The sequence below is a fragment of the Megalops cyprinoides genome, chromosome 1 (genome assembly GCF_013368585.1).
Source record: "Megalops cyprinoides isolate fMegCyp1 chromosome 1, fMegCyp1.pri, whole genome shotgun sequence".
Taxonomy (NCBI): Eukaryota; Metazoa; Chordata; class Actinopteri; order Elopiformes; family Megalopidae; genus Megalops; species Megalops cyprinoides.
In genome coordinates, this window is record NC_050583.1 from 6,867,363 (window position 1) to 6,982,544 (window position 115,182).

Consider the following 115,182-nt stretch of genomic DNA (forward strand, 5'->3'; position numbering starts at 1 on the left):
ACCATAGAACTGAATACACACTTCCGTGACCCAGGCTTAACAAAACCTGCAAATTGTGAGTTTTATGAAGCTTACATTTATGGTAGGACAACCATTTGGACAACTGTTTGTAGCCAAGGCCAACGTGTAACAAGGTATAATGTGGTGTAATGAGCACAAAACCTGGACCTCCTGAGCAGTGGAAGAATAACATAATAACAATAACAACAACAACAACAATAATGATAATAATACAGTAGTAATAATAGTAATAATCTCTTTTATAATGATTGCCTCTTTTATAATAATTGTCTCTTTTTCCTGCCTGGACGGGTTTATGTTTGGAGACCTATATTTGACTTAATCCTGGTGATCAAACCACTTATATAAACATACACACACAAGAAAGTTGTATATAGATGTATAGATTAAAGATACATATGGACCTTTGAGGTAATTTAGCACATTCACTCAGTTCCTTCATGGGTCCCATTTAAAGGAAGCAATCTCCTCTCCCAACACAGCAGCAGCGATGACTCTGTGGAACATGTGACATAAAATTGCAACATCGCTTAATTAATTCTTACATCTCATTCGTAGCCCAGTTGAAAGCTCACTTGCACCCGGTGTAAACTGAGCCAGCTTTGTTCTGGGGAAACCGATGATATCAGTACTATTGTTAGCTTGCTGATCTCTAAAAGGGGGTGGTAAACAGATCAAATTGTGTTTTCAGCCATGACATTTCAGGCACATCTGCCGTTGTTGAATATGTACCAGACTTTTGCCTGATAGGAATCGTAAGGATGGTGTTCCCTTGGAATTGGGGTGCTGAGAGACTAATTGAGATTAATCACCCCCAACTCCCTCAATTTACACCTACTGGACACCATGATGTCACAGCGTTCATGGTTATGAATGCACTAACCTTTAGAAAGTTATTTTTTGACATTATGGATTTGTACACTTAACGCAGACACATTGTCCCTCGACCTGTGTTGATGCTAAGGTACAACCAAATAGCAATGATTAAGCAATGATTAAGGCAATGCCAGCACTGCAGGGGTGAGTCCATGGGCACTGGTTTAACTCAGAATGGCTCAGCAAAGGGCAATTGACCTGGACTGGATTGCAAAACGCATGAGAGCTTTCACAGGAGTCAGACAGGATACAGTGCACACAGACAGATACAGTGGTTTTCATTCGTGATTTATTCATTTCTAGGGAGCATGATTTTGTACCCAGTCGTGTTAAAATGACATGCAATGAACAGAAAAGTGTTGTTTGAAGTGTTACTAGCACAGTGAGGGTGCCTTAAAAATGTAAGAGATGTCTGAAAAGCATAAGATTACTCTAAAATCCTCTCAGTAACACCAATAAAAATTCGAACCCAGGTGGAAATCCTTGCTCACGCATTGGTTTGTTTTCAGTAAGACACGTCACCCCTCTGAATATATTTAGCAGAAAAACGATACATCAACAATTGTTTTGATGCGTAATACTGGTACATGTGTTCCACAATGCAGTACAAATCAGATAATGTCAATGACACAAAAAAAGGAAAAAAAAAGGAATACTCCACTATCTCATGTTTCTCATCAAATACATGTATGCGAAATTTGGCGCCGTATATATACAGCCAGCAAAATCCGAGTATAACAAACACCACCGAACCTTCAGAAGAAGAGGAGATACTGAGCTGCTGACAGAACATACATGGCTTCAGGTAAGCAAGCTTATTTCAATCTGTTCAAAGTCAGCTCAGATAGAATATCCACCATGTTATAAAGTCACTTCACAAAAGTTGTGTTCAATAAAAGCAACTGGATATATGTGTGACTGACAGTAAACTCCAGTAGAAGGTTTTACTTGTTATTAGTTACAGCCTTCAAAGCCCACTAAAGTGGAACATAACACCACAAAATGCTTTGTGAAAAATGGCAAATCCTTCCTGAGCTAAAGCTATGACTAATTTGACTGTTTTTTTTATTTCCATTGTTTGGCTGCATTAAAGGGATCCAATTAGCCAAACATACATCAATCTTGATGTTTTTTTTTTTTTTTTACTTAAGGAGGAGACCAGGGTTGCTCAGAACAGAAGACTAAGCTGTGGGCTTGTCTGTTTTAAAATTAATGGATCACATTTGTGTAACCTTAATCACATTTTGCAGGAAATAATAACACTGTAGCTCTTTGATTAGATTACTATGAGGTAATCACGATGCGACTGTTAGGTATCCCAGAGATCTCCACGCATCGACGCGCCCAAGGAATCAATGGTCCCTTTTCTTTACATGTGCCCGCCTGTTCCATTTCTTCTCCAGGATTTTTGTTGTGGCCAGTCTTACTGGTTAGCATTTCTGTGAGCGCAGTGGAACCAATCCCTTTGTACAACCTCTTCTCCAATGCCGTCATCCGGGCACAGTACCTGCACCAGATGGCTGCTGACATCTACAGGGAATTTGTAAGCATGCGTTTTTTTTTTTTTTTTTTTCTGTCGTAAAGTTTGGGGTGCACACAACAAGTGGGTGGGACAAGCAAAAACACCAACTGGAGAATGTGCACTGTCGCAGTATAAACAGGAGGCACATTGAAGCTACGCAGGTGGTTGAGGGGACAAAAGGACAAAAGCCGTGTGTAGAGAAAAAAAAAAAAAAACTAAACCTAAACAGATGAAAGAAGGCATTTAAAGTAAAGGGGGAAAGGAGGGGCTCGGTGAGGGTGCAGAAGGAATTTAAAGTGGATGCAATGTGAGTGGCATCTACGTGACAACAGACAACAGCTGAAGGCTTCGGGAAGATAGTAAAAAAAAACAGCATCGTAGGGAGCATACTGTGTTTCTAGGGCTTCTTCATTCCTCTTCACTGCACGGGCCTTTTTATGGTGTAGGCACCTTTTGCTCTCAGTAAATGATCCTGGAGCTGAATCAAAATTTTACACTAATTAGCTGTAGTTAAGCTTAGGGGAAGGGCACTCTGGTTTTCGAGCTGCTGTCTAGGGCGGAAAGTACCCGATACCCTGTCCCTGCTGATGAGGGAATTAGGTGCAGCCATTGACTGTGAACAGGGAGCAGGTATGCTCAGACAGCAGCCAGCAAGGCTGAATCAGGACAGTGCCAAATCAGGACAGTGCCAAATCAGGACAGTGCCAAATCAGGACAGTGCCGAATCAGGACAGTGCCAAATCAGGACAGTGCCGAATCAGGACAGTGCCGAATCAGGACAGTGCCAAAGCCCCTGACCCTCTTGCTGCTTCCTCTGGGCTGGCTGTGACTCTCCAGTTCTCCCCAGCAGCCTTTCCAAAAGGAGACATCAGCACACCTGTTCCTGCCTCACTTGTAAGTCGCTTTCGATAAAAGCATCTGCCAAATGAATAAATTTCTGCCAAATGAATGAATGAGAGGCTGTGCCTGTCCTTCCCTGACACAAAAAAAGGTTTTTTTTTTTTGTTTGTTTGTTTGTTTGTTTTTTTTTAACACCTGCCTCCACACCTCATCACCCACCCAATCGGTGTGACAGCAATATCACTTCAGGATAAAATGTATTCAAAACGTAGAGACCTAGGGAGAGAGGAGTTCCTGTCTGAGTTGCTTAGAATGCAAAAAAGTTTGACACGCCTTGAGTTTCCTGTATGTCTGTCTAGGAGGGCAGCCTTCCACCTGACGTCTACAGACAACTCAGCAAGATCGCCCCATTGGCCGCATGCTACTCCAACTCCATCCCCATCCCCACTGGGAAAGATGAGACTCAGGAAAAATCTGTGAGTGGTTCAGTAAAGATGGCTCAGGTGTTCTCAATCTACATATAACGCTTGTGGAATAACGACCAGAAAAAAAGCCATACTGACAAACAATCCCTCGTGTAGATTTAAAAAAGGACAATAAAGTGTAAGTATATGTAGAGCAGGCGGAGCAGGCGGCTCACAGAAATAAATTTCTATGCTCAGAGAACATTTCACTTGAAGTTGATATAGTGTTTCTTTCCCTCTATAATTATTATAATTAGTATTGTTTGGTAAAATGAAAAATTATTTTTCAGAATAGGAGGCAATTGTTACCAAATGAGGAAATCTTCTGAATGCTTTGACCTCAGATGCTTCATCTGGACTTTCTCATGTTTCTGCCAGGATGGCTACTTGCTACACATCTCCTCTGCCTTGCTCCAGTCTTGGATGGACCCACTCAAGACCCTCAGCAAGGCCTTCCCAAACAGCTTAATGTTTAGGACCTCCATCAGGATCTCCGAGAAGCTGGAGGACCTGAATGAGGGTGTAACTGAGTTAATCAGGGTAAGGATGGAGGGATCCTACGGACCCAAGAGCCAATAAGCACGTACTGTTCTATGTACAGCCAATCAATCCTGTCAAACATGCCTGCTCACTTCTTATTTCACTGCATATTTATCTTTAGCAATCTCAGTGACTGCAAAGCTTGAGATGTTACGTGTCACAAAACGTGACACTTACTTAAAATGTACTTTGTCAAAGCTAAAGTCAAACTGCAAAGCGGGATGACTGACAAGCCCACCGCCCTCACACTCCGCAACACGTTTTGTTTTGCAGGTGGTGGGTGACGGTGGTGCGCACACAGACGGGTCGAGGAGGCTTAGCTATGAAAACTTTGACGTGATCCCGGGGAACGATGAAGAACTTCAATCTCTGATGAAGAACTACGGGCTGCTGACGTGCTTCAAAAAGGACATGCACAAAGTGGAGACCTACCTGAGGGTCACAAAGCGCAGACGCTTCATCGAGAATTAGAACATGAATAAGCAATTATGTATCTGTAACATATGTAATTTCATGACATTATTTATTAAATTAAGCATGTAAACATAATTTCCATTACTAACAGGTTTGTGTACAGTTGCCAGAGAAAGTATTCAGTCCCCTGGACCTTTACCACATTTTGTTGTGTAACAACCTGAAACCTTGATCAAGTTGGATGTTTTTTTTTTCTTCTTATCTACGCAACATACTCTACTCTTTCAAATGGGGGCTAAACAATTAAATTAAAAACAAAACTCCTAAAATCGCCATTGGAAAAGTATTCACTCCCTTTGCAATAACTCCTCTAAAAAGGATCTGGCTCAGCCAGTTCCCTTCAGAATTCACACAGTTTTTGGGGCAGTATCCACCTGTGCGTAACTAAAGTGGTTAACAGTTTATATTGAACACATCTGACTTTGTAAGGATAAATACACCTGTCTCTGTGAGGTCCCGCCATTGGACATTCAATACGAGGAAATACGAAATCAAAGGAGCTTTCCCAATAACTCAGGGAAAGAGCTGTGAACAGAGACAAGTCAGAGGAGGGATATAAAAAAGATTTCCAAAGCTTTGAGTAGCCACAAAGCACTTTGAAATCAATTGTCAAGAAGTGTCACAAATCAATGTCTGATGAAAGAAGGGCACTGCTTATCATTCTGAAAACACCATGCCCGCTGTGAAGTATGGCGATGGCAGCATTATGTTTGGCTACTTTTCATTGGCAGGGCTTGTCAGAATCGAAGAAAGAATGGATCAAGAAAAATACAGGGAGATACTTCAGTAAAACCTAGAATAAAATCTAGCCTGCAAAATACTTAAAACTGGGATGGAGATTCATCAGAAGATTCATGGCGGGAGCTGAAGACTGCTGTACGGCACTGGTCCTCATGTAACGTGCAACAACTAGAGCAGTTTTGCATGAGGAGTGGGCAAAAATTAAACCCGCAAAATGTGAAAATCTTGAGAAAACTTGTGAAAACAAAAGACTTGAGGCTGTAATTGCTGCAAAAGGGGAAGCAGGGCAAGTGTAGCATATTGGGGGAGGGAGGGAGGCAGTGTAGCATAGTGGTCAAGGGGTATGACTTGTAATTGAAATGTTGCAGGTTCAATTCCTCACAGGGGCACCACTGCTGCACCCCTGGGCAAGGTACCCAACCCACAATTGCCTAAGTAAACATCTAGCATTGTAAAAACCCGTAATTGATGTCAGTCGCTCTAGAGAAGAGTGCCTGCTAAATGCCAGTAATGTAATGGAAAGTAACTAAGTACTGAATTCAAAACTAACTCAGAGGGGTGAATACTTATCCAAGCTGGACTTTTCTGTTTTCTATTTTTCATTCAATTTTCTTTTTCAATAAAAATGATTTTCCTGCAACAAAATTTTGAGTATGTTTTGTTTATTGTGGGGAAAAAATTCAAATGCATTAACCTTACCATTAACATTGTAACACAACAAGATGTGGAAAAAATCCAACGGGGTGAATACATTCTCTGGCCACTGTATGTAAATCATTTATTTTCATGTATTATTTAAATGACTTGACTTTCACGATACCTAGAATCTACTTTGCGGTATGAATCTTTGTGTCATGCTTTTAAATAAAGCTATTACATGCTTCAGAATAAATTAAGGCCAGATTTTTTTCACTGGATCCTCTTTCAAATCAGTACAAAGCCTGTTCAGGTTTGACCTGAAAAACAAGTGTTTTTACTTGCGAGGGTGTGGTTAGCTTGGCAAATTAAACAAATATGACTGCATATTAACATCAGTTGTGAAAAATTTTCACTGACTGAGAAGCAAAGTGTACTGTATGTGTATGTGGCCTACTCACACCATGCAGCCTGCATTTTACATTACACAACAATCTCTGCCTCTCATATTTAAAAAAAAAATCAAATTCTATAACAATCATGAATATCACACTCTGCTCTATGGACTCCATTTTGCCTGTACAGGCAGGCTAATCCTCCAACACATACCCCTGTTCAATAGCTAATTACATTAAATCACAATAAAAACAAGGTTCAGGCTTACAACAAAGTCCAGACTGTGACGAATGATTTGTATGATTTTTAAAAGCATGCTCGCTGGGCTCACAGGATCTGGGCCTGGCTGTGTCTGGTCACGTGTGCTTTTTTTTTTTTTTTTTTTTTCCCAAACACCTTATTACCACAAATCAAAGTTCCAGATGTGTTTTTTGTGCTCAAAGAGAGAGAGATTTTTCATTGATCAAAACCTGAGGAAAACCAAAAACATGCCACTTTGATGTTTGTTTGCTTAAAAACAAACCGGAGACACATTTTGGAAAAGGATGCCATTGAGGGCATGTGTTTTGTATTTCATAAACAAGGCTGTAAACAAAGGCAATATGTCCAAAATGGAGCAGCAGGAGACTAACTTTTCTGCTAAGCCTCCATTGGTCAATGTGGCCCAAACGACCACAGAGCTGCAAGTTTGACAGTGAGATGACTGCTGACAGCAAAGAAGCAGCTGTGGATTTATAAGGACGGCACTGCCGTCTGTAGGCTTCATATAACGCAGGGAAACTATTTGTAAAAAATAATTGCAAAACATAGGAAACTTGTATATTGGAATTAAGTCTTACTGGCATTTGACCTCCTGAATTGTTTTTAAATAAGAGTATGACAAAGTTTGTAATAAAAATAATTACTGTTTTGTGCCTCACTTTTAAAAAATAAATAAAATAAATACTAAGTGTATAAATAAAATATCTCCTCTTCAGGTGAATAGATCAGACTACTTGAACCTCTCACCCTTGTTATGAGGACAGTCAGATGGCCAGACTGACATGCAAGATATACTAGTGCATGCATGTATGTATTTAAACTAGGAGAACCAGTGTGACGTGAGTGCCCCGTTTTACCGAAGAACAGTGAGCAAACAGAGTTAATTAACAACTAAATGCACGGTGCTCAAAAAGGCCCTTTGGCAAAAGGTTTCTTGGGACTGTGCTCTGTAGTTCAATGGCTTTTGGGGTTTGTGGGAACTGGTGTCAGGGGGTGAGAGTGTTGTGATGGGTTTAGGCTATTCTTGTTTGTTATGGATGTCCTGGGACTCCAGGCTGGATCTCTCTCTCTCTCTCTGCCCATGGCAGCAGCACACTTAGGGAGGTCTCCTCCATCCTCTTCCTCTGAGCCATCCACAGTCTCCCAAGACATCATATTCTGGAAACCCCCTATCACACGGCACAATCTACAATTGATTTTTTGACTGGAATTCCCGGCGCTTCTCAAGCTTCATCATGAGGGGAAAAGGACAGACAGTGTGTGTTTACACATGTCTGCAGCCTCAGAGCATGGCATTAGTCCAGGAAAGGGCGGGGGGGGCAGCTGAGTATAAAGTGTAGTACCCAGACCTGGGCATGAACCAGACTAGGTGGGCAAGATGAGTGTGGACGTGGTGTGGCTGGCTGCGCTGGCTCTGTCTCTTCCTGCACTCTCTCAGAGTGATCCACTGTGAGTATACCGTATACAGACATACTAAACTGCACATGATCCACTGTGAGTATACTACATGCAGACACACACACACTCTGTACATGTTTCACTGAGAGTCATGGTCACTATCCCTTTGAGACACACATATGACAGGGAAAGGTGACCCTTGCATAGTCCACTGACATGAAAAAGCAGGACAGTTTATGTATTGTAGCTAAAATAGGAAAACCATTGCACCTCATGGTTTATAGAAGAACAGTGAGTAAACAAAGGATTAAAAAACAGCTCTTGAGGCCAGAGAGTACTGTCTTCCCTATTATGGTCTGATTTTGGCAATTTTTGCTAGGGGTATTTTACTCCCTGTGTGTGTGTGTGTGTGTATGTGTGTGTGTGTGTGTGTGTGTGTGTGTGTGTGTGTGTGTGTGTGTGTGTGTGTGTGTGTGTTTGTGTGTTTGTGTGTTTGAGGAGGGTAGTTAGACTCATTCTGTGACTGAGACAACTTTGCCAACTATTTAGACTAAGCTAAGAGCCAATAAACCTCTTCTGAAATCCAGCAGTAGAGTTGGTGCCATGTGTTCACAAGCGGGAGAAAAAACTGCAAGTGCCCGACTGCAGCGTCCAGGTCCTCTCTCCTCTCCTCTAAACTCAGGTCCCTTAATCTTCACCTTTCCCTTCTTTGCTCCTCAGTCGTCATCCTTTGACTCCAGCCTGCATCAGACAGCAAACATACGCATCTCCTCTCTGCAGGTTTGTTTTGACCGCGCCAAACCTGCTGCGGGTGGGCAGCAAGGAGAATGTCTTTGTGGAGGCGCAGGAGTATGCAGGAGGAGACCTCAATGTGGAAATCGTAGTGAAGGACCTCCCAGCTAAAACTCAGGAGATCTTCTCCAAAACTGTGATGCTGACTCTGTACCCTGCCAAGTTAGCGTGAAGGAGTCCTAGAACATCAAATCTGTGTTGTGCTTCTGTGAGTGCATTCCAACAGGTGATGTGGTCTTGTTTTTTGTTGTGTTGCAATCTGGTTTACTTGAATAGTTATTTTCATGGAGCTGCTACGGAAGCTGTACGTGGTTAGTGGGGGGTAGTGCAGTATTAGTTCACTTTGTTTCTGCAGTCTTTCTTGCATTGCAGGGCCTTTTGGTGATAGGGGTGTGGATCACTGTACTCCAGATGTTTTAGAACTTTTAATGCCCCTTTTAAACTTTCACTAATTATGGATATTAGTCTAACTGTAACAGTATATCTCCATTACAGTCACTAAAGTTCATGTAAACTCACTGCTATTTCAAACTTTATTTTCAGATCATGAATCCCCACCACACACTCCCTGCTGCCAAATTTATAACAGCCCGAATACACACCTTACACTCTATACTGCTAATCCACACTGTGCAGCCTCTACTGCCAAATCTGCACTGTGCACTTTCAACTACCCCCAGGGCCCTGATAGCAAGGTGGTCAAGATGCACCACCAAGCCAAACAGAAGTCTGCCACACAGAGAGCTGGGGCTGGAAGATGTTTATTGCTTCTCTCAAGGTGAGACTTATATTTGCGGCTGCTTTATGAACCTCCAATTTCTCCTGCTCTCATGTTCATCTCTCTTTTCACCCTCCTCCTTCTTTAACAAGAGATCGATGGACAAACAGCCTGCTCTTCTTCTTGAGCTATGCTGAGACACACAGTGTCTTTAGTTTCACTTTCTTTCGAGCTTCACAGCATCCCATCAAGTGGCAAATATACCTAAGAAGTGCAGGTGTAAATTAGGTTTTCACTCTCATAGGAAAACTAAAGATATTCTTGTTGATTTGGATACTCAATAAATCCCTTTTCTACATCATGGCTACTTCATCCTATGTATATTGTGTCTCTTGGTCGGCTACATAATGTCATGCTTCCACCTCCCTCCCCTCCTAGTGTTCCCAAGTCATCACTGAGAGGGTGGCATTTCTCAGCTGTTTTTTTTTCCTGATTAAGTAAACAAAAATAAATGGATAAATAATGTGCAGTGTGGCCTGCATAGCTGAAATGGATCTCATAGCTAGTCTGTGTGTGAGCTGTTCTGTTCCATGTCTTGAGTTTTGGTTGGCGCAGTACCTAACTGTGTCCAGGTGAGGGCAGCAGAGGACAGAAGTTTGAAGCAAGGATTCTTCCCAGATTAAAAATGTTCAGCTAACAGTTTACCGGATACCCCCATCACAGGCCAATATTCTCTGTCTCCATTTGTCCCTGCATCACATCATCTCCCTGCCTGGATATCACATACATTCCTTTATCCCACCCCCTGAAGATAATTCTTTTTTATTTAACTGTTAGCATGTGGGACAGATATAGACCACCCTTTACATATTGTCAAAGTCAAAGTCAAAGTCAAAGTCAACTTTATTGTCAATTCTCCAATATGCACAGGACATACGGAGGATTGAAATTGCTCTAATTGTACTCTGTACTCTAATTCAGATAGATACTCACTGCAGCAAATCAGGATGGGTATGTTGCTCAAGGGTACAATAGCAGTGCCCCATGCAGGACTCAAACCTGCAACCTTCTACTAATAGATCAAGGTCCCTAACCACAACTCTGTCCTGCTAGCCTGGTCACCAGCCATGACTCCATCCTGGCAGCCTCGTCCTTAGCTGCCCCCCTGTAGTATTTGGCTGTTTTCCATCTGTCTTAATGGCCTGTTCTGTGGAGTCATCCTCACATCTAACACCAAGCCACTGACACCCAGTCCTCCACAAACCCCTGAGACACACCGCAAGCCACAGTAAGGAAGCATTCCTGTATTTATCCTCACAGTACTGACAAGACAGTGACATTTTTAACTGGAAATGGAGCTGCAGTGTTATACAAACAGATCAGACATCAATTCATCCTCACCCGGTATGGTTCATAGTCAAATTCATGCAGATTCTGCAGGGTGTAATAAACTCACAATTCCCTCATGTTCGCACAACAGCACGGGAACATGACATTAAAATGCCTTTAGTGTCATACACAAAATTAATTAATCTCATAAATTCAAGCAATTATGAGCAGTAATGAAGAACAGAAACCATCAAATGTTTTTTATTAATGAGAATCCTCTAAAAACTCATATGTTCAGCAAAAAGCCTCGACTTGACTTTTAATGGGTCTAAAGCAGCAGTGTAGTGTAGTGATAAAGAGCAGAGCGTGTAACAGCAGACTCACAGGGGCACTGCTGTTGTACCCTTGGGCAAGGTACTTAACTCACAATTGCCTCAGTAACTATGCATCTGTATAAATGAATAAAATTATAAAAGCAACACACTGCAAGCTATGTATGTTGTTTTGGATTAGAGCATCTGCTAAATGGCAATAATATAATGTAATGAAGCAGGGTTACAGGACTGAAACTGAGGTGGGCGGGGCCTATGTATTGAGGAAGTGATGCAGAGGAGCTTGCAGTAGTGAGCTCATTCATAAAAAATGCTGCCATCCATGAACTGTTTTACTCCACAAACACAATAAATGTTTAGACATACAGTATAAACACACCTTTGAAGTATGGACTGTTATCTGTTATTAATGGAACATTATTCATTTTTATTACATTTCATTTTAAAGAGTCAAATGAAATGGATTTTGGAATAGCACTGAAACCACACAAAAAAGTTATAGTTAAGTTTATAGTTTTCTCTCGGAAGCTGAATAAATGAAACAGATGTACAATAGTGGCAGTCACAGGCCATGACGTTACACCATGGTGTTACATCATTTGTATATTATTATGTTACACCAGGACATGGTGTTACACCATTTATATATTATTATGCAGGTGAATACATTGCTATTTCTACCTAACAGTAAAAATTAAGAGCTCTGTAGGATGGCTGAAACAGTGTCCCGTGACTTGATATTTCAACCTTCAACCCATGATGAAACCCAGATGATTTCTGCACAACTCCAATCTGCTCCTTTCAGTAAATAAACCAAAATATAATAAAATACGAGGAATGAGGTCTCGGACCAAGGCTCACTTCCTGTTCCAGTATTACTGCTGGATTCACTCTGAGCTGCTTGAGACTGCTTTAGACGAGATGAAGCTTTCTGTACCTCACCATATTGATGGATTTCTCTAAGTCTTTCTCAAAAGAAAGGGGCGGGGCGGCAGTGTAGCATAGTGGTTAAGGAGCAGGACTCATAACCGAAAGGTTGCCGGTTTGATCCCTGCTGGGACACTGCTGCTGTACCCTTGGGCAAGGTACTTAACCCACAGTTGCCTCAGTAAATATCCAGCTGTATAAATGGATAACATTGTAAAGAACTGTAACCTATGTAAGTCGCTTTGGATAAAAGCGTCTGCTAAATGAATAAATGTAAATGTAAATGCTGCTGTCTGATCTGGCCTTTCAGTGCCCTGGAACATCTCACTGGTGTAATGGTTACCATTCCTCTCGACCGTTATAGTTTCTGTATTTCCTTTGCTGCAGGTACTCCTCTATACCAATTTTACAGATACGGTCAGACAGATACAGTCCATCTCCATGTGTGAGCAGCACCATTATATTTTGCCATTTAGAAGATGCTCTTATCCAGAGCAACTGCATCTTAAAGCTCTTTCAGTGAAAATCATCAGCAGCATCTTTGTCTCCCCTCAGGAGAATCTCTTCACATCGAGGGCCAACAGAAACACACGGGGTTCTGAGACAGAGAAATGTTGTGTAATCTCATCTCATTAGTGACTTCCTGACGAGAGAAGGCTGTGTCAATCACATCAATCGTTCAGTCTGCCACCCCTCTTCCACCACCCTCTCTTGGCTGTTGCTGAACAGATTCAAATACTGAGGTGAATATTTGTTACCTTTATGATATGGGCCTGTCTTTAAAAAGTTTTTTCAAAACATGTGATCAATGCTTTCCCATTTGACAAAAGGAAAGCTGCCAAGTTTCCTGCACGGGCTCAGAATTCACCTGTTCAGATGATGCTGCTATTCCACCCCCTCTCTGGTTTGAATTTTAATTCTAGACGTTTGGGCATGGGTCATAGTACCAGTGTTGGTTTGTGATTTTTTTTTCTTTCTTCAGATTTCAGCAGGTTGACTGACCATGAGAGATGAGACCCAGCAACTCATAGCAGGATGGCCTCATACATCCAGTTCTGATTTACTCTGCATCAGTCCTGTAGCTTATTATCTTTTCACGGTGATGATTTGCACTTCATACCTTTCACATTAAGCGACAGTTTTCTATGCTCCTCTCCTGGAATATCTCACTGGTGTAGTGGCCTCCTCCATTCCTCTCCACCATCCTGTCAATCTTCTCCAGCAGCTCTGTGACCTGAGCGCGGTCAGCCATATTTTCACAGTTGAACACGTGATATCCACCATGGCAGCAACTGATGAGCTCCTGAAGCTCAGGGATGTGCTGCAGATAATTCTCTATACTGATATGTGCAAGATCATCTCCGTGTGTGAACAACACCATTGAATATTTTAGAGCATTCTCACCAAAAGTGATCTGAATCATCTCCACCATCGCTCTCTCTTCCTCAGTAACTGCCCCCAGCTGAAAGACAAGCAAGAACACATGGGGTCCCGGGGCAGACAGGGGGATAATCCTTTTAATCTCACCAATGACTTTCTTCTTAGAGATGTCTGCGCTAAGTAACCCTGGAGTGTCAACCACTGAAACCCTTCTCCCATCCACCTCTCCTTTTGCTCTCTGACAACGCCGGGTTGTTGACGATGGGCCAGGTTTAGATTCAAACTCCTCTCTCCCCAGGATGGTGTTTCCTGCTGCACTCTTCCCCACTCCAGCCTTCCCCACCACCACAACCCTCAGCTCAGAGAGTCTTGGAGCAGGAGTCACTCCACCCACTGCAAAGAAAACAAGAGTTACCTCAGAATGCACTGCACAGCTTTGCTGGTATTACATTGTTCTGTGTTCACCAAAACAAATAGTAACTTCTCTCCTGAGAATTAGTCATCAGTGTTAAATTGTTACAGTTTCCTGGGAAAATATTTTGACATAGAAACAAATCCTTTTGTAATATAACACTGTAGCGTAAAAGTCTTGAAGTTAATGATGGTAAATTAATGCATTCCTTTGCTTACTGCATTGATTAATTGCTAATTACAGTATTAGAATTTAGTCATAAATCATGATATTCTGTTTAGCTGAGGTTTACTTATGCAGCATTCTAACTCAGATCAGAAAGAAAACATCCATTTATAATGATTATACACAGTGGACAACAAAGTAAACGAGTTCAAATGAATTCTTAGGTTAGGAGAGAAACTCATAGAGACTATGTGGAGAGCAATGTGTTCAGTGGTAAGGAATAATTCTTGCCACCCAGAGGTTGTTGGCTCAGCTCCCAAATGTTACTGCACCCTTAAGCAAGGCACTTCACCTGAATTATTTCAGTAAATATCCAGCTGTGTAAATGGATAAACTATGTCCTGCTACACAAGGACATGTACTAAAATGACTTAATGATGTAAATAACATACATACAATTTGAAGTATAATTGAAATAGTGTAAAATGATGAATGTGAAATGTGTAATTGTGTTGAACTGTACATTTGTTACTGGAATTGAGATGCAGTAACTCCTCCTTACCTGCAGACATGCTGTGGATCTGTTCCTGGAGCTGCTGGATAAGTTTCTCTTTCTCAGTATTCTCTTCCTTTAGTTTCTGTGCTTCCTCCTCCATCATCCTCCTCTTTTCCATTTCTGTTTCTTTTTCCTCCTCTCTTCTCTTAATCTCAGCTCCCAGCCTCTGCATCTCTTCTTTATACATCTGTATCTCTCTCTCTTTCTTCTCCATCTCTTTCTCATTTTCTTTCTCTTTCTTTATCAATTCAGTCTTCAATCTCTGCATCTCTTCCTCACAGCCCTGCATCTCTCCTTCTTTCTTCTTCAGATCTTCCTCTTTTAATTTAATCTCAGCTCTCATCTTCTGCACCTCTTCTTTACTGGTCTTTAACTCTCCCTCTTTATTGTTAATATCATATTCCAGTTCCTGCACCTCCTGTTTGTACCTCTCTAGCTCTCTCTCTTTTTCTGTAAACTCTTCCCTCAGGCTCTGCACCTTCTCTCTATACCCCTGTATCTCTGCCTCTTTTTTCTCTATCTCTTTCTGTTTTTCTCTCTCTATCTCAAAAATCTCCTTTGGTTTCTGTTCTTCCTCCTCCATCATCCTCTTTTCCATCTCTCTTTCTTTTTCCTCCTCTCCTCTCTTAATGTCAGCTCCCAGCCTCTGAATCCCTTCCCTATACCCCTGTATCTCTGCCTCTTTCTTCTCTATCTCTCTCTGTTTTTTCCTCTCTTTTTCTTCAAACTCTTCCCCCAGTCTCTGCACCTCTTCTTTATACCTCTGCATCTCTCTCTCTTTCTCAGTAATCTCTTCTGTTGATCTCTGCATCTCTTCCTTAATCTCTCTCTTCATTTCTGCCTCTCTTTTGCTGATGTTCTCCATCTGCCACTGTAACTCTTTCCTCTCTTTCTCCATCTGCATTTCTCTCTTCTTCATCTCCTTCTCATCTCCTCGGTATGTCAGCATCATCTCTGTCTCTTTCTCCTGGCTCTCCGCTATGCCCACATTACTCTTTCGTTCCTTTATCTTTGTCAATAATTCTCTCACCATCACTTCCTTATACGTCTTTATCTCATCCTCCCTCTTTTGAAACTCTTCCCTGTCTCTCTCAAGCTCCACCTCCTTTGCTTTTAGCCCCTCCTCCAGTTTCCTCACCTCCCCCGTTTCATTGTCAATCACAGTCTTTCCATTCCTTATGTCCTCCATTAGTGTCTGTACCGCTTCTTTTCCTGTGTTTACCATTTCATTCTTTCTCTGTATCTCATTCATGATTTCTGCCATCTCTTCTTTTTTGGTTTTGATTTCATCTCTCTGTTTCTTTATGTCCTTCAATTTTTTCTCGATATCTTCCTCTTTTCTCTGAATCTTCTCCTCCCTCTGATGCAGGTCATTCCTCTCTCTCTCAAAAGTCTCCCTCTGTTTCTCCAACTCCTCCTTCTGTACCTCTGTAATCTCTTTTATTTGTTTGATCTCTGCTGTTTTTCTTTCCAACATTTCTGCTCTTTTCTTAAGCTCCTCTCTTTCTCTCTTTACTTCCTCCCTCTCTTTCTGTAGCTGCTCTCTTTCCCTCTGTACTTCCTCCTCTCTCTTCTGTTTCTCCTCCTCCAATCTCACGAGCACCTCCTGTAACTCTTTCTGTTTGTCTCTCATGTTTGTAATTTCATACAATAGTTTCTGTATCTCCTCTTTCCATCTTGTCGCCTTTTCCTCACTTTCTCGTATTCTGTCCTCTTTCTGCTTGACCTCTTCCTTCATTTTCAGTAAATGCTCATTTCTTTTCTGAAGTTCATTCTCTTTTTTCTCCATCACCTCCCTCTGTCTCTCTACTTCCTCCCTCAGTCTCTGTGTCTCCATCTCTCTCTCCTCCAGTCTCAGTTCAGGTCTCAGAGCTGTATCCTGGAAGAGCTCACTGGAGAAGTGCTCTCCCCCATTACTCTCCACCATCTTCTCAATCTTCTCCACAAACTCTGTGACCTGACTGAGGCTCCCCATCTCTGTGTTGCTGAAGGAGTGATACCTGCCCCCACACTGTTTAAGGAGCAGCTTGAGTCCAGTATCACCTGTCTGAATATAATCCTCAACTGCCTCAATTCTCAGACAATCCCTGTGACTAAAAAGGATGAAGGTGTACTTCTCTGATCCAGCACCAAAGATCTCTCTGATCATCTTGAGTGTGTTCTCATCATTTTTAGTGAACTTCCCGAGCTGTAGGACCAGGAGAATGGCATGGGGTCCAGGGGCCAACATGCCCATGCATTTCCCAATCTCCTTTCTGACCTCCTCATTAGAAAGATCTGTGCCAAACAGCCCTGGAGTGTCCAACACAGCAATGTGTTTCCCAGCAACCTCTCCTGATGCCCTCCAGCACACCTTGGTCACCGCTGTGTCCCTGGCCTCCGACACAAACGCCTCTCTGCCCAGGATGCTGTTTCCTGTGGCGCTCTTCCCCACCCCCGTCCTTCCGATCAGCACCATCCTCAAACCATCCCTGCTGCCACCTGCATCTCCACAGCCTGAAACAGACACAGTGGACAGTGATTAGCAAGGAAACTGTGCGCATATAGCCAAAACAGAGTGGTCATCCAGAAGTCTTTCTTGTCGAATTGAAGTAAAGTAAGTAAAACAGACAAGCTGTTGTTTCTTATCTTGAATTGTAATTATGGCTATACTAGGACGCCTTTGAGTCTGCATAAAATATGAAAATTCCTCCTCACCCTCTCGCTGTTCTTTCACATGCTTCACAGTTCTTATTCCTTCCAGTAACTGTTTCAGCTGTATCTGAAGCGTGCCATCCAGCTCTGCTCTCTGTGACATGATCTTCTGGATCTTCTGAAACTTTACTTCCAGCCCCGCCTCCTGGTACATCCCTTTGGTGTAGCAGCGGTCAGGGTTTCCAAACAGCATGGTGTCGATCTTCTCCAGCAGCTCTGAGACCTCAGCCTGACTGCTGATGCTACTGCAGCAGGTTTGGTATCGACCACCGCACTCCTCCACCAGCCGCTGGACGTCCCTGTTCTTCATAAGCTCCAGCTCCTTCTTCTCTTCATCATCATAGATGAGGAGAACCACTGTAAAGCCCAGCGCTCTTTCACCAAACGCTCTCTGGATCCACTCTGCTCCCCTCCTCTCCTGGTCTGTGAGTCCACCCAGAGGTACTGCCAGGAGGAAGGCGTGGATTCCCTGCTCACATCCATACATACACTGCTGTACCCATCGTTCAGCCTCCTCCTGTGGAAGTTCAGAGTCCAGGACACCCACCATGTCCACCACTGAGATGCAGCATCCGGCCACCTCACGCTTTCTCACTGCTGCTGCCTGTGAGAGCTGCCCTGTCTCCTGCAGCATCTTCTCTCCGCCCAGAAGGATGTTTCCTGGTCCATACGTCACAGTCTCTGTGCTTCCAATCACCACCACTGTCAGCTCTGCACTGACTGAGACACAAGGAGAGAAGGTTTTAAATTAACTGCTTTACCAGAGTACCTACAATTTCCATCTAATATTGCAGTGTGTTAAATCTTGGCTGCTTTCTGAGTGCTGATACATTGATTTCACAGCAATAGTTACCCCCCCCCCCAGCTCAGGGAATGAACAATGAAAATAAACACATCAGAAAGAAGTGAAACGCAAAATGTGAAATCCTGAGAGATCACTGGTAGTTAACCAAGGACATGTTTCCATTAGTATACAACAGTGCAATGACGCAGAACATTTTGTACAAAAAACAATGCCCGTGAGATCAGAGGAAATAATTTCAATCATAGATAAAAAGAAACAGGTGAGGGTGACATAATCGCTTACAGTTAGGTAGTACATCTTTTTTGCTGCTCCTCCTCCTGAACGGCCTCTTCTCTGTGTTCTCCTCTCCATCTCCAGCCACTGACAGAGTGAACAAACTACATTTAAAAACTCAGTGACACAATATCTGCTTTATTAAAACGCCTCTAAGTTTATTGAAGGCAGCAAATAATTCAGTTATCATTCAGAATCAGTTATATTTGTAAACCAATTAATAGCAACACTTTGCACAGGTATGGCAGGTATCCCCTCTACACTGGCTGGTTACATGTTCGCAAGGCTCCTGTCCACTAAAGGAATCCACTGCAATTTCAAGAACTCAGCTAGAATACAGTCTGCCTACACCAGAAATGTTGGACATATTAACTCATGTTTTAACTTCAATTTATACTTCGTAAACTTAAATTACCGGCATTGAAATTCATATTTACATTTGTAAACTGAATTTGATCAGTTTCATATTCAGTCAAGTCATCCAATAATTCAAGGTTTGAAATACACTATAAATTCATTTTGGCACTGGTGTCACTCCATGGTATCTGACAATGTTTGGAAACAACACATAGCAATTCATAGCCACCTATGGCCATCACAAAATTGAGCAAAAACCAATAAGACACAGGAATAATGAATATTTCTACAGAATATTTTTGTGTGGTGATATACATTATTGTACAGACCAAATAATTTCAACTGTAAACAATAAGGCATTTTTCAGATAGATCCTTGGTCCTAAGCAATGATCTGGTCAAATACTGGTACATTTTCATTTATAGTATATATTCATCTTTTCTGTTAAACAGAGTAACAGTTGTGGCAATTCCTAGAGAGAACTGGGACCATTATGTATTTAGTTTGGTGTTTGTAATATTTATCTCTAGAAAGCTGTTGAAATGTGAGTATTAATGAGTGGAAACTAACCATCATACTCATATGGCCCACGTTATCATAAAATTAATTTGTGCTTTCTAACTCATGTTATCAGTGTGCTATTGTTCTGTCAAGGCTCAGGCACGGACTCAGATGCAGTCCACGAGTGCTCAGATTCCAAGCATTTATTAACAGAATCGCTGGACAAGAATGCAATGGTAAAACAGGCGGGGTCTAAACTAGGCAGGCAGTCCAAGGGCAGACAGGGATCAAAAACAGGAACAGGCAGGGTCTAACCGGGAAGACGGGCAGATCAGGCAATCAGGGCAGAAGGGCAGGCAAAAAACCAGAAAATCTAAACAGGAAACCACAGGCTGGACCAAGACAGGCAAAAACACTGTAACTAACTGGCAAGCAAGATAGAGACAAGCAGGGCAGATATAGGGCTGAGCTGATGAGGTGATAGGAAGCAGGTGCGCAGGCAGGCCGGTGGAGACAATCAAGGTAATTAGGCGGGCAGAGAGAGGGCGGAGAGCAGGGCAGGGCTGGAACACAAGGAAAAACAATAAACAAAAGCACATGGGCCACAATGACAGACGGGGAGAACACCAAAACAACAGCAAGGGAGCCAGAGTACTGACATGTTCATTCACTGAGACAAAAAGAGGTTTTAAATTAACTGTCTCACATTGCAGTACCTGCAGTTTTCATCTAATATTGCAGTGTGTTAAATCTTGGCTGCTTTCTGAGTACATTGATTTCACAGCAATAGTTACCCCCCAGCTCAAGGAATGAACAACGAAAATGAACAAGGAAGGAAGGAAGTGAAATCCATAATTCCTGTTATCTGACACTTTTCTACAGTTCTGCTTGATATAAAGTCAGAAACAGTTGAGAGATCACTGGTAGTTAACCAAGGACATGTTTCCATTAGTATACAACAGTGCAATGGCACAGAACATTTTTGTACAAAAAATAAAGCCCGTGAGATCAGAGGAAATAATTTCAGTTTTAAATAAAAAGAAACAGTTGAAGGGTTTCATCATTGCTTACAATTTAAGGGTACCTCTTTGCTCCTGGTTCTCCTGAATGGCTTCTTCTCTGTGTCCTTCTCCCCATCTCCAGACACTTACAGAAGGATCAAATTAAAGAGTTAATTTCAACAATTCTTATTAAAAGCATGAAACAACAAATTTATTGAAGGCAATAACTCAGTTATATCTGGTATATATATAAACTAAAATGATTTATATGATACTTCATTCATACGTTTTTTTGTTAACTGTTTATATATATATATATATATATGTATATATATATATATATATATATATATATATATATATAGTTATATCTGAAATCCTATTAAGAACACTTAAGTAACACTTAGAAGTAACATCTACCTTCACTTAAACTTGGAGAATTTGGATACAATCTCATAAGGCCACACAATAAATGCCCTCATCTGGAACACCTGCACTATCGATCTTATTCTCTGCATCTTCTTGTATTTTATCACAGACCTTTGCCTTTGCAGTAGTGTGTGTTCGGTTTGAGTGAAGTGAATGTCACCCAAACCTTTTAGTATTTTGATATCATTTCATTTTAATTGCATTAATTTTTACAATAGATAAGGGGTCAGAGGTCAAATTTTTCAGATATTCATTTTTGGTAAAATGTCAAATATTAATTTGTAAAACTCAATTTTGTATGTAGATTTAAAATCTGAATGATTTCAAAAGCAACTATATTTTCACATTTGTAGATCAGATTTTAAGGTACATTTAGAGCACTAAATATGAGAAAAACACAGATACTTAACATAAATCTGGGAGAAAACGGGAATGTTTTAGTGTAGCTCTTATCATTTGACATCCCCTAGCTCCTTTCTTAATCAGGAATTTGAAAAAATCCACACAAGCGCTTAATTATAGATAGATAGATATTAATAGATAATCCCATCATAACATTCCTTATTCATCCTGAAACCTGAAGTTTGATAGTAAGACTATGAGAGCTTTTATTACAGTTTTTCCCAATTGCTAACACACTATAACCAGTTCCCTCAGCAAGAAAACCTATAGCCTTGCCTCATTTCTCAAAAGATACACACTTTTCTGTCAACTGTAAACACTATTCACATGTTTTCACACAGGTTTGTGTGTGTAAAGCCCTTTTTGTGAAACTCTATGCAAAAGTGGCCAAATGAATCTTTCAATGCACTATATGTTCATTCAGCAAACAAACGCAACCAATACAATACACTCAAGTCATTATCATCCGAACACAAAGAGCACACCTTTCCCCAGGTGTAAACACAAAGCCACTAAATTAGTGACACACCAATCAGAATCACAGGATCTCTATAAATAGGGCCATTTATTTGCATGCGATCTTTGAACTTGATGGGATGCCTCAGCCCCATGAGTATATCTTTGTTGATGAGGCAGGGTTTAACCTCACAACAAGGCACAGAAGGGGATGGAACATCATTGGTCACCATGCCATTGTGAAGGTTCCTGGTCAGAGAGGAGGCAAGTAATCAAGGGGTCCTCCACCGCCATGCCACTTTGGGTCCATATAACTCTGCTTGAATTCCTAGGTCAGCTTTACCAGCGACTTCAACAGGAAGGGGAACCAGGGCAACCAGAGCACTCTCAGTATGTTATCATCTGGGATAACATTAGTTTCTATTGGGCTGCTCTGGTTCACGTCTGATTCAATGACCACCCCACATTCACAAATCTTTTATTTACCTGCGTATTCCCTGTTCCTCAATGCAATAGAGGAATTTTTGCCAGCATGGCAGTGGAAGATTTATGACAGTAACCCCTACACAAGAGAAAACCTCTTGATTTCCATGGAGGAAGCCTGTGGGGATGTGTCCATAGAAGCCATCCAAGGGTGGATTAGACATACCAGGGCATATTTCCTGCATTGCCTGGCCAGGGAAAACTCTACCTACCCTATGTACCACTATTCCTTCCTTATGGTTTTCTGGAAATAAAGGGTTGGAAAATGTCTGCTCTCTTCATACAGTAATTTGTCAGTGTGACATTGCAAAGGTGTTATATAGCATTGCTTTGAATGTCTCTTCATGGTGTCTTCCTGTACAGGTAATCTGTATGTCAGTAAAGTGATGTTACAAAGTTCAAAATAATGCAGATTCTCAAAATACTGATTTCAGAAGAAAAATTAAATTTTGGTAAGAGTGTTTTGGATTAATCCCTCTAGTGTCTAAGAGGCAGTCATGTAGTTTGTGCTTTTGATTGCTTGTGTGTATTGTCTGAGGGCAAAGTTTGATTTCGATTGGAAACTTAGCTGGTTGTACAGATGAGAATGACATTTTGAGAATGTGTGTGTAGTTTTGAGAAAATGGTGAATGGTTTCAGAAAATGTGTCTTAGCAATCGAGAAAAACTGTAATCAGCTTCATTAATGACATTTTTCATTATCACTACATTTTTATTATCACAGAAGAGGTGGTTCTATCAGTCTGAGTGAGGCTATTTAAATTTCAAACTAGTCCCAAATGATCTGTGAATAGCAACCATGCATTTTAATTCTAGTAAAATGTTTCTGCTTTTATTAAACAAAATAAAAATTCTGACAATGCCTGGAGAGACTTTTGATAATTATGTAATTGGTTTGGGGTTACTGAGTACTTCATTTTAAAAAACTAAAAGTTTATCATTAATATGTGGAATGTGCAAATACAAATATTTGTGAAAAGTTAACAAAGAAATGTATCAATGAAGTATCGTATAAATCATTTTATTTTCCCAACTAATGTTATTAAAATGAATCGAACAACCGATTCCACGTTTTATGATAAAATAGCCTATTTAAAATAATCACAAACCACTTACCAATTTCAGGGTCAGTGTGCATTTCAAGGCAGACGGTCTGTACGCAGTTTGTTGAAAGTTCTCAATATACCACGTCAATAGCTTTAAGAGAGAATCACGTTTCAAGATTCTGAATTTAACATTAAGTCCGCATTTCACATTATGATCTACTGCAAAGACTGAAAAAGTCTCGTTTGAATGCTCAGTTCCTGCGTTGATTTCCGCCTATTGTCCCGTGGCATGCTAAGACGTGATACAATTTTCCTGAAAATGAAAGTTGGCGCACATCACCGGGAAGTCGGTGCGGCAATGCAGAGGAGAAAAAGAGGGACAACGACGGACAACATCGAGCAGTAAGAATGAGCACTTTACACGAAGTCTGAAAAAAAATTCGAGCCCGAACTAAGCAGTTAAGGTACCTTCTGTGACCTGTTAAAGTTACCCAACAGCTGCCGCAAAATAGGCTACGTCTCAAATTCTGGCGAGGAAGCAAAGAGGAACGATCGAGGCTAACAAAAATGTGTTTCCTCAGGTGACCTTTTTCACGGGCAGTGTTGTGTTTGTCTTACAGGACGTAGTGGCCATAAATGTATTTAAAGTCATTGAAAGGACTCATGTATTCACCCTCACTGTACTAACAAGTTATTTAAAGTTTTCAACCAAATGGACAGCTGCAGTGTTGCACAAACAGACCAGACATCAATCCATCCTCACTCTGCATGGTTCATTCTCAAATTAATACAGATTCTGCATGGTGAAGTGAAGCCACAATACCATGTCCACACAACAGCACAGGAACATAACATTAAAATGCCTTCCGTTTAATACACAAGACTTACCAAAAATTAATCTAATCAAGTAATTATGACCAGTAGTGAAGAACAGAAACCATAAAATGCTTTTGCTTTATGAGAAAAATAGATTTTACTGGTTTAAATATCATAAACTAGCTGGTTAAACGAGGACTTCAGAGTCTGGCGATGCCGTTTTGTGGGGGGAAAAAAACCCTGGTGAGGCACGTTTAGCAGTGAAAAGAGCATGTTTTCTGTCCCCCCCCCCCCCCCCCCCCAAATTCACGATAGTAAAGACCACCATCATTGGGTGTAACGAAAACTCATAATTCTCATAATACTGAGCGGTTTAGATTTAAACAAGGACAAAAAAATTCAAGTTTAAACATTGACTGTCCCTGTCACCTTCAGGTTGTGGGTTCAGGTCGAGCAGCTTACAGACATACCCATCCTGGAAAGAATGGATGGATGGATGGAAGGATGATCTTCCAGTTCTTCCACCAAAAGCCAACAAAGGCAGAGGTGAAGCAAGTGCTGTTCATGTCTGATGCCAGTGGATCTGCCATACCTGGACCATGTGTTGCGAGGGGGGGGGGGGGGGGGGGGGGGGGGGGGGGGGGTGGGGGGATGGAGGGGGTGTGGCTGCCCCGGTCCCACGGTTCTTCCAGTTACAAAGGGGCCCACCTTTTGAACAATCTGCCTGACTGAACATGCATTTTTATTCTTTAGTTGAATATTTTGAATAAAGTTTGTTTGTCTTGATTGTGGCAAAAAATAAAAAGTCTGTGTCTTCTGCAGAGTAGAGACAAGCCCCCACCGCTGCCAAGGGGTTGTTATCTCATGCAGCAAACAGCACCAGCGGGGGCACTGTGGCCTGTTTGTATTGTCGTTGATTCCACCCCCTTAGTACCCCCTTAATAGGGCCCCCGCTGCTCTGAGTCGAAGCAATTTGAACAATTAAGTGGCAAGTAAGGTTCCCAAAGGTTTCTCTTAAATGTTTCACATTATAGCTTTCTTGTGTTACAAAATTCAACTTACAAAAAAGGGGCTAAATTTAGTTAGATCGATTTAAATTACTGAGAATAAACTTTTAGGTTAGGTTGAGTACAATGAACAATAACGTCTGACTGCCAGACAGAGAAGCATGATTCGTCACTCCACAGAACACGTTTCCACTGCTCCACAGTCCAGTGTCGGTGTGCTTTACACCACTCCATCCGCTTGGCATGGGACTTGGTGATGTGAGGCTTGCATGCAGCTGCTCGGCCATGGAAACCCATTCCATGAAGCTCCTGCCGTACTGTTTTTGTGCTTACATTAATGCCAGTGGAAGTTCGGAACTCTTCAGCCATGGAATCAGCAGAGCGTTGGCGACTTTTACGCACCATGCGCCTTAGCAGTCGTTGACCCCGCTCTGTGATTTTACATGGTCTTCCGCTTCGTGGCTGAGTTGCTGTTGTTCCTAAACGCTTCCACTTTCTAATAATATCACTTACAGTTGACTGTGGAATATCCAGCAGGGATGAAATTTCACGAACCGTCTTATTGCGTCTTTTGTATCACAAATGTTTGCAAATGGAGACTGCACGGCTAGGTGCTTGATTTTATACACCTGTGGCAACGGGTCTGATTGAAACACCTGAATTCAATAATTAACAGGTGTGGCCAAATACTTTTGTCCATATAGTGTATGTGGTTCCCTCCAGTATTTGACTTGTAATAATAAGTCCCTATGTCATATGCAACATACTGTATGTCATTAGATTTTAACATTGAGTTCTATGGCAATCGTTTGTCACTGAAAAATACCACTAAGTGCACAACCCCGAGTGATGTTTCAACAGCACTTTTGATTTAAAAAAAAATAATAATAAAAAAGAGTGGTTAAAAACTCAGACACGCACACAAGCAACTAACCAGAACGCTACACATGGTACAACATACACAGTAAAACTTATTAGCGGTCTGGGTTTTCTTTTTTAAGGAAAGATCAACCTGGTAGCAATGATCATAAAATAGATTTTATTGTGCAGGTAGTTAATTAATTTATGCTAAAGTCTCGACCCGAAAGCTAATGTATGATATCAAAAGTCAGCATCGGGACGAAATGCAATACATTGTCGTCTGGGACAATGTATCTTTCCATCGTTCTGCTCTGGTCCAAAACTGGTTTCATCAACACCCACAATTTACAGTTCAGTACCTTCCACCATACTCCCCCTTCCTAAACCTCATCGAGTTCTTCTCAGCATGGCGGTGGAAGGTTTATGATCTCCGGCCCTATGTCCAGACGCCCCTCATTCAAGCTATGGAGGAAGCATGTGATCAAATTGATGCAGCATCAATACAAGGGTGGATTCGTCACTCTAAAAGATTCTTCCCATGTTGCCTTGCAAATGAAAATATAGCCTGTGATGTTGACGAGGCCCTGTGGCCAGATCCAGCTAGGCAGAGAGATGATGTTTAGTTTTCTTTTTTTTCAGTACTGAGCTGGATACGTAATTTATGTTACAGTACTACTATAAGCTTACAGTACAATGGTACATTCAGTAATACTGTATGAAAACTGGAAAATGTTTTGTTATGAATGTTTTGTTGAAATGTTCAGTATTGACTGACTTGAGTATATGAAAAGAAATAAATATTTTCATTAGTCTGCATAATTGGTGTGATGTAGTGTTGGTGAATTTATTTTTACACTTTCTCTGTGTAAATGCTAAAAGTGTTTTAGTTTGAGCACAGGAGTGTTTAACTGATTCAAACAGAATCAGACCATATGATGGTTGTGTTTGTTATGACGAGAAAATAGGGTTTTTATAAGAAATTGTATAGTTTTGACTAAAGTGTTCCATTTTGCAAATGATCTGAGGTGTTGTGCTACTTGGGTGTAGTGTTGTGCTAATTGTGTGAAGTGTTTTGAAAAACCGGGCCCTGTTTTCAAAATTGTGCTTAAGCAATTGAAAAAAAAACTGTAAACAGGAAGACAATTGAGAAATGTTACATTCTCAGTGACGACTTGGGAAAACAAGGAAGGGAAGAAAGTGGAAGCATGACATTATGTAGCCAATCAAGAGACACAACACCTAGGATGATTTAGCCAATCAAAAGGAGAGGATACATGGGATTATACCACCAGACACGGGGGTTATTGGGCATGCAGACAAACAATAATATCTTCAGTCTTTGTATGAGACTGAAAACCTGATTCACACTTTTAGATTTGTCCTTTGATGTAATACTGTGAAGCTTGAAAGAAAGTGAAACAAAAGACAAAGTGTGTTCAGCATAGCTCAAGTAGGAAAGCAGACTGTCTGTCTGTTGTTCAATCTGTTGTTAAAGAAGGAGGAGGTTGAGAAGAGAAATGAAAACACCAGAGGGCGTAGGAAATTGGAGGTTCATAAAGCAGGTATGAAAACAAGTCTCAGCTTGAGGGTAGCAATAATCTTCCAGCCCCAGCACTTTGTGTCTGGCAGACTCTGGCATGTAGGTCATTGGTGGTGCATCTTGACCACCTTGCTAGGGGGCCTGGGGATACAGTGCACAGTGCAGATTTGGCAGTAGAGGCTGCGCAGTGTGGATTCGCAGTATAGAGTATAAGGTGTGTATTGGGCTGTTAGAAATTTAGCAGCTGGGGGTGTGTCATGGGGATTTCGTGATCTGAAAAATAAAGTTTGAAATACCAATGAGTTTACATGAACTTTAGTTACAGTAATGTAGATGTGCTCATATAATTATACTACTATCCATTATTAGTCAAAATTTAAAAAGGGACATTAAAGTTATTGAAACATCTAGAGGAGAGTGACCCACACTCCCATCACCACAAGGCCTTGCAATGGCAAAAATGTCCCCTCCAGCAGCTGGTCCTGAGGCCCACTGCACTAACCCCCACTAATCACATACAGCCTCTGGAGCAGCTCTATGAAAATAATTATTCAAATAAACCAAATTACAGCACAGCAAAAAAAAAACAAAACCACATCACCTATTGAGATGGACCCACAGAAACACAACACATATTTGATGTTTTAAGACATTTGCAAAGTAACTTAGCGAGATACAGACTCAGCACAGTGAGCACAGTCTGCCTGCTTAGATCAGCCAACACCTGGCAGCCCAGAGGCAATGGACTCACATTTTCACCTTCAGGTTATAGGTTCAAGTCCCATGGGCCGCTGCAGCGATGCCTCTGAGTAAAGTACAAAATCTAAAATGCCTCAGTAAATACTGGATTGCTGAGTAGGTAAAAACATATAATCTGCTATGGATAAGGGTATCTGCAAAGCAAAGAGATTTCTGTTAGGATGAGACTATTATACAGAGCAGATAGAACTGTAGAGTGTACAGTTACTGTAAAGAGTACTGCAGTGGCTGGGTGCCATGTAGGAGTGGAAGACAGAGAGCGTGTGAGCATGCATGGGGTGGTGTGGTGCTGGAATCATAATCACATGTAATGATATGGCAATCAGTTGCTGCGCAGGACAGGTTGCATACTGACACATGAAAAAGCCCTGATTTGTCTTTAATAACACTGGGTGTTTTACCAGTGAAGTTGTTGGCTATAGCGCTCATAATATAGTTCGCAGCCATCTTTCAACAGAAAATCTGTTTAAGCAAGTTAATTCATTCTTGTTTCTGCTGTTGTACATATCAAGACATTTAACCACAATTATTGTATTCAAAACAACGCTGATGGAGTTCACTTCTTGAGGAGGTGTTTTTACAGTAACGCCACATGAGCGTTATATGTTTCCCAGACCCAAGACGACTGTGACCGCCTCCACTGTCACTAAATCGAATGTCGCAGGTCACGCGATTTTGGACGGGTCATTGGGTCATAATAACACGTGCCTTTACAGTTCGGATCTTGTACAAAGATATATGCCTGCTTTCGCAAAGCTTTAGGCACTAGCTCTCATCTGAGTGTTTGTCAGGTTGTCCTAACCCCTCCCCCATCGCACTCGACACCATCCCCACACTTTCATTTTCACTTGAACAGTTCTGCATTGTTCGTCACAGAATAAAACAACTGCGCAGTCGATACATACGTTTAAATTCTTTCATTTTTAAAAATTTCCACCACTCATTATTATGTGAATTACGAGTTTTCTTTACATCCATTGTCGGTGGTGTTTACTATCTGGCTCGTGAATTCGGGGGCAGGAAACGTGCTCTCTTCACCGCTAAACGTGTTAACAAGGAAGTCGCCTCATCGATTTTTATGTATATATAACTGTTTGCTACCCCTCTAATTCGAAATGGACACCGATGCTGAATTTGGTAAGTCATTTTTTTAATGATTAATGAAAGAACGAAGTACTTGACTCGTCTGATTGGCTACTTACCTCACAGTTAGGGAACAGGAGTTGTTATCCTTCATGGACTGACGTAAAAGCATCGTTCCCTCGATATTATGCTCTCCTAATGTGCATTGCCAGACTCTGAAGTCCTCGTTTAACCAGCTTGTTTGTGATATCTGATGGATTAACTCTTTATTGGTAAATGTATATAAATGTAGAAGATAAACGTGGGGCGGCAGTGTAGCATAGTGGTTACGGAGCAGCACTCGTAACCGAAAGCTTGCTGATTCGCTTCCCCACTGGGACACTGATGCTGTACCCTTGGGCAAGGTACTTAAACCACAATTACCCCAGTAAATATCCAGATGTATAAATGGATAACATTGTAAAGAACTGTAATTGATGTCGCTTTGGGTAAGAGCGTTCGCAAAATGACAATAATGTAAACCAGTCTTGTTTAAATGCAAAATCTTAGTAGGGTTTCAATCACATGGCCTAGCTTAATTAAAACCAACTGTCATATAATCGAGGGCCCATGACCATGAGGATCCTGTCTGCAGCTCACGCGATTTTTTGCAGGTTCCTGGGTCACAACACGTACCTTTACAGCTCGGGTCTTCCACAAAAAATGTCTGCCTGCTTTCGCAAAGTTTTAGGCACTGGCTCTTATTTGAGTGTTTGTCAGGTTGTCCTCAAACCCCCCCCCCCTCCACTCCCCAATCGCAGTCGACACCGTTAGCTCACTGTCACTTTCGTTTTCACTTGAGCGCGGTTCCCCTGTGTTTAGCAGACAACGCAACAACTGCGCAGACATATAAATTTGTTCCCCCCCCCCCCCCCCCCCCCCCCCAATATTTTTAAAGTCTCCACCACTCATTATTATGAGATGTATGAGTTTTCTTTACACCCATTGACGGTGGTCTTTACAGAATTAGGGGGCAGCAAACGTGCTCTTTTCACCGTAGAACAAGGAAGCTGCTGTGGTGGAAAATTTTTGATAAAGTGTATGCCCCATATGTAAATTATGAGGATTTACCCCCCCAGCTAGAGAATAAGAGCTGATTGCCTGCTTTGGCCTAGCTGACATCTACTGGCAAATTCTTGCGAACTGTATGTGGATTTACTGCAGTTTGTCATAGTTGCCCATCATAGTAGTGCTGAGCCAACGGCCCCTCTTTGCGGGGTTTAATTCTTCTTTGTCTTGTTCTCGCGGCCCATCTTCTGGGCCGTGTCCAGACGGGGCCTAGTTCTTACATTAAGCCTTTGCTTTAAGGCCTAACCTTGTAGCTTATGGCACATAGATATCTGTGTGCCTTCTTACAGTCTGCAGCACCGCAGTCTGGCTAACTGAGTTACTTAACCTTTTTTATTATTTAAATGTGGGCCTGGAAATAATGGTAATATTCCAGGCATATATGCTGTGTATTATTTAATTATGTTTAAAAAATCATATAGGTGTGGAGTGGAAATACTGGGAAATTTCAGAAGTGTTATGTTTAAAAATAATATACAATTAATGACTATGGAGTTTATGGGATTTTCCAGGCGGGGTAAATGTAACAGCTTAAAAATGAAATAATGGTGTATTAACTGGAAAATGGGATGATCTTGAAGGAGCAGCCTGGGAGGAGTTGTAAATTGTGGTCTGGGATAGGAGGAGTGAGAAAAGGCATAAAGGATGGATGTAGGCTGAGGGGAAGGCAGAGTGATTGGGGAGTGTTTGCTCCGTGGACCAACCCGGTTTACTGTATGTGATTGATCACCATATGCAATAAACCAAACAACCATGATTACATCAGACGCTGTGAGGACTTATTATTTGAAGGCATCAAAATGTGGAGGAAGACCCTCGGTCCATTTGGCCCAGACCAGGGGGATATCCACCACACTGCCTCACCAGGGTTTTTTTTAACCGATTGCCACTGTTCTAGTATGAAATGTATGCAGATGCTGCATTTAATAAGTCATTTGTAGTGGCTTAAAAGGAAATACTCGGTAAAGGACGAAGCACCTGAGTCCTCTGATAGGCTTCTTACTGCACAGTTAGGGACCAGGTGCTGCTATCCTACATGGACTGACGTGAAAGCATCTTTCCATCGATATTATACTCTCCTAGTGTGCTTTGCCAGACTCTGAAGTCCTCGTTTAACCAGCTTGTTTATGATATCTGATAGATTAACATTTTAGCGGTTAATTTCTATAAATACAGAAGATATATGTGTGTTTTGTTTAAAAGCAAAATCTTAATAGGATTTCAATCACACAGCTGAGCCTTATTCAAATCAACTGTCATATGATCAAGGGTGATGATGAGTATCCCGTCACAACTCTTTCCAGTTTGCGCTTCTTAAAATTTGAAATAGATTGAAATTATAATATTTTTCTTTTTCAGTTGAGGTTATTTTCTTTGTTCTATATCACTGCACTCTAATATGCTAAATATTCATTATTCCTGTGTCTGATTGGTTTTTGTTTGCTTTTGCAATGTCCAAAGGTGGCTATGAGTTGTTTTTTTTTTTCAAATACCATGGAGTGATATCAGTGCCAAAACAAATTGAAATCGTATGTCCCAATTTGAATTATTGTATGTCTGAATTGAATCTGAAACTGATCAAATTCAGTTTCCAAATGTTGAATATGAATTTCAATACCTGTAATTTCATTTTATGCAGCTTAAATTGTTAAAAAGTTAAAAGGTAGGTTAATATATCTGACTTTTCTGATGTAGTCAGTCTGTATTCTTGTTGGGTTCTTGAAGTTGCAGGGGATTCCTTTAGTGGTCAAGTGCCCTGTCAACGTGTAACCAGCCAGTGCAGAGGGGATACCTGCCATACCTGTGCAAAGTTTTGTGTTAATTCACTTTTATATTTACATTTACATTTATTCATTTGGCGCTTTTATCCAAAGTGACTTACAAATGAGGTTGAGTACAACAATTCACATACAAATGTAACTGATTCAACGAGAATTATTTACTGCCTTCAATAAACTTAGAGGCTATTTTAATAAATCAGATATTGTCTCACTCGGTTTTTAAATGCAATATTTTTATTCTGTCAGTGGCTGGAGGTGGAGTGGAGGACACAGAGAAAACCCAAGTGAGGAGGAAGAACAGCAAAGACGTTTTACCACCGGCCTGTAGGCAATTATGTCACCCTTCACCCTTCACCCTTCATGTCTTTTTTATTTATAGTTGAAATTATATTGTCTGCACTCAAAGCCATCATTTTGTATGTACAAATATGGTCTGCTTCTTGTATAGTAATGTGAACATATCCTTGGTTAACTACCAGTGATCTCTTAACTGTTTCTGACTTTATGTCATCAACCAGTACTGTAGAAAAGTGTCAGCTAACAGGAATGATTAATTTCATTTTCTCTTAACCTGTTAATTTTCAATGTTCATCCCCTGAGCTGGGGTGTAACTATTGCTGTGAAATTAATTTACCAGTACTCTTAAACCAGCTAAGATTAAACATACTGCAGTTTTTGATGAAAATGTCCAGTATTTTGACTTAAATCCTTCTCACCTTGTGTCTCAATTCATTTACAAATTTCCTTTTCAGTATTTTACATTATTTCAATTATACTTTAAATGATATTCTTCTCCATAATTAGTGTGCTTGCAATGCGAAGCAAGCTATTGTTATCCGAAAGTTTTATTCTTCTTCTTCTTCTTCTTATTCTTCTTATTCTTATTCCACCAAATGGTCATGATTTCTCTGGTCTCTGATCATGATTTTATAATACCAGCAATGTAAGTAGCTATTAATTAATGTAGTAAGCAAAGAAATGCATTAATTTATTATAAATAACATCAAGTCAGATTTTTCCATTACAGAATTATATTACAGAATGATTCATGCCAAGCCAAAATATTATCCTGAGACACTGGAACAATTTACGACTGATGACTAATTCTGCCTAATGCTACTCCTCACAGAGGAGACAAGATGCTATTTGTTTTGATTAGTACGGAAAATGGTAACATCAGTGAAGCTGTGTAGTATATACTAAGGTAACTGGTGTGTTTTCTTTGCAGGTGGAGTGACTCCTGAGCTGAGGATTGTGCTGCTGGGGAAGGCTGGAGTGGGGAAGAGTGCAACAGGAAACACCATCCTGGGGAGAGAAGAGTTTAAATCTAAACTTAGCTCATCATCAGTAACCCATCAGTGTCAGGGAGCAAGAGGGGAGGTGGATGGGAGAAGTGTTTCAATCATTGACACTCCAGGGTTAGATAACATGGACATATCAAATCAGGACACCGTTAGTGAGATTAAAAGGTGTATCTCCCTGTCTGCCCCGGGACCCCATGTGTTCCTGCTCGTCCTCCAGTTGCGGAGATCCGCTCAGGAGGAGAGAGAGATGCTGCAAATGATTGAGAACACATTTGGTGAGAATGCTCTAAAATATTCAATAGTGCTGTTCACACATGGAGATGAGATGAAAAGGAAACAAATGGAGGAGTCTCTACAGCACAGCTGTGAGCTTCCAGAGCTCATCAGCCGCTGCCATGGTGGATATCACATGTTCAACAATGAAGATATGGCTGACCATGCTCAGGTCACAGAGCTTCTGGAGAAGATTGACAGGATGGTGGAGAGGAATGGAGGAGGCCACTATACCAGTGAGATGCTCCAGGAAGCTGAGAGAGCTGTCAGAGAACAGAGAAGGACCAAACAATATTGTAGCCTATTGTGAAAGGAAGATGTCCTCTCAGAACCCAAAGTGTACTTTTTTGTTGTTAGTGAGGTAAACTGTTTCTCTGCTTCCACAAATCCTGGCAAGCTGTTCCATGCATTTATAACTCTCTGTTACTGCCTCCATTGTGCATATTTTATTGTCAATTTATTGTCAATCTTCTATATATGTATATGTTGTGTATGGGTACTCATTTTATCGTCTATTTTTTGTGGTTTCAGAGTGGTTCCAAATTTCATTTCATGCATACTGTTTAAAATTAACAGAAAAAGACTTCACGTGTGTTTTTATGCTTCAAACATATGTTGTGTTTGTGTTGTAAAACAGTTCATGGGTGGCAGCATTTTTATAAATGTCATAAGGGTCAATCTCACATCTTTTAGTGACCTCACTACTGCAAAGGACTCATTTGTTTTTTGTCTCCTCTGGCATAAGATGCATCAATCAACCCTGCCCTGAAGAGGGAAGGGATTCCACTAAACTTCTTACAAAATTGACCAAGTTGAATTGACCAAGGACACTCCATTTGCCTCATTGCTTTAGGTGCCTCCTTTTTATTTCCCTCCCATTGTCTCTTCCATCAGAGACACGAGGAAGAGATGTGAGGACATGTCTCTGACGTGTTGGGATGTAGTCAACACTGACCCCTGTGCTTTGGGTCATTGTGGCGGGGAACCTCTCCCAGTCTAGGCCAATCGGACTGGAGGCTCCCTCCACACTTGTGCTGTAACAAATCAAAGTCATATTGTCAGGGCTCCGCCCCCTTAAGCTGCGGTGTTTTTGTTTTTCCCTGTCCTTGTGCTTTTGTTTTCCTTGTGTTCCAGCCCCGCCCAGCTCCCCGCCTGGTCCCCGCCCACCTGATTTCCTCATTGCCTGCACTTGCCTGCCTGCTCACCTGCATCCCATCTCCTCGTCACCCCAGCCCTATATCTTCCCTGCGTGTCTCTGTCTTGTTGCTAGTTTGTTTCAGTGTGTTTCTCCTGTCTCGTCCCCGCGTTTTGTTCTTCGTGAGTATTGCTACATTGCCGATCCTGCCTGTTTCCCGACCACGATTTCTGCCTGCCGTTTGGATCTGATCGCTGCCACTCACCTGCCTGGTTCCGGACCCTGTTCTCCCTGACTCCTGATTTTGGATTTGCCCCCGGACTGCTTCTCTGTGTTTCGAACCCTGCCTGTCTCTGGATTTACGCATTGCCTGTCCCTTTCAATAAAGCGCCTGGAACCGGAACATCCTGTGGTCCGCGTTTGTGTCCCGATCACCGGCGCTAACATATATAATTTATACATACATTTTTAATAATTACAGAACATGAATTCCAGTGGCCAATAAAGAAAAAATATCATTCTCAAGAGTCTGATGTAATTAGGTTTATTGCATATGGTGATCAATCACATACAGTAAACCAGGCTGGTCCACGCGGAGCAGTAGCGCTATCAGTCATAACCCCAAGCAGTCCCCCAAGCAGTCCCCCAAGCAATCCCCCAAGCAGTCCCCAAAATCCCCCAAAATACACCTTTCTTTTATGCTCTTCCCCCCTCCTTCAGTTTCGTAACACATTTTCTGTACACCATTGTCTTTCATTCTGGCATCATTCTCATTCCATATTTGGCCTTTCCTGTACATGATTGTTGCCAAGCTCACACCTGTTTAATTATAAAAATAATTACCTCGCCCTGGCTGTACACTATTATCTCCAAGGCCGCACATATCTAGTATATAAAAAATAATTAGAGAATATCAATCCTGCTTCGGCTACCCTCCAATAGTACAGAGGCCACACATACCTAATCTAATTTGACCTGTTCTGCCTTGGCTATATCCCATGAAGAATCTCTGGTCAGCAGCATCCCCCCCTCCCCTTTACAGTCCAACTCTTTTATCTTACACTTAAGGTCCATCTTCCGAGCAGCGCTCGGACAACGTCCAGCTAAGCCCCAATAACAAGCCTTACTTGGCATACAGGTATCTCACAGCTGCTTACCCCTCCTGCAGTCTTCTGTACTCTTCTGACCCTTCCTTTTAGTTTTTACTCACATGCATACAAAGCAAGAAGTTTAAGGCCAACATATTAAATTATCTGTGCATAGTAAAAATAAAGTGGTTAAAGCCAAAAACTAACATATACTGGCAATGCTTAGAATTTACAACAAAATTTACAATTTACAAATGGACAGCTACAGTGTTGCACAAACAGACCAGACATCAATCCATCCTCACTCTGCATGGTTCATTCTCAAATTAATACAGATTCTGCACGGTGAAGTGAAGCCACAATACCATGTCCACACAACAGCACAGGAACATAACATTAAAATGCCTTCCGTTTAATACACAGGACTTACAAAAAATTAATCTAATCAAGTAATTATGACCAGTAGTGAAGAACAGAAACCATAAAATGCTTTTGCTTTATGAGAAAAATAGATTTTACTGGTTTAAATATCATAAACTAGCTGGTTAAACGAGGACTTCAGAGTCTGGCGATGCCGTTTCGTCGGGGGAAAAAACCCTGGTGAGGCACGTTTAGCAGTGAAAAGAGCATGTTTTCTCCCCCCCCCCCAAATTCACGATAGTAAAGACTACCATCATTGGGTGTAATGAAAACTCATAATTCTCATAATAATGAGCGGTTTAGATTTAAACAAGGACAAAAAAATTCAAGTTTAAACATTGACTGTCCCTGTCACCTTCAGGTTGTGGGTTCAGGTCGAGCAGCTTACAGACATACCCATCCTGGAAAGAATGGATGGATGGATGGAAGGATGATCTTCCAGTTCTTCCACCAAAAGCCAACAAAGGCAGAGGTGAAGCAAGTGCTGTTCATGTCTGATGCCAGTGGATCTGCCATACCTGGACCATGTGTTGCCCTCTGCTCAACGGCACACTTCAAGGAAAACCCTGCTGCACTACTGCTACAAGGTGATGTAAGTGTTACAATTTCTCTTTTTCTTTATATCTGCCTATCTCTATATCTATCTATCTATCTATGTGTCTGTCTGTCTGTCTGTGTTTATGTGCTTGTTGTATCTGTCTCTCTAATCAATTGTATAATATTCTGTTATGCTATTCTTCTATTTCAGGAAACAGCTATTCCTGCAGATGTGGAGAGATTGGCTTTACCAGACTCCCCAAGATTAATTATTCAAGGTAAGAGCACCAATTTAGTCCCACATTGTAGATAGGTCCAAACTATTGAAAAAGGATGAGACAACACCATGACAGCAGTTTACAGGAACTTTATTGTGTTCAAGTGTTGCCTATGCACTGTAGCGGAGTGAGGGGAGGGAGGGGCAGAGGGTGCGGCTGCCCCGGTCCCACGGTTCTTCCAGTTACAAAGAGGCCCACCTTTTGAACAATCTGCCTGACTGAACATGCATTTTTGTTCTTTAGTTGAATATTTTGAATAAAGTTTGTTTGTCTTGATTGTGGCAAAAAATAAAAAGTCTGTGTCTTCTGCAGAGTAGAGACAAGCCCCCACCGCTGCCAAGGGGTTGTTATCTCATGCAGCAAACAGCACCAGCGGGGGCACTGTGGCCTGTTTGTATTGTCGTTGATTCCACCCCCTTAGTACCCCCTTAATAGGGCCCCCGCTGCTCTGAGTCGATTTGGCTGCTGGTGTCATGTCAGCCTGTCTGATGTATTTCTGTTTCCCTTGCTGTTTTTCGTAAAAATAAAAGTGTAAAAAAAAAAAAAGTTCAAAGCAATTTGAACAATTAAGTGGCAAGTAATCCCAAAGGGTTCTCTTAAATGTTTCACATTATAGCTTTCTTGTGTTACAAAATTCAAATTACAAAAAGGGGCTAAATTTAGTTAGATCGATTTAAATTACTGAGAGTAAACTTTTAGGTTAGGTTGAGTACAATGAACAATAACGTCTGACTGCCAGACAGAGAAGCATGATTCGTCACTCCACAGAACACGTTTCCACTGCTCCACAGTCCAGTGACGGTGTGCTTTACACCACTCCATCCGCTTGGCATGGGACTTGGTGATGTGAGGCTTGCATGCAGCTGCTCGGCCATGGAAACCCATTCCATGAAGCTCCTGCTGTACTGTTTTTGTGCTTACATTAATGCCAGTGGAAGTTCGGAACTCTTCAGCTATGGAATCAGCAGAGCGTTGGCGACTTTTACGCACCATGTGCCTTAGCAGTCGTTGACCCCGCTCTGTGATTTTACATGGTCTACTGCTTCGTGGCTGAGTTGCTGTTGTTCCTAAACGCTTCCACTTTCTAATAATATTACTTATAGTTGACTGTGGAATATCCAGCAGGGATGAAATTTCACGAACCGTCTTATTGCGTCTTTTGTATCACAAATGTTTGCAAATGGAGACTGCACGGCTAGGTGCTTGATTTTCTACACCTGTGGCAACGGGTCTGATTGAAACACCTGAATTCAATAATTAACAGGTGTGGCCAAATACTTTTGTCCATATAGTGTATGTGGTTCCCTCCAGTATTTGACTTGTAATAATAAGTTGCAGTCCCTATGTCATATGCAACATACTGTATGTCATTAGATTTTAACATTGAGTTCTATGGCAATTGTTTGTCACTGAAAAATACCACTAAGTGCACAACCCCGAGTGATGTTTCAACAGCACTTTTGATTTAAAAAAAATAATAATAAAAAAGAGTGGTTAAAAACTCAGACACGCACACAAGCAACTAACCAGAACGCTACACATGGTACAACATACACAGTAAAACTTATTAGAGGTCTGGGTTTTCTTTTTTAAGGAAAGATCAACCTGGTAGCAATGATCATAAAATAGACTTTATTGTGCAGGTAGGTAATTAATTTATGCTAAAGTCTCGACCCGAAAGCTAATGTATGATATCAAAAGTCAGCATTGGGACGAAATGCAATACATTGTCGTCTGGGACAATGTATCTTTCCATCGTTCTGCTCTGGTCCAAAACTGGTTTCATCAACACCCACAATTTACAGTTCAGTACCTTCCACCATACTCCCCCTTCCTAAACCTCATCGAGTTCTTCTCAGCATGGCGGTGGAAGGTTTATGATCTCCGGCCCTATGTCCAGACGCCCCTCATTCAAGCTATGGAGGAAGCATGTGATCAAATTGATGCAGCATCAATACAAGGGTGGATTCGTCACTCTAAAAGATTCTTCCCATGTTGCCTTGCAAATGAAAATATAGCCTGTGATGTTGACGAGGCCCTGTGGCCAGATCCAGCTAGGCAGAGAGATGATGTTTAGTTTTCTTTTTTTTCAGTACTGAGCTGGATACGTAATTTATGTTACAGTACTACTATAAGCTTACAGTACAATGGTACATTCAGTAATACTGTATGAAAACTGGAAAATGTTTTGTTATGAATGTTTTGTTGAAATGTTCAGTATTGACTGACTTGAGTATATGAAAAGAAATAAATATTTTCATTAGTCTGCACAATTGGTGTGATGTAGTGTTGGTGAATTTATTTTTACACTTTCTCTGTGTAAATGCTAAAAGTGTTTTAGTTTGAGCACAGGAGTGTTTAACTGATTCAAACAGAATCAGACCATATGATGGTTGTGTTTGTTATGACGAGAAAATAGGGTTTTTATAAGAAATTGTATAGTTTTGACTAAAGTGTTCCATTTTGCAAATGATCTGAGGTGTTGTGCTACTTGGGTGTAGTGTTGTGCTAATTGTGTGAAGTGTTTTGAAAAACCGGGCCCTGTTTTCAAAATTGTGCTTAAGCAATTGAAAAAAAACTGTAAACAGGAAGACAATTGAGAAATGTCACATTCTCAGTGACGACTTGGGAAAACAAGGAAGGGAAGAAAGTAGAAGCATGACATTATGTAGCCAATCAAGAGACACAACACCTAGGATGATTTCGCCAATCAAAATGAGGGGATGCATGGAATTATACCACCAGACACGGGGGTTATTGGGCATGCAGACAAACAATAATATCTTCAGTCTTTGTATGAGACTGAAAACCTGATTCACACTTTTAGATTTGTCCTTTGATGTAATACTGTGAAGCTTGAAAGAAAGTGAAACAAAAGACAAAGTGTGTTCAGCATAGCTCAAGTAGGAAAGCAGGCTGTCTGTCTGTTGTTCAATCTGTTGTTAAAGAAGGAGGAGGTTGAGAAGAAAACACTAGAGGGCGTAGGAAATTGGAGGTTCATAAAGCAGGTATGAAAACAAGTCTCACCTTGAAGGTAGCAATAATCTTCCAGCCCCAGCACTTTGTGTCTGGCAGACTCTGGCATGTAGGTCATTGGTGGTGCTTCTTGACCACCTTGCTAGGGGCCCTGGGGGTAGTTGAAAGTGTGCAGTGCAGATTTGGCAGTAGAGGCTGCGCAGTGTGGATTCGCAGTATAGAGTGTAAGGTGTGTATTGGGCTGTTAGAAATTTAGCATCTGGGGGTGTGTCATGGGGATTCGTGATCTGAAAAATAAAGTTTGAAATACCAATGAGTTTACATGAACTTTAGTTACAGTAATGTAGATGTGCTCATATAATTATACTAATATCCATTATTAGTCAAAATTTTAAAAGGGACATTAAAGTTACTGAAACATCTAGAGGATAGTGACCCACACTCCCTTCACCACAAGGCCTTGCAATGGCAAAAATGTCCCCTCCAGCAGCTGGTCCTGATGCCCATTGCGCTAACTATTTTAATTTTAATAATTAATTGCACTAACTTTAATAATAATTGCACTAACTATTTTAATTATTATTCAAATAAACCAAATTACAGCACAGCAAAAAAACAAAACCACATCACCTATTGAGATGGACCCACAGAAACACAACACATATTTGATGTTTTAAGACATTTGCAAAGTAACTTAGCGAGATACAGACTCAGCACAGTGAGCACAGTCTGCCTGTTTAGAGCAGAAAACACCTGGCAGCCCAGAGGGGAGGGGCTCACACTGTCACCGTCAGGTTATAGGTTCAAGTCCCATGGGCCACTGCAGCGATGCCTCTGAGTAAAGTACAAAATCTAAAATGCCTCAGTAAATACTGGATTGCTGAGTAGGTAAAAACATATAATCTGCTATGGATAAGGGTATCTGCAAAGCAAAGAGATTTCTGTTAGGATGAGACTATTATACAGAGCAGATAGAACTGTAGAGTGTACAGTTACTGTAAAGAGTACTGCAGTGGCTGGGTGCCATGTAGGAGTGGAAGACAGAGAGCGTGTGAGCATGCATGGGGTGGTGTGGTGCTGGAATCATAATCACATGTAATGATATGGCAATCAGTTACTGCACAGGACAGGTTGCATACTGAAATATGGAAAAGCCCTGATTTGTCTTTAACAACACTGAGTGTTTTACGTGTAAGGTTGTTGGTTATAGCGCTCATAATATAGTTCGCAGCCATCTTTTAACAGAAAATCTGTTTAAGCAAGTTCATTCATTCTTGTTTCTGCTGTTGTACATATCAAGACATTTAACCACAATTATTGTATTCAGAACAACGCTGATGGAGTTCACTTCTTGAGGAGGTGTTTTTACAGTAACGCCACACTAACGTTATATGTTTCCCAGACCCAAGACGACTGTGACCGCCTCCACTGTCACTAAATCGAATGTCGCAGGTTACGCAATTTTGGACGGGTCATTGGGTCATAATAACACGTGCCTTTACAGTTCGGATCTTGTACAAAGATATATGCCTGCTTTCGCAAAGCTTTAGGCACTAGCTCTCATCTGTGCGTTTTTTCAGGTTGTCCTCACCCCTCCCCCATCGCACTCGACACCATCCCCACACTTTCATTTTCACTTAAACAGTTCTGCTTCTGTTTTATTCTTCAGTCACAGAATAAAACAACTGCGCAGTCGATACATACGTTTAAATTCGTTCATTTTTAAAAATCTCCACCACTCATTATTATGTGAATTACAAGTTTTCTTTACATCCATTGTCGGCGGTGTTTACTATCTGGGTCGTTAATTCAGGGGGAGCAAACGTGCTCTCTTCACCACTAAACGTGTTAACAAGGAAATCGCCTCACCGATTTGTATGTATATATAACTGATTGCTACCCCTCTAATTCGAAATGGACACCGATGCTGAATTTGGTAAGTAAATTTTTTTAATGATTTAATACGAAATACTCAGGGAAAGGATGAAGTACCCGACTCGCCTGATTGGCTACTTACCTCACAGTTAGGGAACAGGAGTTGTTATCCTCTATGGACTGACGTGAAAGCATCTTTCCAACGAAATTTTACTCAGCTAATGTGCATTGCCAGACTCTGAAGTCCTCGTTTAACCAGCTTGTTTGTGATATCTGATGGATTAACTCTTTATTGGTAAATGTATATAAATGTAGAAGATAAACGTGGGGTGGCAGTGTAGCATAGTGGTTACGGAGCAGCACTCGTAACCGAAAGCTTGCCGATTCGCTTCCCCACAGGGACACTGCTGCTGTACCCTTGGGCAAGGTACTTAACCCACAATTACCTCAGTAAATATCCAGCTGTATAAATGGATAACATTGTAAAGAACTGTAATTGATGTCGCTTTGGGTAAGAGCGTTCGCAAAATGACAATAACGTAAACCAGTCTTGTTTAAATGCAAAATCTTAGTAGGGTTTCAATCACATGGCCTAGCTTAATTAAAATCAACTGTCATATAATCGAGGGCCCATGACCATGAGGATCCTGTCCGCAGCTTACGCGATTTTTTGCAGGTTCCTGAGTCAAAACACGTACCTTTACATCTCGGGTCTTCCACAAAAAATGTCTGCCTACTTTCGCAAAGTTTTAGGCACTGGCTCTTATTTGAGTGTTTGTCAGGGTGTCCTCAACCACCCCCCCCCCCCCCCCCCCCCCCCCCCCACACTCGCACTAGACACCGTTAGCTCACTGTCACTTTCGTTTTCACTTGAGCGCAGTTCTCCTGTGTTTAGCAGACAACGCAACAACTGCAAAGACAATATATATATATTTTTTTCCTTTTTAAAGTCTCCACCACTCATTGTTATGAGATGTATGAGTTTTCTTTTCACAGGCTGAATCGGGCTGGCAGCGAACATGCTCTTTTCACCGTTGAACGTGTTAACAAGGAGATCGCCTCAACAGGGTTTTTTTTACTTATTGCTACCGCTCTAGTATGAAATGGATTCAGATGCTGCATTTATTAAGTAATATTTACCTGACTCCTCTGAGGGGCCCTTACTTCACAGTTAGGGAACAGGTGTTATCCTACATGGACTGACGTGAAAGATTCTTTCCAACGATATTATGCTCTCCTGGTGTGCTTTGCCAGACTCTGAAGTCCTCGTATAACCAGCTTGTTTATGATATGATGGATTAACACTTTATTGGTTAATTTATATAAATCTATTCTAGAAGATAAATGTAAAACTCAAACCGACTGTCATATGATCGAGGGCTTACAAGAATCCTGTCACAGCTCTTTTCCAGTTTGCGCTTCTTAAAATTTGATGTCAAATTATATTTTTCTTTTTCATTTGAGATTTTTTTACAGTGTTTTATATCTCTAATATGCTAAATATTCATTATTCCTGTGTCTGATTCGTTTTTGTTCACTTTTGCAATGCCCAAAGGTGGCTATGAGTTTTTTCAAACACCATGGAGTGATATCAGTGCCAAAACAAATTGAAATTGTATTGATTTATTGGATGTCTTAACTGAATCTGTAACTGATCGAATTCAGTTTCCAATTGTTAAATATGAATTTCAATACCTGTAATTTCAGTTTATGCAGCTTAAATTGTAGTTAAAAAGTAAGTTAATATGTCTAACTTTTCTGATGTACTCAGAGTGTATTCTAGCTGAGTTCTTGAAGTTGCAGGGGATTACTTCAGTGGTCAAGTGCCCTGCCAACATGTAACCAACTATTGCAGAAGGGATACCTGCCATACCTGTACAAAGTTTTGTGTTAATTCACTTTTACATTTACATTTATTGCTTTTATCTTAAGTGACTTACAAGCAGTGTTGGGTGTAACGCGTTACAAAGTAACCCAACAGTGCTTACAAAGTAACTGTAATCACATTACATTTGTATGTAACGCAGAAATGTAAAGCGTTACTGTTCTAAATTCAGTATCACATTACAGTTCCTAACAGTGCGCGCGAAGATTACTGTTTTCTCCTACAGAGGTTATGCACTGACGTCACTTTCCCGCTGGAATACAACCCCTCAGTCGGACTGAGCGGCAAAACATGCTGCAACATGGCTGCCTTTAGTAGGGGAAACTGCGAAAGCGGGAGTAAAACAAACGATTATCTGGCTAAATTAAAGGCAGTTGGACTCGACAGTGATCCTTACAACTTACCAACGAACCAGTGGTCCGTGGACATTAACATGTCGCCAGGAATCGGGTTTCCTGACATTTGTATGTACCTGATTTCGACGGTGGGGAAATACACAAAGCAAAGTCTGAAGGCATACAAAGGCCGGGACATTCTAAAATGCTTAACGTGGCTTAATGTTCCAAAACTGCGATCAATTATAACCAAATTTCTCTCGGACATCTCTTGTCAGAAACACTTCCTCCTGTCAAAAAATCAAAATCCTAGGAGTATGGTTGTTATCTCACGTTAAGCGTTTTCCTCTCCATTAACACCCATTATAAGGAAAAAGCTTAACGTGGCTTAATGTCCCAAAACATCATTCAATGATCACCAAATTTGTCTGACATCTCAAATGTCATAAACACCCTCCTATCAAGAAAAGCAAAATTCTCCATTGACGCCAGTTTTCAGGAAAACGCTTTGTGGCTTAATTATCCAAACAGCGATCAACTAGCAAAAAAGCAAGAAGACAACACAATAACGTCGGCCTAAATACCATATTCCTTGGCTTTTAGTTTTTATTTTTTGTGACAAGAGATGTCCGAGAGAAATTTGGTGATCATTGATCGCTGTTTTGGAACATTAAGCCACGTTAAGCCGTTTCACCTTAAGCGTTTTAGAATGTTCCGCAAAAGCTTGGTCGTACTTCAAGGCGGGATTTGTTGGCGACATTAAAGTGACGAGGACACCAATGGATACTCTGGTTGTATGTGGACAGTTTTGTACAAATATTTTTATTTTATTCAAACTTTTATTTGGAAAGCTGTAAGCTACACGTATCGGCGCCTGGATTCCAGTTGTTTCTGCGAATTGCGGCGATCCTTTTGCTTCTCTTTTCTTTAGCTTTAGGAAGTCCGTAAAAAGATAGCTCCGATTTCTTGTTGAATCTATTTGTACAGTCAATCGCACAACAGCTCTTTCCCAGTTTAGATGTGTTTTTGTGTTTTCCATTCAAGCTGAACACTAGGCCTATTTTTGAGGCAATTCATATTTTTATTAAGTGGCTTATTTTGTTTTATACAGGCTATTGATATCGGCAATTTAAAAAAAAATTTTGTTTTTTTGAGACATATAGCCTGCTGCCATTGCCGCATTGATATGGCCCACTTGAAGGTTGTTCCGTTATTCGGACATATTAACTGTTCTTGCCATGACATTTTTTCTGTGAAATGCTCTTTAGGTTTTCACCAACTCTGCAGTCGGCTTTGTGGTAGCCTGTTTTATTAAAGACCATAAAAGAAAGACTTGTGTTGTCTTCCTTTTTACAATAGGAATTTGTTATATGTGTGCACATGTAGGCCTAAGGTTTAAGGTTTGGATATAGGCTGTTGCTGAGTAACGCAAAAGTAACGAGTAATGTAACGAGTTACTTTCCATAGAGAGTAAAGAAGTAATGTATTACATTTTTTTAAAGTAGCAAGTAATGTCTAATACATTACTTTTTTTGAGTAACGACCCCAACACTGCTTACAAGTGAGGTAGAGTACAACAATTCACGTACAAATATAACTGATTCAAATAGAATTATTATTTACTGCCTTCAGTAAACTTCGAGGCTAATTTAATATATCAGATATTGTGTCAGTTTTTAAATGCAATATTTTCATTCTTTCAGTGGCTGGAGGTGGAGAGGAGGAAACAGAGCAAAGCCAAGTGAGGAGGAGGAGGAGGAACAGCAAAGGAGCTTTACCACCTAATTGTAAGTGATAACAGTGGATATAAAAAGTATACACACCCTTATGAGATTGTACATTTTTGAAATGTAAAGACAGAAATAACAACATAAATTTCAGACTCTTTCCATCTTTAATATGACCTTCCAGCAAACAAAAATCCGGAGAAAGAAAGAAGGGTTAATTATTAGGGGAAAAAAAACTACAACACCCTGATTGCATAAGTCTGCCCAACTAATACTTTGTGGAAGCACCTTTTGCATTTATTACAGCAACAAGTCTTTGTGAATAAGTCTCTATTAACTTTGCACATCTAGACTTTGGAATTTTATCCCACTCTTCTTGGCAGAAAAAAGTTCAAGTTCCTTCAAACTGCGAGGGGATCTCCCGTTTATAGCTCTCTTTTGTCAGTACTCCGCCCCCCTAGCTGTTGTTTTGGTGTTCTACCCATCTGTCATTGTGGTCCATGTGCTTTTGTTTATTGTTTTTCCTTGTGTTCCAGCCCTGCCCCGCTCTCCACCCTGTCTCCATCCACCTGATTACCTTGATTGTCTCCACCTGCCTGCCTGCACACCTGCTTCCCATGAACTCATCAGCCCAGCCCTATATCTGCCCTGCTTGTCTCTGTCTTGTTTGCTAGTTTGTTACAGTGTTTTTGCCTGTCTCAGTCCTGCCTTTGGTTTTCTGTTTTTTTTTTTTTGCCTCACCTGATCTTTGACTTTGTCTCTGCCTGCTGTTTCTGCCCTGATTGCCTGATCCGCCTGCCTTCCTGCGATTCTGATAATAAATGCTTTGAACCTGAGCACTCATGGTCCGTGCCTGAGTCCGTGCCTGAGCCCTGATATCTTTAGGTCATTTGACAGGTTTTCAATCGGATTGAGGTCTGGGCTCTGATTGGGCCATTCCAAGATTTTGATTTTCCTTTTCTGAAGCCATGCCTTGGTTGACTTGGATGTGTGCTGTGGGTCATTGTCATGTTGGAATGTGAAATTCCTCTTCGTCTTCAGCTTTCTGACAGAGGCCAGCAGGTTTTGTGCCAAAATATCTTGATATTTGGAGCTATTCATTATCCCATCTATCTTGACAAGAGCCCCTGATCCAGCTGAAGAGAAGAAGCCCCAAAGCATGATTCTACCCCCACCATGCTTCAAAAGTCTGTATGGTGTTCCTTGGATGATGAGCTTTATTGGCTTTGCGTCAAACATATCTTTTACAATTTAGGCCAAAAAGTTCAACCTTTGTCTCAGACCATAGCAAATTTCCCACATGGTTTAGGGTGACTGAATGAATTTGTTGGCATAATTTAGACAGGCTTGGATGTTCCTTTTTTAAGAAAGGGTTTCTGTCTTGCCACCGTACCCCATACCGTGCCCAGACATGTGCAGAATACGAGAGATGGTGGTCACATGCAAGGAGTGACTGGTGCCTGCCAGAAATTCCTGTAGCTCCTTCCAGTGTTGCTGTTTGCCTCTTGGTAGCCTCCCTGATAAGTTTTCTCCTCATCCTCTCATCAACTTTTGGAAACATTTGCAAATCCTACAGCGACAGCTGACTTTAAGATGGGTTTAATCAGTATCACTTTCATTGATGGCAGGTATATGCTGTTTACCTGCAGGCATGATTTTGAATGTGAATGGTTAACTGAGCTAGAGCCTCCATTGCAATCAGGGTGTTGTAGTTTTTTATTTAAAATGTTCCTAATAATTAACTATTTGTTTTTCTCTGGATTTTTGTTTGTTGGAAGATCACATTACAGATGGGAAAAGTCTGACATTTACATTATTTCTGTCTACATTTCAAATCTACAATTTCATAAGGGAGTGTAGACCTTTTATATCCACTGTATGTCACCTTTCATGTGTCTTTTTTATTTATAGTTGAAATTATTTTGTCTGCACTCAAAGCCATCATTTTGTTTGTAAAAACATGGTCTGCTTCTTGTATAGTAACAGAAACATATCCTTGGTCAACTACCAGTGATCTGTTTCCCACATTCTATCAACCAGTACTGTAGAAAGGTGTCAGCTAGCAGGAATTATCTTTTTCATTTCCTTTTCATATATTTTCATCGTTCGATCCCCTGAGCTGGGCGGTAACTATTGCTGTGAAATGCATTCATCAGCACTGTGAAACGAGCTAAGATTAAACATACTGCAGTATTTGAAAATATCCAGTATTTTGACTTCAATCCTTCTCACCTTGTGTCTCAATTCATTTACACATTTCTTTTTCAGTAGTTTACATTACTTCAATTATACTTGAAATGATATTCTTCTCCATAAGTTAGATTATTCAATTATTTAGCACATGCCCTTATGCACCAGGGCATAATTTAATAATCATCCCTGTATATACCTGGGTATTTACTGAAGTAATTCAGGTGAAGAGCCTTGCGTAAGGGTGCAGTAGCATCTGTCCACATTGTCCTCTACAGAGCCTTGGATAAGTTGCTCTCCTAACTACATTTTATGATTTACATGTCATGATTTTTGAAGTAATACCAACGATGTAAGTAGCTATTAATGAATGTAGTAAGCAAAGAAATGCATTAATTCAGTTTAAATAACATCAAGTCAGACTTTTACATTACTGAATTATATTATAGAATGATTCATTACCATGCCAAAATATTATCCTGAGACACTGGAACAATTTACGGCTGATGACTAATTCTGCCTAATGCTACTCCTCACAGAGGAGACAAGATGCTATTTGTTTTGATTAGTACGGAAAATGGTAACATCAGTGAAGCTGTGTAGTATATACTAAGGTAACTGGTGTGTTTTCTTTGCAGGTGGAGTGACTCCTGCGCTGAGGATTGTGGTGGTGGGGAAGGCTGGAGTGGGGAAGAGTGCAACAGGAAACACCATCCTGGGGAGAGAAGAGTTTAAATCTAAACTTAGCTCATCATCAGTAACCCATCAGTGTCAGGGAGCAAGAGGGGAGGTGGATGGGAGAAGTGTTTCAATCATTGACACTCCAGGGTTAGATAACATGGACATATCAAATCAGGACACCGTTAGTGAGATTAAAAGGTGTATCTCCCTGTCTGCCTCGGGACCCCATGTGTTCCTGCTCGTCCTCCAGTTGCGGAGATCCGCTCAGGAGGAGAGAGAGATGCTGCAAATGATTGAGAACACATTTGGTGAGAATGCTCTAAAATATTCAATAGTGCTGTTCACACATGGAGATGAGATGAAAAGGAAACAAATGGAGGAGTCTCTACAGCACAGCTGTGAGCTTCCAGAGCTCATCAGCCGCTGCCATGGTGGATATCACATGTTCAACAATGAAGATATGGCTGACCATGCTCAGGTCACAGAGCTTCTGGAGAAGATTGACAGGATGGTGGACAGGAATGGAGGAGGCCACTACACCAGTGAGATGCTCCAGGAAGCTGAGAGAGCTGTCAGAGAACAGAGAAGGACCAAACAATGCTGTAGCCTATTGTGAAAGGAAGATGTCCTCTCAGAACCCAAAGTGTACTTTTTTGTTGTTAGTGAGGTAAACTGTTTCTCTGCTTCCACAAATCCTGGCAAGCTGTTCTAGGCATTTATAACTCTCTGTTACTGCCTCCATTGTGCATATTTTATTGTCAATTTATTGTCAATCTTGTATATATGTATATGTTGTGTATGGGTACTCATTTTATCGTCTATTTTTTGTGGTTTCGGAGTGGTTCCAAATTTCATTTCATGCATACTGTTTAAAATTAAATATTATAAAATAAATGCTATCAAATTTGTAACAGAAACAGACTTCACGTGTGTTTTTATGCTTCAAACATATGTTGTGTTTGTGTTGTAAAACAGTTCATGGATGGCAGCATTTTTATAAATGTCATAAGGGTCAATCTCACATCTTTTAGTGACCTCACTACTGCAAAGGACTCATTTGTCTTTTGTCTCCTCTGGCATAAGATGCATCAATCACACCTGCCCTGAAGAGGGAAGGGATTCCTACTAAACTTCTTACAAAATTGACCAAGTTGAACTGACCAAGGACACTCCATTTGCCTCATTGCTTTAGGTGCCTCCTTTTTATTTCCCTCCCATTGTCTCTTCCATCAGAGACACGAGGAAGAGATGTGAGGACACGTCTCTGACATGTTGGGATGTAGTCAACACTGACCCCTGTGCTTTGGGTCATTGTGGCAGGGAACCTCTCCCAGTCTAGGCCAATCGGACTGGAAGCTCCCTCCACACTTGTGCTGTAACAATTCAAAGTCATATTGACAGGGTTCCGCCCCCTTAAACCGCGGTGTTTCTGTTTTTCCCTGTCCTTGTGCTTTTGTTTTCCTTGTGTTCCAGCCCCGCCCAGCTCCCCGCCTGGTCCCCGCCCACCTGATTTCCTCATTGCCTGCACCTGCCTGCCTGCTCACCTGCATCCCATCTCCTCGTCACCCCAGCCCTATATCTTCCCTGCGTGTCTCTGTCTTGTTGCTAGTTCGTTTCAGTGTGTTTCACCTGTCTCGTCCCCGCGTTTTGTTCTTCGTGAGTATTGCTACATTGCCGATCCTACCTGTTTCCCGACCACGATTTCTGCCTGCCGTTTGGATCTGATTGCTGCCACTCACCTGCCTGGTTCCGGACCCTGTTCTCCCTGACTCCCGATTTTGGATTTGCCCCCGGACTGCTTCTCTGTGTTTCGAACCCTGCCTGTCTCTGGATTTACGCATTGCCTGTCCCTTTCAATAAAGCGCCTGGAACCGGAACATCCTGTGGTCCGCGTTTGTGTCCCGATCACCGGCGCCAACATATATAATTTATACATACATTTTTAATAATTACAGAACATGAATTCCAGTGGCCAATAAAGAAAAAATATCATTCTCAAGAGTCTGATGTAATTAGGTTTATTGCATATGGTGATCAATCGCATACAGTAAACCGGGCTGGTCCATGCGGAACAGTAGAGCCATCAGTCATAACCCCAAGCAGTCCCCCAAGCAATCCCCCAAGCAGTCCCCAAAATCCCCCAAAATACACCTTTCATTTTTGCTCTTCCCCCCCTCCTTCAGTTTCGTAACACATTTTCTGTACACCATTGTCTTTCATTCTGGCATCATTCTCATTCCATATTTGGCCTTTCCTGTACATGATTGTTGCCAAGCTCACACCTGTTTAATTATAAAAATAATTACCTTGCCCTGGCTGTACACTATTATCTCCAAGGCCGCACATATCTAGTATATAAAATATAATTAAAGAATAGCAATCCTGCTTCGGCTACCCTCCAATAGTACAGAGGCCACACATACCTAATCTAATTTGACCTGTTCTGCCTTGGCTATATCCCATGAAAAATCTCTGGTCAGCAGCAGCCCCCCCCTTTACAGTCCAACTCTTTTATCTTACACTTAAGCTCCATCTTCCAAGCAGCGCTCGGATAATGTCCAGCAAAGCCCCAATAACAAGCCTTACTTGGCATACAGGTATCTCACAGCTGCTTACCCCTCCCACAGTCTTCTGTACTCTTCTGACCCTTCCTTTTAGTTTTTACTCACATGCATACAAAGCAAGAAGTTTAAGGTCAACATATTAAATTATCTGTGCATAGTAAAAATAAAGTGGTTAAAGTCAAAAACTAACATATACTGGCAATGCTTAGAATTTACATATGGCGTATACACTTAGTCAAAAATTTTCCACCACATCACCACGTGCCCAGCAATTGCTGTCTACTGGTTTCCACAACCAAGCACTTTCCAGACTCCAAGTCAAAACAATCTGCAGTCCTCCATTTGTCAGCAGAATTTCCCTTTGATAGTATTTTTTTACGTTTCTTTTTCTCCTCGGTTCGTCCTTCCGGAGCTTCATCCTGGTGTTCGTGTAAATCACAAAAACTGCAAACTTCGTTGCTCATTTCTTCCCCGAAGTTGTGGACACAGACGTCACTTGCACAGCCATTATTGTCCGTTGTGCATGAAATGGACACAGATGCTGACTTTGGTGAGTGGTTTTTGATTGTTCCAGATAGACGATTAGGGGAAAAGTTGTTCTGTTTTCATAATATTTTTTTTGCAATATGCCATCATTATATGTAATCCATGTGGTATGTGCTATTAAACTGTATATATAGGTCTATTTCAGTTTGTGAACTTTCAGTTTTTCGTCACCCTCCCGCATCACTTCTGTAACCTTCTGCAGTCTTTCACTGGGCTGGGCTGTACATTACAGAGAAAGAGCAGCAACTCAGCACACATTACATAAACTTAATGGTTTCATGACTTGTTGGAATATCCACCATCCAGGATTATTAGCGTGATATATATTTAGTTCGTAGTGTAATGTTCGTACCAACAGTGGTGTTAACGTGAATTTTAATACAGGAGGCTGCAAACTTCCTTTATTCTCGTTCGTTTATGTTTTTCGCAAGGACATGGCCTGTACAGCCATTTCGACAAAACTATTCACAACCCGTCTTACATGAAATGGATGCTGACATCAGTAAGTGATTTTTAATTACTACAGATAAAAGATTAGGGGAAAACATGCTCTGTGGTCAATATAATGCAGACTAATACATATTATTTATTTGGCATATGCAGTTATATGTTTCAGTTTGTGAACTTTCAATTCATCCGGACTTCCCCCTCCGCCCATCCACCCCATCATTCTTCTGCAAACTTTCACTCAGCGCGGTTGGGCCATACTCAAGGGTTTTCACTCCAGCAACTCCGCATAACAATACATAAAGTTTGTCTTCACGAGGTGTTATATCAACACAAATAATTATTATGAGCATACACATTGCCCTTTGATTATAATTAAGGACACTACCATTAACAAAAATACAAAAGTGAATGTATAAAATAAAAAAATGCAACTACTGAACTATGTCATGTAGAAAAAATTTATAAAACAGTATTCTTCAAAAGTAATACAATCGCTCATGTTATTTGTTATTTTCTGCAAATGGCTTTTTTCCAGAAACTTTTGCATTTATTCACATAATTTAAGTATTGTTTTAAAAAATAATTGAACAAAGACAAATATACATCAACCTTCTCTCTTAGGGATTTCATTGAAAGCTTCAAGAACTATTAGTGGCCTGCAAAGGGTTCCAGTTTTCCTGGGGTATAAAAGAGGTGACAAACTGAAAATGTACATTTGTCATTCTTCATAGTTATATCCAGAGAGCTCCATGAAGTAATTTGCCAAAAAGGTACAGTACATTGTAGCTGATTACAAATTAAGCTAGTGGCAAATTTTGACCTTTTTATAGTGACATCTCTATTCAGTTAACCTACGTTAAACAAACATGTATACATTAACATGAGAGAAGTACAGTGGTTGGAGTCAGTGAACTGGATCTTTGTACTGAATTGAACAACATGATAAAACAGGCTGTTTTTGTCACATTAAAGTTATGTTCTTCCATCGGTTGAATGTCAGTTACGTTCAGATTTTACAGATTACAGATTTTTACAGATCTTTATTTATTTATTTATTTATTCATTTTTGAATCAGTGGCTGGACATGGATAGGAGGACACAGAGAGGTCACAGAGGAGGCGGATCATCCAAACAGTAAGCACTAATTTCACTCTCCCCCATGACATTATTTTGTTTATAGTTCAATGTATTATCTATGCGCTTGAAGTCATTTTGCTCTCGACACCACTGCACTCTTGAATATCGCAGGGATTTTGAGTTCATTCTTTCACTGATGTATTTTCTTTTCACTTTCCTAAATATCAAAACGTGGCTGTCAATCATGTTCTTTTGTAAAGCAACACTTTTTTTCAAGCTCATTTCTAGCATAATTGTAGGAATTTGAAGGAAGCCCACCTCCCTTTTGTCCTATACTGCCACAGACTGTTGTGTTGAGGTTGTTTTATCTACTAGGCCTGAGGCCCTTGTTACATTAGAAGAAATCAAGTACATCAGTAGGAACCAAAACATTTTGACCAAAAACCTTATTCCCTCCACCAAGATGCCCAAGCTCGGCAAAAAGAACATTCCAGCATGGCAATAACCCAATGCATATATCCAAATTGACAAAGAAATGGTTCACTGACCTCAGAATATCCACAATGGATATATGGAGTACTGTAATAGCTTCCAAGAATGAATACTGGAGTTGTGCCTGTCAGCTAAACAGATTCACCCATATATAGTGCCTACACCATCCTGAAAAGGAAAGGAAATGAGAGAGAGGGAGAGAGCCTGTGGGGAGAGAGTATGAGTCTGAGAGAAGAGGAATACAAAAATATGAATACAGAGCAAAACAGACCCTGCTGCAACATGGCAGACTGACTAAACTGGCAGAAAGATGCCAAGCACTTGTAGGCATTATTCTCTTGATTTAGCATTTAGTGTTAACTATCTGATTCCCAAAACACAATATCAGGTAAAGCAACAGTTTTTTTCCGAGAGCAACCCTCCAAGTACTCCCACATGTCATCCCTCCTGATCCTACTCCACTGGTTACCAGGAACAGTTTGCAGTCAGTTATGTAACAACAGTTAAATGCTGCTGTTATCCTAGCAGGCGGTATGGGAAGGCGGCTCCTCCATATCTATGATGAATTATCAGACTTTACATTCCGGCTGGACCACTCCACTCTGCTAACGCGTGGTTGTTGTTTGTTCACTGTTACTCTGAGCTCTCTTATTTAGTTTATTGACCTTTCAGCATTATTACAGGTTCATAAAGACAATTGTCATTAAAAACACTGAATTATTTTGCTGTTACAATAGAACATCGTTACAGCATAAGTAGACTCAAAATTTAAAGCATTACAGTTATTTAAACTGAAATCAATTATCTCATATCTCAAATCTAAAATCCGCTGTCGTTTAGGAGTCTACACATATAGGGGATTGGTGATCTCCTGTATCTCTCAGTTCGACATCTTGGGATGGCCAGTTTGTTTGAGTTCCTTGTCTGACAACCTGTGGACAACAGTAGCCTCTTTCCATTGTTTAGGGATGACCCCTTCATCAAATGAACTGTTGATAATATCACAGAGAGGAATGCTGATCTTGCATGCAAACTCCTTCAATATTCTTGGGGGAATCGCATCTGGCAGGAAAGGAGGTAGAGCTGAACTCTCTGAGTTCTCTTCTCAGAGAACTTCCTTGATCACAGTAGATCTAATAAAACCCTATTTAGCTTTGAAGTGTACATTTCATCTACTTATTTTCATCAGACATAGTTTCAGATTATTTTGTGAAACAGGCAAACTTTCAACTGCCAAATATTCTTACTATATTTATTTTGTCTAATGCAAACTGTTTTTGCTCTCTAAAAGTCTCACTTACGATAGTTTGATTCTAATAATTCTCAATAAATCCATGTTATCTGTTTTTGACCATTTCCTGTTCCAGTCATAACTTAAAATGTTACTAATAGGAAGCCTTCTTATTCAGTTGTACTGGAGAATGTAAATGTTTTTTGAAATTTCCATGATGAATGCAACCATCGTGAGGAATGAAGGCTGCGCTGTCTTGTGTTAGCCTAAATCTAAAAACTCAGAAAGTGCTGCTTAGGCATCATTAGTTACAGGTATGTGGCTAAAGGTGTGTAAATTCATAAATGCTGTGAAAAGGAACATAAGAATTGCCTATCAAATTGATCACTTTTCCTTGTGTTTGGATTCCTTTTTATTTTGGATTACAGGATTTATGTAATGTCAAGGGCTCTCTGTTCTCATTGGAACGCATGTTGGTAAAGGTGTGAGGAAATCCATTTTCTGCAACTGTCCCTCATTAGAAAGTGGCTTCTTACATCTTATATTTTTGAATTGTGTCCATGTATCCTGAATTAACAATATTACAGTTGTTATTGCATTCAATGTTCTGCTTTTATATTTACATTGTAATTTTACAATATATTTATACACTACACAATTCATCTATTACTATTCACTTATTATTGACTACATTTGTCTTAGACTGTTCTTATTCACATTATTTTCCAATATGTTACCAAAATATATATTGTGTTTTTTTTTCCACATACCTATGGTTCCCAACATCATACTGAAAATCAGTGCATAACTGAAAAGGAAACAGTACACTTGAATTAACAGGGGTATGACAAGTAGCACACCTCATCACCCTTTCAATGAATATTTCAGGAGGTATGATTAGGATAACTTGTAACAAGGTTTTGTGACTTTCCATTACAAATTGCAGACATTTCTGGATATTCTTGTCTGATTTTTTCTTCTACTTTTTGTGGCTGTGGATGTTAATTTTCAAGAAAAATGTCCCTAAGATTTACATTATGTTCTAATCGCACTCAGGCCATTAAAAAGGCCCATTTTTGCTATTTTGCAGTGTCTCCACTTGTTTAAATAAATTAAATCTTTTTTTTTTTTCAAATTGTGGTTTGCCTGTGAAGTAATTGGTGTTAATTGGTGACTTTCTCAATGGCCCTTGCTTCTTATCCTTTGAATTCAAACCACAACATCAGGGTTATCAAGGAAAGGGAAGACGCCTGAAGCAAAATGGAGTTCATTCATCTTCATTCATCCAAGTCATGGTACCTAACCATCACTCCATCCTGGAGCCACGGTCAGGTACCAGGCTAGCAGGATAGAGTCATGGTGAGGAACATATTAGTAGAGGTCTGCAGGTTTGAGTGCTACATGGAACATGGACATTGTACCCTTGAGCAACATACCCATCTTGATTTGCTGCAGTGAATTAGGGTACAATATGTAAAGGGTGGTCTATATCAGTCACACAGGCTGACAGTGAAGTAAAAAAAGAGTGATCTTCAGGGAATGGGATAAGGGTATGAATGTGATATCTAGGTAAGGAGGTGAAGTGATGGAGGGACAAATGGAGACAGACAATATTGGCCAATGATGGGGGCTCACTAGAGGTAAGGCTGTAAGCTGAACATCTTTATCCTGGAATCCCTGCCTCAAACTGCTGACCTCTGCTGGCATAGAGGACATAGAGGGGTACTGCATCTACCATAACTCACGACCTGCAACAGAACTGCTCATAGACATACTCCTAGATTCATTTCAACTATACAGGGCACACTGCATATCATTCATCCATTTATTTTATATTTATTTGTCAAGAAGATGACTGAGAAATGCCACATTCTCAATGATGACATGGGAAAACTAGGAGGGGAAGGAGGTGGAAGCATGACATTATGTAGCCAATCAAGAGACACAATACAAAGGATGATGTAGCCAATAAGAATAAGTGGATATATGGGATTATACCACCAGACATGGGGGTTATTGGGTAACCCTAAAGAATATCTTTAGCCTTTGTATGAGACTGAAAACCTGTTTTAAACTTTAATATTTGTCCTTTGATGTGATACTGTGAAGCCTGAAGGAAATAGAAACTAGAGACACAGTCTGCCTTAGTGTAGCTCAAGTAGGAGAGTATACTGTCTCTCCATCAGTCTCTTGTTAAAGAAGGAGGGGGGTGAGAAGAGAGATGAAAAGAACATGAGAGCAGGGGAAACTGGAGGATTATAAAGCACAAATATAAGTCTCACCTTGAGAGGAGCAATAAATATCTTCCAGCCCCAGCTCTCTGTCTGGCAGACTTCTGTTTGGCTTGTGGCTCATTGGTGGTGCATCTTGACCACCTTGCTATCGGGGCCCTGGGGGTAGTTGAAAGGGTACAGTGCAGATTTGGCAGTAGAGGCTGCACAGTGTGGATTCGCAGTACAGAGCGTAAGGTGAGTATTGGGCTGTTAGATATTTGGCAGCTGGGTTTATGTGGTGGGGATTCATGGCCTGAAAAAGACAGTTTGAAATAGCAATGAGTTTACATGTACTTTAATGTCTGTAATGAAGATATCGATATAATTAGACAAATATCCATGATTAGTCAAAATTTAAAAGGGGACAAAAAATTTTTTGTAACATCTGGAGGACAATTATCCACAATCCTATCACCACAAGGCCCTGCAATGCAAAAATGGCTACAGAAATAAAGACCCCTCCAGCAGCTGGTCCTGAGGCCCACAGCACTAAACCCTAACTATCCAAATACAGCCTCTGGAGCAGCTCCATGAAAATAATTATTCAAATAAACCAAATTACAGCACAGCAAAAAAACAAAACCACATCACTATTGAGATGGACCCACAGAAACACAACACAGATTTGATGTTTTAAGACATTTGCAAAGTAACTTAGCGAGATACAGACTCAGCACAGTGAGCACAGTCTGCCTGCTTAGATCAGCCAACACAGGCAGACCTGGCAGCCCAGAGGCAATGGACTCACATTTTCACCTTCAGGTTATAGGTTCAAGTCCCATGGGCCGCTGCAGCGATGCCTCTGAGTAAAGTACAAAATCTAAAATGCCTCCATAAATACTGGATTGCTGAGTAGGTAAAAACATATAATCTGCTATGGATAAGGGTATCTGCAAAGCAAAGAGATTTCTGTTAGGATGAGACTATTATACAGAGCAGATAGAACTGTAGAGTGTACAGTTACTGTAAAGAGTACTGCAGTGGCTGGGTGCCATGTAGGAGTGGAAGACAGAGAGCGTGTGAGCATGCATGGGGTGGTGTGGTGCTGGAACCATAACCGCATGTAATGATATGGCAATCAGTTGCTGTGCAGGACAGGTTGCATACTGACACATGGAAAAGCCCTGATTTGTCTTTAATAACACTGGATGTTTTACGAGTGAAGTTGTTGGCTATAGCGCTCATAATATAGTTCGCAGCCATCTTTCAACAGAAAATCTGTTTAAGCAAGTTAATTCATTCTTGTTTCTGCTGTTGTACATATCAAGACATTTAACCACAATTATTGTATTCAGAACAACGCTGGTGGAGTTCACTTCTTGAGGAGGTGTTTTTACAGTAACGCCACATGAGCGTTATATGTTTCCCAGACCCAAGACGACTGTGACAGCCTCCACTGTCACTAAATCGAATGTCGCAGGTCACGCTATTTTGGACGGGTCATTGGGTCATAATAACACGTGGATTTACAGTTCGGGACTTGTACAAAGATATATGCCTGCTTTCGCAAAGCTTTAGGCACTAGCTCTCATCTGAGCGTTTTTTTCAGGTTGTCCTCACCCCTCCCCCATCGCACTCGACACCATCCCCACACTTTCATTTTCACTTAAACACAGTTCTGCAGTGTTCGTCACAGAATAAAACAACTGCGCAGTCGATACATACGTTTAAATTCTTTCATTTTTAAAAATCTCCACCACTCATTATTATGTGAATTACGAGTTTTCTTTACATCCATTGTCGGTGGTGTTTACTATCTGGCTCGTGAATTCGGGGGGAGCAAACGTGCTCTCTTCACCGCTAAACGTGTTAACAAGGAAGTCGCCTCACCGATTTTTATGTATATATAACTGATTGCTACCCCTCTAATTCGAAATGGACACCGATGCTGAATTTGGTAAGTAATTTTTTTAACGATTTAATACGAAATACTCAGGGAAAGGATGAAGTACCTGACTCGTCTGATTGGCTACTTACCTCACAGTTAGGGAACAGGAGTTGTTATCCTTGATGGACTGACGTGAAAGCATCTTTCCAACGAAATTTTACTCAGCTAGTGTGCATTGCCAGACTCTGAAGTCCTCGTTTAACCAGCTTGTTTGTGATATCTGATGGATTAACTCTTTATTGGTAAATGTATATAAATGTAGAAGATAAACGTGGGGAGGCAGTGTAGCATAGTGGTTACGGAGCAGCACTCGTAACCGAAAGCTTGCTGATTCGCTTCCCCACTGGGACACTGCTGCTGTACCCTTGGGCAAGGTACTTAACTCACAGTTGCCTCAGTAAATATCCAGCTGTATAAGTCTGGATAACATTGTAAAGAACTAATTGATGTCGCTTTGGGTAAGAGCGTTCGCAAAATGACAATAATGTAAGCCAGTCTTGTTTAAATGCAAAATCTTAGTAGGGTTTCAATCACATGGCCTAGCTTAATTAAAACCAACTGTCATATAATCGAGGGCCCATGACCATGAGGATCCTGTCTGCAGCTCACGCGATTTTTTGCAGGTTCCTGAGTCACAACACGTACCATTACATCTCGGGTCTTACACAAAAAAATGTCTGCCTGCTTTCGCAAAGTTTTAGGCACTGGCTCTTACTTGAGTGTTTGTCAGGATGCCCCCCCCCCCACACACACACACACACACACACACACACACACACACACACACACACACACACACACACACACACACCACACTCCCCCCACTCGCACTCGACACCGTTAAGCGCACTGTCACTTTCGTTTTCACTTGAGCGCGGTTCCCCTGTGTTTAGCAGACAACGCAAAAACTGCGAAGACAATATATAATTTTTTTTCCTTTTTAAAGTCTCCACCACTCATTGTTATGAGATGTATGAGTTTTCTTTACACCCATTGATGGTGGTCTTTACAGGCTGAATCGGGCTGGCAGCAAACGTGCTCTTTTCACCGTTGGACGTGTTAACAAGGAAGTCCCCTCACCTAGGTTTTTTTTTTTTTTTTTACTTATTGCTACCGCTCTAGTATGAAATGGATGCAGATGCTGCATTTATTAAGCAATATTTACCTGACTCCTCTGAGGGGCTCTTTACTTCACAGTTAGGGAACAGGTGTTATCCTACATGGACTGACGTGAAAGAATCTTTCCCTCGATATTATGCTCTCCTGGTGTGCTTTGCCAGACTCTGAAGTCCTCGTATAACCAGCTTGTTTATGATATGATGGATTAACACTTTATTGGTTAATTTATATAAATCTATTCTAGAAGATAAATGTTTGTTATGTTTAAAAGCAACACCTCAGTTGGTTTTCAATGACATAGCCTAGCCTAACTCAAACCGACTGTCATATGATCGAGGGCTTACAAGGATCCTGTCAGCTCTTTTCCAGTTTGCGCTTCTTAAAATTTGAAATAGAGTCAAATTATATTTTTCTTTTTCAGTTGAGATTTTCTTTTTACGGTGTTTTATATCTCTAATATGCTAAATATTCATTATTCCTGTGTCTGATTCGTTTTTGTTCACTTTGCAATGTCCAAAGGTGGCCATAAGTTGTTTTTTTTTTTTTTTTTTTTTTTTTTCAAACACCATGGAGTGATATTAGTGCCAAAACAAATTGAAATTGTATGCCACATCTTGAATTATTGTATGTCTGAACTGAATCTGAAACTGATCGAATTCAGTTTCCAATGGTTAAATATGAATTTCAATACCTGTAATTTCAGTTTATGCATCTTAAATTGTAGTTAAAAAATAAGTTAATATGTCTAACTTTTCTGATGTATTCAGAGTGTATTCTAGCTGAGTTCTTGAAGTTGCAGGGGATTACTTTAGTGGTCAAGTGCCCTGCCAACATGTAACCAACTATTGCAGAAGGGATACCTGCCATACCTGTACAAAGTCTTGTGTTAATTCACTTTTACATTTACATTTATTGCTTTTATCTTAAGTGACTTACAAGCAGTGTTGGGTGTAACGCGTTACAAAGTAACCCAACACTGCTTACAAAGTAACTGTAATCACATTACATTTGTATGTAACGCAGAAATGCAAAGCGTTACTGTTCTAAATTCAGTATCACATTACAGTTCCTAACAGTGCGCGCGAAGATTACTGTTTTCTCCTACAGAGGTTATGCACTGACGTCACTTTCCCGCTGGAATACAACCCCTCAGTCGGACTGAGCGGCAAAACATGCTGCAACATGGCTGCCTTTAGTAGGGGAAACTGCGAAAGCGGGAGTAAAACAAACGATTATCTGGCTAAATTAAAGGCAGTTGGACTCGACAGTGATCCTTACAACTTACCAACGAACCAGTGGTCCGTGGACATTAACATGTCGCCAGGAATCGGGTTTCCTGACATTTGTATGTACCTGATTTCGACGGTGGGGAAATACACAAAGCAAAGTCTGAAGGCATACAAAGGCCGGGACATTCTAAAATGCTTAACGTGGCTTAATGTTCCAAAACTGCGATCAATTATAACCAAATTTCTCTCGGACATCTCTTGTCAGAAACACTTCCTCCTGTCAAAAAATCAAAACCGAAATCCTAGGAGTATGGTTGTTATCTCACTTTAAGCGTTTTCCTCTCCATTAACACCCATTATAAGGAAAAAGCTTAACGTGGCTTAATGTCCCAAAACAATGATCAATGATCACCAAATTTGTCTGACATCTCAAATGTCATAAACACCCTCCTATCAAGAAAAGCAAAATTCTCCATTGACGCCAGTTTTCAGGAAAACGCTTTGTGGCTTAATTATCCAAACAGCGATCAACTAGCAAAAAAGCAAGAAGACAACACAATAACGTCGGCCTAAATACCATATTCCTTGGCTTTTAGTTTTTATTTTTTGTGACAAGAGATGTCCGAGAGAAATTTGGTGATCATTGATCGCTGTTTTGGAACATTAAGCCACGTTAAGCCGTTTCACCTTAAGCGTTTTAGAATGTTCCGCAAAAGCTTGGTCGTACTTCAAGGCGGGATTTGTTTGCGAAATTAAAGTGACGAGGACACCAATGGATACTCTGGTTGTATGTGGACAGTTTTGTACAAATATTTTTATTTTATTAAAACTTTTATTTGGAAAGCTGTAAGCTAAATGTATCAGTGCCTGGATTCCAGTTGTTTCTGCGAATTGCGGCGATCCCTTTGCTTCTCTTTTCTTTAGCTTTAGGAAGTCTGTAAAAAGATAGCTCCGATTTCTTGTTGAATCTATTTGTACAGTCAATCGCACAACAGCTCTTTCCCAGTTTAGATGTGTTTTTGATGTTTTCCATTCAAGCTGAACACTAGGCCTATTTTTGAGGCAATTCATATTTTTATTAAGTGGCTTATTTTGTTTTATACAGGCTATTGATATCGGCAATTTTTAAAATTTTTTTGTTTTTTTGAGACATATAGCCTGCTGCCAGTGCCGCATTGATATGGCCCACTTGAAAGTTGTTCCGTTATTCGGACATATTAACTGTTCTTGCCATGACATTTTTTCTGTGAAATGCTCTTTAGGTTTTCACCAACTCTGCAGTCGGCTTTGTGATAGCCTGTTTTATTAAAGACCATAAAAGAAAGACTTGTGTTGTCTTCCTTTTTATAATAGGAATTTGTTATATGTGTGCACATGTAGGCCTAAGGTTTAAGGTTTGGATATAGGCTGTTGCTGAGTAACGCAAAAGTAACGAGTAATGTAACGAGTTACTTTCCATAGAGAGTAAAGAAGTAATGTATTACATTTTTTTAAAGTAGCAAGTAATGTCTAATACATTACTTTTTTTGAGTAACGACCCCAACACTGCTTACAAGTGAGGCAGAGTACAACAATTCACGTACAAATATAACTGATTCAAATAGAATTATTATTTACTGCCTTCAGTAAACTTCGAGGCTATTTTGATATATCAGATATTGTGTCACTCAGTTTTTAAATGCAATATTTTCATTCTTTCAGTGGCTGGAGGTGGAGAGGAGGAAACAGAGCAGGAGCAGAGCCGACCGAGGAGGAGGAGGAAGAGCAGCAAAGAAGGTTTACCACCTGACTGTAAGTGATAACAGTGGATATAAAAAGTATACACACCCTTATGGGATTGCACATTTTTGAAATGTAAAGACAGAAATAACAACATAAATTTCAGACTCTTTCCATCTTTAATATGACCTTCCAACAAACAAAAATCCAGAGAAAGAAAGAAGAGTTAATTATTAGGGGAAAAAAAACTACAACACCCTGATTGCATAAGTCTGCCCAACTAATACTTTGTGGAAGCACCTTTTGCATTTATTACAGCAACAAGTCTTTGTGAATAAGTCTCTATTAACTTTGCACATCTAGACTTTGGAATTTTATCCCACTCTTCTTGGCAGAAAAAAGTTCAAGTTCCTTCAAATTGTGAGGGGATCTCCTGTTTATAGCTTCTTTTGTCAGTACTCTGGCCCCCTAGCTGTTGTTTTTTGTGTTCTACACATCTGTCATTGTGGTCCATGTGCTTTTGTTTATTGTTTTTCCTTGTGTTCCAGCCCTGCCCCGCTCTCCGCCCTGTCTCCATCCACCTGATTACCTTGATTGTCTCCACCTGCCTGCTTGCACACCTGCTTCCCATCACCTCATCAGCCCAGCCCTACATCTGCCCTGCTTGTCTCTGTCTTGTTTGCTAGTTTGTTACAGTGTTTTTGCCTGTCTTAGTCCTGCCTTTGGTTTTCTGTTTGGATTTTCTGTCTTTTTTTTGCCTCACCTGCTCTTTGACTTTGTCTCTGCCTGCTGTTTCTGCCCTGATTGCCTGATCCGCCTGCCTTCCTGCGATTCTGATAATAAATGCTTGGAACCTGAGCACTCATGGTCCGCATCTGAGTCCGTGCCTGAGCCCTGACATCTTTAGGTCATTCCACAGGTCAATGGGATTGAGGTCTGGGCTCTGACTGGGCCATTCCAAGACTTTGATTTTCCTTTTCTGAAGCCATGCCTTGGTTGACTTTGATGTGTGCTGTGGGTCATTGTCATGTTGGAATGTGAAATTCCTCTTCATCTTCAGCTTTCTGACAGAGACAAGCAGGTTTTGTGCCAAAATATCTTGATATTTGGAGCTATTCATTATCCCGTTTACCTTGACAAGAGCCCCTGACCCAGCTGAAGAGAAGAAGCCCCAAAGCATGATGCTACCACCACCATGCTCCAAGTCGGTATGGTGTTTCTTGGATGATTTATTGGCTTTGTGCCAAACATATCTTTTACAATTTAGGACGAAAAGTTCAACCTTTGTCTCGTCAGACCATAGCAAATTTCCCACATGGTTTTGGGTGACTGAATGAATCTTTTGGCGTAGTTTAGACAGGCTTGGGTTTTCTTTTTAAGAAAGAGTTTCTGTCTTGCCACCGTACCCCATAGCCCAGACATGTGCAGAATATGAGAGATGGTGGTCACATGCAAAGAGAAACTGGTACCTGCTAGAAATTTCTGTAGCTCCTTCAGTCTTGCTGTTGGCCTCATGGTAGCCGCCCTGATAAGTGTTCAACTTGTCCTCTCATCGACTTTGGAGGGTCTTCCTGATCTTTGTAATATCTCTGTGGTGCTACATTTTCTCCACTTATTTATGATGGTTTTAGTTATTAAGCTATTTTAGCTATTAATGGTTAGTAGCTATTAATTAATGTAGTAAGCAAAGAAATGCATTAATTCAGTATAACATCAAGTCAGACTTTTACATTACACTGAATTATATTATAGAACGATTCATTACCATGCCAAAATATTATCCTGAGACACTGGAACAATTCATGGCTGATGACTAATTCTGCCTAATGCTACTCCTCACAAAGGAGACAAGATGCTATTTGTTTTGATTAGTACAGAAAATGATAGTACCAGGGACGCTGTGTATTGTGATTTTTTTCTTTTTTTGCAGTCATTGGAGTGACTCCTGCTCCGGGTCTCTCTGAGCTGAGGATTGTGCTGCTGGGGAAGGCTGGAGTGGGGAAGAGTGCAGCAGGAAACACCATCCTGGGGAGAGAGGAGAGGAAATTTGCCTCATCATCAGTAACCCATCAGTGTCAGGGAGCAAGAGGGGAGGTGGGTGGGAGAAGTGTTTCAGTGATTGATACTCCAGGGTTAGTTGACATGGACATCTCAAATCAGGACACCGTTAGTGAGATTAAAAGGTGTATCTCCCTGTCTGCCCCGGGACCCCATGTGTTCCTGCTCGTCCTCCGCTTGTTGAGTTCCACTCAAGAGGAGAGAGAGATGCTGCATATGATTGAGAACACATTTGGTGAGAATGCTCTAAAATATTCAATAGTGCTGTTCACACATGGAGATGAGATGAAAAGGAAACAAATGGAGGAGTCTCTACAGCACAGCTGTGAGCTTCCAGAGCTCATCAGCCGCTGCCATGGTGGATATCACATGTTCAACAATGAAAATATGGCTGACCGCGCTCAGGTCACAGAGCTGCTGGAGAAGATTGACAGGATGGTGGAGAGGAATGGAGGAGGCCACTATACCAATGAGATGCTCTTGGAAGCACAGAGAGCTCTCAGAGAACAGCAGAGCGGGAGAGAGAGCTCATTGCAGGGAGGAAGAGAGAGCTCATTGCAGAGCGGGAGAGAGAGCTCAGAGCAGAGCAGGATAGAGAGTTCAGAGCAGAGCGGGAGAGAGAGCTCAGAGCAGAGCGGGAGAGAGAGCTCAGAGCAGAGCAGGATAGAGAGTTCAGAGCAGAGCGGGAGAGAGAGCTCAGAGCAGAGAGAGAGAGAGCTCAGAGCAGAGAGAGAGAGAGAGCTCAGAGCAGAGCGGGAGAGAGAGCTCAGAGCAGAGCGGGAGAGAAAGCTCAGAGCAGAGCAGGAGAGAGAGCTCAGAGCAGAGAGGGAGAGACAGCTCAGAGCAGAGCGGGAGAGACAGCTCAGAGCAGAGCGGGAGAGACAGCTCAGAGCAGAGAGGGAGAGACAGCTCAGAGCAGAGCGGGAGAGAGAGCTCAGAGCAGAGCGGGAGAGAGAGCTCAGAGCACAGCGGGAGAGAGAGCTCAGAGCACAGCGGAAGAGAGAGCTCAGAGCAAAGCGGGAGAGAGAGCTCATTGCAGGGAGGAAGAGAGAGCTCAGAGCACAGCGGGAGAGAGCTCACTGCAGAGCGGGAGAGAGGGCTCAGAGCAGAGCGGGAGAGAGAGCTCAGAACACAGCAGGAGAGAAAGCGTAGAGCAGGGCGGGAGAGAGAGCTCAGAGCAGAGCGGGAGAGAGAGCTCAGAGCAGAGCGGGAGAGACAGCTCAGAGCAGAGCGGGAGAGAGGGAGCAAAAAAGGTTGTAGCTTAATGTGAAAGGTAGGAAGTGTAAACCGTCACCAAAAGAGAATAAACTTCAGCACTGATGCAAAGTAAATCAGAACTGGATTTAAGAGACCACCATGCCATGAGTTAGTGGATCTCTTGTCTCTCATAGTCCCCCTACCTGCTGAAAAACAAAAATACAAAATAAATCTGGTATTATGTCCCACACCCAAACTTCCAGACATGACATTCAAACCAGGGAAGGAGAGGAATAGCAGCAGCTGAACAGTGAGATATTCCATGAGTTGACAAAGGAAAACTGTAATTTAATGTGAAAGGAAGATGTCCTCTCAGAACCCAGAGTGGGACTTTTCTGTGCTTAAGGAGGGAAACTGTTAAGAATGTAAGTTTAATGACAATGACCAACACAGTCTCATTCAGCCCAGCATTGCTTGTCATTTAGTGTTTTTAGGACTGTGTGAAGCGTGGTCTTGACCACTCTAAACACCATGCATTTATTACTCTCTGAGTGGAAAAAAATACTTCCTAGTATCAGAATGAAATTTACCTTAGCTAATTTCCACCTTTGTCCTCTTGTTCTGCTGACACAACTAATAGTTACTACAGTCCATTTCATTTATCCCTTTTAAGAATGTAAAAACTTCAAACTAATCTCCTTTGACTCTCCATTTGTATAAACTGAAACAGAAACTAAAATGTGTTATGGTTACATTAACTCATATTAACCACAAAATTAATACTCTCAATTAAGGACATAGTAAAATCATGTGATTTCAGCAGACTGGCAATTCCTCCATTCAGGAAATACTTTGGGAATGTTATTCTTCTGGAATTATGTTCAAGTTAAAATGTTCAGTTATAACAGTCAACAATTCAGTCAATCAGTTACATTGGCAATATTTAATGTCTGTATGGTGGAGGATAGGAGGGAGAGGAAGTGTAAACCATCACCAAGAAAAGAAAATCAACAGGACTGGTGTTGAAAATACAGCAGAAAACAGCAATGAAAATATGGCAAAGAAAATACAGAAAAAATTGTGGTGGAGATGAATGGTAGCATTAGACCAGTGAGATGGTCCATGACACTGAAAGACCAGATCAAAGAACAGCGTGAGAGAAAGAGTGGAGAAGACTTAGAGAAATGTGAGGTGGAAATAACCTGTATAATAATACATGAATGGTGTAACAGTCAGGTGCGTGACTGTCTCTATAGTGCATCTGTGTCATTTATTTCAGTCTGAAGTTTGTTTCTGTGAGGTGGGGTGGGTAAGTGCAGGCATAAATAGCGTTTTGAGTGTTTGCATAGTACAGGATTTGTTATATATGTACATACTGTATATGGGTCTGGAATTTTTACTCCTTTTGTCTCCCATTTTTTTTGTGGTTCATTGCTGTTCCAAATTCCATTTTATGTTTATGTTTTAAATGAATTATAAAAATATAAAAATAAATACTATGGCATTCTTTGATTGTTGTTGTTGTTTTGTGGTTTCAGTGCTGCTATGAATTCCATTTCATTTCACTGTTTGAAACGAAATATAATCAAAATGAATACTTTCCCATTTGTTCCCGATAGTAACACTGCACACTTCAAATGTATGTTTATATTAAACATATATCGTGTTTGTGTTGTAAAGCAGTTCATGGAAGGCATAATTTTTATAAAACTCATGAGGATTTAAATACTACAGGGGGTGGGGGCTGTACTATGATTACAAGATGGTGTCAGGACTCAGGCACGGACTCAGACGCGGACCACAAGTGCTCCAATTCCAGGCGTTTAGTAGCAGAATCGTCAAACAAGCCTGCAGTCCAAAAACAGGCAGGGTCAAAATACCAGGTAGGCAGTCCAAGGGGAAAAACAAGGATCAAAAACAGAAACAGGCAGGGTCAAACCTTGAAGGCAGGCAGATCAGGCAATCAGGACAGGAGGGCAGGCAAAAACCAGCAAAATCCAAACAGGAAAACGAGACAGGCAGAAAACACTGAAACAATCTAAATGGTAAATGGACTGCATTTATATAGCGCTTTTCTACTCATCTGAGTACTCAAAGCACTTTACAGTTATATGCCTCACATCTACCTACCAGTGGCAGAGGCTGCTATACAGGCTTACCAACTGGCCACTGGGAGCTGTTGGGGGTTCAGTGTCTTACTCAAGGACACTTCGACACTCTGCCAGGATGAGCCAGATTCGAACCAGGGACCTTCCAATCCCTAGTCGACTGCTCTATCTCCTGAGCCACTGTCGCCCCCCCCCCAATCTGGCAAACAACACAGAGACAAGCAGGGTAGATATAGGGCTGGGCTGATTAGGTGATGGGAAGCAGGTGTGCAGGCAGGCGGGTGGAGACAATCAGGTGGGCGGAGACAGGGCGGAGAGCGGGGCAGGGCTAGAACACAAGGAAAACAAAGGCACATGGACAGGGAAAAACAAAAACACAACAGCTAGAGGGCGGGAGCCCTGACAGATGGAGTCATGGCCAGGGACCAGACTCTGTACAATGGGCCATTGAGGCAGATGGACAGCAGTCAAATACTACAGGGGGGCAGCTAAGGACCAGGCTGCCAGGATGGAGTCATGGCTGGTGACCAGGCTAGCAGGACAAAGTTTTGGTTAGGACACTTGACCTATTAGTAGAGGGTTGCAGGTTTGAGTCCTACGTGGGGCACTGATATTGTACCCTTTAACAACATACCCATCCTGATTTGCTGCAGTGAACATTTGTCTGAATGAATGTATGGTATGTAAAGGTTGATCTATGTATGTCACACAGGCTGACAGTGAAGTAAAAATAGAGTGATCTTCAGGGGATGGGATGAGGGTGTGAATGGGATATCCAGGCAAGGAGGTGATGTGATGGAGGGACAGATGGAGACAGAATTTTTTCACTTAAGCAGATGGGAAAACCATGTGATTTCAGCAGACTGGAAATTCCTCAACCCAGGAAATACTCTGGGAGTGTTATTCTTCTGGAATTATGTGCCAGTTCAAATGTCCAGATAAAACCATCGATCATCCAGTCAGTCAGTTACATTGGCAATATTTAATGTCTGTATGGTGGAGGATAGCAGAGAAAGAAATTGCAAACCATGACCAAGAAAAGAAAAACAACAGGACTGGTGCAGTATAAGTCAGAACTGGTCACCACCTTGCAATAGAAAGTAGGAGCTCTCTCCATTCTCTTACCCACTGAAATCTCAATCAAGTTACATTTTAAAAATGGTATTGTATCCTGAACAATACAGTTTAAACCAGAGAGGGGGCAGAACAGCAGGAGGTGGAATGGCAGCAGCTAAACAGGTGACTTCCAAACCCCTACAGATAACATTTACATTTATTCATTTGGCAGACACTTTTATCCAAAGCAACTTACATAGGTTACAGTTCTTTACAATGTTATCCATTTATACAGCTGGATATTTACTGAGGCAACTGTGGGTTAAGTACCTTGCCCAAGGGAACAGCAGCAGTGTCCCAGCGGGGATTAAACCGGCAACCTTTCGGTTATGAGTCCTGCTCCTTAACCACTATGCTACACTATGAGAGAAAGTGTAGAAGAGCTGTCAATGTGGTGATGTACAGAAAGTTTCATCTCTTCTTGTGTCTCAGCAGCTCAGAGTAAATCCAACAGTAATACTGGAGGAGGAAGTGAGCCTTGGTCTGAGGTCTCAGTCTTCCTTTTTAAATATGTTTTGTTTTATTTAATGAAGGGAGTAGTATGGAGTTCTGCAGAAATCGTCTGGATTTCATCATGGGCTGAAGGTTCGAATCGAATTGGACACTGTACAATCCTTTTGCAGTGTCCTGTTTTATGTGTGAAGTGGAAATAGCATTACATTCACTTGCATAATAATACATATACGTTATGGCGTAATAGTCTGGTCTGTGAGTGCCTCTATTGTGAATCTAGTCATATTATGTTATGTCATATTGTCCACAGTTTCAGAGAGAAATCTGTGAAGATTGTATCTGTGGGGTGAGAATGAGTGAGGGCATAGACAGCATTCTGACTATCTCACAGTACAGAATATTTTATATATGTATATACTGTATATAGGTATCTGGACTTTTTACTCTTTTTATCTTTGATTTCTTGGGGTTTCATTGCTGTTCCAAATTCCATTTGATTGAAACTGTTTAAAAAATAAAAGAAATAAGAGATCATTACCTTTTTGTCACTTAGTAGACAATTTTATTAAAAGCAACTTACATAGGTTGCAGTGGGGTTTTTTCATGTTATTCATTTTTACAGCTGGATATTTACTGAGGCAATTTTGAGTTAAGTACATTGCCCAAGGGTACAACAGCAGTGTGCCAGTGGGTCATCGAACCAGCAACCTTTCGGTTCCAAGCCCTACCCCTTACCACTATGCTACACTGTCCATTCAGGTATGAATTAGGTCCAAGTCAGGTGAAAGTTTTTTGCTTAAAAAATGAGTTTTTAGACGATTCTCATGAATAAAAAAACCCTTTATCGTTTATGTTCTTCATTAGTGGTCAAACCAGACTTGGAAACCGACGCACTTCTGGCCTGCGATTGAGTCCTTGCCTGAGCCCCTGACAACTGCTATTGTACCCTTGAGCAACATACCCATCCTGATTTGCTGCAGTGAGTATCTATCTGAATTAGATTACAATATGTAAAGGGTGGTCTATATCTGCCCCACAAGCTGACAGTTAAATTAAAAGGAATTATCTTCAGGGGATGGGATAAGGGAATGTATGTGATATCCAAAGACTGGGTATGCCAGCCCTGTATGGGAAAGATCTCCCCATGACAAGAAGCTGGACCCGGCTCTCAATGCTACATGAGTCCTATATGGGGCACTTATACCCTTGAGCAACATACCCATCCTGATTTGCTGCAGTGAGCATCTATCTGAATTAGGGTACAATATGTAAAGCTTGATTTATATCAGTCATACAGGCTGACAGTGAAGTAAAAAAGAGTGATCTTCAGAGGATGGGGTGAGGGTGTGATATCCAGGCAAGGAGGTGGTGTGATGAAGGGAGACAGAGAGACAGAAAATTTTGGCCTGTGATGGGGGTTTCCTGGAGGTAAGGCTGTTGGCTGAACATCTTTAATCTGGAAAGAATCCCTGTCTTTGACTGCCCTCACCTGGACATAGATGGGTACTGCATCAACCAAAACTCATGACCTGCAACAGAACCGCTTGCACACAGCCAAGCTATCAGTTCCATATCATCTATACAGGGCACACTGCATATCATTAATCCATTCATTTTATGTTTAATTAAATCAGAAAGACAACTGAGAAATTCTCAGTGATGACTTGGGAAAAGCAGGAAGGGAAGGAGGTGGAAGCATGACATTATGTGGCCAATCAGCCAGTCACAATACATATGATGATGAAGCCAGTCAGAAGAAGGAAATACATGGGATTATACGGCCAGACATGGGGGTTATTGGGTAACCCTAAAGAATATCTTTAGTCTTCCTGTGAGACTGAAAACCTAATCTACACCTGCATTTCTTAGGGATATTAGTTCTTTGATGTTAAACTGTGAAGCTTGAAAGAAAGTGAAACTGGGGCGACAGTGGCTCAGGAGGTAGAGCAGTCGACTGGAGATTAGAAGGTCCCTGGTTCGAATCTGGCTCATCCTGGCAGAGTGTCAAAGTGTCCTTGAGCAAGACACTGAAACCCCAACAGCTCCCAGTGGCCAGTTGGTAAGCCTGTATAGCAGCCTCTGCCACTGGAAGGTAGATGTGAGGCATATAACTGTAAAGTGCTTTGAGTACTCAAATGAGTAGAAAAGTGCTATATAAATGCAGTCCATTTACCATTTACTAAAGACACAGTGTGTCTCTGCATAGCTCAAGCAGGAGAGCACCATTGATCTCTTGTTAAAGAAGGAGGAGGGTGAGAAGAGAGATGAAAAGAACATAAGAGCAGGGGAAATTGGAGGTTTATAAAGCAGGCACAAATATAAGTCTCACCTTGAGAGAAGCAATAAACATCTTCCAGCCCCAGCTCTCTGTGTGGCAGGCTTCTCTTTGACTTGTGGGTCATTGGTGGTGCATCTTGAACATCTTGCTGGGGCCCTGAAGGTAGCTGAAAGGGTACAGTGCAGATTTGGCAGTAGAGGCTGCACAGTGTTGATTAACAGTACAGAGTGTAAGGTGTGTATTAGACTGTTAGAAATTCGGCAGCTGGGGGTGTGTGGCAGGGATTCATGATCTGAGAAGACCTTCTAGAAATTTCTACAAACATTTTTACAGTGTAAAGAGGACTGCAGTCGCTGGGTGACATGTAGGAGTGGAAGACAGAGAGCATGTCCGCATGCATAGGGGCGGCAGTGTTGCATAGTGGTAAGGAGCAGGACTCGTGACCGCAAGGTTGATGGTTCAGTTCTGCACTTAACCCAGAATTTCCTCAGTAAATATCCAACTGTATAAATGACATGCAAAAACGGTAACCTATGTGAGTCGCTCTGGATAAGATCGTCTGCTAAAATGCCTGTAATGTGCATGTAGTGGTGTGGTGCTGGAATCACATGTAATGATAAAAGCTGCACAGATCAGATTGCATACTGAAATATGGGGAAAAAAAGCCCTGAATTTTCTGTAGTAACACTGGGTTTTTAGGAGCGAAGTTGTTGGCTGTAGCACCCAAAATGTCGTCAGCAGTTATCTCCACAGAAAATCAGTTTGAAAGCAGGTTACTTAGTTTTTGCAGCTGCTGTTTTGCGTATAAACACATTTATAAGCACAGTTATTGTATTTAGAACGGCACGGTTGTGAATTTACTTGTTGAGGAGATGTGGTTCGTATGTTTAACGTAACGCCACAGTAACGGTACACGTTCCCCTAACCCCAGTCGACTGTGACAGCCTCTACTGTCCCTCTGTGCTTCCTTTATCGAATGTCGCAGCTCATGGGATCTTGGACGGGTCCGTGCGTCAAAACATGTGCCTGTATAGCTCGGGTCTTGTACAAAAATGTTAGATTAGGCACTGGCTCTTATCTGAGTCTGTCAGACCCTCTCCTAATCGCACTCGTACTGTCCGCACACTTTCAGTTTCACCTAAGCGCAGTTCAGTCGTATTTAGCAGAGGACGCAACAACTATGCAATGAACATATAAACATAGATTTTTTTTTCTTTGTTTAAATCACCACCACTCATTATTATAAGTTTTCTTTACACCTGTTGATGCTGGTCTTTACAATCTGAATCGTGAATTTGGCGGCAGCAAACATGCTCGTTTTTACGCCAAACCTAAGTAAGTGGGCTCACCAGTTTTTTACAAAACTGATTGCTACCACTCTAATATGAAATGGACACCGATGCTGAATTTGGTAAGTAATTTTTAATGATTTAAAGCCAAACAGTCGGGAAAGGACGGAGCACCTGACTGTTCTGATAGGCTCCTTATTTCACAAATTGGAAACAGGTGTTGCTATCCTTTATGGATTGATGTGAAAGCATCTTTCCAACGAAATTATACTCAGCTAGTGTGCATTGCCAGACTCTGAAGTTTAACCTCCTCCAAGCTGGTTAAACTCCTCGTTTAACCAGCTTGTTTATAATATTTAAAAGATTAACACGCTATTGGTTAATTTATATAAATGTAGAAGATAAATGTGTGTTATGTTTAAAAGCCCCTCGGAACTGGAAGCTCTCGTGTCCGCAGTTTGAGTCCTTGCCTGAGTCCTGACAGTCCGATTGGTTTTTGTTCACTTTTGCAGTGCAGAAATGTGGCTATGAATTCTAATTAAATTCAGTTTCCAAATTTTCTATATGAATTTCAATACCTATAAATTAGGTTTATGAAACCTTAAATTGAAGTCAAAAGGTAAGTGAATATGTCCTGCTTTTCTGGTGTGGGAAGACGGTATTGTAGCTGAGTTCTTGAAATTGCAGGGGATTCGTTTAGCGGACAGGAGCCCTGCCAACATCTAACCAGCCAGTGTAGAGGGGATACCTGCCATACCTGTGCAAAGATTTGCTATTAATTAGTTTACAAATATAACTGATTCTGAATGATAACTGAATTTATTTGCTGCCTTCAATAAACTTAGAGGCGTTTTAACAAATCGGATATTGTGTCACTGAGCTTTTAAATGTAGTTTCTTCATTCTGTCAGTGGCTGGAGGTGGAGAGAACACAGAGAGGGGGACATTCAGGAGGAGGAACAGCAAAGACTTTTTACCACCTGCATGTAAGTGATTGTTACTCTTCACCTGTGTCTATTTGTAGTTGAAATTATTGTCTGCACTCAAAGCCATCATTTTGATTTTTACAAAAATATTGTTTCTTTGAACTGCTGTATACAAATGGAAACGTGTACTCGGTTAATTCCCAAGTGTTTCCAGCTTTGTATGAACCAGGACTGAAAAAAGTGTCAGACAGCGGGAATTATGCATTTCTACTTTCCTCTCAAGTGTTCATTTTCACTGTTTATCCCCTGAGATCGGGGGGTGGGGGGACTTTGATGAACATCAGAAAACAGCAAGAGGGTGAGGAGGAATGTTTATATTTTATAGCTGATTCAAAGGCATTTTAATTTAACAATTTAACGAGAGAGGCGTGTGTGTCGGAGGCCAGGGACACAGCGGCGACCAAGGTGTGCTGGAGGGCATCAGGAGAGGTTGCAGGGAAACCCATCACTGTGTCGGACACTCCACCTTTTGCATTTATTACAGCAGCAAGTCTTTGTGAATATGTCTCTTTGCACATCTAGATTTTGGAATTTTATCCCACTCTTCTTTGCAAACAAAGTTCAAGTTCCTTCAGATCTCTTGTGTACAGCTCTCTTAAGGTCATTCCATAGATTTTCGATGGGATTGAGGTCTGGGCTCTGACTGGGCCATTCCAAGACTGATTTTCCTCTTCTGAAGCCATGCCTTGGTCAACTTGGATATGTGCTTTGGGTCATTGTCATGTTGGAATGTGAAATTCCTCTTCATCCTCAGCTTTCTGACAGTGACCAGGAGGTTTTGTGCCAAAATATCTTGATATTTGGAGCTGTTCATTTTCCCATCTATCTTGACAAGAGCCCCTGACCCAGCTGAAGAGAAGCAGCCCCAAAACATGATGCTACCACCACCATGCTTCAAAGTCGGTATGGTGTTCCTTGGATGATGAGCTTTATTGGCTTTGACCCAAACATATCTTTTACAATTTAGGCTGAAAAGTTAAACCTTTGTCTCGTCAGACCATAGCACTTTCTCACACATGGTTTGGGGTGACAATGAATCTTTTGGCATAATGTAGACAGGCTTGGATGCTCCTTTTTGAGACTGGTACCTGCCAGAAATTTCTGTAGCTCCTTCAGTCTTGCCGTTGGCCTCTTAGTAGCCTCCCTGATAAGTTTGCTCCTCATCCCCTCATCAATTTTGGAGTGTCGTCCTGATCTTTGCAATGTGTGTCTGGTGTCACATTTTGTCCACTTATTTATGATGGTTTTGACAGTGCTCCATGGTACATCCAGTGCCTTATATTCGTATGTCCCTCCCCTGATTGGTACTTTTCAGAAATTTGCTCTCGCAGTTTCTTTGGCAACTCTTTGCGGACCATGGCTCTCCCAGCAGTATGCAACCCCAAACATTCAAGCAAATCCTACAGCAACAGCTGGCTTTAATTAGGGTTTAATCAGAATACTTTGATAGCAGGTGTATGCTATTTGCCTACAGGCATGATTTTGAATGTGATTGGTTAAGTTTGAATACAGCTAGAGCCCCCATTATGAAAGGGTGTGCAGATTTATACAATCAGGGTGAAGTAGTTTTTTATATAAAATGTTCCTAATTAATTCAGAAACTGGGTTACTCTTTAGACAGAAACAGTAGAAGCCCAGCATCTTTCAGCCCCAGCACTCTGGGTGTGGCAGACTTCTCTTTAACTTGCTGGAGTCCTGGGGGTAGCTGAAAGGGTACAGTGCAGATTTGGCAGTAGAGGCTGCACTGTGTGTCTCAGCATAGATCAAGAAGGAGAGCAGGCTGTTTGTCCATCGATCTCTTGTTAAAGAAGGAGGGTGAGGAGAGGAAAAGAACACGAGAGCAGGGGAAATTGGAGTTTATAAAGCAGCCACAAATGTCTATATAATATAAGCACCAGCTCTCTGTGTGGCAGACTTCTGTTTGACTTGTGTGTCATTGGTGGTGCATCTTGACCACCTTGCTAGGGGCCCTGGGGGTAGTTGAAAGTGTACAGTGCAGATTTGGCAGTAGAGGCTGCACAGTGTGGATTAGCAGTACAGAGTGTAAGGTGTGTATTTGGCTGTTAGTAATTTGGCAGATGGGGGTGTGTGGTGGTGGTTCATGATCGGAAAAACAAAGTCTGAAATAGCAATGAGTTCACGTGAACTTTGGTGATGGTAATGTAGATGTACTGTTACAATTAGCCTAATATCCATCTCTTCTGTACGCCACAAAAGAATCACCAACACAGGTTCTCTGGTGGGGTCTCGTCTGCAGTTTAATGTCACAAGGCAGGAATATACATACCTTCAGTCACACGGCTCCAGCTCTCTCTCCCTCTCTCTCATATCTAACTTGTTCTGAGCTACATTGTCAAAATATAATTCTCAATCTTATCAATTATTCATTAATCTCAATTATCAAATACACAGAGCAATATAATAAAATACATGCACATTTTACTAAAGAAAATTAAAACTTAACATAAAATACTTTTGTGATCGTATAATGGTAATTGTTTACATAAACATACCTGCAGTTTAATGTCACAAGGCAGGTACATACATACACCTTCAGTCACACGGTTAAAGATGAAGGATGTATCAAAAGAAAATTACTCCCTGGCCCATTTTACTGGTCAAACCGCGAGGTATATAAAACATTAACAGTTACAGGCTGTCTCCCATGCAGAGAAACACCGTGCTTCTCAACGACTAACAAAAACATCTCGCGACTCGCCCCATAAAAAACTACAAATCCCAAATGCAGTGGGCAAACCTCCTCAAATGGCGCGCAAAGCGGTAACTTCAAAAAGGAATGCAACATACAACGTGGTTTAAACACTAGAATCGACTAAACTGAGGATTGTAAATTTCAATGCAAACATCCCAACATGTTAATCTCCCCTCTACCTAGTGTGCGTTTACAAATTAACATAATGTTTTAAACATTATGTCCTCACGGAGCACTCTGCCACGTATGTCTCATATCCAACTAGTTCTGAGAGAGAGCGGGACGGGATGGACCCGTATACAGGGAAACCATGACAAAATAACACCAAACTCCAAAAAATAAATTAAATTAAATTTAATTTAAAATTTAAAAATCACTAATATCAAGAGATTATAAGAAGAAATTATACAATTACTATTCCCTGATAAGAGCGCACTGGGTAGGTCAGTATAAAATAAAAGCAATTTAAATAAAAAAAGTAAATATTTCAACCCATCGGCTACTAGCCGTATCGGCTACTCGCTAACCAACGAGCTAACGAACATAGCTTGAAGTTCTAGCGATTCCAAAACACTACAGTAGTGCTGGAATCATAACCACATGTAATGATATAGCAATCAGTTGCTGCGCGGGACAGGTTGCATACGGAAATATTAAGAAACCCCTCACCTGCCTGTAACAGTAGGCTAGGTGTTTAAGCTGTTAGTGTAGCACTCAAAATGTAGTCAGCAGCCAACTCAACAGAAAAAAAAGCAAGGCACTTCATGCCTTTTTGCGTATAAACACATAAAAGCACAATTACTGGAGTTTACTTGTTGAGGAGGTTTGGTTCACATTTGTGAAAGTAATGCGACATGAACGTTACATGCTCTCCAAACCCAAGTCGACTGTGACACCCTCCATCGTCCCTCTGCGATTCCCTCATCGAATGCCGCAGCTCACGCGATTTTAGACTGTTCTTTGATCACAAGAGGTGCATGTTTTAACAGCTTGGGTCTTGCACAAAAATGTCTTCCTGCTTTCGCAAAGTTTTTGGCACTGGTTCTTGCCTGAGTGTTTACCAAGTTATCTTCATCCCTCCTCCATCGCACTCCACGCCAGAGTTTCAGTTTCACTTAAGCGCAGTTCTGTCGGCTACGCTGTCGTATAAACTTGAGTTTTTTCCTTGCTTAAGTCCCCACCACTCGTCATTATGAGAATTATGGGTTTTCTTTACACCGACTGACGGCTGACGGTGGTCTTTATAACCTGAATCGCAACAAACGTGCTTCATCACTAAACCTGTTAAAGAAGTCAAAGTTTTTTTTTTTTTTTTTAAACAAACAAAACTGATCACCCTCATTTCAGATGGACGCTGATGATGGATTCGGTAAGTAACTTTAATTATTTCAACCGACATACTCGGGAAAGGAAGGAGCATCTGACGTATTTAAGTGTTTGTCAGGGTGTCCTCATCTCTCCCCTATCGCACACGACACCAATCGAACACTTTGGGCCATATGTATCAATCTTTGTGTCAACTTGCCGTAGGACCACGCGTACGCACAATCTCACGATTTGTGTGCGGAGATTTTTCGTCGGAGTTATCAAACACCACGTAGGCTACGCCTGATCTTCATAAATCTTATCGTAAATCAAATCAGTGTGAGATTATGGCTGTGTCTCGATACGAAGTCGAAATGTTCATTTTGACTAGGAAGAATTGAATTACGGATATTTGCAATGCATATCTAGTCTCGCTATTAAATGTTAAAACGGCTTGCCATAGGAGCTGACTCAGTATTGGGACAAGTCTATGCGTACATGAACGCGCTTAACGTCCAATCCCACAGTTGTTCTTATATGGACCGAGACACACGCCTTTAAATTAGCATATAAAGATCCCAGGTAAATCTGAGTGAAATGCAGAGATTGATGTTGATCGGCAGGACGTAAGAAAAGAAATTATTCGGACATGGAGAAAGAGGTGATGGTTGATGAGGTGGGGAGGACAAAAAATGTCCTTTTGGGGGGGGCATAGACTAGCGGCATTTCAAATCGACGGAAAAATGCGGAGTGACTCAAAGTGGCGACTGCAATGAATGCAGTTTCACCAGAGGCGCGTACGGTGGTGGAGGTGAGGAAGTGGTCGGATTTTAAAAGAGGCCAAACGAATAAGCACACACAGGAGCAGTGTGTCCACACCCGGCGCCACGAGGGGGCGTTCGTTGTCTGCATTTTTAATACACATGAACAAGAGCCTTGGCCTATATGGATATATAATACATGAGGAAATGCAATACGTTCTAGATTTCAAGTACTCTACATGTGTCAAATAGCCTACCACTCACTCCCAAGAATTTGTGCACAGTGTACACACACAGGCATGCAAAAATAAAAACACTGGCTACAGCCTGAAACAGGCCCGGTTCTAGATTTCCCCAGTTGGGGGGGCAATTATAGTTTTGGGGTGGGCAATTTTTATTCACCAATGCATCATTTTCTTTTTACAGCATATCAAAAATGCATAGTACAGCCGATAGGCTACCAACAGCCTATAACTTGACAGAAATGTAAGATATAAGGGGCGGCAGTATCTCAGATAGGGAATTGCATGGTTTCTGGTTCAAATCCCGCTTCATGTTGCATCCTACTGAGGGTGTTTGAACATGGCTTATCTGCCAATATTTGTTGATGATAGGTCATCTGCTACAGCCAATCATTTAGATTGGAAAATGTTGAAATGTCGATGTGTTATTACAGTTTCTCAATTACTTTGGCTTAACCTTCAAAAAGTGAGTATTGCACTTGTTCTGAAAATATTAAATATCATTAGCCAGAGCAATTGAGAAAAACTGTAAATACCAGGCTACCTGAAGTAATTATGAACTAACTATATATACATGAACTATGAACATCATGTGTCAAAGCGGAGTGGACACGGAAAATGCACTACTTGAACTCGGCACTTCATGCGAAGGCGCCGGACCCAATGCCTTTGATTCTGGAGCAGCTGCCGCTGCATTAGCAGAAAGTTGTTTAATAGGAACCAGAAATCGCTGCTTGGCTGTTCGACTGTGACTATGCAGGATATCAGAAGTCCTCCACGTAATTTAGCCAGGTAAGAAATTATTTAAATTGAAAGCAGACTAACTCAGAAAACCAACATTAGGCAATAATCTCTAGCGAACTACGTCAGCTAATGTTCTTTGACACTATTCACACCTTGGAATTATAACCAGACACTTTCTAAGTAAGGAATAAAGCACGACTGGCGGTGCAGTTCTATGGAAATAAACCACGACAGGGTGGTGTGATGCGGCCCCACAGGGCCAAGGGGCTGTTAACCACCCTGAAGTGAAATAATGGGGAAGGGAATAATGCACACCCCGCCAGCCAATCAGCAACAAGTATTTAACCAAGCTGTGGTATAAACCTGTTTAAATAAAGCCATTTGAACCTGCAACTGTGTGTCCCGTCTCTACAGACAAGTTCACAAAATATAACGTTAAAAGGGCTAAAAATGATTTCAGAAAATGCTAATAAGTTATATTATTATTATTATTATTATTGTTATTTAGGGGTGCTGTGATGAAATTTAGGTATCCTAAATTAGGTGTCGCCAATGTCCTAAACCCCACCAGAAACGCCCCTCATACTGCACAACACAAAACCAATAATAGTAAAACTGTCAAAAAAATAAATGTGCAATGTTTTTTTAGAATGTCAATTTTAAATGACATATATGAGAAAAATGTCGCTATGATCTAGTCTTCAATCAAGAGCCATGCACTGTAGAACTGTCAGTTAATTTTTCCGTCTCCAAGTTTTGTAGTGTCCATCCAACCAATCAGAAATTGGAACAGATTGAAATCACTCAGCTAGCCACTGATACTGACACTGGGGGGGGAGAAAAAAGTGATTCGTCTACAGGATTCCAAACAAGCGTAACTACTCTGACAGATATAGCCTACACACGCTTCTGGCCAGAAAATTTGTGTGGGCAATGCTAAAATTTGGGTGGGCAATGCCCACCTCTAGATCCGGCCATGGCCTGAAATCAAAGACTACTGTACTGACAGCTAGTTAACTAGGCAAAATCTTACAGTGCATACAGCAAAGGCAGCCATTAGAAAAAAGTAATCATGGATTTTTTTTTTTTTTAATGGCATAAAATGCAAAGCTCTGTAGGCTACATGAACTGTGAACAAGATAGCTAGTTGCTAGCTAGCTAACTGGAAGAACATAGGCTATATTTATATAGCTAACTCAAGGTACAATACAATCACGTCATCAAATGAGGTATAATCATGTGATGATTTTACATAAACAAATGTAAGCAGTATGCCCATTATGGAATTAAACTGGCTGGCTCCTACCATTGATAGACCAAATTCTATCAATCGGCTGATAGCCGGATAATGTCAGCAGATGGAAGACCTGTTAACTAGCTGGCTAGTTAGTCTTTAGAAGAAAAGCTCAACTAAACATTTCTAATGCGCACAATCGTGGTGATTCTTACCTCTATACTGCTCTTTCTTCTGCTCCTCTTCTTTGTGCTGCTTCCTGCCTTGTGCACCTGATAATTTTGTCTTTTTTTGATTCATTTTGCAGTTGCAACTTAAAGGCTATGAAGTTATTTTTGTGTCTGTTTAACGCAAGCATAAAAGACAGTTTTCAGAGCAAATTTCTCACACTACAATCAAAAATCAAGTTTTGATTGCGAACCAGTCCTCTTTGGTTACAAGTCAAAAAGTTTTGCTTGCAAGTTGAACTGGACATAATGGGCGGGATCTACACTGATGGATGAGAGAGGAGTTTCTATTGGTGGGTTTGACTTGGATCAACAGCATTGCTACACCTATAGATATAGAAACATAGATGCCTCATTGGCTGCTGATGTATGTCGCCGCTATGCGTCAAGATCTATTGGATATATTGGAGCGGTCAAGATCCACTGTAGTAAACAAATATGTGTATTGAACGATGCAGACTTCTCTACAAAATTGACTAACTCGCTTAATTCTGAACCGATTTTCATGAAATTTGGTTTGTTATAAACGTGAGAAATTGAGCATGATACTGGTTACTTATTGGAATTAAATTCAGTTACTGGGGGTGGATCTAATCAGCTCTATGCCAGAACATTATCCTTCTGAATACCCACAACTTCCTCTGGGACATGCAGACTCCGATCTATGAATAGGCAACATCAAGGGTAAATTATTTAGAATTTCAGCGTTTCTGAGTTTCTCCTAAAATGTAGATCTCTATATCTATTATATTGTTATAAAACCACCTGGTTGCTTGTTATGGGCGGAGCTCCTCAGCATGCCTTGCGGCGATAGACTGTTGTGTGTTGTTTTACCCACCGTGAGTGTGACCGTATTCGTTTTCCATGTAGTTCCTTCCTGTGATTTTTAATGTATATGCGTGTTTTCCTGGTTTTGCTGTTGCTTAAAAGGCTGAATTCTTTCTGTTCCCCATACTCCAGTTAAGAGAACTTCCAGTCAGTTCACCAGTACACCCTGAGACACTACAGGCTGGACAATATTTGTGACAATATTTGTCACAAATATTGTTATTCTCAAATATTTATTTTCATTATCATTAATTCACTTCAGACACTGACACATACAGTACTATAATATAATAACACAATACAATAATACAATACTACATACTAGAGATGTAGAGAGACGTCTATCTGTATCTGTATTCTGCCAATTAAAGTACGTACCAAGCTTCTTACAATACATTCATAACATTATCTAACAGTGCTGCTGGAAGTAGTATCAAACAAGCAGACTTTTGAGACTTTACTCTGTACCATTCACATGGAATACGCAGCAGAGATCAAATGCTTGCCTACTACAAGAACTCTACTTCTCTTTATTTTGGATATTATTTTGGATTAAATTTATTATTCTTAATTATTATATTATTTTGGATATTTGGATATATTGCACATTTTCATTTAAAATAAATGTTAGTGAAGTCAGAGTCCTTGAAGTCTTTTTGCAACAGAGGGTGCGCACATTTCTTTTTGAACACACACCAGTTTTCTCCACCATTTCCTGATGATTGCCAATGAATCTAGTGAGCTCTCTGCCTTGTGGCCACTTTGTTAGTGATATTATTTGCCTGTCTTACAACGTGGATTGGACTCTCTATTAAGCAACAATGTTTATGTTATGAACATCATGTACATTGGCATTTCTAGGGGGCGTTGTTACGCACAGCAGGACTGATGTTTCAAGTAAGCAATAAACTTGTTAAATTTGGTTTCTGCTTAGTTTTTGTGGCTAGTTAAGTAACTAACCTTAAATTCATCAAACAATGAATCTGTTCAATAATAGCGACAGCCACCCAATGCAGACTGATGTCAAAACCATGTACAAAAATTCCGTTTTCCTGTTGTTGTATATCAAGGAATATTGTCACCGCTAGAATGCAAACTGACCAATTGGAAAAAGGAATCAGAACAAACCACTTTCTAATAAAGTACAGGCACAGTCCATGCAGTCTGCACAGAACACCATGAGGACAAATATATGGTACATTGACATAAAAACAACAAATAATTGCAGAAAATATTAAAACTCGACAAAGTATTAATGGCAAAGGTATAGTTAACAAATTAGAATGTGTACTGACTCTCACCTCATGCTCTCAGGGCTTGTGGTTCCATTAATTTTTCCTTCTCCAAAGGAAGTCCCCTCATCCTGAAGCGCCACAGAGGGACTCATTTCAGAGGCAGCACTAGAGGGGAAAACGGGAGGGACCTTGGGAGTTTGGACAGTAGACCTGTATATGTGGGGGTAATGGACAGTACAGTGATTAAACCGTTTTTTTTTTCCAACAACACACCAGCTAATAAACGCACACAAACTAATTGTTCAAATGTCTTTTAAACAAGCTTGGCTGTGTGTGAGTATTATAGCATTCCTGTACTTTTGGAAAACTGGGAATTCCGCCAAATTCTATTTGCCTCTTCACTTCATAAGATGCGCGTAACGCAATATCCTGAAACTGTATATAGAGATACATAACCGTGAAGACTCGCATCGTGAAGAAATGGTTCATGGCTTCAGCTGGAATCTGTCTCTTCCACTTAAGACACTAGTATCTACAGAAAACATCCAAAACGAATTCCTGAATTTCAGCAGCCCAAAAATATCAAACCGGGCCCAACAAATGCTCATTGTATTCATCCCTTATGAAATATGGCCGTAGATGTGTTGTAACTTCACTCTAGCAGCTAATGCCGGCCGGGATTTTCATGCAACTTTCCTTCAGGATGCAACAAGTTCAGATGCGCGCGCACACGCACTAATATATAGACACAGACACAATCTCTCTCTCTCTGTACGTCTCTATATTTATTTATTTTATATATATATATATATATATATATATATATATATATATATATATATATATATATAATATGTGTATGTTTGTATGTGTGTAGCCTATATATTAGTGTCACAATAACATTAAATATATTCCTGTGTTTCAACAGCTCCAATAATCTCATGACCAGTTTAACATAATTCCTCCTATTAAAATTTCTTGTGCCTGTTGCTACATATTAAGGCAGTCGTGATTTCAGCCTTCTGCTCCGTAGGTTATGTAGTCATACAGCATGTGCATCTACAAACTTTGTTTATCATTGTTGGTAAACATTTTATCATTATCGTTGCTTCGTTTCCAGAACTAGACTACAAATATTTTCGCACATCGACACAAGTCAATGTTGTACAGGAAGAGTTTTGTACAATAGCGCAATGGTGGTCATTTCCTAAAACACCCCTACATTTTACTGTCTTGTATTTGCCCATTTGTTCACTTCTGCGTCATATTGTTTCCCACTTATGCACACTATAACAGAAACACTTAATGGATAAAGTCATTACTGATTCTTTAAACGAAACATGTGGACTATCACTTGACCGGATTGCTATGATTCGGGACAACAAAAAGGTACTAAAATCAAAAGTACAGTAAACATGCGGTAGTTGGGCCAACGTTGGCTCATGGTCTCTATGGTTGGCGACAGTCACCGTCTGCTGACAATGTTGGCACACTGATGGGATGACACTTTAGCTCAACGGTCACGTAATCGTCAGGAGCCAACATCGGTAGCTTACAACATTGGACTACTACTCTACCCCAACCATCGCATAACCGTCACGAACCAACGTTGGCACTCCGTTGGCATTGTGCCTTTTACCCAACCATCGAATTTTCGCAATTAATGTTCAGCGTTAGCTCGGGACGATCGCGAAGACATTTTTGAAGTTCAGCTGTCCTCAGTCTCACTCTGAAGAGAAAAGGAAAGCCACATCTGGGTAAGTAGCCTAGCCTACAAATTGTCTTATTTCGTAAAATAAAGAAACGTATCGTGTCTAATTATGTAGTTTCAATTGGAATGGTTACTTTAATATATGGTATGCATATTTGTTGTATGTTAGTAGGTTAGTTTTAGCCAATTTTAGTGAGCTTGATTTACATAACGTTACCTGGTTCTAAGGTAAATTAGCTATCGTAAGTAGCTACGTATTTAGCTCTTTCAGCTAATCCCACACTGCTTGGTTAGCTAAGCTACGCTTTTATTTCATACAAATGCTATAACTAATTTCGATTTTTGTTACCACCCATAACTGACTCAATCCGGACATCAACCGTAGTCACTCTTCTCACTCGTGGTTACCTTAAGGTAGCCTCCCACAGTAGTACGAGTGAAAGACTGGCACATTTATTTATTCATTTTAACATAACAGAAAACAGCACAGAAAACACACGCTGGAAAAGGAAAAAAAAAAAAAAACGAGACCGCATGTAGGGGACAGTTGTAATGATTTTTTTTTTAGGCCAGACGAACTTTAAAATACGATAATACTATTGTACTTTAGATTTATTTATTTAACATTGTGCCTGCTTTAGGGTTAACGGCGGATAGCCTGATCCGCCTTCCCTCCTACAATAGCGTTTAGAAACGCTAAGCGGGTTTGCGGGGTTAACTGACAAAATATTGAGTCATTATTTTGTTTTTGTCTTTAAGGAGCTGATGCCACAGATGCCGACATCTGTAGGCTACATCAGCGAAAAAATGGCTGCGATATGCTAAAGACCGTGACGGAGGGAGGATAGCCTACTCTATTTTAAATGCAATTGTAGGCTATTCTAAATATTTTTTTAATGTAACATATGTTCTGTCATTTGTGTTTTTTGTGTAGGCTATGTATTTTGTCATGGTTTAGCCTGTTAAATTGTTCCAAATACATTTCTTTTTAAGTTTGATTTTAGCTAGGCCTATTTATTTAATTTTAAAATGTTATAATAAAACTGATTTAACATTTTATTTTTGTAATTTCTTCATGTTAACTTAGACTAATATAGGCTATACTCGTTTCCTCTGATATCTACAACAACTACGTTAAAAGTGATACAGAAACACTTCTCCAACCTTAAATTCTGAAAGGAAATTTCTTCTGTGTAGCGCAGCATATTTCTGCAAATGTGATATGTTGGATATAAAGGGCACATAGGCTAATTGTTTCTGCGGACTTCAGACCAAAACGTTGTATTTATCCCAGTACCGTGTCTAACAAATGCCTCTTTTCTGTAGAAAAAAATGACATTGAAACCAAATGGTAGCTATGATAGGTGCTGCAGAAAACAATTTTTACTCGGTAGGCTACCTTGACATTTAATTCAGACTTTTAACTACCTGCAAAACTCATGTAGAAATGCATTTAAGCTCCTGCATGGTTAATTAGTTACCTACTAGAGTGACTGTAAGCAACGTAGAAAAGAATGCTTTTAGCAGTATATCAGCGTCTTACTCTATACGTTGTGAACGTCTGTGTTGCTCGAAATCACGGCATTAGCTTGATCAAAGGTGTCCATTGCATGATGGCAGTCGAACTTTTCGACGATTTACAATTTATATTTCACCATCTTACCTTTAATATGGCGTTGTAGGAGCAAAATATTGTTAGGTCAGTAAAGAAATTATCTTCCTTCTAAAAATATACAATGACATCTGAGTATTTCAGCAAACGTTCATTGTCTTTTACACGTCAAAACGAGCAAAATGTAATATGCGGGCTCACCTGCGCACAATCACGAACGCACACAGACCTTATAGATTTCCATGTGACAGTAATATTAAATGTGTTCCTGAATTTCAGCAAAATAAAAATGTCAAACAGACCAACAAATTGCTTACTGTATCCGTCCCTTCTGACGTATAGACGTAGCTGTGTTGTGACTTTCATCTTCCCCATTGCATTCAATAATAGGTATGTCTACAATCTCCGTTTAATATTTTCTTCCTCATTTTTACCATTGTTTCGTTTTGGGAATTGGTCTACTTCACATAGCCTACAAAAATCTTCGCGCATGGGCACAGTCCAGTTTAGTCTACCAGGAGTGATGTGATCCTTCATTCACCCGACATTAACTTCATTCTAGCAGGCAATGCCGTCCAGAATTTTCATATAACTTTCCTTCGTTCACGTCCCTGCGTGTGATCGGGGAGGAGGGTCAAGAAAGTGTCAATCATGGCTACAGAAGCGCTGTGTGATGTTGGCTGTTCAGAAAAAAAAAAGAAAAAACGATTGTGGACCCGTTCCTGGGTGTCACGAAGAGGACAGTATGGGCTGTCTGTCCTTCAAAGAGAACTTGAGGTAACGAATGTGTTACGTGAAGAACATTAGGCTACATAAATGTAGCCTAGCTAGTTACCACGTTGGCTGTATGTAGGCTACAAAGGTCTCGCCGAGGCAAAATGATTGGGTTTTGGCAATTGTATGCTCTCTCTGGTAAATGAAGATAAAAATATATGTTTTAATATCAGGTGGTTTCACAATGACTATAACTGAAATCAAGGAAACGGTAAATACAGCTCGTTTTCATTCAACACCGCCTGAAGTGACGCATATGCGTTCAGTTTATATACAAAAGTCACATAGCCCCTAGGGCGGGGCTAATCAAAGTCCGGACCTTGATCCGAATTCGGACCGACCCAGCCCATACCTTGTGTTATGAATACAATAATACGTTATTAAGTGTAACGTTTTTTATTTTGAAATAAATTTTGTATTGATCAATAAATTGTTAGTGATGTTGAATGTACAGTGTAGCTGGAGATCATTCACGGCGATCCTGTCCCCGGCTGAATGTGGTTTTAATGTGCCTCATTTCCCTATCGTTGACATCGTTGTCCTGGCGACGTTAACTGCTGGAGAGTGTTGTGTGTTGTTGCTGCCGAGTTCACGCATTAACGTTACACCGAAGAATTTGGTATCCGCTCCTATCGCAGATACAGAATGTGCCTCGTTGTCTGTAGTACCCGATTTCTACAACTAGTGTAAATGTAGTTGTAAGTTAATATAAAAATACTGATTACTGTTATTACTGTAACTCCATGCAACTGACAGTTAGGCTACTGTAACACTATGTGTAACCACATTTAAAATATTACCGACGTTCAACAATACTGTTACTATTCCCAATTCCCATGTTTGCAGAGAACACTGTCATCCTATTGGTCAACTTCGGAACACGTCGTAGGGGATTCTCAAAAAATTCTGACATATTAGACTTTTCGTCGGGGTGTCGTGGGGCGTCCCAGACGCCATATCGCTGTTCGTCGATTATGTCACGTCACAAACCTCCGTGAAGCTGGTCACCCACTGGTGGGTCTTTTAAACTTTTAATTACAATTATCACATTTCGTCTTAAAGTGAAAATCTTAGTCATTTGGTTGTTATACTGGCGAACACAATTCCTTGTTTTAAAGCGTTCGTGTTCGCTTCGTTATATAGTTTTAGCCTACACAATCCGAACAAAAAATTACTATAGGCCTACATTGTCATATCTTCTGTCCTTCTACAGGACTGAATACAACACAGCTAGCCAGGCTGATTTGCGCCAACGAAATAAACATAGGCAATTTAAAACTGAGTCTGTATATCATTTTACAACTTGCGCAAATAAATCTATTGCCGCACTCCCCCCGCTTCCTCCTAAAAGTTTAAGACTCACCTGTGGGTTAGAGCCGCTGCCGGGAACAAACAGGCAAAAGGGGTGCAAACCCTAGTCATGGGAATTATATAGGCTAGAACTAGTTTATTTGTTGGAACGCGAAAGGGGGAGTTACCAATGCTGGCTGCCAATGTCAATTTTATCCTGCAGTGTGTTCATTTTAAAGGAAGTATGTGAGGTTGTGGATGAAATGCATTTATTGCATCAGAAGCGTAGTAGCACAAATGTTTCTTTTAACGGCACAAACGAACAGCAGTAGTTTAATTTTCTGATGACATGGGGGGCAAGTTTCACGGAGGTACATTACAAGACCCATTCGTCGCTCGGCGTCGTTCTCGATGTTCACATTCGGGCCCGACGCGGGAAATTTGTCAGCTACGACAAAATCGTATCAAAATCGGGCTGAATCATGTAGTATGAAGCCCTCATAACATGCAAGGACAGGTTCAGATGTGCGCGCACGCACTTATACGGACAAAGACACCTGCGCACAGTCACATACGCACACAGACATACGTTTCCGTGTGACATTAAATTTGTTCTTGAATTACATTGTTGCTCACAAGAACAGACTAGAAACGCATGAAGTCATAACTCTTTCTGTAAACTAATCCTGTGGATTCTCCTTTATAAAATCGTATTTCAGTGACTTCAGTCAACAAACCTGGACCAAAACACGACAGGAAGTCGTTAGGTGTTAAGGACCTTTACGCATCTCCTAAAACCGTGATGTAGAAATACTTTTAAGATTCCGCTCCGTTAGCTACTTTTTGAAATGGCTGTAATTCACACGAAAAAGGATATTTCAACTTTAGCAGGATATCGTTCTCTTGTTTCAAATGTACAATACGGCTATTCTGTTCGAAAACATGTCATTATGTAACAGAAGGGAATAGATAACAGCCAAACTACGCCACCCTGGGAATCTCACCCAAGGAAATACATGCCCAATGCCCCCATGACCAAGAAACTTTCAACCACCTTGGTTACAAGCAAGGGACACCTTGTCTCTGTCCTTTTCAATATAAAGAACAGTGTTTCCATGTGTCAAAATGCAATTTTATTAAAAATATTGAGTCCTGGAAGTGACGGGGGGGGGGGGGGTGAAATGCAGGAAGACGACAATTGCCTAATTAAGCTGTCAACACGATATGAGGGATGAGACCACTATTACAGAGAATAAATCTATTCAATACCAAAAAGCAATCTTTAAAATACGGTTCTTACAATACCCACCCACTTCCCGAATGTTTAGCTAAAAATGTCCAGAATCCTAATTTACTAAATCACTATACTTACTACGGGATTGACCCAAGTGCTGAATTACTTACCACCTCAAGTGCAGTGCCTCTCTGAAACACAAACCAGTGGCAAACATGTTATCCAGTGCAATTAACGTTATCACGCATACAGAGTGACGGGACAAACCACTGTAAACTAACCCCCCACCAGAACGACAGTCTAACCCACTAGCGCAAAGAACCCGAAATACAAAATTAAGCTAAAATACAGTCTACAAACAAACTTTGAAGAAAAACCAGTTTATCCACATAGAGCCAACTCCAATGTCAAAACCAGATTCTCAGTTCGAGTAATCAGATTCGCTACCAGAGAAAAAGCACGAAGTATAACAAGCCATTTTTAGCTGGGCAAAACAGCAGCTAGCGTCAGGCAACCCTGACAAACACTCCTGGTGCCAACAATGTGTGTGTGTTAGTGCGTGCATGCGCGCATCTAAAAAGTCATGACAATCTAAAAGGAAATGAAAGTTACCTGAAAACGTCAGCCGTCATTGACTTACAATGAAGATAATGTCGGGTGACTGAAGGAATTTTGATGAAAGAGATTCTAGGTATACCAATAAAGGCCTTTTATTGTAAATAGTCGACAGGTTTAATGGACTCTAAAATTGACAAGGATGATAAAGCTAATTGTGACCGGTAGCATAGTTTACCGTTATGTAAGGACTCAGGCACGGACTCAGTCGCAGACGAAGAGAGCTTCAGGTTGCAGGCGGGATTATTAATGACGGCAGGAAAGTAGCGAAACCAAAAGCAGGCAGGGTCGAAAACCGGAAGGCAGTCCGTGGACAAAAACAGGGTCAATAACAGAAGCAGGCAGGATCAGGAACCGGGCAGGCAAATGATCAGGCAACGGGAGAAAACGGCAGGCAGAGAACTAAGACGAAGGGCAGGCAGAGTCAAGCACGGAGAATACAGAAATCCAAAAAACTGCGGGAACGAAACAGGTATGAAAACGCTGAGACGAACTGGCAAACTAGACAGGAACAAGCAGGGTAGAAATAGGGCTGGGCTGATGAGGAGATGGGATGCAGGTGGGCAGGCAGGCAGGTGAAGGTAATGGGGCAATCAGGAGGGCGGGGACCAGGCGGGGAGCGGGGCGGGGCTGGAACACAAGGAAAAACAAAAAGCACATGGACAGGGAAAAAACAAAAACACCACAGCTAGGGGGGCGGAGCCCTGACACGTTATGCATCTGTAGGATGAACGATGGAAGGTCAAAATTCAGAGGACAGTCTTCCATCTGTACTGTACTTTGAAGAAAACATTCTCTTTTAAACAATGACTGTGTGTCCGATGCACGCTGCCTGAGCTCTCGCTCCGCTCTCTCCTCTCTCTCTGTCCCTGTCTCTGTGTGTCTATGTATATCTCGGTCTATGACTATATATATATCATTGGCGGCTGGTGAGCTGGAAACAGGGGAGGCTGAAACATTACCTTTAAATCTATCATTACTTTCAACCTGTTCCCCTTCATCTCCCTTGATTAACAATAAAACAAATAATTCACAGAATAATTGACACCAATCGCGTAAACGGAGTAAATGATTATGCTCGCGAAACAGCGCAGATTGTCTGTAGTTTATGTGCTTGCGAAAGCTACAGCGTGAGATTGTTTATTTAACAAGGCATTCCATGAGTGCTGATATTCAGTATAACAGCATTGGCACTTTTAACCATACGTTTATCACTCCGCTTTACAGATGTTCCGATGCAATCGTTGACTGCACCAATGCGAACTTAACTGGCATTTACCGACAGCGCAAATGTGGATACTTTTCCGTGTATGATATAAAAGAACCTAGCTAGCCTGCAGTTGGGTATGATAAATGCTTAAATGCACAGTGACGTATGGGGTCAAGGGGCATCATAGATTGCGATTAATCTGCGTTAATTATTTGACATTTACATTTATTCATTTGGCAGACGCTTTTATCTAAAGCTACTTACAAGTGGGGTACAATACAACACAAGCGAAAAACCATACAGAGTCAACAATATTAGAAGTAGTCTACTGCATGACAAAGTTCCAAAGGTTGGGCAGACAAGGTACCAACTAGCAGGTAAAACTAGCGAGTGCGTTAAGTCATTACAGCCAAACTATTAAACCAAATCAATACATTAGACTGTTACAGCCAAACCATCACAGGCGTTATTTATAGGTGTGATGGGTGGAACATGTCCCAACCAACATTAAAAATGTGGTGATCGTCCTTTCTCCCCCCCCCCAGTATTTTCCTATAAAAGATTAATAAATGCCAGCGAATATAGATAGAAATCAATGACTTATACGGCTCTGGTTCTAACCAAAGATTCTTATGTTCATCAACTAAGTTGTCTCTGTTCTAAACCAATGATACTACTACTGACTACTGACCAATGATAGCCTACTAGGGCGTGCTCTCAAGATTAAAAAAACGTGTCTGTTGCTATGGCAATGTTTATCATATCAGAACAAGCACAGTGATGTTTCTGTTAGTCAGAGCGTGAGTACGAACGATGTGTGCAGCAATGAAAACTCTTTGTGTGCAAAAAAAGAAAACTCACGGATTATTTCACCAGGCAGACATTTTTATAGTTAGGCTATCAGCTAGTTCAAATCAAAGCCGTAGATAGAGGCTCTCTACGGCTCTGGTTCAAATGTTTGACTACTTACTTGCAAGAATTTATTTTCATGGAAACAAGGTCACGAAGACATCATGTATTCATACCTGTGTTTTCATGCTAACATTACATTAGGTAGCGTAACCGACGCTACCTAATTTTCAGACGTTACATTTCTGCCAGGCTGTGTCACTGCGGTCAGCTAGGTTTACAATGAAATGTAACGTCTGAAAATGCTAACGGCGGGAAAGCTTAGCTGAAAAACTGGAGAGTTAAACTAACATCCACAGTGGTCTGTTTGCCCTGACTAAGTCTGTGAACTTCGTGTTACATATGTGTTGGTGCAAACACCAGTGTTCGTCCAGAAACCTTTTAATCAGATATGCTTAAACGTTTTCATCGACTTTTTTAATAACTCCCGCCTCTCTTGAGAACGTCATGTATATGGCTCTGAGCATAAATTAGCGAGGAATTAAAACAAGGATCATACTAACATTATTCTGTAGAGAGCAGCAGCCAGTGAAATGTTTTAAAAGCAGCATCGGTGCAGCCCAGTCAGAGACATGTAGCCCCGCGCCTACCAACAGCACAAGGAAGCTTAGCCCAGGAGGCAGCAACGTTTCTGGCACAAGTAGGAGGCAGAGGCGCCCAGGACAATGCAGCGCTAGCAGCATGATAATGGTGAGCACATTGTGCTAAGTTAAAGTGGCAAAGGCTGAGTAAGCGGCATAAGCTGAATAAATAATGTAAGTAGGAGGAGGCGATATGCGAAAGTATTTTACGTTTTTCTAATTTACGGTAGTCCTACTGCGAACCCTAAGTAAAATTTTGAATGTAGCTTAAGCCTCAGAATTTTCTTGGGAACCGTTTGCTATCTGCCGAGCTGTTGTAGAAAGCTACTGGTTCAGGCGAGTCTACCCCGGGTCCCGTAACTATTGGAGGTTACTCGCAGGTTTACCTTGTTTGTGTTCTTAATGGATTAGTTAGGATAACATAACATGAATGGTTTATTTTCTGAGTCTCAGTGAGTGATATTTTTTAACAAAGATGTTTGTGTGTGTATGGAGATACATTTTGATGATGAGTAGCACAATTTCTCTTATGGCTGCTATACTAGGTGAGAACAACAGACCAGTTACTATTGCCTATTGTGAATAGCTTTGACCTTCGTGTGCGGTCTTATTCGATTTAGGACATTACAAACTTTCAAACGGTGCATCAATGACTGTCATTTCAATATCTGATGTTTAAAAGATATAATGAAGTCGTAGATGAGGCACTGGGCCGGTACTGAACAGTCTCTGTCCCTGTCCCCCCCAATATTGAAGACACAGTAACGCCCTTGCAAACCATTACATTATTTATATATATATATATATATATATATATATATATATATATATATAGTTTAATAGGAGAGAGGTGTTTCAGGTGCTCAGGTGACAGCGGAAGAGTTGTATCTTCAGATGTCTCTTGAAGACAGAGAGGGACTCAGCGGAACAGATGAGGTGTGGAAAGTGTGTGTGTATGTGTATATATATATATATATATATATATATATATATATATATTCTTTCATTAAGAAATGGTGAGTTTAGTTGGGCCGGATGCCCTGTTCTCATCATCATATATTCTTATGTTCTTATATATATAGCAAATTTCATTGTACAACAATGTGCAATGACAATAAAGACATTCTATTCTATTCTATATATTAGAGGTGTACAGACACGTCATTATCTGTATCTGTATTCGGATTAGACAAACTCAATGCCTCTCCATCTCACACTTGTCAGCAACATGTGAACACTTCTTGTTGTAATGATTAATATCCTTGAAACAGTATAGTTTTATGGATATATAGAAATCTACATTTTTGGAGAAGCTCAGAAAATCTGAAATTCTAAATTTACCCTTGATGTTGTCTATTCATAGATCAGAGCCTGCATGTCCCAGAGGAAGTTGTGGGTATTCAGAAGGATAATGTTCTGGCATAGAGCTGATTAGATCCGCCCCCAGTAACTGAATTTAATTCCAATAAGTAACCAGTATCATGTTCAATTTCTCACGTTTATAACAAACCAAACTTCATGAAAATCGGTTCAGCATTAAGCGAGTTACAGTCGATTTTGTAGAGAAGTCTGCATTTTTCAATACGCATTGTATCTGTTTACTATAGCGGATCTTGACCGCTCCAATATGGCGACCACGCAGATGCATAGTGGCGACATACATCAGCAGCCAATGAGGCATCTATGTTTCTATATCTATAGGTGTAGCAATGCTGTTGATCCAAGTCAAGCCCACCAATAGAAACTCTTCTCTCATCCATCAGCCAAGATCCCGCCCTTTACTTGCAAGCAAAACTTCTTGATTCATAAAAGTTTTTGACTCACAAAACTTTTTGACCCGCAAGCAAAACTTTTTGACTTGCAACCAAAGAAGACTGATTTGCAATCAAAACTTTTTGTGACACAAAAAGACAAACTTGATTTTTGATTGCAGTGTGAGAAATTTGCTCTCTTTTATGCTTTTATGCTTCCGTTAAAAAGACACAAAAATAACTTCAAGAAAGGCAGGCCTATGCCACCTGGCCGCCCCTGACTGTAAGCATGCATGTGGTGGTGTGGTGCTGGAATCATAGTCACATGGAATGATATGGCAATCAGTTGCTGCGCAGGACAGGTTGCACACTGAAACTGTGAAAAAGCCTTAATTTATCTGTAGTGAAATTGGTGAAGTTGTTGGCTTTCGCACTCAAAATGAAGAAATACTTGGGGAAAAGACAGAGGGCCTCTAAGGGTCTCTTTACTTCAAAGTTAGGTAGGGCCTAACAAGTGTTGTTATTCTCCATGGACTAAATTGAAAGCATATTTCCAGCAAAATTATATTCTGCTTGCCAGACTCTGAAGACTTGTTTAACCAGCCTGTTCATATTTGAAGGATTATCACTTTTTTGATTAATTTATACAGATACTGGACTTAAAATGTATGTTTGTTTGAAAGCAGTTAGAAAGTCTAAATTAATGTTATGATATGTTGGACCACATGAGCGTGACAGTTAGTTTCTCAAAAGGTTTCTGCATTGATTTTCACAACCTTTTGCTTTTGTGCATTCCATTCATTAATATTCAAATTTAAACAAGAGTGTAATAGAAAAAGTAAAAATGTACTGTATATGAAAATCTACTATTATATGCCAAGATCATTTACTTAGGACTAAGGGTCTATCTGAAAAGTGACTTAATAATAGTTGAAAGTATTTTGTTTGTACAATATTGTTCTATATCACTGCACTGTAGTATACTGCTGAAGTATTAATTATTCCTGCTTCTGATTGGTTTTTGTTCACTTTTGCAATGCCCAAGGGTGGCTATGAATGATGTTTTGTCATTTTCAAGTATAATCAAATACCATGGAGTGATACCAGTGCCAGAGGGAATTAAAAATGTCACATCTTGACTAAAACTGAATGACTTAACTGAATTTGAAACTGATCATATTCAGTTTCCAAATGTTCATGAATTTCAATACCTGTAATTTAAGTTTACAAGGCTTAAACTGAAGGTAAAGGGTAAGTTAGTATGTCTGACTTTTCAGACTGTATTCTAGCTGAGTTGTTGAAATTCAGTGTTTCAAACAGTAAAATAGCACCTCCCCTGCAGGGGATTCCTTTAGTGGCCAAGAGCCCTGCCAGTGAGTAACCAGCCAGTGCAGAGGGGACACCTGCCATCCCTGTGCAAAGTTTTACTGTTAATTTGTGTACAAATACAAATGATTCAAGGAGAATAGTTTACTGCCTTCAATAACGTTAGAGGCTGTTTTAATAAATTGGATATTGTGTCACTGAGTTTTTAAATGTAGTTTGTTCATTCTGTAAGTGGCTGGAGGTGGAGAGGAGAACACAGAGAAGAGGCCGTTCAGGAGGAGGAACAGCAAAGAAGGTTTACCACCTACAAGTAAGTGATTATGTCACCTTTCACCTGTGTCCCTTTATTTATTTATTTTGTCTGCACTTTTGTCAAGCCATCGTTTCGTTTGAACAAACATGGTCTGCTTCTTGCATATGAATGTTAACCTGTACTTGGCTAACTACCAGTGACCTCTCCACTGTTTCCTTCTTTATATCAACCAGGACTGTAGAAAAGTGTCAGATAACAGGAATTATGCATCTGATTTTCTTTTCATGTGTTCATTTTCATTATCCATCCCCCATGCGGGGGAAGTAGGTAAAGTGTGAGATCAATTTATCAGCACTCAGAAAGCAGCCAGCATTTAACATTGTACAGTATTACATGAAAATTTCAGGTACTCTGCAGAGGCAGTTAATTTAAATTGCTGTGAATTTGAAATGTCTTTTTGAAGGAATGGTGTGTTTTTTTGCAGTGAGTGGAGTGACTTCTGCTCCCAGACTCCCTGAGCTGAGAATTGTGCTGCTGGGGAGGTCTGGAGCAGGGATAAGTGCAACAGGAAACACCATCCTGGGGAGAAGGGAGTTTAAGTCTGCCGTTTGCATGTCATCAGTAACCCAGCAGTGTCAGAGGGCAAGAGGAGAGGTGGATGGGAGAAGGGTTTCAGTGATTGACATTCCAGGGTTGTTTGACATGTGCATCCACGATCAGGACATTATCAGGGAGACTAAAGAAAGTATCTCCCTGTCTGTCCCTGGACCCCATGTGTTCCTGCTTGTCCTTCAACTGGGTAAAGTCCCTGAGGATGAGAGGGATATGATGGAGGTGATTTTGAATATTTTTGGTCAGAATATTCAAAAATACACAATGGTGCTGTTCACACATGGAGATTGCCTTGAAGGTATTCCTGTAGAGGAGTATCTGCAGGGCAGCCCTGAGCGTCTGGAGCTCATCAGACACTGCCATGGTGGATATCATGTGTTCAACAATAGAAAGAGGCATGACCGAACCCAGGTCACAGAGCTGCTGGAGAAGATTGACAGGATGGTGGAGAGGAATGGAGGAGGCCACTATACCAGTGAGATGCTCCAGGCAGCTGAGAGAGCAGAACAGGAGAGAGAGCTCAGAGCAGAGCAGGCCACGGGAAAAAGAATGTAGCTTAATGTGAAAGGAAGATGTCCTGTTTGAAGAGTGGTAAAAAGTAAAATCAGAGTTAAGTTCAAGGACAATAACAGGTCATTCAGCCCATTTTGTGTCATCCATTTTGTGTGTTTAGGGCTGTGTGAAGCCTGATCTTGACCATTCTTCATGTCTCTGCTTCCACCGAAAATCCTGGCAAACTATTCCATGCATTTGTAACTATATGAGTGAAAAAAAATACTTCCTAGTATCAGTATGAAATTTACTTTAACTAATTTCCACTTCTGTCCTCTTGTACTGATGACACAGCTAATAGTTACCATAGTTGCCATAGTATAGTTCACTTTATCTCTTTTAAGAATGTAAAACGTTCACACGAATGTCCTCTGACTGTCCATTTGTCTAAACTGAAACACAAACTAAAATTTGTTATGGAGATGTCAGCTAATACTAACCATGAAATTAATACTCTCAGCTAAGGAGATGTTAAAACCGTGTAATTTCAGCAAACTGGCAATTCCTAAGTTCAGGAAATACTTTGGGAGTGTTATTCTTCTCAAATTATGTTTGAGTAAAAATGTCGTTATAACAGTCAACAATTAAGTCAGTCAGTCAAATTGTCAATATTTTATATCTTCATGGTGAAGGATAGGAGATAAAGCAATTGCAAACCACCACCAAGAATGACAGCATGAACAGTATTATTATTTGCACAGAATTTGTAATATATGTATATACTGTATATAGATATCTCTGGCATTTTTGCTCTTTTTGTATTGTTTTTTTTTGTGGTTTCAGAACTGTTCCAAATTCCATTTCATGGGAACTGTTTAAAAGGAAATATAATAAAATTAATACTTGTCCATTTGTAACAGAGAGTAACACCTGAGACTTCAAATGTGTCTTTATACCTAAATATATATTGTGTGTTTGTGTTGTAAAACAGTTCATGGATGGCAGCATTTTTATAAATATAAAGGGTGGATCATTATAATCTATATTGCTGTGAAAAATGGACTGCCTGTATATTTGCCCCATCATCCCACACTTGGGTGCAGCAGAAAATGTCAGGTGTTTTAGTGACCTCACTATTGCAAGCTCCTCTGTGTCACTTCCTAAACACACAGGCCCCGCCCACCTCAGTTTCAGTCCTGTAACCCTCTCCTATCAGTACACTGAGGGTGAATACAGGAGTCCTCACTGTGGTTTGCGGTGTGTCTCAGGGGTTTATGGAGGACTGGGTGTCAGTGGGCTGGTGTTAGATGTGAGGAGGACTCCACAGAACAGGCCATTAAGACAGATGGAAAACAGCCAAATACTACAGGGGGGCAGCTAAGGACGAGGCTGCCAGGATGGAGTCATGGCTGGTGACCAGGCTAGCAGGACAGAGTTGTGGTTAGGGACCTTGACCTATTAGTAGAGGGTTGCAGGTTTGAGTCCTACATGGGACACTGCTATTGTACCCTTGAGCAACACACCCATCCTGATTTGCTGCAGTGAGTATCTATCTGAATTAGAGTACAATATGTAAAGGGTGGTCTATATTTGTCCCACATGCTGAAAGTTAAATTAAAAGAAAAAGAATGGGGATGGGATGAGGGAATGTATGTGATATTCAGGGAAGGAGATGTGATGGAGTGACAAACGGAGACAGAGAATATTGGCCAATATTGGCCCACGTGGCATCCTGTAGGTAAGGCTGTTAGCCGAACATCTTTAATCTGGGAAGAATCCTTGCTTCAAACTTCTGGCCTCTGCTGCCCTCACCTGGACAAAGACAGGTACTGCGTCAACCAAAACTCATGACTTGGAACAGACCAGCTCACGCACAGACAACCTACGTGAGGTTGGGTATAGTTTGAAGGACCATGCTGGCAGACCTGGACCTGTTACCAGAGGGTTGCGTGTTTGAATCCCAGGTGGGGCACCACCATTGTACCCTTGAGAAATATCACTGTCTTCATCTGCTGCAGCAAACATCTATTTGTATGAATGCATTTTATTTAAAATGTGATCTACACATTTCAGGATCAGCTTGTCTGTGAAGTACATTGACAATGATCTCTGGGGGGAAGGAGAGGAGGGGTATGTATGTGAATTCCATACACGGATCTGGTGTAATGGAGGGTCAAAGAGATAGAGGCCTGGAGTATTGGCCAATGAAGGGGGCCTACTGGAGTAAGGCTTTTTTTGTTTTAGTTTGGAAAGGGATCCCTGCCTCAGACTGCTGCCCTCACCTGGACATAGAGAGGTACTGCGTCAACCAAAACTCGAACTGCAACAGAACAGCTTACATACAGAAAAGCTCATAGATGTATTTCAGTTACACAGGGAACACAGCATATTTTTTCTCCATTTATTTTATTTGCTTAATTTTTTTTAATCAGGAATTTCAGCTGAGAAATGTCGCATTCTGAGTAATGATTTCGGAAAATGTCAGGAAGGAGGAGGAAGCATGTGATTATGTAGCCAACCAAGTGACACAATTCACAGGCTGAGAGGAGGGGGATTATGTAGCCAATCATCTTTAGTCAAAGGTGGATTTGACAGTTGGAAGTATGCAGTGTACCTTGGGGTAGTTGGAAGTGTGTGGTGTACGTTTGGGTAGTTGGAAGTGTGCAGTGTAGATTGGGACAGTTGGAAGTGTGCAGTGTACCTTGGGGTAGTTGGAAATGTACAGTGTAGATTGGGACAGTTGGAAGTGTGCAGTGTAGATTGGGACAGTTGGAAGTGTGCAGTGTAGATTGGGACAGTTGGAAATGTGCAGTGTAGATTGGGACAGTTGGAAGTGTGCAGTGTAGATTGGGACAGTTGGAAGTGTGCAGTGTAGATTGGGACAGTTGGAAGTGTGCAGTGTAGATTGGGACAGTTGGAAATGTACAGTGTAGATTGGGACAGTTGGAAGTGTGCAGTGTAGATTGGGACAGTTGGAAGTGTGCAGTGTAGATTGGGACAGTTGGAAATGTACAGTGTAGATTGGGGGAGTTGGAAGTGTGCAGTGTAGATTGGGACAGTTGGAAGTGTGCAGTGTAGATTGGGACAGTTGGAAATGTGCAGTGTAGATTGGGACAGTTGGAAGTGTGCAGTGTAGATTGGGGGAGTTGGAAATGTGCAGTGTAGATTGGGGGAGTTGGAAATGTGCAGTGTAGATTGGGGGAGTTGGAAATGTGCAGTGTAGATTGGGACAGTTGGAAGTGTGCAGTGTAGATTGGGGGAGTTGCGATCTGATACAAGACCTGAGCTGTTCCTAGCTGCTGAAGGCGCGCATGTATATTTTCACCACTAGATGTCACTAGACGCATAGTATTTATTTTCCCAGTCCATTGAACATGAGAAACTAGCTGGCTGAGCTGAGTCTAGCTGCTCAATAGAAGTGGCACTGACGACAAAAACAAAAAAAAAAAAAAAAGTGGGATTACACACACACAAACACCAGAATCAAGTCAGACACAATGTAGCAATAATCTAGAAAGCTATTTAATTAGTAAATTATCCTGTAAATCTCTTTACTTACAGTAATTGTAGCAATTCAGCTGAGGTGGTCATTTGAATGAATCAAAATGGTATTACTATTATTATTGATATTACTGTGTGTTTGTTCAGAAAACACCCTCATCCAGTGTAATATACATCACTAACAGTTTAAGCATTTATACAGCTGAATCACTGCATCAATCCAGGTTCCCTCAGGAATGCAATACCAGGGCACCATCTGGGATTTGAACCTGAAGCCTCATGGTTATGAGGCTATTTCTTCCATCTCATCCCCCTGGAATCTCTGAATCTCTGAATTCCACATTGTTCCCTTTCGTAGCTCCTTGTGAAGTTTTCTCCTGTTTTAGCAAACTGTGACATGCAGTGTAAGTGCCGTGAATGCACCTGTATATGTGTGAGTTTTTACCCCTCTCTCCGTTCGTGCACTTTGGCATTTGCCATGTATTATTGCTGCCACTGAAACCGTAACGTGCCCCTATGGAGATCCATGAATTCTGAAAGACACACCTCATCGAACAATACTCACCTCTGTTTAAGCTTAGTTCACTGTCCTACTTTTACCTTTAACCCGAAATACAGTATAATTGTCTGACTGCCTGTCTGTCTTTCTCTCTGTCTGTCTGTCTCTTACGCTGTCTTCTCCAAAGGGGCACGGTAACCATTTCATCATTAGCGGTAAAGCATGAATTACAGGGTGAGGTGAAACTCCTATTGCGCTTGTCTATCATTGTTTAGCTCTGGTAAGCACTGGTCAGTCTGTTCCAGCTCTCGTCAGCTCTTTTTCTCAGTCGATCAGCACTCATTTCGCCTTGACCTGGTGTCTGGAACCTCACCACAGTTAGATTGGTTTAATCTGTGCTGTCGCCCTCATTATGAGGTCATTATGACTGTAACGTTCCATTATTTCCTTTCCTGTTTCACACAGCGCCCTCTGTGGTGAGGTGTGACCACTCCATTTGTCTGGCCATCCGGAATGAGGTTTTCTTCACAGCTTGTGAGGGAGAAGTAAAGGTTTTATGGGGAGAGAGGGGTTATTATGTTGTACTGACATTACAACTCTGTCACCAGATTTGGAATGTTTTCCAAGCGCGTTGGAACACTTGGAACTGAGATTGTTCCTGTCAGCGAGTTATGCATGTGTTTATGGGTTAGTATGAATCAGTATGGTGTGTGTGTGTGTGTGTGTGTGTGTGTGTGTGTGTGTGTGTGTCTGTGCATGTGCTTGTGTCTATGTCTATATGAATGAATGTTCATGTGAAAGAATAGATTGTTCCTATAATATTTATCACACACATAATAAATGTTAGTTATTATTAAATGTGTTAAATGTCTAAACTTTGTAAAGTATTTCTCAGAGAGTATGGCTTCAATTAAGTCAACAATCATTTTTCACCTTGACTCAAAGTTAAATGCATGTGTTTGCGCATGAGTTTACACGAACAAAAAGTAACACTTGAATCGATTTGTTAGCCAAAATGAAGGACTTCGACATTAAGTAGTGTATGTTTGTGTGTGTGTGTGTGAGTGTGTGTGTGTTTGTGTGTGTGAGAGAGAGAGAGAGGGATAGAGAGTGGTTGTGGTATTGAGAGAAACTAGCCCCAGTGATAGAAGTGGGAGGAAGAAGAGCGAAAACAGATCGCAGTATGGGAGTGAATCACAGCCTGGCTCCGGCCATCTTGTTCCCCTCGCTTTTGGGTAATTCCAGTTAATAGCCTCCGATCTACCGAAAACCGCCTCGGTGAAGCCAATAAGCACCGCCAACATGTGTGTCCAATTGGCCTCATTTTCCCACTCCTCTCAGACACATTGAACACAAGGGCACACAAAGTGAAGTAGCGAGCAACACAAGGACTGCTTCAGTCCGCATGGCGAACCTTTGTTTTTCTGACCGGTTTGAAGTGAGTTACAGAGGGAGTTACTCGGTGGTACGACATCAGCTACACATGTTACTGCATGTGTCACTTCAAAATTCTGCATGAATTGAATTTGAATATGTCCTTATAAATCTTTCTGAATAGATGCACACATTTTACTTTTTTTATCATTTGAAAAAAAATGTTAAGGAGACCAGTTAAACCTGGCTCTTCTGTTTTTTAAACAGTTGCTTTAATTTTAGAGGAAAGCTATTCTAGTCTTTTTATTTCTGCTAGTGCAGTGTTTCTTTGCTCAGCGGATACCCTCATCCTGGGTGACTTCGCTGCAGAGCTAACTTTTTCAGGCTGAGCACAATGAGCGTGAGATAAAGTGTTCCTGAGTGCCGGCTATGGGTATGTACAACTACAGTAGTACACCTATTGACTCACAGTGCAATATGTGTACAACTACAGTTGTACGTACCCATAGCCGGCACTCAGGTGCACTTTAACTTATTGTGCAGTAGTTGTTCCACTACTGTTGGATGGTGTTTGTTTTTGTCACCTTGTAAATCATCGTGTGAACGCACTGCGAGAGACACTGGAACCGGAGTAATATTCCTTGTATGTGTAAAAGCATGCTCGGCCAATAAAGACTGGTTCTGATTCATCTGTTACCCTTTTATCTGGCTACGCAATTCAGGGTAATAACAATAAACGCATTGCTCCAGGATGCAAGAGCAGTGCCCCAGTTTTGATTAAAACCTGCAACCTTTTGACTTTTGTGTTCCTCGTCTCCTACGCGGCTGACCGCTGTTGTGGGACTCTGAGACTGCTGAGGACGGGACACGGAATCCTAAAAACACAAGGTGGCAAGCTGAACCCAAAACCAGCCCGAGTCCCACAATGCGTAAAATACCCAAAAAAAAAAAAAAAACAAAAAACAAGCAGGTAGACGGACTCGTAGACTGACGGACAGCCGCTTTCATGTCCACAAGTCATGGCTGAGTGACTTGGTGGGGGGGGGTGATGTTGCCATGGGAGGCTGAGAAAGCGAACGAGGCAGCATGGGGGCCTTTAATTAGGGACCCCCCCCCCCCCCCCCTCCGCCCCACAGCCCTTTAACTGTACACAGCCTGGCTGAGCCCGGCACAAAGGGCCTGCATTTTGTCTGCATGGGAAAGCAACGCGGTGGCTGACCCCTCCATAGAAAACCAAAACTCATTAACCACAGGCTGAAAATGAGCCGCTCTCTCAGCCTCTGGTGATTAAACAGCTGCTGCCTCTGCACACTCTGTCTCAGCCTGTGTGTGTGTATAACATACGAGTATAAATATTTGTATATATGTGACCGTATGTGTAAAGCGTATGCTTTTGTCTGCATGAATGCTTTTGTGTGTGTGTGTATGTGTGTGTGTCTGTGTGCCTGTGTGTCTGTGTGTGTCTGTGCATGTGTGTGTATGTGTCCTGTATAAGTGACTATACAGAAACCTGAGAAGGCTAACACTCCACTGTAGTGTAAATCAGGAAGGTCAGGGAGGTCAGCGCCAGGCTTGTGTGGGAAAGCAGCGCTGGGATTTTTCCTGCCTCGCCTTCTGCGCTTTGATTGGTTTCCGTGTTTGAGGCGCACACAGATCTGTCTGTTTGGCGTGTGTGTTTGTTTTCTCTGTGCTGTGATTGGCTCCTAAGGGTGACAGGTACATGGATTGGCCCCCTTCTGTTTTCTCTGTAATGTGATTGCATCCTGTGGGTGCAGTGTAGGGAGGTTTGTGCATTCTGGGCCTCCCTGTGCCATGCTAGTACAGGCTATAGCTAAGCCTTAGTCCTGGACCGGTGATAAAATCAATCCCCCTGTCAATTAATCCTGATCAAACCTCCCACCAGGCAGAGAAGCTCTAAGTGGCTGCCGAGGTTCCCAATGCCAGTAAAGGAGGCCAGGCCCTATTCTCACACTATTACCCTCCCATAAAAGCATGATTCATATTAACATGTGAGCATATGCCTGTGTGTGTGTGTGTGTCTGTGTGTGTGTGTGTGTGTATATGTGTGTGTCGATCAAGATCAAGATTAACTTTATTGTATTGTGGTATTGTTAATTTTATTGTATTGTGTATGTGTGTGTGTGAGTGTGTGCATATTTCTGTGTGCATGTATGTGTGTGTGTGTTTCTGTGTGTTTGTGTGTGTGTGTGTGTGTGTGTGTGTGTGTGTGTGTGTGGGTGTTTGTTATAGAGGACGGGATGGGTCTGCCCACTGCCTGTTTCCCATTACCCCCCATTTCCCCTCAATCAGTGCACACCCCTTCCCTGATTGGGGCTCCTGATTACTGCCACATGCAGAGGGTCAGCCGGGGTCAGAGGGGTCAGGGGAGCTTACACCGGGGTTCAGGAGGAGGTTGCCGGGCTTGGCTCTGATTAAAGGATCAACCTTCAGAGATAAAGGCTTAGATATCAGAATTGACAGCATGTGGGCCAATCGTGTGTCAAACACTCCCACAACGCCTGCTACATTGACACCTTACCAAACAATGCAAGTTCACATATTCATATGACAAGCACAAATCTAAGCGTTAGGTTTCTGATTTTGAGCCCATCAGTGGTATTTTTAATATATTTCTATAATGTTCAGTGTGTTGCCTTAATTCATCTCCACTGCCACCTCCCTAGACTTAAATGAAGTTAAAGTTGCATGGATATATTTTTGGAGAGTGGAGGAAATTTGGGATATACATTAACTTTATTGAGGATCATGTGATGCCACATAGCATGCTGATGGACATAGAAATGGGGTGTTTAAAGCAGTTTGTTTTTGAGGATGAAATGCTGCAGTTATTCTTCAGATAAGCTGCGTACTGTAAAAACTGAAAGCATCAGTGGGATTTACATAAATGTGGGTGCGGTGGATGAGTTGGTGGGGACAGATACTACAAACTGAAACCACATGGAAGGTCTGTGAGAGTTTGGCCAGTGCATTACATTACATTATTCTCATTGAGCAGACGCTCTTATAGATAGCAGCTTACACAGGCTACAATTTTTACATGTTATCCATTTATACAGCAGGGTGTTTAGGCATTTCTGGGTTAAGTACCTTGTCCAAGGGTACAATAGCAGTGCCCCCAAGGAATCGAACCAATAACCTTTCGGGTATGTGCCTCTACACCACACTGCTGCACTGATGCACAGTTACTTCTTCCTAAAAAAAGGTACAGAATCATTTTGTTCTGGCAAATTTTTATATGCATCGCACCCGGAGTCCTGTCAGATGCTCCGATTGGACGTTCCGGACAGTGGTAAGAGCCCTGGATTAACCCTGCAGCATTCCCCGAGGGAGGGCCGCCGAGCTGAAGCACACACTGGAGCACACACCCCCCCCCCCCACCATCCAACCCCCCCCCACCCCCCTACCACCCTTGGATTCCTACACAGGCCTTCACAGTCTGCCTGTGCGCCTAATGAGCAGAGGGAGAGAATTCCCAGAACGGAGAAGAAAAAATGACTTGAACAACAAAAGAAATGCCAGGCTTGACTGGAACACAGAGGTCAGTGTTGAGTCGGGTGTCAGGCCAGATAGCAGAAACTCTGGTTGGGTGAACGAGATCAAGACTGGCGGCAGCGTAGCCTAGTGGTTAAGGTGCAGGGCCCGTAACTGAGAGGTTGCTGGTTTGATTCCCTACTAGGGCACTGCTGCTGTAACCTTGGGCAAGGTATCTAACCCAAAATTGCCTCAGTAAATAACCAGCTGTGTAAATGAATAACATGTAAAATTGTAATAATGGAATGAATGAATGGAATAGGAGGTGACCTTTTGTGATTTTGACAACTCTCTGAGAAGAATATTGACAGAAATTGAGAATGCTGTACATTGTATTCTCCAAATGCTTACATTGTCCATCGTACTGCAGATTGACCGTCTTTTCCAAGATGGCTTAATTCAACATTCTGCCCCCCCCCGCTCTATTCAAAGTTTCTTACAGGATTGTAGCTGAGGCTGAATCAGGTTTATGGACCTCGTTCCTTCCTTGATGGATCACAAACCCATGACCTTTTCATACCCAGACTCCATTGCATCCACTCCTCTCCTTCTGTGCTCCCCTTCCCAAACTCCAGTTAGAATACTTAGCTCAGTTTACAATACTGAATATACAGACAGAAAACTTAATCACTGTTGCTGTCTGTGAGACAGTACACTCTTTGTGGCTTGGGCCTCTGTCACAGAGGCAATGTATGGTGAGTCAGAAGAACAAGCAAAACATTATGCCTTCTCTCTGTTGGCTGGCCAAAAAACGCAGGGAGGGAAAAATTGAAAATTAAGCTCCGGGGAGACCGTATCCTCAGCGTGCTATAGAATTACTTAGATATAGAGTTACTAGATTGGGTATCGACTGGTGCTCAGTCTGGGCAGCCGGACAGAACCCGAAATGATTCTTCCTCAGTCTGTGATGAAAGCTCGCTTTGATTCCGTCAGCGGGGTTCTAGAACATGTTAGGCTGCCTGTGTGGGCTCTCCATTTATATTGGACCGGAGTCCAGAGAGCACATCAAACAGAAGCGTCGCGCGTGATCCGGGCATTCTCGTCTCTGCGCCCGCTGCGTCTTCCTTGACAGAGCAGGTCCCCTGGGGGGCTGCGGGCAGTCGTGACGGAAAGACTAGACCGAGCGGTGCAAATGACAGCTGAGCTCGGACCTCTGCTGTGACACCCCCCCCCCCCCCCTCCCGGTAGAGAGTCAGAATACCATTGATACTGACTTTTACAAAGGCTTTTAGCAGAGTGCAATAAGACTGAGTTGCAACTAAATTGTGAGTGAATTATAATTGGATCTGTCCATTAAACAGAGAGAGCAGCATGTCGCTTCCACCGAAACCTCAGGACATGATGTAATGGCTTCAGCCAGTACACAGCAGCAACTTGCCATAGATGTCAGAGTTATAACTCATTTTAGAACATCTCTTGGCAGTGATGACACATGGCTGAAATTATGTGGAAGACGTCCAGCAGGCCTGTGTTCCATCTGAAATAATTGCAGTCATAGAGACTGGATACCTGCTGTAACAAAGACAAAGTTTGACAGACACAATTTTTTTCTAATGCTGACTCCTAACCCTGTTGCCATATACTGGTGATATGTTCGTGACAATGGCAAGGAGTAAAGAATATCTGATCATGCATACATTTTACCTGTGTTAAAGTTGCATTGGGCTACCAATATACCCTGAGCATTTGCACTTATGAGCAAGTCTGACTCTTAAGGTAAAAAAAAAACTTGGAGCCCTTGATGGGAGTGCTCAACTGACACCTGTTCAGGTAAACAGCAAACTCAGACTGAGGACAGGCACAAGAATAGATTTATTTACTAATAATAGGGATGGGGACTTATTCCAAACCACCAGTAAGGATTTTATTATACTTCCCAGTGTGCTATACAGCATTGTTGTTTTCATAGCAGTGAGGGCAATAGCAGCTTTCTGGTGCCAAGAAAATGTAGAACCCACTACCATCTACAAGTATAGATCTAGTGAGGCCAACAGTGACAGGCCACAGTTCTTGTTTACTGCATAGTAGAGGTATACAGAGATGTCATTATCTGTATCTGTATCTGTGCCTGTTCAGCCAACAAAGTTATCTGTCTTTGTATTCCGATAGTAGACCGGACGTGGGTGTGGTTTATACCGGAAGTAACATTAAATCGGGCAAATGTATTTTTCGTCTTTTTTTCCCTATATTTTGACTTGGTTTTTTAAATGGAGGGAATTAACAGATACAGATAAAAACTACAGGTTCTAAGCATCATTTTGATGTATAGGTTGCGGGGGTTTGAAAGAAATCCGGCTGCTACACCAGGCCTTTGTCTCGCTAGCTACCGCACATGACACCTCCCTCCTCCTCCTCGATGCGAGAGTTTCCCTGAGTGATAACCGGGAACGGTCAGCTCTCAGCCCGCTGCCTGCTTTACGCTGACTCGGTGGGGGCGATTACAGAATATAGCAATCACTTTCCAATAATGTGTAGTAAATGAAACAACTTTCAACTGGGTTTTTTTAAATGGAAGAAATTAACACATACAGCTAAAAACTACAGGTTCTAAGCTACATTTTGATGTAGCCTATAGGTTGCGGGGGTAATCCAGCTGCCACGTAGGGCTTTTGTCTCGCTAGCTCCCGCACCTGACTCAGTGGGGGCGACTACAGAATATAGTCATCACTTATAATGTGTAGTAAATGAAACGACTAATTAGCGAAATCAAAGTCCTATGCTGTAAACAGAATGGGCATTTTTATCTTGTGGCCACGCACAACGATATGAATCGATCTGAAGAAACATAATGGCTGACGCACAGACATGTCAATCATGGACTTTTTCCGAATAATAATAACGAGCAACTTCAGGTAGAAGAAATATCTGTTTAAATCACATTACTTGTGCTTTCCCGAATAACGTATTCGGATTCGGGTACATCCCTACTGTACAGGCTGCAGTCCTCTCACTGTTCCTCTCTGATTTATAGATTGACTTATCTGGCCAGCTGGTTGAACGTGGGAACATGACTGCACACGCCACGCAACACATGCCACGGGCTGGCATGGCCCTGACCCTTCTCTGACCCCTTGTTTACGGCACCGGGGGAGCATCACCAGGAGCATGTGGCCCCCGGCCAAAAGCGGTGAAGGGCAGGAGGGAGGGAACGATCGAGAGCGGGAGGGGAAGTGTCGGTTGCCTGTCGACAATCTCCGCGCTCCTCCCAGGACTGACTTACGATGCAACGCCCGCCAACTTCTCACACCGTAAATTCGAGGCAAATTTGTTGAACGTCCAATCTGACAGTTTTCCTCCCGGTTGTTATCTGGGCCAGAGTACATCCAAGGTGTATTGGATTGGCACTTATGGAACTCCAGCTGACAGAGCAGTAAGTTATGTCCTCATATTAACGCTGTTCTGCAGGGATTTCAGTCCTGCAGGCCTTGCTTAGCCTGAGGTCACTGCCTATTTGAGTGACAAGAAGTAAAGTAAGTCACATGAGCAATGGACACAGTTCTGCACACTTTTTTTTCCTTCAATAACTGCCCCCCCCCCTACCCCCACCCCAGCCTCCCTCCTCTTTTTGCAGTATTAGGGAAACATGGTCTTTCAGTCAAATTCATGAGCTCAGTCAACAAGGGTGATACATTTGTCTTTTTCTTTTGGTGGAGGCGTTTGCGTTCTTGGGAAGGTTTGCGTGTGACTCATCTGCATTTTTCTCCCTCTTGGTCCTTGTGGTCCTTATCAATGATTCACAAAGTATTTGGTTCTTTCACCAAAGGTCGGTCGCAGCCCCTTGGCCTTAAGAGTTTAGTTTCCCTGTTTAAAAGGAGTGCACTTTTTTCTGGCCTAGGGTTTCGCTCAGAGTGCACACACAAATAACCTGTTTTTTTCCCCGCTTTCCGATTCGTCCTAAAATTAAATTCGAAAAAAATATATATCTTCCCCATCCTATCATGTTCTTGCTCAAACAGAGTTTAATGAGCAGTTTGGGCTTGAGTGAATAAACCACTGACATTCATTGGTTCAAACTGAGGGTGTAGAGAGTTTATCTCCCTAACACAGTAGTAAACAAATAAGTGTCTCTCTCTCACACTCTGCCTGTCTATCTCTCTCTCTCAGATTCAGTTAATCAAAATTTAGATTGTCCTTCATTGGCCTGGCCTTACATTGTATGTTATTGCCTATAGGCCTACAAAAGGAAAAGTATTTTATTATCATTTAGCACGCTATTATTCAGAGCAACATACATAGGTGACAATTTTGCATATTACCCATTTATACTTATAGATATTACCTGGGCGACAGTGTAGCCTATTGGTAAGGATCAGGACTCATGACTGGAAGGCTGTTGGTTCAATTCCCTGCTGCTGTACCCTTGGGCAAGGTACTTAACCCGGAACTGCCACCATGAATATTCAACTGTATTAACGGATAACATAGAAAAATTGTAACTAATATAAAAAAATTATATTTAAGTCGCTCTAGATAAGAGAGTCTGCGAAATGGCAATAATTTAAAATGATATATATGCAAGTTACTTGCCCAAAGGTACAACAGCAGTTCCCCACTCAGGGGATTGAAGCGGCAACCTTTTGATTACAAGCCCTACTCATTACCACTGTGCCACACCACCACACGTTACAATGGCATCTCTTTCTCTCTCCTTCCCTCCCTTCCTCTTCCTCTCTCTCTCCCGCCCTCCCTGTGATTGGTGGCTTCGCATTAATAATTCCCGTCAGCTCTCTTGTTTATGGATTGTTTGTGCCGGGTGTACGCGGTGTGAGCGGGAGAAGGACCTTACGTGATGGGAAAGGGGGCTACAGCTCAGCTGCTCCGCTTCCCCTGTCAACGTTTCGAAAGACCTAGCTGCGTTGTGTTGACGGAAAGAGGCAGGACAATAACTCTCACGCAGGAGTGTGCGAAGGAATGCGCACAGCTGCACTGTAAGTCCAGAGAGTAACTGTAATGAAAGGAGAAATAGCAGCAGGTAGGGCACCGTGGCTTGTATGGGGCCTGGGTTCTGCAGAGGATGTTATTTGGGTTAGCTGTTGAGGATCCGCTGACTGGGGCCTAGCTGCTGAAAATGTAAGAGGGGGTAAGCTTTTAAAGATGTAAGAAGGGTTAGCTGTTGAGGATCTCCTGTCAGGGCCTAGCTGTAGAAGATCTCCTGTTGGGGCCTAGCTGTAGAAGATCTCCTGTTGGGGCCTAGCTGTTGAAGATCTCCTGTTGGGGCCTAGCTGTAGAAGATCTCCTGTTGGGGCCTAGCTGTTGAAGATGCGAAAATCTCTTGCCTGGGGTTGACACCGATTCAGGGCTGTTAGTCTATAGTCTATAAAACAGATACAACCACTCTCAGCACACTAGGAGAAGCCAAATGTTTCCCTGACAGAGAACAGATCCCCTGTGGTTGTGTATAAACAGAGCAACTCAGCTTTTCAGTATTCAAAGTCATGTCCAGGACATAGTTGCCATTTGCAGGTTTGCAATTTGAGGTTTTGAGTATTAACATTATATAGAGCTCCTCATTCCTGGCCTGGTATTACATAAATATGCATATTTATCCATTGGAAATTATGTAATTACTTAGTACACATGCCAATTTTGTGTATACAAAATGTGGTTGTTTATTTCAGGAACAAAATCCCTGTGAACTTTAGCATGTAGTATTGGTCAGTATAATACACTACAGTGCAGTAGCTGTGGATTTTCCCATCTCTAGAGTGTATTCTTTATAATTGGGTTTGCTTTACACAGTAAATGTGTGTGTAGGGGTGTGTTTCAGGAGGTGGTCAGAACTAATTTGCAAATGGTGAGGGGTTGCCGTACATAGTGTGTGTATAGGGGTGTGTTTCAGCAGCTAGCTGGTCCTGCCTTGGGAATAGAGGGTTTTCTGTATACAGTAAGTATGTGTAGGGGTGTGTTTCTGCCTGCAGTTGAGTCTGTGGAATTCTGGGAGTTGCTCCCATCCCGATGCCGCACTCTGATAAGATTTGGGCTGTGCAGTTCCTCCCTGTTTTCCAGTGGGGTCTCTCGCCTGGGCCTGGGGCAGCAGCTCTCCCCCCTCTTAACCCTGGCCAGGGACCACGCCAGTACTCCACCGCACCTCCACTCTCCCCTCCTTCTCCTGCACCCGTTGTCCTCTGTGTGCCCTGCCCACTCTCCCTTCTCCCTCCCCATGCTAGTACCCCTCTGTGGTGCTCTCTCTCTCTCTCTCTCTCTCTCTCTCTCCCTCTCTCTCTCTCTCCTGCTCTCTCTCGCTCTCTCTCTCTCTCTCTCTCTCTCCCTCTCTCTCTCTCTCTCTCTCGCTCTCTCTCTCTCTCTCTCTCTCTCTCTCTCTCTCTCCCTCTCTCTCTCTCTCCCCCCCTCCCTCTCTCTCTCTCTGTATCTCTCTCTCTCTCCCTCCCCCTCTCTCTCTCTCTTTCCCCCTCTCTCTCTCTCTCTCTCTCTCTTCCCCCCCCTCTCTCTCTGTATCTCTCTCTCTCTCTCTCTCTCTCCCTCTCTCTGTATCTCTCTCTCTCTCTCTCTCTCCCTGTCCCTGCACCGGTACTTCTCCATAAACCCGCTCTCTCTCCTTTCTTCTTCCCCAGGCCAGACTCTGATCTCCTGAACCTTGGCCAGAGAAGGTGAGCTCAGTGCACTGCTATTTCCGTGGGACATCAGACCTCAAACTGATGCTGTGTGTATGTGGGAATATGAAGGCATGTGTGTTTTGTGTGTGTGCGTGTATATCTTTGTGCCAATAAATTGTGTGTGTGTGGTGTGTGTATGTCTTTGTGCCAATAAAATGTGTGTGTGTGGTGTGTGTATGTCTTTGTGCCAATAAATGTGTGTGTATGTATATGTGCGCATGTGCTATATGTATTGTGTGAGCAAAGTGTGTGTGTGTGTGTGTGTGTGTGTGTGTGTGTGTGTGCATGTACTGTATGTATTATGTGAGTAAGTGTGCATGTGTGTGTGTGTGTGGTTACACGTGCATGCATGTGTGTGTGTGTGCACACGTGTGTGTGTGTGCATGTGTGTGTACTGTATGTACTGTGTGAGTAAATGTGAGTGTATGTATGTGTGTGTGTGCATACACGTGTACAGTACGTGTGTGTTTTGAATTATAGATCTGAGAATATTGTTCATAGTTTCGGCACGGTGCTGGCAGGAGAGATGGGGAGATGTGGTCTCTGGCCTGGGAGGGAGGCAGGAAAGGGAATATCTCCTGCACTCTGGGCCAGATTTCACGATTTCTGCTGCTGCTGCCTTTCTGTGAAACGAGGCCTTGGAAAGATCTGGGAGAGAAAGGGCAGGGCCACAGGACTGGCGCTGGCGATGAGTGAGACTAATCAGATCATGAGCCTTTATTTCCTTTATGACAGAAAAAAACATATGGCAGTCAGGCTTGTGTGTGTGTGTGTGTGTGAGAGTGTGTTTGTGTGTGTGTGTGTGTGTGTGAGTGTGTGTGTGTGTGTGTGTGTGTGTGTGTGCATGTACTGTATGTACTGTGTTAGAAAGTGTGTCCACATATGCCTGGACCTCCTGAGGGTTGACTTTAAGCACCATTGAATAAGAGTGAGAATTTAAGAGAATCAGGGCAGCACAGACAGATAGACAAACCCATGGGAAGCTAACTATCAGTAAGCAACATCAGTAACAGCTCACTGAAGTGAG

The 115,182-nt window shown here is 41.4% G+C and overlaps 7 protein-coding genes across 7 annotated transcripts; 5 read left to right on the forward strand and 2 right to left on the reverse strand.

Moving 5' to 3' along the window:
* The first annotated feature begins 2,125 nt into the window (after positions 1-2,125).
* Positions 2,126-4,734, forward strand: LOC118782678 (somatotropin-1-like). The gene is made up of 4 exons (XM_036536127.1): positions 2,126-2,440; positions 3,619-3,735; positions 4,102-4,263; positions 4,537-4,734. Exons 1-4 carry the CDS (start codon positions 2,198-2,200, stop codon positions 4,732-4,734), a joined length of 720 nt encoding a protein of 239 aa, XP_036392020.1. The 5' UTR covers positions 2,126-2,197.
* A 7,904-nt stretch (positions 4,735-12,638) lies between these two features.
* On the reverse strand, positions 12,639-14,882 carry LOC118782661 (GTPase IMAP family member 9-like). The gene is made up of 2 exons (XM_036536095.1): positions 14,787-14,882; positions 12,639-14,040 (listed from the first exon to the last, which is right to left on the reverse strand). Exons 1-2 carry the CDS (start codon positions 14,878-14,880, stop codon positions 13,391-13,393), a joined length of 744 nt encoding a protein of 247 aa, XP_036391988.1. The 5' UTR covers positions 14,881-14,882; the 3' UTR covers positions 12,639-13,390.
* A 1,468-nt stretch (positions 14,883-16,350) lies between these two features.
* LOC118786555 (GTPase IMAP family member 9-like) lies at positions 16,351-20,139 on the reverse strand (the record flags this gene model as incomplete). Its single annotated transcript, XM_036541668.1, has 3 exons — positions 20,127-20,139; positions 17,478-18,194; positions 16,351-17,276 (listed from the first exon to the last, which is right to left on the reverse strand). Coding segments are annotated over exons 1-3 (1,656 nt in total), but the record flags the coding sequence as incomplete, so codon positions are not given.
* Positions 20,140-29,324: 9,185 nt separating this feature from the next.
* On the forward strand, positions 29,325-34,067 carry LOC118786579 (GTPase IMAP family member 9-like). The gene is made up of 2 exons (XM_036541731.1): positions 29,325-29,346; positions 33,409-34,067. Exons 1-2 carry the CDS (start codon positions 29,325-29,327, stop codon positions 34,065-34,067), a joined length of 681 nt encoding a protein of 226 aa, XP_036397624.1.
* Positions 34,068-42,105: 8,038 nt separating this feature from the next.
* On the forward strand, positions 42,106-49,500 carry LOC118786631 (GTPase IMAP family member 9-like). Its single transcript, XM_036541813.1, has 2 exons — positions 42,106-42,127; positions 48,842-49,500. The coding sequence occupies exons 1-2, from the start codon at positions 42,106-42,108 to the stop codon at positions 49,498-49,500; spliced, it is 681 nt and encodes a 226-aa protein (XP_036397706.1).
* A 9,892-nt stretch (positions 49,501-59,392) lies between these two features.
* LOC118786645 (GTPase IMAP family member 9-like) lies at positions 59,393-95,606 on the forward strand. Its single transcript, XM_036541840.1, has 3 exons — positions 59,393-59,414; positions 65,403-66,044; positions 95,545-95,606. Exons 1-3 carry the CDS (start codon positions 59,393-59,395, stop codon positions 95,604-95,606), a joined length of 726 nt encoding a protein of 241 aa, XP_036397733.1.
* Positions 95,607-97,976: 2,370 nt separating this feature from the next.
* On the forward strand, positions 97,977-98,678 carry LOC118786649 (GTPase IMAP family member 4-like). Its single transcript, XM_036541855.1, has one exon. The coding sequence runs from the start codon at positions 97,977-97,979 to the stop codon at positions 98,676-98,678; it is 702 nt and encodes a 233-aa protein (XP_036397748.1).
* Positions 98,679-115,182: the final 16,504 nt, after the last annotated feature.

What these genes read in the sequence shown, in the direction of transcription:
- LOC118782678 (XM_036536127.1), top strand. Translation starts at nt 2,198, where the DNA reads ATGCGACTGTTAGGTATCCCAGAGATCTCCACGCATCGACGCGCCCAA. An exon ending in CTGACATCTACAGGGAATTT is followed by an intron (nt 2,441 to 3,618) that starts GTAAGCATGCGT and finishes ATGTCTGTCTAG; the next exon opens with GAGGGCAGCCTTCCACCTGA. An exon ending in GTGTAACTGAGTTAATCAGG is followed by an intron (nt 4,264 to 4,536) that starts GTAAGGATGGAG and finishes TTTGTTTTGCAG; the next exon opens with GTGGTGGGTGACGGTGGTGC.
- LOC118786649 (XM_036541855.1), top strand. Translation starts at nt 97,977, where the DNA reads ATGGTGTGTTTTTTTGCAGTGAGTGGAGTGACTTCTGCTCCCAGACTC.
- LOC118786579 (XM_036541731.1), top strand. Translation starts at nt 29,325, where the DNA reads ATGGACACCGATGCTGAATTTG. An exon ending in GGACACCGATGCTGAATTTG is followed by an intron (nt 29,347 to 33,408) that starts GTAAGTCATTTT and finishes TTTTCTTTGCAG; the next exon opens with GTGGAGTGACTCCTGAGCTG.
- LOC118782661 (XM_036536095.1), bottom strand. Translation starts at nt 14,880, where the DNA reads ATGGAGGAGGAAGCACAGAAACTAAAGGAAGAGAATACTGAGAAAGAG. An exon ending in GATCCACAGCATGTCTGCAG is followed by an intron (nt 14,041 to 14,786) that starts GTAAGGAGGAGT and finishes TTTTCTTTGCAG; the next exon opens with TGGGTGGAGTGACTCCTGCT.
- LOC118786645 (XM_036541840.1), top strand. Translation starts at nt 59,393, where the DNA reads ATGGACACCGATGCTGAATTTG. An exon ending in GGACACCGATGCTGAATTTG is followed by an intron (nt 59,415 to 65,402) that starts GTAAGTAATTTT and finishes CTTTTTTTGCAG; the next exon opens with TCATTGGAGTGACTCCTGCT. An exon ending in AGCTCTCAGAGAACAGCAGA is followed by an intron (nt 66,045 to 95,544) that starts GCGGGAGAGAGA and finishes GTCTATTCATAG; the next exon opens with ATCAGAGCCTGCATGTCCCA.
- LOC118786631 (XM_036541813.1), top strand. Translation starts at nt 42,106, where the DNA reads ATGGACACCGATGCTGAATTTG. An exon ending in GGACACCGATGCTGAATTTG is followed by an intron (nt 42,128 to 48,841) that starts GTAAGTAAATTT and finishes TTTTCTTTGCAG; the next exon opens with GTGGAGTGACTCCTGCGCTG.